The sequence below is a fragment of the Patella vulgata genome, chromosome 4 (genome assembly GCF_932274485.2).
Source record: "Patella vulgata chromosome 4, xgPatVulg1.2, whole genome shotgun sequence".
NCBI lineage: Eukaryota > Metazoa > Mollusca > Gastropoda > Patellidae > Patella > Patella vulgata.
The window spans coordinates 10,741,009-10,866,885 of NC_065882.2; the positions used below are offsets into that span (position 1 = coordinate 10,741,009).

The 125,877-nt window shown below is 36.3% G+C and overlaps 4 protein-coding genes and 2 long non-coding RNA genes across 11 annotated transcripts; 3 read left to right on the forward strand and 3 right to left on the reverse strand.

The window, feature by feature from the left end:
- Positions 1–310: 310 nt before the first annotated feature.
- LOC126819574 (uncharacterized) lies at positions 311–12,204 on the reverse strand. Of its 4 annotated transcripts, XR_008787836.1 has the most exons (7): positions 11,569–12,204; positions 9,481–9,605; positions 4,528–5,085; positions 3,478–3,654; positions 2,921–3,106; positions 2,076–2,196; positions 311–1,595 (listed from the first exon to the last, which is right to left on the reverse strand). It is a non-coding gene; the product is annotated as an uncharacterized LOC126819574 (long non-coding RNA). The 4 variants fall into 4 exon arrangements; XR_007679673.2 differs by having other exon boundaries at positions 2,076–3,106; positions 4,528–4,789; XR_007679674.2 differs by having other exon boundaries at positions 2,076–3,092.
- Positions 12,205–17,399: 5,195 nt separating this feature from the next.
- On the forward strand, positions 17,400–34,210 carry LOC126819482 (ribonucleases P/MRP protein subunit POP1). Of its 2 annotated transcripts, XM_050547579.2 has the most exons (8): positions 17,400–17,568; positions 21,766–21,919; positions 24,467–24,651; positions 25,145–25,384; positions 26,203–26,290; positions 27,428–28,027; positions 30,580–30,729; positions 31,609–34,210. In XM_050547579.2, the coding sequence occupies exons 2-8, from the start codon at positions 21,787–21,789 to the stop codon at positions 32,634–32,636; spliced, it is 2,424 nt and encodes an 807-aa protein (XP_050403536.1). In that variant the 5' UTR covers positions 17,400–17,568; positions 21,766–21,786; the 3' UTR covers positions 32,637–34,210. The 2 variants fall into 2 exon arrangements, with proteins under 2 accessions (XP_050403536.1, XP_050403538.1); XM_050547581.2 differs by lacking the exons at positions 17,400–17,568; positions 21,766–21,919; positions 24,467–24,651; positions 25,145–25,384 and having other exon boundaries at positions 26,110–26,290.
- Positions 34,211–39,135: 4,925 nt separating this feature from the next.
- Positions 39,136–86,987, forward strand: LOC126819476 (AP-3 complex subunit delta-1). 2 transcript variants are annotated; one of them, XM_050547570.1, is made up of 34 exons: positions 39,136–39,363; positions 47,298–47,393; positions 48,586–48,666; positions 49,754–49,834; positions 50,634–50,741; positions 52,170–52,299; positions 52,888–53,027; positions 53,800–53,873; positions 54,908–54,957; positions 57,911–57,960; positions 63,048–63,096; positions 63,497–63,642; positions 64,299–64,447; positions 64,780–64,906; positions 65,692–65,795; positions 66,159–66,390; positions 67,052–67,197; positions 68,102–68,200; positions 68,895–68,964; positions 69,866–69,934; positions 70,446–70,524; positions 71,531–71,691; positions 72,024–72,100; positions 72,922–73,060; positions 73,471–73,635; positions 74,607–74,768; positions 75,068–75,232; positions 75,517–75,564; positions 76,358–76,495; positions 77,363–77,503; positions 79,027–79,112; positions 79,796–79,920; positions 80,818–80,897; positions 81,975–86,987. In XM_050547570.1, the coding sequence occupies exons 1-34, from the start codon at positions 39,268–39,270 to the stop codon at positions 82,077–82,079; spliced, it is 3,768 nt and encodes a 1,255-aa protein (XP_050403527.1). In that variant the 5' UTR covers positions 39,136–39,267; the 3' UTR covers positions 82,080–86,987. The 2 variants fall into 2 exon arrangements, with proteins under 2 accessions (XP_050403527.1, XP_050403528.1); XM_050547571.1 differs by having other exon boundaries at positions 57,932–57,960.
- Positions 86,988–88,663: 1,676 nt separating this feature from the next.
- LOC126819559 (telomerase RNA component interacting RNase) lies at positions 88,664–99,033 on the reverse strand. The gene is made up of 3 exons (XM_050547706.2): positions 98,691–99,033; positions 97,956–98,030; positions 88,664–94,498 (listed from the first exon to the last, which is right to left on the reverse strand). Exons 1-3 carry the CDS (start codon positions 98,931–98,933, stop codon positions 94,394–94,396), a joined length of 423 nt encoding a protein of 140 aa, XP_050403663.1. The 5' UTR covers positions 98,934–99,033; the 3' UTR covers positions 88,664–94,393.
- A 96-nt stretch (positions 99,034–99,129) lies between these two features.
- On the forward strand, positions 99,130–105,296 carry LOC126819561 (uncharacterized). The gene is made up of 6 exons (XR_007679656.2): positions 99,130–99,330; positions 100,943–101,026; positions 101,296–101,336; positions 102,540–102,611; positions 103,202–103,277; positions 104,919–105,296. It is a non-coding gene; the product is annotated as an uncharacterized LOC126819561 (long non-coding RNA).
- Positions 105,297–107,581: 2,285 nt separating this feature from the next.
- Positions 107,582–115,286, reverse strand: LOC126819547 (clumping factor A). The gene is made up of 4 exons (XM_050547679.2): positions 115,130–115,286; positions 114,366–114,544; positions 113,324–113,429; positions 107,582–112,490 (listed from the first exon to the last, which is right to left on the reverse strand). Exons 1-4 carry the CDS (start codon positions 115,220–115,222, stop codon positions 111,882–111,884), a joined length of 987 nt encoding a protein of 328 aa, XP_050403636.1. The 5' UTR covers positions 115,223–115,286; the 3' UTR covers positions 107,582–111,881.
- Positions 115,287–125,877: the final 10,591 nt, after the last annotated feature.

Genomic DNA, 125,877 nt, shown 5'->3' on the forward strand with positions numbered 1-125,877 from the left:
GACAGCTGGAAAAATACAGTAACCTTAGGCCATGGGTATGAAATGTCAGATAAAAAATATTGGAATGTAATGGTTTCTGGTAAGGGATGGGCCACATTTTCCGAAATAAAAGCTGCAGCCCATGTTCTAAATATCAAAATCGATGTATGGCTGCAAGGGGAAGTGATGAAATCTGGGACAAGGCAGTCAGTTTTCAATCTGACTTCTTTTTCATCAAATGAAAACCCAAACAGTAAGGAACATGTTGGCATTGTAGAACACCTGGAAAAAAACAATGTAGTTCAACTTTTATTACACAACAACCATTTTCAATTGCTTATTGACAATACTGGTAATAAAAATACTACACAAGGTCAGGATAACGAGGTACATCAAAATCATTTAAATAAAACAAATCCTTCATCCTTGGATCACACATATTTTAGGAAAGATGACAGTGTTATTGTTGATACATTAGATAATTCTACTATACAAGATGTTATTACTGTTGATCACACATATTTTAGGAAAGATGATGGTGTTATTGTTGATACATTAGATAATTCTACTATACAAGATGTTATTACTGTTGATCACACATATTTTAGGAAAGAACAAGTTACTACTGTTGATGCATTTCCATTACATACTTTACATGATCATACATACACATTTTCTGACCAAAAACATATTTTAAAAAGAAAGAGACATTATGAAACAGGTAGATCTACCGGAAAGTCAGGTAAGTGATATAACATCAAATCTACATAATGAAACAGTGCATGAACAGAAAAGTCATTTAAATCGTAATAATTATAATAAACATAAGCAAAATAAAAAAATCAAATCATGTAATACGTCAATTCCTAGTGCTCAACCCCTAAGTGGAAATGCCAAATTTGACACAGCCATGGATGCAATCAGAAGTTTTGAGATAAATCAAATGACATATCAAATAAAGCATTGTAATACCTGTCATGAGAGACGGATTGATATGAAAATGTCTAAGGAAAAGGAAGTATGTAAGAAGTGTTTTAATGATAAATCTGCAATCAAAATGTTTTCATCAGAAAACAACATGGATCCAGGTAAGCAACCAAAGGAGCTTTTGAATTTAACAATTATTGAACAACAGCTAATTTGTAGAACATCTCCATGTATCAATGTTCATATGCTTAAACATGGGGGGATTGCCTCTTCTGGACACTGTGTGACTTTTCCACAAGAGGTAAATGAGCCAGCAAAAATATTCCCCCGACTCCCTCATGAAATAAAAATAATAAAGGTAAAAAAGCAAGGTCAAAATGATTCTTCCAAAGATTTCATTGTACGAAGATACACAGTACAGCATGCTTTAGAATGGCTCAAGTTAAATATAACAATTTCAATAACTAGATTAGAGTCTTTGCCAGTTAATGGTGAATTAAAGGAAATTCATACAATTGGAACTAATGCAAACTTAGTTTCTACTGAAGACAAGGGTCCCGCAGAGCAGCAGACGAATCCTGGAGATGAAGTCGAAGGACAAACTTTTTCTAGTGTTCTGCTTCCAGATGAATCTGTAGACATCACCCAGCAGGTAAAAAGTCTTCTAGATAATATAATAAATGAAACATCTGAAAAAAGTAAAAGAACAGTTATTCCATGGCCAACTAGAGGAAATATTCCCTTGTCCGAATTTACAACTCAATACTTTTTTACTCTAGCTTTTCCATCACTTTTTCCTTATGGTAAAGGTGATTTTTTCATAAACCGTCCACGTACTTGCAACTCATTGGCTGACTGGGCAGAGCATTTGCTGTGGCATGAGGATGGTTGCTTTGCACGTCATCAGTATTTTAAATTTGTAGTGCACAATATGATCCAAAGAAAGCGTGCAATTGAACGTGGTAATTACATTTATAAACAGCAGCTTGGCGATGGCGAATTTACATTAGACGCCTTAAAAGAATTAATAAAAAATGGAGACACTTCTACTGCAAAAAAGGTTATGTATTTTGGGGCATCACTGCGGGGTACAACCCAGTATTGGGCTGAGAGGGGCAGGGAGTTGAGATCTCTAATTAAATTTAAAATAAATGAAGGAAGTGACTTACCATCATTTTTCACCACTGGAAGTTGTGCAGAATACCATTGTCCCTCAATTAAAAGGCTTCTTTATTTGTATGGCAAAGACACTACAGGAAATACTATTGATCTTAGTAATCGTAACATTCTCTTCAAAACATTGCAAGAAAATACACACATTGTTAGTCAGTACTTTGATCTAAGAACAAAATCATATTTTAAAGATGTCATGAAACCTGTGTTTGGTGTTGAAACTTTTTGGTATCGACAGGAATTCGCTAAATCAAGGGGAATGGTGCATTGGCACGGTTTGTGTTGGAGATCTGACAAACATCCTCATAAGTTGCTTCATGAAGCCATTGAAGCTGGTCTAGGTGATGATGCATGTGCTAAGAACTTAGCTGATTGGGCATCATACGAATTTGGCATGACTGCGTTGCATCCAGCTAGAAATGCAGATGGAAGTTCCAACAAGGATCTTTGGCCGCCTCCTGAGGGCTCAGCACCACAACCACCAGATGAAAACAACCCATTACAAAAATTACTCATGGATGTCAGTGTCTCTCAGGAGTCTTTATTAGAGGACTATATACTTCTTACTAATCGTTTTAATTTGCACAGGTGTTCTGATGGATTCTGCTTGAAATCGTCAAAAAATTCTATGAATAAAACATGTCGAATGGAATTCTGGATCTACAGCTAAGTCTGTCTGTACACAGCTTTTAATGAAAACTGTAAAGCGAGACATATCAGCTGTAGAAGCTTCATATGAAATTGCGGGTCTTCCCCTCTATCGCTGCAGCCATAATTTTCAGTATGTAAGTCTGTCAGGGAACATAGTTCTTGATTTGGAACATAGTAAATCAGCACTTACCAGAAAATCAATTGTTGATAAATATATATATCACGACATTTGCAGGATACCAATTCCTTATACAATTTTATTTGTGCAACCGGTAAGGTACCAGTTATTTCTGGTAATTGCAGTCAGGCAGTTTGGCCATTAGATGATAAATATTGTAGAACGATGCTTCTTCTTCACTTCCCTAATTGGAGAAAACTGAATGACATAAAAAATTATGAAACATCCTGGATTGAAACATTTGAACTATTTTTGAAGACAGATGTTTGCCCTAATTTTGTTAAGGCAGATGTTGAGTGTGTAAGAAAGAACAAATCAAAAAACAATGATGATGAAGATGAAGATGGGGAGGAAAGTGAAATGGACATCGAAGCTGTAGAGCAACTAGAGTGGATGGAAGCCATAAGACCAAATGCCAGATTTGAAGAACTCAATTCTGACTTTCAATTTGATGATGGTGGCCCAAATTTCAATTGTAGACCTTAAAAAAATGAATTCCGATCAAATTTTTCTTTTTAACATTGTGATTGAAACAGTAATGAATTTCATGGATAAAAAATTATACAAACCACTTAGAATGATCGTTTCTGGTACAGCTGGTTCAGGTAAGTCTTATCTCATAAAATGTTTAGTTTATGGTATACGATCTCTGTTTAAAACCAACAAATCTGTTCAAGTTCTCTGTCCAACTGGAAATAGTGCCAACATAATATCGGGTGTAACATTACATAGTTTTCTGAAGATACCTACAAATAAAGGTAAGGAAATGAAACATCCTGATGGAGATAAGGGTAAAGCATTGCAGGTCAACTGTCTTGGAGTAAATGTCTTACTAATAGATGAAAGATCTCTAATTGGAGCAACAACTTTAGGTTGGATGGAGTTCATGTGCAAGCATGGAATGTATCAAGGTACAAAGTCAGATGAATCATGGGGAGGATTACCAGTAGTAGTATTTTTTGGAGACGATGTACAGTTACCACCTGTTTTAGATTCTCCTGTGTATAATTGTAAGAGTAAGACAACTGCTGCAATGTATGGTGTTTTAGTTTGGAATGAATTTGACACAGCAGTTAATTTAAAAACCATTGTGCGCCTAAATAATAGAGAGCAGATCTTTCGAGAAGTACTATTGTCTTTAAGAGACTATTCAACAACTCAAGCACAGGCAAATTGGTTACAAAATTTTCAATGGAATAATTTGAAAGAAATATACAATGAACAGCTATTGACAAGTATAAATAGGTATGGACTTTATGTATTCCCAACATATGAACAAGAGTGGCAGCACAACAAATCACAACTGATTAGTCTAAATCACCAGTGTCCAGTAGCGAGATGTAACTCCATTAATAGAGGCCCTCACTCTAACACTATGGATGCAGCGAGTGGCTTGCTGCATACGTTATTTATTGCAAATGATTCCAAAGTTATGCTTTCTGTCAATCTTTGTGTGAGATATGGATTATTTAATGGTGCAATTGGCAAAATAAAACACATCATCTATGCAGAAGGGTGCCATCCTGCCACCTCACTGCCAGAGGTAGTCATGGTTGAATTTAAATCATATACTGGCCCAGCATTTAAGAAAGAAAATAATAAAATAGTTCCTATTGTACGTGTTTTGCGTAATTTTGATTGTGGATGTTACAACTGCAAGCGAAAGCAAATTCCTCTTCGTCTTAGTTGGGCAACTACCATTCACAAGTGCCAAGGGATGACTATAGGTGAAGGCGAGGAGAATAGATTTATTGTGATTCATCCAGGATCAAAACAGTTTGAATCTGGAAATCCAGGAGCACTCTTTGTTGCCCTATCTCGAGCTAAATCTTCAGGCAGAGCCAATCAATATCCTGATTTTGCATGGCATCCATCAGTTCTCTCAAATGAAGACAGGGTTTGTCATAAAGTTATTACTCCAACTACAGTTGCACGAACAAGGGAAATCAACCGTATATATGCAATAGTTCAAAAGACTGGTCTAAGGTTCAAGCACTTGCAAGAGGAAATGTCTTTCATAAACTGTGTTAGTGATATCCCTGTTTCTCCTGAAGAATAGCTGTTCCTCATGCCTCTTATTGATTTCTTAGTCGCCCCTTACATTGCTTTTTACTTTCATCTCTATTTGCCAATGATACATGTAAATCTTCTTTTATCCGTCATTTCCAGTTCTCTCCCTTGAATCAATATATTTAATATTATTATTATTATTATTATTACAGCATATTTATAGTGCACCCTTTCATATAACATGTTCAGGGGCACTTTACAAAGTGACAATGTAAATCACACATAAACAACAAGATTATTGGCATGTTAACGATTGTATACAGAGTCAGTTTAAAGCCTGATTAAATAAATGTGTTTTAAGTTGTTTTTTAAAAGAATACAGAGATGTACAACATCTTAAACTAAATGGTAGATTATTCCATAAAACAGGTGCTTGATAACTAAAAGAGCGCTGAACATAGGAGACTAGTTGAACAGTTTTGGGCTTTAAAAGTAGTTTATCTGATGTACGTAATAAACGGCCAGGTGTATAAAGTTCTAAAAGATCTGAGAGGTAAACAGGAGCTAAATTATTTAAACATTTAAAAGTAAGTAATAAAATCTTAAAATCAATTCGATATTTAACAGGTAACCAGTGTAAATTATATAAAACAGGAGTTATGTGGTCACATTTCTTTGTTAAAGTAACAAGTCTAGCCGCAGTATTCTGTACTTTTTGTAATTTATCTATAAGCTTTAAAGGTAAACCAACTAAAAGTGAATTAAAGTTATCTAATCGAGAAGTGACCAGAGAATTAACAAGTGACTTAGTTACACATTTACGTATTTTACCTGTATTTCTAATATTAAAATAGCACAATTTACAAATATTATTTACTTGAGCTCCCATAAACATAAAACTACCAAAGATAGCGCCAATATTACGAGCAGAATAAGATGAAAATATATCACAATTACCAATTACAACAGGGGGGTTATCTTGTGCAGATTTACTTAATTGATGCCTTGAGCCTAATAACAAATATTCGGTTTTATCATCATTCAATTTTAGAAAGTTCTTTGACATCCATTTTCTAATTTCACTAATACAGTTCTCAAGTTGCAATTTTGATAAATTGAAAGAAGATGGACAATTAGGTGTAAATGAAATATATAATTGAGTATCATCGGCATACAAATGAAAGCTGAGACCATATTTTCTGACAATATCTCCTAATGGTGACGTATAGAGGGTAAATAAAATCGGACCAAGAACAGAACCTTGGGGAACCCCAGATGACAAAACAGATTCAGACGACGATTTGCAATTAACTAAAATACACTGTTTTCTACCCACAAGATAGCTCTCTAAAAGATTTAATGTAGAGCCACAAATACCGAATTTAAATTGAAGGCTACGTAGAAGAATGGAAGGGTCCACCGTGTCGAAAGCAGCAGATAAATCTAATAAAATTAAAAATGTACATTTTCTATTATCAATTTCCATTAAAATATCATTTGAAACCCGGGTTAAAGCTGTTTCGGTACTGTGAAATTGTTTATAAGCACTTGAAATGGTTCATACAAACAGTTATCATCTAGATGGGCCTTTATCTGAGAAGCAATACATTTCTCCAATATTTTAGAAATAAAACTTAAGTTAGAGACTGGCCTGTAATTTTTAAAAACATTAGGATCTAGTGTAGACTTTTTAATTAAAGGGGTAACATAAGCTCGTTTGAAAACGTTGGGAATAGTAGCGGATGATATACAAGAATTAATAATATTGGTAAAAACTGGAATAACTTCGTCTAGACAGTCCTTAAGAACAGAAGTCGGAACAGGATCTAATGAACAAGATTTAGGAGCAGACGATTTAATTAGCTTTAAAACAAAAGATTCACTAACCAAGTTAAAATTTTCTAAATAAACAGAATTTTCTAACTTATCAAAATCATGAGCGTTAAAGTCAATAGTTTTATTTAAATCATCAAGTTCAGTTCGTATTTTCTGTATTTTTATTTGAAAGAAATCAGAGAATAAATTTGCAAGTTCAGTGTCATTATCATTGTCCGGGAGGATAGTACGCTCAGCATTATGGTCCAAAAGGGAATTCACAACTTTATACAGGTCTTTTTGTCTGTTTTCGCCATTTTCTATTTTATCAGAGTAAAATTTAATTTTAGTATCTTCAATTAATTTATTCACATTGTTTTTTAAAGATTTATAAATCTGTTTATGGACGTGTAGATTTGTTTTCCGCCACAGATGTTCAGCCTTATTACGGTCCCTTTTGGCTTCTAAAATAGAATCATTAAACCACTGCGTATTGGGACGAATAGTAAATGTTTTCGTTTGAAGAGGAACAAGCGAGTCCAAAATTTCAGCAAGCTTTGAGTGATATTGGATTGCCTTCTCTTGTATATCTTGAATACGTTGAATGCCATTGAAATTCGAGTTCACTATTTCCGCTTTAAATTTATTTATGTCAAATGATTTAAACCTTCGATATGTTAAAGTCTTTCTTGTTAGTTGTGGTTTCTGGATCATAAGATTAAAAGTTGCCGGGAAATGATCAGATATTTATTTGTCCGAGACAGAGAGATTATCCAGTTTAATATCACGTGGATTAGTTATCACCAGATCGAGAATATGTCCACCGTTATGAGTAGAAGAAGAAACATGTTGTGTGAGAGATCTATAATTCAGCATATCACAAAAATCAACCGCGGTAGAGTCGTTGGAATCATCAACATGAAAATTAAAATCTCCCCAAATAATAGTGCAACACTTAGTCATCATCAACTGGTCCAGAAATAATCCAAATTCTTCCATAAATTTTTGACACAATTTGCTATTGGGCGGGCGGTAAATTGTAATAATCCTAGTTTCCTTGAAAGAAAACTGTAGAGAACAATCCAAAATTTCAAAAGAATCAAAACGGTCATGACGGATTTTCTTACACTTAATAGATGACTTAAATATAAGTGCTACGCCTCCTCCACGTGAACCGCGAGGGCAATGTTGTATAGAATATCCATCAGGTACTAAAGCTGCGATTGTCGATGAGTCCGAACAGTCATTATTCAGCCACGTTTCAGTTATTCCACAAATATCAATAGAATTTTCAAAAATATAATCAGATAAAATTGTTGTTTTATTTCTTACTGATCTGGCTTTAATTAATCCAAACGAAGTTGTTAATACTGACGCTTCATTTTCGACCGCCTTTCTAATTTGTATAAGATTGTTGTTTATCTTCTGTTTTGTTCTAAAGTTTTTGATCTGTTTGTGATTTTTGATAGAGTTTGAGGTAAGCTGGATGAGATTGCTATGATTAATGTTAATATTCAGTGGATTAGTATTTAGAAGTTGATATGGTCTGTTGGTGGTGATAACTTTTTTAAATGTCTTTGATTTCTCCCAATTACTTCATTGTTGTCGTATATATAATCATTCAAAGCGACTGTTTTATTTTCGACGGGCCATGCATTAAGACACAATTGTGTATTGTCTGGGCGTTGATCGATTTGTTCAGAAATTATTGGAATAGTAACAAGATTGCCCCTGTTTACTGTTCTGTGTCTTTTTACTGTATCATTTCTAATAGTAGTAGTTGGATTTAAAACATCAATCTTTTTAACCCACTGCTTTCCACTCCTCACGCCTCTATTATTATTAATATTATTATTATTATTACTAAAACAATGAGATTTGGCTTGAATGTTATTGTTGTAAGAGTTCAGTTGTGATTGATAGTAGGTGAGTTGATTCAGATAGCTCACTAGCCACAACAGATACAAATTATTATGAAACATTTTGATAAAATACTGCATTCAGAGTTACTATTTTAAACAAAAACACACGCAGGACAAATACACAGCTGCCTCCTAGGCGCCTACATAATGTTTTAAATCTAGGCTTCCTAAAATTAGGCCTAAATTTTAATGAAAAGGCGATAAATAAATGTTTCTTCGCAATAGTTACATTTAAACAGCAAACACTACTTCGCATAAAAATTTTCCACATGCACGACAATAGAACTGAAATCTGTCGCAAATTTATCAACAAATTATAACTTATCAAAAACTGTTATACAATTATTTGAAAGTAACGGCTTTACCACGCCTGCGCATTAATAATATATATTTGTATGTCGAAATCCACATTAATCCACAATAAATCACAGGCACGAAAAACACAGAGCACAACAAGGCACAGTCAACCACTATGGCGTTTACAATAAAAGTTGCAGAGATCAAACTATTTGTCAATAAAGGTTGCTAACGGCAGGCCCATCGGGGCGGCCATTTTGAATTTTTGACAGTTGACAGCTGATCGACACAATGTAAACATTTTCCATGACAGATAGGTCAAAATACAAAAGCAATACATATATTTCACATCAAAATGGTCCTGGTGATCACGCACAAACATTAAATCAAAAAATCTATCACATCCATTATTGATAAATATATAATTATCGAAAAACACTCACTATACCGTTTGAAGGTGTATATTTTACCTCTCTTTAACTATTGAGAATCTCTAATTTAATAATACAAACTTCCATTTCAACTTACCAATGCCACTTATTACCGGACACCTTATTGAGTCACATATTGATGCTTGATGTCGAGCAGACATTGCTGATTTCTTCTTAAAACCGTATGCTTTCTTCCACTCTTAATTTTTAAAAAACAAACTACTACAATAAAAGAAAAACAACATTGTGGATTCAATAAATGATCCTACTACTATGAAATTTTGATGTTGAAAAATGATTAGATCAAATGTTGGTTTAGAAACATACATTATGCAAGAGCTAAATCTGCCTATTGGAGGTCTTTCTTTAGGCCTGAGATGTTATATAAAATATTAATAAGACATTTGTTAACAAAACAAGACCATAATCAACTCTCGATGGCATCGGATACTCAAAATCTTCACTTTGTCCACTGCCACTGACATCTTAGCAGGGGTGCCCCTTCATGATCCAGTAAATAAAAAGTCTACCTGAGCCACGGATCTGGCCAATTACATATCGTTTTCTCCCCCCGTTCACATCGCAGTATACACGTCCCCGTTTTCGAGTAAATGTGCTCAGAAAGTTCTACAATATCAACGCATCAATATTTGGCCAAATACCTGAAGCCAAACTGGCAGTGCCCTAAAAAGATTATAATTCGAAGCATGAAGATTTTAATGAGACTAGAACGGTTCGCCATTTAAAAATTTAATCTAAAATAGGGAAATGAAGCTAAGTCTCGATTACACCAGTGTCCTGGTTACCACAATGCGCACATCTTGTCAAAACTACAAACAGTGATAACTAAGCTCAGAAAGAATTAATTTGAATGAAATTTTCATTATTTATTTTTGGGCTATTATAGCAAGAATGGTCAGTTCTTTATCTAAATCTTACATAATGTATCTTTTATAAGTAATGCACCTCAGACTGAGCATATTTCGTCAAATAAATATTGAGGCTTTGTTTTTCTCTATTGTTCGATCTCTGCGGCTTAAAGGCATGCACGTCTTTCGTGATATAAATGTTGATTTTTTTTGTCTGTTTGACCTCTGTGGCTTAAAGGCATGCACGTCTTTCGTGAAATAAATGTTGATTTTTTTTTTGTCTGTTGTTTGACCTCTGCGGCTTAAAGGCATGCACGTCTTTCGTGATATAAATATTGATTTTTTTTGGTCTGTTGTTTGACCTCTGCGGCTTAAAGGCATGCACGTCTTTCGTCATATAAATGTTGATTTTTTTTTGTCTGTTGTTTGACCTCTGCGGCTTAAAGGCATGCACGTCTTTCGTGAAATAAATGTGGATTTTTGTCTGTTGTTTTACCTCTGCGGCTTAAAGGCATGCACGTCTTTCGTGATATAAATATTAATTTTTTTTTGTCTGTTATTTGACCTCTGCGGCTTTAAGACATGCACGTCTTTCGTGATATAAATGTGGATTTTTTTTGTCTTCTGTTTGTCCTCTGCGGCTTAAAGGCATGCACGTCTTTCGTGATATAAATATTATTTTTTGTCTGTTATTTGACCTATGCGGCTTAAAGGCATGCACGTCTTTCGTGATATAAATGTGGATTTTTTTTGTCTTCTGTTTGTCCTCTGCGGCTTAAAGGCATGCACGTCTTTCATGAAATAAATGTATTGTACAGCTTATGGTTTAAGATTCTCACTTTCATTTAATCACTGTCAAAAATATTGTTCTTGAATGTATATCTGCTGAATTCTTTTCATGAAATGATGCTGGTTCGCCACACGGTGCTAGTTGTGATTGACATTTAAATTTCAAGGTAATGGTTAATCAAGGATGTATCACGATTAGAATTTTTATAGACATTATTCTAGTTGACGCCGGTGACAAGTAGATTTTATTTCTACTTGATATTTGAAAATGTTACCGTACTTGGATTCGATAAGTAGACAAGCGTTATTTTGACCCCCGATATTGGCTATTTAGAGAAGTGAATGCACTGTGCATAATATGTACTTAAATATTCCTTTTTAAATAATTTCCTTTTATGGCATCTGCCCTTATATTGATAATAATAATTAATAGGATGGTTTCTTTCTACTACATAGAAAAATCATGCATACATCTCAGTACATTTACATGCATGTGCCAACACATTAATCAATTATAATATACATACATGTACCGTAATCAAACCATGCCAACATGTTCTTTTTTCTGTTATTCTCATCTGTATATTGACAATAAATCAAAACGATGTATCATTATTTCAGGTGACTGCAGCTAATTACAATAACAACGTGTAGTATTATCAACACAGATCAATAAGACAATTGGAGAATGCATCTTAAAGGAGCTAAATCGCTAATATTTGGGACCTAGAAATTGACACAAGTGGGTCGCAACTCATATAATACCGTAATATGAATGTATATAAACTGATTTACATTCAATCGTTTCCGTTTTTACTCTAATTTCAAATCAGTTATGTTCCGTGAAATAAGCCAGCAGTCTCAATCGAGTGCAAATTCCTAGCGTCTGGTTATTCCAGTCTACATAAGCCGTTTGGTTTGGTGCAATGTCTAGCCTCGTTCCTCTAGTCTCTTGCTAGAACTGGGGCTGAAACGCATTATGGTACACGATTCGTGTACCAATGGTAAAATATTTATTTTGTCTTAAATATTGGATATCAGAAGCCCACCCTTTTCCGGTAAGATCACAGCATCAATGTTGTTTTAAATTGACAAATAATTCGTGTTTTAAATGTTGAAGATTTTGGATGATATTGAGTTAGAGACTTAGTTCCTTTAAAAGACAGTTAGATGACATGAAATAATGTTACCGTATATAATTAAAAGTACTGAATTACATGTAACGTACAGTTAATACATATCTTGGAATGGCATTAATTAAGTTGATGCAAAAATATAGGTTTTATTTTGTGGATTAAGGAACGTTTCATGTTGCTTTTCTCAAGTGAAATTTCAATTCATAAAGACCAGAAATGTTTAAAGTAACTCACCTGCACAATATTATTATAAATACTTCAGTTGTTCAGTGATTGTCCGATGCTGTCAGATATCAAATCAATTAGTGAAAACGAAATTATTATTGAACTACAAACCTTGGGCAAATAAATTTAATAGTCACATTGCCTGATTTATTCACGTGTATGAAAATAATAGCCCATTATTTTACATAAATGGATTGATTTCTGATAGTAATATCTACTACCAGCACTACCGGTTAATCATATATTTCTTAGTAGGCCTACTGGAGGATCATGGGAGATAATTGGAATAACGAGACCTTGACCATCACTTTTGCCATACATATTTTGCAAGTTTTCCACAAATTAACTCAGTATTTAAAGCGAGAATTTATTATTTTCTAAGAAAGACAAAACATAATTATTTCTATGTCTTTTACTCAATAGGTTGTCAACTCACTATAATATACAATCATAGGTATCATTCTCACACTTAAAAATTATTCACACCGGAAATACATGTTTGAATTTGAAGTTAAAAATGATATTTTTGCCAATTTCTCAACTGGCAATAGTGAATTATAGGATTAATAGGATTATTCTTTAACAAAGTAAGACTGTTTATAGATACATGTACCATCTATATTAAAGGCTAAAGATAATGGGCGCAGTACGTTGATCCGGCTACTCTGGAATTCGCCGTGGTTAGGGTTAGTGTTAACTAGAATCTTGTTAGGGTAAGGGTTAGTTTTAACTAGAATCTTGTTAGGGTTAGGGTAAGGGTTAGTGTTAACTAGAATCTTGTTAGGGTTAGGGTAAGGGTTAGTGTTAACTAGAATCTTGTTAGGGTTAGGGTTAGGGTTAGAATCTTGTGAAATCGTTTGGAAGTCAAAAGTAGCCGGGGCAATGTACAACAAGGCCAGATAATGCCTATATTATTGACAAATTCCAAATCAGAAGTCAAGGATCTGAATGCTTCCATTCTAAATTACTTGGTTCCTTTTTGACATGGTGTTCAAAATTTTGAATTTCACATGTTCTGATCTGAAATCACTTGACAAAGTTCATAAACTTGACAAATGTTCTATAACTGACAACAATCGCTCTGTTTGGGAGATTGACTTTTTTGTACCTTTTGAAGTGTCCAGCAAGAGAACTGCGCTCCTTATCACCATAATTGATTAATATAATAATGCAATATCCTAATATGTATGCTTTGTATATTAATATAAATCAAACCAAATTATGGAATATATGCCATTTAATATGTATACTGATCGTTTTACGTAGTATGTTGTTATGTTAATTTAATGCCATTGTATATATTTTCGCACTGTCATTTAGTTCCTCCCGGTTTGTTTTGTTATTGCGATTTTGACTAGTTGTTTCATGTACATTATGTTAGTGCCTTGAGTGCCACCGTTATCACTGCGGTCTGGGTCGGACTAAACGTCTGCTACTTATTGCTTGATAGGTATCTAAAACACTGCAACATTGTTTGTAACTAATACTCCTGAGGTTAGAAGTTCTTTACGAATAATTGGTAATTTAATTTACAAGTTGTTGTTCGTTTTTGAGCAAGGGAAGATTACCTTTTGGCTAATCTCTTAACCGCTCGTCCGAAGAGCTTGGTCCGTGACTCACCGGAAGAAGTCACTGGTGGCAGAATTACCTTCACTGATAGCAGACCTCTTGTTAGAGGACGCTACAGAGTTTGGTGGCAGAGGTGGGATCCTCTTAGCTTGGTGTTAGAAGGCTGATTACGCTTTAGATCTGTAATGGCTGCATTTCAAGAGACTCCTCCTTCGTCGACTGAAAGAGACATTAGCTTTGCTGATAAGTCTTTTCAAAAGACAAAGGTTGATGAGTTAGGGAAGCAGTTACAAGATTTAAGCGCAAGCTTAAAAATACCAATGCAACCGCAATTACCTAACAAGCAAGTAGATCTCAGTACCGGAACCAGACCCAGAGAATCTTTGAGACCCCTCGTGGCAAGACAACTGATTGATCCATGGACGAACAGGGTAAATCAGAGACCTCCTATGGAGAATGTCACTGCTCCCGCTGATATCATGGCAAATCAGAATGCGCCTATAGAGCATGTTACGCTACCTACTGATACCCGTTTGAACCAGAGTGCTTCTACAGAATATAATCCCTTTTCTTACAATACCCATGATACAGTTAGACCAGTACAGCCAGATACAAGAGGAGTAAATAGAGATCTTCGGATACAAGGTTGTAGGTTCCAAAAACCAATACTACAGCCAATGGCGTTTGATGGTACAAGCTCTCTTATTGATTATAAAGTACACTTTGAGACTTGCATCGTAATAAATGGGTGATCTACACAGGAGAAAGGTTATTATTTGGCAGGGTCACTCAAGGGTAGTGCACAGCAGGTCCTTAGCTCTCTTCCAGTTGGTGGAGGGTAGATTTCAACCCAGAAATCAAACCCAGATGTACAGGAGTGAGTTAAAGTCGCGGCGAAGGAAACCCGGGGAAAAGCTGACTGAACTTGGTCAAAGTATTAAACGACTAGTAACGTTTTCTTACCCGACGGCAGATGTAGCACTATGGCCCTTGAGACAATTTTGGCTCTTTATAAAATTGTCTCTTCAATTTGGTCTATAAAGTCAAATCATAAGTACTAAATGAACGTGGTTATAGTTGTTCGTAAAAAATAGTGATGTTTTAGTTAAATTATAATCATTGTCAAAATAGTCATCAAAATTCTAGCTGTTTATTGACCTATGGTCGGTTGACCAAAAATAGGTAATGTTGCCTGTCTTGTTTGTGGGAAATATAGAGTTTTATTCCTTATATGGCGTGGAAATTCACGTCAAGGTTATTGAAGACCTGGGAAAGTAGGGGATATAAATTAGGGTGTAGAGGAGAGCTAGATTAGAGCTCACCCAGAAATTCTTACCAGTCATTATATATTTGAGAACGAGGAACCTGCAAAGTTATTTCCAGTTTACTAATAAAGCTGTGAAATCATTGTTGCTGTAGTATTATTTACGATCACAAGGAACACAACAAATAAAGAAGTCCGGTAGTACTACACAGAGCAAGACTTACAGGAGTTACAGGATGTCCTTGCAAGAGACGCTTTCTTAGATTCCTTGCAAGATGACTCCGACATGGTTTGGAAAGTTCAACAAAATCATCGCGCTAACATTGAAGATGCAATTTATTTAGCATTGGAACTTGAGTCGTTTCGCTACGCTGAAAACCAGAAGTCCAATAAAGAGAAATACACACGAGTGGTAAGAGAGGACCAAGAAGGGAGATACATGTTATAAGATCTCCTAGACCTATTCACCACATTAGTGAAAATCCTATTCCAGATCTTGGCATTGAGCCAGATGTCGAACTTATAGAATTGCCCCGAGATAATTTTATGCTTGATGACCAGAGTGGCCGTTTTATTATAGAGAGTGAGCTTCTAACTCTCACGAAGAGTCTTTCCGCTGTGAAGGCCCTGAAAGAAGAACTAAAAACCGCAGACAAAGCAGTACAGGTGTCCCCTGACTTCATGAACCGAGGATGCCAGGTTATTCAAGTGACCGAACTTCATTAAATGTCGAGTCGACCTGTTCGAAGACGTGGGTGATGAAGTGTCCAGCAAGAGAACTGCGCTCCTTATCACCATAATTGATTAATATAATAATTCAATATCCTAATATGTATGCTTTGTATATTAATATAAATCAAACCAAATTATGGAATATATGCCATTTAATATGTATACTGATCGTTTTACGTAGTATGTTGTTATGTTAATTTAATGGCATTGTATATATTTTCGCACTGTCATTTAGTTCCCCCCGGTTTGTTTTGTTATTATGATTTTGACTAGTTGTTTCATGTACATTATGTTAGTGCCTAGAGTGCCATCGTTATCACTGCGGTCTGGGTCGGACTAAACGTCCGCTACTTATTGCTTGATAGGTATCTAAAACACTGCAACATTGTTTGTAACTAATACTCCTGAGTTTAGAAGTTCTTTACGAATAAATGGTAATTTAATTTACAAGTTGTTGTTCGTTTTTGAGCAAGGGAAGATTACCTTTTGGCTAATCTCTTAACCGCTCGTCCGAAGAGCTTGGCCCGTGACTCACCGGAAGAAGTCACTGGTGGCAGAATTACCTTCACTGATAGCAGACCTCTTGTTAGATAGTCTCGGTCACCCAGAACCTCCTAGTCTTCAACATACGAAGGGTCTGGGACCGTTGTCAATATTTGACGTAAAGTCCATTGCCCATGCGTAACCGGGAGTTTGGTTATTAATGTGGTTGATTATCCAGTATCTTTGGCCAAGTCAAGGAAGAGTTGCGCCCCTTCCCATAATTCTTGTATTAATATAAACAAACATGAATCGCGACGACGAATTAGGATTAATTTAAAAAGCATAGATATGGCCCAAGAAGAGAGAAAATTTACAATAAAAAAATTAACTGGCATGCAATCAAATGGATTTTTTTAAATGACATTCTTAAATTAATTTCATGGGCGTAAACATCTTGTTTTAAGAGGAGTTACCCCCTTAGACGTTGTTTATGATAATGTAAAAGACCGGATAATCTAGCCAATGACCTATTATTCTCAAATGTTGACAACGCATCCAGACTAATATTCGTAGAATATTTTTCTGGATGGTAGAGACTACTTGTTAGAGGACGCTACACTTTTTTAAAAACAAAATTAATGTATAAAATTTAGATCTAAATAAAAATCAATTTTGGAAAACTAAATTATTTAACATTTTTTGTATCACTTGAGAAAATTAATTATGAAGGTTTTATATTTGACAATAATCAGCTTCGCTCTACTCAGGCCATGCCTGTTACATATTATAAAGTATTTGAAAACTGAGAACCAAAAAACTACAGAACCAATTCAAGTATTGCGTGCACATTTTTGGCGTGCCAATTTTAGAATTATTATGCTAATCTAGTCCAACTTGTTAAGTTGGTGACGAAACTGGTATGATAGAGACTACAGAAAACAAGCGGCGGTCGAAGCACGTGTTCACCAAATTGGTGACGAAATGTTTATTGAGATCGAAGCAAGGAACACGATTAAACTGTACATCTTTTAGCTGTTTCTAATATCTTGACACATTGCCCGGTAATTTTTGTTGGCCGTAATGAAATCTTTATAGAAATAAACACCAAAATAGTTAAAGTAAGTAACACCTAAATAACAGGTTAAATTTAGATCCGATCCGATGAACCGCGGTACAACACTCGTTGCAATGAATACAAAACTGTTCACCATTTGTTTGTGGACACTCGACCGGTCACAATTTTTACCCGATTTTGACGAAACTTGAAATATACGTCCATCTCCCAAAGATCTCGTTTCCTTTCGATCTGACCATAGCTTCATGGATTATAGTTGATTAGTTCAGCTCTGAACGTAGGTCTCATTACACTCGACCTCTACGTTCAGGGACCCTTCTATTGACATTGTATCCTTGTCGACCAGATTTGTTTCCCAGTCAATTTTACTGGGCAACTTTTTACTGCTAAACGGTCGCGTGTCAGTCCCTGTGAACGCCTGAACAATATAAATGAACATCTTAGTGAGAAAATAAGACCTTGCTTACCTGGCTAGAGTCAGTATGAGCGACACAACACGCTGTTAAAAAATACGTCTCTGTCTTCTAACCGACTTGGAGGACATCATTGAAAGGGTAACGCACAAATTTAAGAAATCGGCCATATAAGATGAAACGAAATTTAGGTAAGCCTGGGGCGAAAAAATTGGGATTTTTGAAGAATTTGATTGTTAATTATTGTTATTTAGCTAGGCAAAGCAATAAATCACTGAAGATTCTCAACTTTTCAAAGATTTTTCTCCCAGGCTAACCTAAATTTCGTTTCATGAACTACATGGATTATGGCCCTTTATAGATAACAAATCTTAATCTCTCAACCCTCCGTTTTTCGAGATAAGACATGAGGCCATTACCTTCAACGTAGCACATGCGGGAGCGATTCGCACCCAGCATTTGTAAACAAAATTGACAATATTTTTATACGCCCACATTTTCATGTGGACGTATTATGCCGTCGCCCCTGTCCGTCCGTCCACAATTGTTTGTGGACTCTCTACAGGTCACAATTCTTATCCGATTTCGACGAAACTTGAAATATAGGTTTATCCCCTAAAGATCTCGGCTGCTTTCGATATTGGCATGTATCGAATCGAAACTTCATGGATTATGGCCCCTGTTTGTACGAAAAATCACGTTTTTAGCTTGTGGACCCTATAGAGGTCACAATTTTTATCCGATTTGGTTGAAACTTGAAATGTAAGTTTATAACTCAAAGATCTCAGTTCCTTTGGATATTTGCGCATATCGGACAGTAACTTCCTGAATTATGGCCCCTGATTGTACGAAAAATCACGTTTTTAGCTTGTGGACCCTATAGAAGTCATAATTTTTATCCGATTTAAAAAACCGTTCTATTATATCACCGTTACACCCTAAGGATGACTGAGTTAGAATTTCGTGAAAATCGACCCAAAATTGACAGACAAAATGGCCGCCGTTCGTTCCCAAATAGCGTAAGAATATGGTATATCAAGGTTGTGGACCCTATAGGGGTCATAATTTTTATCCGATTTTGTTGAAACTTGAAATGTAAGTTTATAACCCAAAGATCTCAGTTCCTTTCGATATTCGTGCATATCGGACCGTAACTTCCTGAATTATGGCCCCTGATTGTACGAAAAATCACGTTTTTAGCTTGTGGACCCTATAGAAGTCATAATTTTTATCCGATTTAAAAAACCGTTCTATTATATCACCGTTACACCCTAAGGATGACTGGGTTTGAAATTCGTGAAAATCGGCCCAAAATTGACAGACAAAATGGCCGCCATTCGTTCCCAAATAGCGTAAGAATATGGTATATCAAGGTTGTGGACCCTATAGGGGTCACAATTTTTATCCGATTTTGTTGAAACTTGAAATGTAAGTTTATAACCCAAAGATCTCGGTTCCTTTCGATATTCGTGTATATCGGACCATAACTTCCTGAATTATGACCCCTGATTGTATGAAAAATCATGTTTTTAGCTTGTGGACCCTATAGAAGTCATAATTTTTACCCGATTTAAAAAACCGTATTATTATATCACTGTTACACCCTAGGGACGACTGAATTCGAATTACGTGAAAATCGGCCCAAAATTGACAGACAAAATGGCCGCCGTTCGTTCTCAAATAGCGTAAGAAAATGGTATATCAAGGTTGTGGACCCTATAGAGGTCACAATTTTTATCAGATTTTGTTGAAACTTGAAATGTAAGTCTATAACCCAAAGATCTCGGTTCCTTTAGATATTCGCGCATATCGGACCGTAATTTCCTGAATTATGGCCCCTGATTGTACAAAAAATCGCGTTTTTAGCTTGTGGACCCTATAGAGGTCATAATTTTTATGCGATTTAAAAAAACGTATTATTATATCACCGTTACACCCTAAGGACGACTGAGTTTGAATTTCATCAAAATTGGCCCAAAATTGACAGACAAAATGGCCGATGTTCATTCTCAAATAGCGTAAAAATATGGTATATCAAGGTTGTGGACCCTATAGAGGTCACAATTTTTATCCGATTTTGTTGAAACTTGAAATATAAGTTTATAACCCAAAGATCTCGGTTCCTTTCAATATTTGCCCATATCGGACCATAACTTCCTGAATTATGGCCCCTGATTGTACGAAAAATCATGTTTTTAGCTTGTGGACCCATTAGAGGTCATAATTTTTATCCGATTTAAAAAAACGTATTATTATATTACCGTTCCACCCTAAGGACAGTTGAGTTTGAATTTTGTGAAAATCGCCCCAAAATTGACAGACAAAATGGCGTAAAAATATGGTATATCAAGGTTGTGGCCCCTATAGAGGTCACAATTTTTATCCGATTTTGTTGAAACTTGAAATGTAAGTTTATAACACAAAGATCTCAGTTCCTTTCGATATATGCGCATATCGAATTGTAATTTCCTGAATTATGGCCCTTGATTGTAGGAAAAATCACTTTCTTCTTAGCTTGTTCTCTATCCATCTCTCGAAAATGTGGGCGTATCCTGCCTGGCAGCCGCTGGTTAATAAAAACGATTGATTATTGTTATTTATAATATTTCTGCCAGGCCCAACTACAATTAAGCATATAATCCTACCTGAAACCGGTACAAATCGTCGTTTTTAAAATCGAGGCGTTAAGCCATTACTAAGACCGCCATCTTTTTAAACGATACGCTGTCATCATGAAGGCGGGGCTAAATATAAGGCTTTTTTAACAGCCAATCAATAGGGCAATCTAAAGCTTTGTAACTATGAATGGATTTCGATGGCGGTAAATGTCAGACAAAAACAACGCTTCATTAATTTAAACGCGAATATTTGGGGTTAGGCGACAGTTGTGCCACTACATTGGCCTCTGTAAGTTTAATTAATCATAATAGCATAAACTTATCTTATTTTAAAGATGTTACATGCATTAATAAAGAAATTGAGTTTGCCACTTGGAACTAAAGGCATCCAATCGTAGCTAAAAACAAACACATCAGTATATCTCAACGCTTTTAGCTACGTTCTCGTAGCTAGGCCCTTGGTTGTTCGAAAAATCACTTTTTTTTAGCGTGTGGACCATCTACAGGTAACAATTTTTATCTGATTTTGATGAAACTTGAAATGTATTTTTATAACCCAAAGATCTTGGTTCCTTTCGATATTTGCGCATATCGGATTGCAACTTCCTGAATTGTGGCCCCTGATTTTAGTTTGTGGATCCACTAGAGACTAGAGGTAACAATTTTTATCCAATTTTATAACCGTTTAACACATCAATGAAGGTTCTAATTTGATTCCCCGCTTGTACTTGACAAGGAGTAGGGTTGCCTGTCCAACCTCATGGATTTCTCTGGGTCCTGCCGTTTCCTCCTACTGCTAAAGACCCCAACGAGCAAGCGAATTATTGAAATAACATAGAACCATATGTTAGTTCCAAAATGACCTAGTTTGTATCGAGTGGATGTTAAACCCCATTTCTCTCCCCCACCTGACTGAGAAAGTTCATCATGTTTTCCAGTTTGGTTCCCCAATGTCAGTTGTGCAGGACAGAGGGCCTGGCAAGGGACAACATATAAGTGTTTGCATGGGGCAAAAAAAACGAGGTGCTGGAATTTGAATTCAGTCATAGTGTCGCTGTTTGGGCAAAATTTCCCCCCATAGCCCATCTTGATAACCAAAGTCGGGCAGAACAGTAGGATGTTAAACCCCATTTCATTTGCAATATTTTCTGCCATGCAGTACATGTTTCAGTCTGTAAATCTGACAGTCATGTTTTTTATATTTTATAGTTAGGAGAACAAGCGATTAAAATGGCAGCCAATTGGTCAACATCCACAAACAGAAAGAGATCATCAGAGGGGCATCAACATGGTTTCAAGAAGAAAACTAAACCTAATAATAATACACCATGGAACAAAAATCTAGCTACAAGTCTACCTAGAGGTGCGTATCTACATCTAGCACATTATATGGCTAATTAATAGATCCTAAGAAAAACCTTTGAAATCATGATACAAGTGAGAAAGAAGTGTGGCAAATGTGTCCTTTTCTTCATTATTGACCCGAGCCATTGAGCAGTCTTTGTCATCCTTGCAGATGCCACCCCTGACATAGATAGCTAAACATCTTGTAAAGTTCCCTGACCAGTTATGGCGGAATGTCTTGTAAAGTGCACTGACCACTGGACTACCATGACCCGTACTTGAGTTTTAGGACTCCTTGATAAACAGGTGATGAAATCTACTTCTGACACCTCTTATGATAAATAATGAAATGTCATAGTAGTTTACTGATGTTGTTATGAGTTAATTATGGGTATATCGGATGACTCATCTGCTGGTGGGTGTATGTTTTTGGTCCTGGCAACCTATTTTTATCAATGAATTTATGAGTATCTAATATACAATTATATTGTAATTTAAAATCTCTGATATGCTTTTACTATTAGAATTAAAAAAAAAAAAAGTTATTAACTGTTAAAGTTACTGATATCATATTCCGCTAGCTGACCTTCACTGGTATCGTATTCCACAATAGCCTTAAATAATATCATATTCCACTTGTTAACCTTTACCAATATCAAATTACACTAGCTGACCTTTACTGATATCATATTCTACTTGTTCACCTTTACTGATATCATATTCCACTAACTGACCTTTACTGATATCATATTCTACTAACTGACCTTTACTGATTTCTTGTCCCACTTGTTAACCTTTACTGATATATTCCATATCAGTGTTGTAGTGCCCATGATATTGAGTGTCCAGGCTTGTGTGGAAATAATGTGACATTAAAACTAGTGCTCCTACGGTTAGGACTTTTTGTTATTCGAATAGCCGTAGCTATTAACCGGTTGGTAACCGTTAACCGTATGGTATCAATTTTAAACATAAAACAGAGCTTGTCAGGAGGTGCGAGTCATTACTCGTGCGCACGCTATACTCGCCTAGCTAAAAGGCATTGCACGCGCAAAAATTTCAGGAATTTTTTCAGACATGTACAATTCTTTAATGAGAATTTAAACTACCTTAGGCCGTAGTTATTTATTTACCTGGTTAACTTGGTTCATTTGAAACATTTTTTAATTCAATATAACGATAATAAACAAAACAATACTCTGTTTCCCTTCGTACGTGACAGATGCCGATAATATTACGATTACACAATGTTACTAAGAATAGAATAAAGTAAATTGGAAAGCGTCTATTGATTGGACAATAAAGAAATAATTCCTCGTTTGCAAGTAGAATTTTTATGATTGGTTAATTTAACTAAAAACCAAAGTAGAATTCTTGCGAGAAATTACGAGATATGAAATGTGTTGAATGTCGTAACGAATCTAGTATAATGTCATTTTCTAGCCTTTATGATTATATTTTGAATGGTGGTTACGTTTTGAAGTAAATAATAAACAAGGTAGAATATAGTTAGAAATGCCGAGAATTATTTAGATTGGATTAACAATAGCTAAAGTCAGAACAAGGTCCGTTGACTTGGCCGTATGACTACGACGAGTGCTATTAAAAGTATTATTTTTTAGCAGTCGACATCGTAGGACGACTGTTACATTCTAAGATTTTCAAACATCAAATACAAAATGACAACGGGCAAGTTTTGTTATAAAGAGGAATATAATCAGACACAACTCTGTGTAATGGGGGACATCCCCGAATAACCATACCGTTGAATTCGAACCGTTTAACCTTCCAGTTCTAACCGTTTACGACTATCCGACTAGTCGTAGGAGCACTAATTAAAACAGATAATGAAATCTACTTCTGACACCTCTTATGATTTATAATGAAATGTCATAGTAGTTTACGGATGCTAGCAAACATTGAACGATTATTGAATAAGCCAACAGAATTTCCTGATTTAGTCGTTTTAACTGCATGTATTATAGTGAGAATTGCCAGCTCTTTATCTAATCTTCCATAATACCCGTTTAAAGCATTTGTTACAATAATAAACAAAGTCTCAATTATCCATTTCATCCACCACAAAATATATTGAAATCCACGAGATTAGACGGACAGCCACACTCCTTGTGACTTTTTTTTCTCCGGGTCCTCCGGTTTCCTCCCACTGCGAAAGACCCCTACGCGCAAACGAATTATTGAAATAAAATTAAACCGTATGTTAGTCCTGAAATGACCTAGTTTGTGTCGAGTGGACGTTAAACCCCATTTCTCTCTCTCTCTCCCTTGTGACGTTTAAGCTGGGAATCGAAACCACGCCACACAACAGATCTTAAATGTGCTCTGTAAGTTGGCATATCTGTATTTACCGATTATGTGAGGAATATTGGGCCTTTAAACAGATGATGAAATCTACTTCTGACACCTCTTATGATACACAATGAAATGTCATAGTAGTTTACTGATGTTGTTAGGACAACCAAAGAACGATAAGACAAAATATTTGATTGACTTTTCTAAAATCAATATGTATCATTTACAAAACTTGTTTTAATTTATTATCCAGAATTGAAAGCTTGCAAGTTTGCAGAAAGTCGTGCTGCGGAGATTACTGCGCTAACCAAGAATGTGGAACATATTGGTAGTTGTCGAGTTGTTTTCCAAAAATTACCCAGACATTTACGTAGACGTGCTATGAGTCACAATATTAAACGTCTACCTAGAAGAGTCCAGGAGCCTGCTAAAATAGAGGTAAATATCAGTCTTTGATTTCTTTAATTTTAATTGTAAAGAGCACGACTGAGAGTTTCACAACATCTGGACGTTGCTAGATTACGTTACAATTCCCGAACTTATAGCTACGTTATCTGCAGACACGTGAACAGTAGCGTCCAGTCTTTCTTGAAAGCGAGAGACTTGGTATTCGCGATGATCGAGGAATCTGATAGGCTCCGAAGCTGGGTGATCTGATACCCAATTGAAATTAGTGCCTAAATATGCGGGGTATTAGATGAAGGCCTTGTTAAGATGTACGTAGATAAAGCAAGATCAAGACTTCTATTGAAGATGAGTGTATCCTGGATTAGCTGGAATACTCAGCGCTATGATGAAATTTCATGCATAACATTGGCAGCCCATCAAAGATCCTCCGACAGTTTCAAATCAAAAAGAGAGTAGGCTAATGTTATGCTTGGTTCATGATCCATAGTAAGCTTATACTTGTTTAATACAATTGTGTTTTCAGTACGAAGTACGGCCCCAAAATGGTGGCAAGAAACCGAGTAGAAAACATCGGAGAAGACCGAAGAACCTGTTAATTGATTACTACAGACGACAGCGTAAAATAAAATGGCTGGAGACCCACATATGGCATGCTAAACGATTCCATATGGGAGAGAAATGGGGCTATAGATTAGCTGTAAGACCTACTGATAGAAGCTACAGAGCATGTTATAGAGCCTCTGCTAATCATTGTCTACTACAGGTAACTATAGTCTTGATATTCTAGTCCTTTCACTCGGGAGCCTGTGGTGGCTGATGAAGGTGCTGATGCGCTGGCTCACATTATTGGCCGAGGATTCTTCAGGATTTTCCATCATGGTTTTCCCTTGTCAGTGATGCAGGACAGAGTTCCTGGTAAGGCACAGCATTTGGTTTGGATGGGACAAAAAAACAACAAACCATGTCCTGTTTGACATTTGAAATAAGAGTAGGTGGAAGCGCTGTCCATGCAATATGTCCCTCGTAGCACACTGCCTCAGTGAGTATGACATTTGCTCATTCACCGGCAGGATATTCCAGTCTGGTGTTCTCCGTACATCTTATCAAGCTCTTCATGTAATACCCTGCACATTTCAGCACTAATTTGATTAGCTACTGACAGAGCTGGGGACCCCCCTCAGATTCCTCGATAGAAAATATCACGAATATCAAGCCGCGCACTTTCCGGCGAAAATATCTAGCTGTGATACTCGAGTTGCAAAGTTCAAGGTTTGTTCAATGTCAAGGTTTCCAGGGTGGTGGCCATGTTTGATTTTAGTGTGTTTGTGTCCAAGCCTCTGATTGGACGACACTGTTGTTCATTGTCTGTGGAAAAGGGAAATAATGTACATATAAGTTTTGGAATTTCTAACTAGATGTTGTAAAACTCGCAGGTCCTGACCCTCGTCTTGTCCATATCAGTTGTGCAGTATAGACGCCTGGCAGATTTGAAAGGCAAATTTTAAATATTATAATTTTTCGTCAGCAAGGCCCCCAGTACGCTAGGCTCACTCTGTTAATTTAAACTGTTAACTTTTACAGGATGTATCTTATGAATGTTGTATAGAAGTTATTGGTGGTGTTGATTTAATTAAAACAACTTTCACTCATCTTATGACGGTAGATACAGGTAGGGTATGATTTCAATCTGTTATCATTGATGGGGGGTTGTACGTGACAAGGAGTAGGGTCGCCTGTCCAACCTCGTGGGTTTTCTCTGGGTCCTCCGGTTTACTCCCACAGCTAAAGACCCCTACGCGCAAGCGAATTATGTAAATAAAATTAAACCATGTGTTAGTCCCGAAATGACCTAGTTTGTGTCGAGTGGACGTTAAACCCCATTTCTCTCTCTCTCTCTCTGTTATTATTGACATGTTCTGGATGATGTGAGGGATTAGCCAATGCCACGGTCTATTACGGCGAGCTTTTGGCGTGAGCTGCACGGAACTGTGGGTAATCCACAAGAAACATCAATGCTGATTGGTTAATCAAATATCTGACATCATAGGGTCAAAAGCTGCTCGTATGACCTCTGACGCGACCCCGCAAAACAACTGGTCAGATTTTCATGTAGTGTAGGCCATCGAAAGTATAGAAAATGAAACGAAATATAAATCTGTATTTTAATCAGATTGGGTATGATTTCATCATTCCCATTTAAAAAAAACCTTGTAAATCTTAGTTGGAAACCAAAATAATGTTTCCTTACACAACACAGAGATAAACAATGAGGAGTGCTGGAAATTTTAACTAGAAAATTTTCTAGTTAAAAAGTATATTCCACATCTATGGTGATAAAAAGCTGGTGACCATTTGTTATGTCGACACGAGGCCCCACGAACAAACAGGTCAAAGATTAAAACAGATGATGAAATCTACTTCTGACACCTCTTATGATAAATAATGAAATGTCATAGTAGTTCACTGATGTTATGAGTTAATTATGGATATTTTGACGACTTATCTTATGTGAGCGGATGGTTTGGGCCTGACAACCTATCTGTATCAATAAATTTATGAGTATCTAATGTACTGTTCGTGATGTGTATTCAAATTCCATACTAACTATAATATTGTGGAAGATGAATCTACAATTAATCAGCAGCCTTTGATAGAGTGTTTAAAAAAAAAAACAATGACTGTTAATTTAGGGTAAGAAGTTTTATCAAATAACTAATAGATTACATATTTCTGATATTTAAATTGGGTTAATTCCCAGAACTGTTCAATTTCATATTTCTGATATTTTAAATTGGATTAATTCCAGGAACAACTATTGGTGGTGCTGCTGTTATTAATGGTAATCGAATGGGTTATAATGTATTATATCATTACGACCAATACCCTTATAAGGCAATCGGTAAAGTTTGTTTTCTATGGAAACCCAATGATAACAATAACGGTGTTGATAGACAGTTGTGGATTTGGTGTCACCCTTCATACTACCAAGAAACGTGGAGAGAAATTACCCAAGCATTCAAAACGGATGATTTGGAATTAGAAAACAAAATGGTGGACGATTGTCCGTTCGATCAGCAGGTTCAAGTTGGCAATGTTCAGATCACCTCGTTAAAGGATAATTTGATAAAATTTCGATTAACGGGTGCATTGTCTCAGACTATCCTCATAGATGCCTTAAAGCCTGCAGACGTACAATCAAAAGAAGCGGTAAAATATTGGTGGCAGACGTATTATGATAACGATATAAACATCTCGCAGCATAAACATCAGATTGCAGGGTGGACAGATTTAATGAGCTGTCAATCACCAGCAGAAGTATCGCCTAATATGGTATTGTCACTAACAGTTAGAGATCCAAGACTTTCTATTCCAGATATAAAAACAAAAGTGAAACCAAACCTTGATGGTAAGTTTATCAAAAGTAGGATGGTCCCCCTCTTTTAAGTAATTTTAGGGAGCTATGGCGGCTGAGTAAGGCGCTGGTTGGCTAAATAGGTCTTGGTTTCTCTATGGTAGTTTCCCGATGATGCAGGATGGAGGGTGTGGTGAGGACAGTGTCTTGTCGTTTGGATAGGACAAAAAACGAATATCTTGTGTACACATTGATGTGCACATAAGAGCCCTGAACAGTTGGTATTTGAAGTAAGAGTAGGCTGTAGCGCCGCTGTTTGAACAAAATTTTCTTCATACTCTTTCAAATGGTTTTAGGTTATCTACAGTAGGATAATATTGGTTCCCACTTTCAGATGGTTTTAGGTTATCTACGGTAGGATAATATTGGTTCCCACTTTCAAATTGTTTTAGGTTATTTACAGTAGGATGATATTAGTTCCCTCTTTCAAATGGTTTTAGGTTATCTGCTGTAGGATAATATTGGTTACCTCTTTCAGATGGTTTTAGGTTCTCTACAGTAGGATAATATTGGTTCCCTCTTTCAAATGGTTTTAGGTTATCGACAGTAGGATAATATTGGTGCCCTTTATCAAATGGTTTTAGGTTTTCTACAGTAATATAATATTGGTTCCCGCTTTCAAAATGGTTTTAGGGTCTTTTCAATAGGATAATATTGATTCCCTCTTTCAAGTGATTTTAGATTACATGTATCTACAGTAGGATAATATTGGTTCTCTCTTTCAAATGGTTTTAGGTTCTTTACAATAGGATAATATCGGTTCCCCCCTTTCAAATGGTTTTAAGTTGTCTGCAGTAGGGTAATATTGGTTCCCTCTTTCAAATGGGTTTAGGTTCTTTACAATAGGATAATATTGATTCCCTCTTTCAAATGGTTTTAGGTTATCGACAGTGGGATATTGGTACCCGCTTTCAAATGGTTTTAGGTTATCTACATGAAAACTGGATAGCTCAGTAGGTAGAGCACTGACTAACATGTCAGAGGCGCAGGTTCAATTCCTGCTCCAGTTGTTTTAATAAGAAACCGGTTCAATTCCTGCTCCAGTTGGTTAATAAGAAACTGGTTAAATTCCTGCTCCGGTTGGTTAATAAGAAACCGGTTCAATTTCTGCTCCAGTTGGTTAATAAGATACACATAATGTATCAATCTAAATGTTTTTCCGTTGATTTTCTTTAGTTTTATATATTACTAGACTTATTTTTAAAAAATCAATTTTCTGCATTAAAAACTCGCCTTCATATGCCTTAATGATTGAAATCTGAATATTCACAACCCAATGGTAGGGTGACCCACCATAAATAAATATCTCCAAATATCTCGACAATTACGCCACAATATTTATATATATGCCAAGCCTCAAATCAGTTTCACACAATTATAGTCACTAAATAAACGATCATGTTGTACTTAATAAGCTATGACCATTAATCATCTATAAATAATAGACTGAAAACTGGTTCCAAGTTGCGTCCATAACATCCAGACACTTTTGAGTAAAAGATAGGTTACGTGCCCTTGTTTTGAAATTAGTCTCGCTTAACCAGTCTATCGACCATTCTACGTCTGATTGACAGGTCGGGATAATCAAGACTACTTTTTTACGAAACATAACAGAAAGCTAGAACAAGAAATTGAATTTAGAAATAAGCACTTTAGACAACTCAACAATTGTTTTAAGAAACTTGTAAAAGTAAAATGAAACTACTGCTAGTATCATGTTCCTGCTAAAGAAAGTGATTCAGAGATAGTATTTGTACTAAACCAAAAGATGCCGCTCTTAACGGTACAGTTAATGATAAAGCAATTTAAAAAATAAAACAAACGTAATTACTAAAGCTGCTGTAATAACCAAAAAGCTAAATTTTACTGCTATTCAAAATCGTCAACAATAGATTTTTTACGGCTGTAATAGTTGATATATTTGTAGAGAATTGCACGTGCCATGGCTATTTATCGACTCAAAGCGAGTGCGGGGTAGTCAGAAATCAGTTCGAGACACGCAACTGAAGCGTGCACATTTAGCCGTGTCGAGACCAACTTTCTGTAAAGTGCACGGGTCATCCTACCAATGGTTATAATATAGATCAATATGTTTTCAATCTGATTAAAATACAGACCTTTATTTCGTTTCTTTTTTTTTATACTTTCGATGGCCTACACTACATGAAGATCTGACAAGTTATAGCCATAGGTCACGTCAGGGGTCAAAAGACCAACTTATGACCCTATGACGTCAGACATTTGATTAACCAATCAGCATTGATGTTACTAGTGGATTTACCCACAGTTCCCGCTAAAAAGGTCAAACGCTCGATTCGACAGACCATTTGATTGACTGACCCCTCATTTCAAGCAGAACACGAGTTAAATAACAACGCTTCCAGATCCAAGTGTAGTAAAGACAAGTAAAACGAAATTTTGAATTATAAAAACGAAACGAAATAGGATCTGTGTTTTAACCAGATTGATATGTTTTATACTGTATCTAGATAAATGTTTTCTACATTATCTAATATTTTAAAAGAAAGTCTTAAAATTATTATTAGGTCTAACCACAACCGATACAAAAAATGTTGTATCCTCTCCAGTGGTAGCACAATCTCCATTGTGGGATGTTTCTATACGGAAAGATGTTAAATCTACCAAACTGTCTGAAGCAGAATTAAACAAACTCAGATCAAACCAAGCTGTGCCAGGTATCATTTAGAAGTTTCTTATCTTTCAGTTTCGACTTGGTTTTCCCTTGTCGGTGGTGCTTGGAGGTCCTGACAAGGACAGCTGTCTAGTCATTCGGATGGGATGAAAACCCAAGGTCCTGTGTATACATTGACATGTACTTGAAAGATCCCTTGGCAGTTGGAATTCGATATAAGAATAGGACATAGTGCTGCTGCCTGGGAAAAATTCCCCTCTTAGCACATTGTATGACGTACGCACATCTTCATTAGCCTAGTCAGAGCAGAACAGTAGGATGTTAAACCCCATTTCATTTCATATACTTTCAGTTTCTCGGTTTTGAAAAGAAAGATTGTTTGAAATGGCATTCCTGGTTTTTTAGTATGAAGATCTGTCTTCCTGTTAAATGTATACTAATATTTGTGAATGTCATTTGTTCAGGGTTGGCGGCTTCACTAGGACTGTCCCAAGGCTGAAATTTGTATAGGGGTACTTGTAGCTTGGACCGAAGTCAGCACGTTATTTTGACAGTAATTATGGCATTCAAAATACTTTAGATTGATAAGGAATTCAAAATTCTTCCAATAGGAGAGAGGTCAGAAAGGTTATGCCTGTTCCTCAGTCCCTTTCAATTTTGATAGCTCACATTTTCATTTGGACATATATTGTTGTTGCTCCTGGCAACCATTTGTTGATTAAAATATTGTTTTAAATGAAAGAAAAGAGTTGGACATTACTTTTCCTCGCAGCACACCGCATGGCATATGTCCAGCTTCATTATCCCTGTTTGTGCTGTCAAAAGTAAGATGTTAACTTCACTGACACAATTGACATTTTAAAGTAAAATTATTTGCAGTAAGCCTAATGTATATTTTATGCAAGAAATTTATTTTTTATAGGTACGCCGTTAATACTGGGTGATGCCGAGTCCAGAATACCCATTATACTGATACAGAGACCCGGACAACGAGATTCCTCTAGCCATAGCATCTCTAGACATGGTTTCGGCAGTGGGTGGGATATTATTGTTCCGTCTGGATGGGGGATGGCCTTTCATATAGCATTTATGTATCGTGGATGTCGGGCGGGTGGCTTGCAGGAAGCAGAAAGTTTAGCCGCAGAAATGGGACACTTCTACATGCCATTAGACTTTCCAGAAACAGTGGCTGGTCAGGCAGAGCAGGCAAAAATTTCAGTTGCATTGGAAGAAAAATATAAACGTTATCCTCCCGACAAGAAACCTAACTTTGTCAAACTCGGTACTGCTTCTCCATTTTCTCAGCCATTCGAAAGTTTAAACGAAGCTTGGAGAATTAAACATGAGAAGATCGGGGGAGTCGACGAAGCAAAGAATCGAGAACTCAATGTGTTGAGAAATAAACGGGTTTTAAGATTGATTGCAAAGACGATCGAACAAAAGTCCAAAATGTTGACCTCAAAATCTATTGCTCAGAATTTAAATGCGTGCATGAAGCAGTTGGAAAACTTAATCAAGGACAGTGTTAACACTTTAGTGCCTGTACAAATTAAGATGGACTCTCGAGGCCTACCATTGCGGTGTGCTGGATTGTATATTCCAAATTTAGATGACTTGAGTAAAATTAAACAGGATCGAAAATATGGTGGTCCGAAGGAAAAACCTCACCCAGATCCGAACAAAAACAAATCAAAAGACAAAAAGCAAAGAAATTCTGAATTTAAGGCATCGAAAGTTGGCCTGGATGAAAACGATCGCTCAGTGATTGGTTTCATGAATTCTGGAAGATTTATCTTTGGGCAGGGTCAAGGTTCAGGAATTGCTTTCTGCTCTCTGATTGGTCTTTATCATTTAATAAAATCCATTCCACAGGGGGATAAATTAAGGGTGCTAGTTCGTAATCCTTCTTCACTTCAATACAGGTTTGCATCAGTGGTTATTCTTGTCTGAGCTGAATTGATTGTAGGTGGGGAGTCAAGAAGTTGTATCTGAACTCTACAGCGATGATGTGTGCATAATGAATGACTTTGAATAATAATATTCTCATCAGTGGAATATGTAGTAAGCTTTTTCAAGTCGCCAAAGATTAACGCGCCTTTTTGTCAGACTGTATCTAATCTTTCACTACTTATCAAATGGATTATTTAAATGGGCATCATGGGACATTATATAAAGAGTTGACAATTCTCACTATAATAGTTCAAAAAATAGGTAATGTGCTAGTGATGGCATTGAAAGTTGATTATGGCCTGGATAAATTAATGTCTAATAAATAAATAAAGAAAGGCCTGCAATAGGCAGATTTAGCTCTTGCATAATGTATGTTTAACATTTAATTAAAAAAACAAAATCAAGAAAATGAGACCTGACAATTGTACAGTATGTCTTTAAATATGTAGGCTATTTCCATAACAAGTGTTTTCTAACAAGCTTCATCAAATTGGGTTTCATTCATGCACAAACTGTTGACAAGAAGAGAGGATCAACTAGACTCTGCTTGATGCTACCACCTCGGGGGTAAAACTTTGTCTTCAGAGGATGCCAACATTTTCAATTGATCATTTCTTTGTATAATACTGAATGGAATTGAACAATTTTTCGACTGATAATCCTGTTAGATTCAACTTTCAGAATATTGTACATGATTATAATCATCTGGGGCTTTAATTAAATGTTTTGTAAATGATGCTATTACTATATTTATTTTACATGATTTTGAATTCAGTTTGTAAGGCTAATGAAATGTTATATCAGAGTTATCCCTCATGTTACTGGTGACCAGATTACCGGACGGCTTAGGGCTAGATCTATTTCTTAAGGCCACTTCCAGATTTCGTCAAGGTTTCTGAGATGTAAATAAGGTTAGGAGCACTTGTATGTAGGGCAGGTGGTTGTTGACAAGATATGGGGTTACGGTAAGGGTTAGGGCTAGGTCCAGGGTTTGGATTAGCGCTAGCCCTGTTTACATCTTGTGACCCATGACCAGATCTAGAGGTGGACCTATTTTACTTTAATTGGGCTGTGTACATCTCTCTCTAGAATGGGAACCTTCACATAGAGCTCAGGGCCCAGTTTCTCGAAATCTTAACTAAAGATAAAATACAATATTAGTAGATACTTCAATTTTTATTATACGCCCGTATATTATCGTCGCCCCCGTCTAGAGGCTAAAGTTAATATCTGATTGACTTTAAATTTATACACAGTGTTTAAGGTCTTGAGACGAAGAAGTCTATTGATTTTCGGCCATTTCCGATAATTACTGCCAGAGTTATGGCCCTTGATCACTTTGAAAAATCTTGTGGACACTCTAGAGGCCAAAGTTAATATCCAATTGACCTTAAATTTATACACATTGTTTGAGGTCATGAGACGAAGAAGCCTATTGATTTTCAACGATTTCCGATAATTACTGCCAGAGTTATGGCCCTTGATCACTTCAAAAAATCTTGTGGACGCTCTAAAGGCCAAAGTTAATATCCGATTGACTTTAAATTTATACACAGTGTTTAAGGTCATGAGATGAAGAAGCCTATTGATTTTCAGCGATTTCCGCTAATTACTGCCAGAGTTATGGCCCTTGATCACTTCAAAAAATCTTGTGGATGCTCTAAAGGCCAAAGTTAATATCCGATTGACTTTAAATTTATACACAATGTTTAATGTCATGAGACGAAGAAACCTATTGATTTTCAACGATTTCCGATAATTACTGCCAGAGTTATGGCCCTTGATCACTTCAAAAAATCTTGTGGATGTTCTAGAGGCTAAAGTTAACATCCGATTGACATTAAATTTATACACAGTGTTTAAGGTCATAAGATGATGAAGCCTATTGGTTTTCAGCGATTTCTGATAATTACTGTCAGAGTTATGGCCCTTGATCTCTTCAAAAAATCTTGTGGATGCTCTAGAAGCGAAAGTTAATATTCGATTGACTTTAAATTTATGCACAGTGTTTAAGGTCATGAGACGAAGAAGCCTATTGATTTTCAGCGATTTCCAATATTTGCTGCCAGAGTTATGGCCCTTGATCACTTTGAAAAATCTTGTGGACGCTCCAGAGGCCAAAGTTAATATCCGATTGACTTTCAATTTATACACAGTGTTTAAGGTCATGAGACGAAGAAGCCTATTGATTTTCAGCGATTTCCGATAATTACTGCCAGAGTTATGGCCCTTGATCACTTTGAAAAATCTTGTGGACGCTCTAGAGGCCAAAGTTAATATCCAATTGACTTTCAATTTATACACAGTGTTTAAGGTCATGAGATGAAGAAGCCTATTGATTTTCAGCGATTTCCGATAATTACTGCCAGAGTTATGGCCCTTGATCACTTCAAAAAATCTTGTGGATGCTCTAAAGGCCAAAGTTAATATCCGATTGACTTTAAATTTATACACAATGTTTAAGGTCATGAGACGAAGAAGCCTATTGATTTTCAGCGATTTCCGATAATTACTGCCAGAGTTATGGCCCTTGATCACTTTTAAAAATCTTGTGGATGCTCTAGAGGCTAAAGTTAATATCCGGTTGAGTTTAAATTTATACACAGTGTTTGAGGTCATGAGACGAAGATTCCTATTGATTTTCAACGATTTCCGATAATTACTGCCAAAGTTATGGCCCTTGATCACTTTGCAAAATCTTGTGATGCTCTAAAGGCTAAAGTTTTAATACGATTGACTTCAGATTGATACACAGAGTTTAAGATCTTGAGACGAACAAGTATATTGATTTTCAATGAATTTTTATGACTTGAACAGTTAAATCCATGATATTAAAAGCTTTGCATACAAAACGTTAGCATGGGGCAGAACTTTATAAAAACCAAACAAATTCTAATAGTTTTCTGATAATTACTTCGTGAGTTGTTGCTCTTAATCAGATTTTAGTGTATTATAAATGTTTCGTTACCAAAGAAAGTAAAAATATGCGACAACCCTTGTTGACTGCCCGGACGATTTAGTTGCTGTGGGCGTATGTTTCGTTGCCTGGCATCATATCTTTGGCTAAGCACTAAAATTAATTATATTATTATCCAATCAAAGTAATACAATTGTTATTTTATCTTTAAAAAAATTTCTTGAAACGGGCCCCAGTATATTTGTGAGGATTGGGGTCCCACCAATGAAATGTTATTTATATCCGTAAGGTAATGTTATGTTTTTGACTAAAATATTTAAATTTCATTCTTGTTTGTACTGGATGTAAATGATATTATTTTGATTAAAAAAATTATTATTAAAAAGAAATAAATTATTTGTTAGTCTTGGGTCTGTAAATTTTACAGTGTCTTGTTTTGCTGACAGAATCCGGATGTCAACTGATAAAATATGGCAGATCACATGGGGCAAGAGCTTCAACTTAAGAGGAAGTGGGTAGCCGAATGGGTTAATGCGTGCACGTTATGTTGTAAGGTCAGTCATTGTAAGGAAATAGGTCGTCTGTCCAACTTCATGGGTTTTATCCTGTCAACCGTTTGTAAACCACTGCTAAAAATCCATACGCACAGGTGATTCATGTGTTAGTCCCAAAATAACCTAGTTTGTGTCGAATGGACAATGAACCCCATTTCTCTCATCTTACTGAAAGGGTCAGTTCCTTTGATCACAGGGTCAATCGAGATTTGTTTTACGTTAACGCAACTTAGTTATGGAATTACATTATACTATTGTATGAGTGACTTGGTAATTGTGAGGATCATTTACAAATATAACGTACATGTAGAGAAGTTTGTAGACATGACTCTCCAGGCACTTGGAAGTAGGGTGGAATTGTAATTTGGTCAGTGCCTACTGCCCTGGTGACGCATAGAATTATTAAAATTAATTAAATATGCCAAATAAAACCAGATTTGACCCGGATTTAGTCTCCTGGATCTAGGGAGCAGTGGCTCTGTGGGGATCTATTTCACCGACCTGTTAGTCCCGGATGCGATCCCAGTTTTGGCTGAGAAGGTTCCACCGTGGTTTTCCCTTGTCAGCGGCGCAGGACGGAGGGCATAAAGAGTGTCAAGTCGTTCAGATCGGATGAAAAACCGAGGACCAGTGTACATGATTTGATGTGCACAAAAGAACCCTTGCCAGTTGGAATTCGAGATATAAGAGCAGGCTGCAGCCTGGGCAAAATTACCCTCATAGCACACTGTATGGCGTATGTCCGTCTTCATTAGCCCAGTTGGTGATAAAATTTCGGACATTAAACCCCATTTCATTTCTGAAGCCACACGTCTTGTGTGCCGTTGGTGATCTACTGGGTGCAATTTTCTGATAAACACAAATCTTAACACCTTCTTCATCCAGAAATTCAAACAAGACAATCAACCACAGCTTAGGATTCTTTAAAAAAATAAACTCTATCGCAATAATTTACAAATTTGCGTCAAAAGCTTAAAACTGGTCTCGGGGACGAGCTCCATTTTGCCACCTAATATTTTCCAAATAATATTTGTTTGGGGGAAAAACCTTTTTGCGATGCAATAAACAGTATCTAACTCTACTCTTAAGTAGTAACTCTGCTTTATTGGCGACATTTGTTTCGGGAACCAGTATTATTTGTTTCTGGAAATGGGCTTTGGGTGGATAAATAGGGTTAAATTTGACCACTAAGCTTATGATTTTAAGAGACGTTCCCAAACAAAGTTTACTACAACTTTTAACAAACGTTTCTCCTTCAAAGCTACATTTTAGCAGATGTTTCCAGACAGAGAGGAAGACTTTAATAATAGTCTCCCAACAAAGTTTATAATTTAGTAGTTGTTTCCTCGACACAGCAACATTTTAACAGACTTTCCTCGACAGAGCAACATTTTAACAGCTGTTCCCGAACAGAGCAATATTTTACCAGCTGTTCCCGGACAGAGCAATATTTTACCAGCTGTTCCCGGACAGAGCGATATTTTAACAGCTGTTCCCGGACAGAGCAATATTTTAACAGTTGTATCATCAACATAGAGAGAGAGAGAGAGAGAGAGAGAGAGAAATGGGGTTTAACGCCCACTCGACACAAACTAGGTTATTTTGGGACTAACATATGGTTTAATTTTGTTTCAATAATTCGCTTGTGCGTAGGGTCTTTAGCAGTGGGAGGACCCGGAGAAAACCCACAAGGTTGAACAGGCGGTCGACCCTACTCCTTGTCACGTACAACCGGGGATTCGAAACCACGCCAGTTGACTCAATGACAGGCCTTATGATACAGCGCGCACGTGCTAACCATTCGGCCATCCAACCCCCTCAACATAGCAACATTTTACCAGACGTAAATGTATTTTAAATGAACCTGGTCGATTTTTGGTTTGGTGAATTCATAGCCCAGTTTTGTATATAAGCTAATATGAATTTATAAAATGAGGTTTAACGTCATAATGGGGCCTCTGGTTTTCGGCCCATCCGAACGAATAGGTGCTGTCCTTGTCCGACCCTTCTGTGTTCAAACTGTATCACTGACATGGGGTCTGGGGGAGGGGTGTTGCAGAAATTTTGTATAGCATATATAATTTCTAAATCTTTATGTCAATCGTAGCCAACATACCAAATTTTCAACTTCTATTATTTCCAATAAATTATATTCATGGGTAAACAAAAGAACTTAATAAGACGACGGTAGCACGTGGGTTTTTTTTTATCAAAAGAACTAAAGACCAATGTTACGTTAATCCATATCATTCGGTGACAACCGTTAATTACAGATAGATAGATAGATAGATAGATAGATTTATTACATAAAACGCCCGTTTCGGGCAGTATGTAAGTTATACATTACAGTCAATATCATAAATACATTATGAAAGTGGATGAATAATATATAAAAAGTGGATAAGAATTACATAAAAATGAATGAAATGTACATTTATGTACATTGAGGGAGTATGTACAAAATATAAACCAAAGTTTGAATATATGTCATAGTCGCTTGAACTAAACGTGAAGAAGTCTTTGAATTGTAGGTTATTTTTTTTGGGGGGGGGGGGCGTATATATATGTACGTCACCCAACACCCTTTCATGCCATTTTGCATGCCTATCTGTGTTGACGTTTTGCGGCAGAATTGATGTAGAGGCATTGAATTTCTATTTTCTGTCTGGTTTGGTGACATTGATACTTTTATGATGGGATAATAAAATGAGAAAGGATGCTTCGTTTTGTTTCAGCATTATCATAGTTTTCACGGAAATGATACTTTTACCTCCGCGTGATGTGATTATCCGACGATCTTATAATTGCTATGTGTAAAGCGGGATTCTCAACGGAATTTAGGACATGGGTTACAGCATGTAGCACTGCAATGATTTTAACATTATACTTTATACTTTATAGTCAATGGAGAAATTAATAGTGGTCTATTTCCATTCCTTTAAAAATTACAGAGGTGGCCTCCCTTTATTATTTATGAACACAGGTGTCACTTTTTATCTGCGTACGCGTCAAATGTGTCACATGATCACTTATTAGTGGAGGCCATGTTGGATCTGCCTCTTAATGGACAGCTGGTTGTCGGCGAAAATATAGCAAAATATTTATTGACAATTAACAATATAATGTCCCATTGAATAGCGTAGCGCTTAAAGCAAATGCCATGGCGTTGAGAAAAGTGAAAGGTACCATTGATAGGGTACTGGATAAGAATTTACAGGACCTTGTCCGAGGGATACGGAATCACAAAGATACGGAGGTATTAAAACAAGCATTTATTCTTATTCTTATATCAACAAGCATCATCTGTCATCATTTTAGAGGGCGGGGCAGTGTTTCAAGGCATTGACAGTGGCAATATTAAATACGTTTACACTGTCTGTCTGGGTTTTTGTTGTCAAATGTTCATATAATCAAGCAGCTTTAGTGTATAATGATAAAGTCTGTTGGACTCTTGGAGTTAATTAATCAATATTTACTGATTCTCCCAATGCCATGAAAGATGGAATGTTATAATAACCCCTGGCCAATGACAGTATTAATTAATTAGTTGTAACTTGATAGGACATTACATTAATAGCACATAGACACAGTTATGATCAATGCTGATGGTAGACCTACTCTTCATTAGCACTATCAGTCCAGACTTTAGATGGGTAGGAATTAGAAGTGTGAGATGTGAATGATGTCATACATAAGCGTGGGTCCAGAGGCCAGGGTGGTGGGGTCCGTAACCTACACTGCTTGAGCAGAGCATATTTATTATCTCCAACATTCATCGAAATAACATTGAAAATCAATTTATGACATTTATGTGCAAAGTATTGCTGTCATTTTGGCCTCACTCCACTCCTAACCCTATAATTACATACATGATTACATGTATATGTATGTAGTAATGTATGCAACTAATTTAGCTGCAATGTTGTCTCAGAGCTTCTGTTTTTATGAAATACTTGAGTAATAATAATAATAAGCACTGTAAATAATAATAATCTCCCAGTCTTCCCCTTGAAGCCATTGCTGCTCCAATTCCTGAAAACGCCTGTGTCGATTTAATTTAGTATAAAACTTTTTGTGTATTAACTGAAAGTAAATGTACGGTATCATGATTATCCAGTGAAGTTTTACACTGTTTAGGGAGCTGTGTTGGCACAATGTGTAAAGTGCTGGCTGGCTAACTTGGAGATTCTGGGTTTAATCCCATGATGGCTGAGATACTTCTTCATGTCAATTGTGCAGGATGAGGGGCCTTTCAAAAAACAAGGCTTTGTGTAGATATAAGGCGTGCATTTGAAAGAACCCTTGACAGTAGGAATGTGAAATAAAGAGTAGGCTGTAGCACTGCTGCCTGGGCAAAATTTCCATCATGGGGCATTGTATGGCATACGGTCTGTCATTGAGTCAACTGGCGGGGTTTCGATTCCCCGGTTGTACGTGACAAGGAGTAGGGTCGCCTGTCCAACCTCGTGGGTTTTGTCCGGGTCCTCTGGTTTCCTCCCACTGCTAAAGACCCCTACACGCAAGCGAATTATTGAAATAAAAATTAAACCATATGTTAGTCCCGAAATGATCTAGTTTGTGTCAAGTGGACGTTAAACCCCATTTCTCCCTCTCTCCCAATCTTCATTATCCCAGTTGGTGCAGAAAAGTAGAATGTTTGTTTTTATTCCCCTACAGTGTTTAGAACTGCCAAATATAAAAATGTACATTCTGCATTGTTTTTGTTTTAACCAACTTGAGTTGGTGTTGTTTCAATTTCCCATTTGTATGTAACAAGGATTAGGGTCACCTGTCCAATCTCATGGGTTTTGTCTGGTTTCCTCCCACAAAGACCCTTAATTACACGCCAGCAAATTATTGAAATATAATTGAACCACATGTTGTTAGTCCCAACATGACCTACATGTAGTTTGTGTGGAGTGGAGGTTAAACTCCATTTCCATTTCTCTCTCTCTCTCTATTTCCGGTTCATGGCTGTATTCCCATGTTAACGCCTGGTCAGCCGCTAGTTTATAGATAAAATGAAATGAAATGGGGCTTTAGAGATCCTTGCTATGATATCCGAGTAGTACAGGTTTCCTGTATCGGAAGTGACAAACGCCAAAGGAAAACACGAGTCAACTCTCTATATAACTGACTGATGTGACGAGTGATAAGGGATAAGGTCTGTCTTTGGTCAACTGGCGTGGTTTCGGTTGTACGTGACAAGGAGTAGGGTCGCCTGTCTAACCTAGTGGGTTATCTCAGGGTTCTCCGGTTTCCTACCACTTCCAAAGACCCTACGCGCAAGCGAATTGAACCATGTGTAAGTCCCAAAATGACTTAGTTTGTGTCAAATGAACGTTAAACCCCATTTCCCTATTTCTCTCTCTCTCTTAAAAGTTGACGCATGCCTGTATTTATTAGCCCTGCATGTGCAGTAAAGTTAAATCCCATTTCATTTCTATTTCTGTGTAACACATGTAAAATATTGTTTACAAATATTTATGTTGGCCTACTTTGAGTTTTATGTGACTGTTGTATACAATATACATGTACACATTTATAAATGTTTATCAGAGAATTGAAGGCAATCAGTATAAGGCCATGAAAAAAAGTACCCATGTTTACGGTTACAATATAGGATTGGTCAGAAAATCATTTTATTTTTATGGGGTTTGTATTATCTGTTTCTTAGTACATGTGGCTGCATCATAAAGTCTGTCATTGAGTCAATTGGTGTGGTCTCAATCTCGGTACTTGGCAAGGAGTAGGGTCGCCTGTCCAACCTTGTGGGTTTTCTCCGCGTCCTCCGGTTTCCTTCCACTGCTAAAAACCCCTATGCGCAGGTGAATTATTGTAATAAAATTGTACCATATGTTTGTCCCGAAATGACCTAGTTTGTGTCGTGGAAGTTAAACTCTCATTTCTCTCTCTCTCTTAGTACATGTATTTCTAGCTTAATTACTGAGTAAGGTTGTTGAAAAAAAGAAATTTGGGGTCGGCGATTTTGGTTTTAAAAAAAAATAGAGTCGACCAGGTAACCATGAACAGTTATTATTTTGGCCTTATCCTCAGTATTATAATAATTTTATCTATCTCCTTGTAGGATAAAAAGTTAAGAGATAAGTTTTAAAAGTTAAAAGATTTAATCTTTGACTAGCCTGTGACAAGCTTATTGATTAATATTGATTGGACTAGGGCTATAGAAGAGACTGTTACTTCGTAAAAAGAATCATATTGATTTTCCTTCCTGCGTTAGTTCAACAAAACAGATGTGATGGCCTATTATTTATTGATTTTTTTTTTATATCAGATTTGGGTTACTATTTAATATGATACTAAAATAAATTTGTAATCAATGAAATGTAATAGGGTTTAACGTCCTACTTTTCTGCTCCGACTGGACTGAAAACATGCATATATGCTATAAAGACACCCTGTCCTGCACCACTGACAAGTGATGCTGGAAAACCCAGAGGAACTTTCTCGCCTAAAACCGGGAGAGAACCCAAAAGGCAGTATCTTACTCACTTAGTCACAGCGACTCCCTTTGCTGAATCTCTTTAAATAAATTCTATCAATTTCAGGGCTCGAAATTCGTTTTTTCGATCGAAGGCCAACTTTGGCCTACGATAGGCCAAAGTGCAACCTTGATCCAAGGCCAAAAATTGAAAATCCAAGGCCAATTTTTATGTCATGAATTATGATATTATCAACTTATTTAGAAGGTTTTAATGTGTCGATCATATGTAAATCTGTTTATTGTAGATCTTGTTTCTCAGTCAAAATGTTGTTACAGGCCTGCCTATCACATCACGTTCAATATTTTTATTACTTTTACAAAAATAATGCATCCTTACAGTTATTGAGTTAAGGGAGAAAATTCTTATCGTACCGTTTTTAGTACAATTGTTTTATTCTAAAAAATATTTAAAAAATCAGCATGTAGCCATATTGAGAGTTGAAAGTATTGCTATATATCATCGGTAGAGCTGGGTAAAATATCAATAGTATCGATAAGATATGCCAAAAAGCACTATCGACAGGGCTGTCGGTAATTTTTCACAGTTGATTAGCAGCACTGCTAATCAAAAAGTCCAATTTTGCCAAATTTGATTAGCAAATTTAAAAATTGATTAGCAGTTTTTCACTTTCAACATAAAACACCTTAATAACAAGATATTACTTTAGTTCATAGCAAATATGATTAGATTCCATTCTTACTATTCTTAGATTTTCTTAGCACTGCCACAAGTACTTGTTACAGTTTGTGAATGTGATGTAGACATTTAGTGAGGTCTTATGTCTGAAGCCAATTCTTAACAGTGACTTCCGAAGCCCCAATCATTTTAATTGTTATTTTTTGTTACGTTAGAAATCTTCGTTAGAAAACAATTTTGTCTGATTTTTATCCTGTATTGTTATTTTTGTTCAATCGGGCGCACCTCGATTAACTATAGACACACGCGATATTTTACGGGAATTTTTACTTTGATTTATCATTTTACAATACGTTAACATATATTTATTTTTTATATTTTATTTACAATACGTGGGGGATACACTGGATTTATTTCTTTCAAAATGAATATGATATAATCACTTGATGTCTCGCAACGTGAGTGGTACTACTTGATTCCCTATTTCCGGTTTAATAGTCCCTATTCATAGAGTTATGACCCTGTATTATATAGTACCGTATAAATATAATGAATTGTGTCTGGGTAGTTCGAGAAGAAAATGTCACACGGAGAATTCAGTTTTGTTTATAAAATTTTATTCAACATTTTATACACGTTGAAAGTGTTAAGAAAGCCTTCTAGTCTTCAAATGTGGATTATCCTTGTGTCAATATCCAAAATGACAGGCATATTAATGATTCGCAGTTACTGCGAATCAAAAACTTTAGATTTTAATTTTTGATTAGCAACGGACAAAATATGTATCGCAAATTGCGCTGCGATACTGGTTGTCGGCAGCCCTGACTATCGAGTACCGGTATCGTTCTCTTCGTCTATTTTTCGTGCGTGCGTAGGAGTCGACTCGATTTTTTCTGTGACTTAATCCTTCGTATATATATAATAATACAATAGCCTACATCGGTCACTTTATATTTACTTCAAAGTCTCAATCTCAATTTAGCTCTTTAAAAAAAATGTTAAAATAAATTCACCCACATTTAAACAATACTTTAGTTTGAAACAATAATCGCCATATCATGGAATTCGCTAAATTGGAGATACCCGGATGTGTAAATAATTCAGAGTTTTTCCCCTTTCAGAATTTGTCTGCTCATTATAAATGACATAGCAATGATGGATGACAAAAACGTTTGTATTTCTTCTTTCGGAATCAAGGCTGTATTTTTTAAATAATAATAAACAATTTACGAATTCGTGATAACAAGCTCTTTAGGCTATTACATTTTCTTTAGTTTTTGCACACGAATCAACAACGATTTGTCCACCATGTTGGTATTTGTCGCGCTCACGTACGCAATGTTTTGAATCGACTCGTGCTCATTTTATTCTGGTTCCTGCACATACATAGGCCTATCAATGGTATTTCGTCATTCGGAACCAAGGCTACATTATTTAAACAATTTATACGTAATATGAGACAGTTTATTATTAATTAGACGAACAAAAACATCGTATGGTTTGACTTTAGAACACGTAATCCATTCTTCATTACGATCGTGAAAATAAGATTGTTTCAATACCGATTATCGATAGTAAAAATAACTCTCGATACCCAGCACTAATCGGCGACCATACATGGCCGTGGATAGTTAAAAATCGGCCACGAATCTGCGGCCAAATTCTAAAACTCTAAGCCCTGATCACTTATGCTACTTTCTTATTTTCCCTGCCGAATGCCCAGCCTCGTAGGTTTTCTCTGGTTCCCTCATGCTACTAAAGAAAGACCTCTATGCCCATAAAAATTGTTGAAATAAAAATTCCAAGTCAAAGAGACGATGAAACCCCCACACTCGAAAAAGTAGGAGGGCGGAAGATTCCCCTGCAACAATGTTGTCCGGTTTGGATCTCAGTGGTGCATCTGAGGGAGAGCAGGAACCAGTCCGTGTAGAATAGATTAGTAAAGATAATCCCCCAGGAACGAACTAGATCAACACTGTGTGAATTTAAATCAGTATAATCTTCACCAAAATTGTTGAAATAGGTGTCCCAGTTAATGTTAAACCCTATTTCTCTCTCTTTCTCGTGGCTCAGTGAGTAAGGTGCCAACGCACTAACCAGGGGTTCCAGAGTTCGATGTATGAAAGTTCCTCAGATTATTTTCCAGCTTGGTTTTCTGCATTTGGTTCAGTATGTATAAAAATGGGGATTTGGACGATAATTTAAAGAAATTTAAGCAAAATGTTGCTCTTAAAGATTACATGTATGTGAGATTTACATGTAGATAACATGTAAAGAGCTTGCTATAATACATGTAGTTCAAAAATAGATAATTCAAAATTAATATATTGGAAATTTCATTCAAATTACTTTATTCTGAGTGACGTTGTCACTGTTTGAAGTTTTGACATCAAATTTTTTATTGTCATGGCAACGTTACTTGTTAAATTAAATCATTAAATGGTAATTGTATTTTAATCTGTTTACATCTGAGCTATCTGATGATCTACAAATTTGATTATAGGCTTGGCATGCGAATAAATGTCTAAATCATAATTTATATAACATTTGAAGTCAAAATAAAAACCTGTTATAGGCAGATTTAGCTCTTTAAATAATATATCTTTGAGGATTAAATGTACAAAATCAAATGTGGCCTTTGGATTAAATTAATAAATAAAAAGTTCCATATGTAGATGATACCAGGATGTATATATATATATATATATGACTAGATACATATGTAGTTAAGTTTCTTTGAATATTGTTGTTGACCCAATTGTATAAGGAAAATCTTTGGTGTTTTATGTGTACATGTATAAGGTTGTTTACATTGTCATACATGTATACATGTAGTAAAAGGTAAAATATATTTGTGATATAATTACCATGTTGTGATTGGGATTGTCCAGTAGAACTGTTGCAACTGGAACACCTAAGATAAAACTGATGAGAGCCTTTGTTATTTTGCGTTATTTCCTGAACCTGCAGGAAATGTTGCAAGTCTTTCTGATGGGGATAGGGCCTAAAGCAGTCATTGTTTTTTAAGGCGAGCGATCGCTCTCGAGCGCCTGCCACACACCTGAATGTCGACCAAGGGCAGGTTTTTTTTCCCTCCCCTAAAAATTGAAGATCGCTCTCTTTTACAAAGTCATCGGGGGTTTATTATCATTTATGAAACCAGGAATGACCCCCTAACATGCAGTTATTGATCTTCAGAACCATTTTCCATACACACAACTATTCACTCTCCTTCAGATCACTCTCGTTAATTTCTAAATCCCTCTTCTTACCGAAACTGGGAGAGCTTTTTTTAGGGGAGCTATTTTTTCAATTTGTTGATTAAGGGAAGCTTTTTTCGGCTCTCCTCTAAAATACAAACAACAACGATTAGGCCTAAAGTAAGGTAACAGTATATTCTTGTAGCGCAGATTCTGTATCCACAGAGCTGTGCCCAAAAAATGTTTGAAAATTCAGAGCTGAAAAACAGCATCTGTGGACTGTTTTGACTCAGTTTACATAGGAGTTTATTTGGCTATGCGCAGCTTTTTTCTCTGCATGAAAACTCTGCACTAGGAAGATAGCACACCACTTTTGTTCAGATAATATTTGAATTATAATTCTAATTCTATCATCACATCAACATCAAAACTCAAATTCTATCAGTAACAAGGGTAGACCATTTTTTTCAGAGCACGGTTTTCTTATTCTTGAAGCACTGATTTTTCATTTTGAAGCATGTTATTTTAGGCCCTGCAGTGGGTAAAGAATAATCTACCAAGAAAAGGTGTCTAGTTATTTGGATGGGATGTAAATACAAGGTCCGATGTACAAGCCACCAGTGGTCAGCACTTGAAGGATACCCAGACAGTTGGAAATCAAATAACGAATTTGTTATTGTGTCATTCTTGTGCAGTTCTAACTTTTGGAGGACTTCCATTTTAAATATGAGTTAAGAATGCCCTGACCTTTTGGAAACAAAAAATGTCCTGACCTGTTGGAAACAAAAAAGAGAGAAGGCCATAGCACTGTTTTAAATCTAAGTTAACATCTTGTATTTTTATTCCAGCCCAAATTTATTGCTGATTGTATAGATGAAATTAAACAGGAATTAAAGCAGGATAATTTAGCAGTAAAAGCAAATGCAGTCAGTAAGCTTAATTATGTAAGTAAACTATTTATTATTTCTTTTACTTACATCTACATGTGCATGCAGATGTATAAGCGGCAAGACTGAAAATAAAGCACCGGTCACAGACATTGTAAGACACAACTTCAATCTGATTAAAATACAGATCCTGTGGGTAAACCCCTAGAAAACTTAAAACACTGATTGATTAATCAATGTCTGACATCATAGGGTCAAAAGCCACTTGAATGAACCCAGTCAGATCTTCGTGTAGTGTAGGCCATCGAAAGTATAAAAAAAAAAAAAAATATAGATCTTGATTTTTATCAGATTGGACACAACTTCAGGCTTTGTCAGACACTATTCCTCTTGTGTCTATCATTTTGTCTGGTGTTTATTTTTAAACATTTAAGCTTTGTCAAAGGCAACTGCTCCTACCACCTGTCATTTTAGCATGCCTTGTGTTGTTTTTTTTGGTTGTGAATGCCTAATCAAACTTCGTGGTGTCACTTTAAAGAATAGACACAAATTTATCTTTTTTTTGTTTTTTTCTTTATATTATAAATACATGCCTGACTCAAAATTCAAAATATCAGGTACATATAGGTCATTAGTGCGGGAGAGGGGGGGGGGTGAATGGTTAGCGCGTGTGCGCTGTATCATAAGGCTTGTCATTGAGTCAACTGGCATGGTTTCAATTCCTCGGTTGTATGTGACGAGTAAGGTTGCCTGTTTCTCTGGGTCCCCCTATGCCCAAGCAAATTATTACAATAAAATTGAACCATATGTTAGTCCCAAAATAACCTTGTTTGTGTCGAGTGGACGTTACACCCCATTTCATTTCTCTCTGTCATTAGTGCAGGACATTTTGTCAGTTACACTTACAAATTAAACTAAATTCATTATTTCTAGCCACTATAAGCTGTTACCATATTTTAATGCTGCATGAATTTCAATGAAATAAGATTGTGAAATAAGATTGGCCCACTACATGTATGAATAGAAGATTGTATATCTAATTTATTTAAAGCTTAGCCAACCATTATAAAACACCCCTTTTTCTTGCAGGTTCGAAAAAATGCATTTTGTTTGAATTTTTTTAAATAATCTTATTTAAATATTTTTTGAGTTATTTTTTATCAGTTACAAATGCTAAGCTATGTGAAAAAGTTACAAGGTTATTTGAATTTTATTTTTATAATCTTATTCAATTTTTTTTTTTTTCCAGTTACAAATGCTCGGCTATGACATTAGCTGGGCAGCATTTAATGTCATTGAGGTGATGAGCTCAACCAAATTTACTTACAAGGTAAAAACATTAAATAAACAGTTTTAAACAAGGGTGATAATCAGCTGAATGGATAGAACATACATGTAAAGCTGCATAATTGAGATACATGTAATAATGATAAAAGCAGTAGCTTACAGTGAGAGAATGGGGCGGAGGGAACAAGCCCTCAGTACCCATATCAGGGGAGGGGCATCCAATCCAAGAGTGCCAGTGGCATACAGAGAGAGAGTTGGTGGGCAGAGGAAGTGGCCACCTCATGCATCCATTTCAGGGAGGCATCCATTCACAGAGTGAAATTAAATTGACCAAGAAAGTTCATCAGAATATACGGGGGGTGGCTGCAGGACGGAAGGCCTGACAAGGACAGCTGTCTAGTTGTTTGGATGGGACGAAAAACCAAAGTCCTGTTTGCACATTGGCATGTATGTAAAAGATCGCTTGGCAGTTGGAATTCGATACAAGAGTTTGCCATAGCTCTGCTGTCTGGGCAAAATTTCCCCCATGGCGTATGCCCGTCTTCTTTAGTCTAGTTGAAGCAGAACAGTGATCGGGTTGAACCCCATTTCATTTCATTTATTTAATTTGATTAAACAAATTTATATCATCGGTCAACTGAGGACATTTGAAATGTTTTCCTTTCTCAAACAACAGTACACATATGTCTGAGTCCTAGGCTCTATTCTTGAGTTGTGGGGTCATATTTAAATGTTTTTCTTTCTTCTGTACTACTAGATCCTATTCTTGAGTTGTGGGGTCATATTTAACTGTTTTCCTTTCTCCTGTATTTCTGACTACTAGACCCAATACTTGCGGGCATATAATCATATCCGGGCATTATCAAACCTCTGTTTGCCATAGATCAAAAGTGCGGCTTAGCATTCATTCTAGATACTTCAGGCTAATTACATTTACAGAGGGGGCCTTGCTTATCACTTATTTATTCTGCCTCTCAATAATTAGTGCAGGATGACTGCACCACATACACATACAACACACAAATTGGAATTTGGAAAAACACGCACAAGCGAAATGTTCAGTCTAACCCGGCTTGCTAAATTATATAGCCAATCCCCCGTAAAAGTAATGGAATTATTTTGTTTTTCAGAGGATCGGTTATTTAGCAGCATCCCAGAGCTTCCATGAAGGAACCGATGTTTTAATGTTGACAACAAATATGATAAGAAAGGTACTGTATTTAAACATATAAAATAACAAATACGTAAAAAAAAAATTAATTCACTGTAACCGGGGTATCCAGCCCTTCACATTTATGAAGTTGTGCAGAAGCCATAAAAAGCTCCTGCCAATTTCAAAAATGAGAAAAAAAGCTTCTGTAAAAAACTCTTCTTAATTATATGGAAGGACTGGGTATCATTTAATTTTGCGTATTTAGCCCTAATTTCTTTCCCATTCATTCAGTATAAAATCTTTGTTTAAAAATTCGTAAAAATCATCAAAAATAACCCAATTCATCTAAGTTGTACTTGTGTCAAGTTTAACTCATTGACCCATGGACCTAGTACAATTGAGTAACAGAGATAAGAGTGATATTGGTCATTTAACTTATAATAAATTATATATAATTATGACAAAAGATACGTTTTTTAAGATTTAGTTTTGTAAAACTAAATCCACATTTTAAAATCGGACTATTTATTTGTCAATGACTGTTTAGACGAGCTGACATTTTTCCTTGTTTTTCGTAAAAGCTGTGTCTGGGTCAACTTCTTTTCCTTTTAAAATCTTTGAAAAGTCAATTTCCAAAACATTATTGAGATTAATGTTAACATCTTAAATATCCTTTGATAAAAATCCTCCAAATTCCGAATCGGAATCACTTTCTATAGCTAAGAAATTATTAGAAGAGTAGGCGTGGCGATATTACAGTCGGTACAGAACAGTAGGACCTTAAACCCAATTTCATTTCATTGCTTCCACCAAGGGTGATATCATAGACTATAAAATAATGTTTTTATTATTTTCAGGATTTAAGTAGTCAGAATATGTACGATGCTGGGGTGGCGTTAAATGGTTTGTCATGTTTTATAACTGTTGATTTAGCTCGAGATTTAGCTAATGATATAATGACATTAGTAAGTATTTCATTCGTTTTAAACAAGTACAATCTGATTAAAACACAGATCCTATTTCGTTTCTTTTTTATAGTTCAAAATTTCGTTTTACTTGTCTTTACTACATTAAGATCTGGAAGAATTGTTATTTTACTGATGTTCTGGTTAAAGTGAAGGATTAGTCAATTAAAAAGTTCTATTGTGGCAAGCTCTTGGCGTGCGATGCACAGAACTGTGGGTAAACCACTAGAACATCAATGCTGATTGATTAATCAATGTCTGACGTCGTAGGGTCAAAAGTCGCACGTATGACCCCCCCTCCCCGACGCAACCTTCCAGTACAACTGGTCAGATCTTCATGTAGTGTAGGTCATCGAGAAGTATAAAAAAACGAAACAAATTATAGATCTGTATTGTAATCAGATTGATACAAGTACAACTTTAACTCAAGCTGTATTCTCACAAAATTATTTATTTCATTCATATTAAATTCCATTTATTTTATTATCAGTAGTGGAATACCGCGTTTTATCAGTGAAATAAAAGTGTTATTCCACTGGCTAGCAGTAGTCCATGTTGTTTTTACCTAAAATGATTGTAAAATCATAAAATAAATAGAACATTTGTCGTTTTGTCGTGAATAACATATTTTATTTCATCGAGAAGCAAGAAAACTTATATTTTCACGAATGCGTAGCATGAGTGAAAATATAAACGTTTTCTTGCTTAGAGATGAAATAAAATATGTTATTCAATCTAAAACGACAAATATCCTCTATTTACTTTCACCCCATTGTGAGAACATGCAACACTTTCAACTACATTTACTTGAAGTCATTACTTGAAATATTTTTAGGGGTGTTGGGTGGCCGAATGGTTTAATGCGTGCACACTTGACCATAAGATCCGCCATTGAGTCAAGTAGCGTGGTTTTGATTCCCCACTTGTCACCTGTCCGGCCTCGTGGGCTTTCTTTGGGTACTCTGGTTTCCTCCCACTGCTGAAAGAACCCTACGCGCTAGCAAATTATTAAAATAAAATTGAGCCGTGTGTTAGTCCCGAAATGACCTAGTTTGTCTCAAACGGACATTGAATCCCATTTCTCTCTGTCTCTTAAATATTTGTACCATCCTCATTAACCCAATGAACAGGGTTGGTGCAGAAAATTAGGATATTAAACCCCTCTTCATTTATTCATTCCCACATATTTTTGATGTGTCACAAAAACATTCATGGTTACTTTTAATGCAATTATGATTTTACATGGAAACAATGTCCACACATTTACAAGCCTGGACAAAAGGGCACCTATCACAGACATTATCAGACACAATGTGTATATATACAAGCCTGGACAAACCTGTCACAGATATTGTCACACACAAATTTTCACATAAGGTACTTGAAAATAAAGTCTTCTGTTCGTTCAAATTTTAATTCTATTTTCAGATGACGTCCTCGAAGCCATATTTACGTAAAAAAGCTGTTCTCATCATGTATAAAGTTTTTCTACGATTTCCTGAAGCATTACGTCCAGCCTTTCCTCGATTAAAAGAAAAATTAGAAGATCCTGATCCAGGTTTGTTTTATGTCTAGTATTAAGAATACAACAAATTGAGGGATGACACAATGTGGCTCAGTGAGTAAGATGGGCTGGGTGGCAGAATGGTCTATCATAGATCATAAGGTCTGTCATTGAGTCGAGTAGGGAGGTTTACTTCCCACACTTGTGGGGGGTTGCATGGTTGAATGGATAGCGCTTGCGCGTTGTATCATAAGGTCTGTGATTGAGTCAACTGGCATGGTTTTGATTCGCTGGTTGTATGTTACGAGTAAGGTCACCTCTCCAACCTTGTGGGTTTTCTCCAGGTCATATGGTTTTTCTCCCACTGCTGAAGACCCCTACGCGCAAGTGAATTATTGAAATTACAATGTGACCTAGTTTGTGTCGAGTGGACATTAAACCCCATTTCTCTCTCTCACATCCCACAATATTTTTAATAGAACTTTGATTTTATTTATATAGATAAAACTACTACCTGTGATGCAGGATTATCCAAAAACTAGAATTGTGTTTTTATATATTGCCTAATAATAACGAAAGAAATGTTAAGAGTGAAGTTGAATAGAATGGTTAAAATATGCTTTGTTTTTCTATTTATTTTAGGGGCCCAGTCCGCAGCTGTTAATGTGATATGTGAACTAGCTAGAAAAAATCCTAAAAATTATCTTTCATTAGCGCCTCTTTTCTTTAAACTCATGACAAGTTCAACTAATAACTGGGTTCTCATCAAAATTATTAAATTGGTACGTTTTTTTCATTTTAATGTTTTAACATGAAAAGGCCTAGGGTTGCTTGTCCTCTGTTTTCCTACGCTCAAGCAATTTGATCTATACGTTAGTCCCAAAATGACCATGTCTGTGTCTAGTGGACGTTAAACCCCATTTCTTCCTATCTCTCTGTTTCATTAACCCTGTTATTGCAGTAAACACTGCTTTCTTGAAATGTGGGGGGTTGGATGGCTGAATGGTTAGCACGTGCGCGCTGTGACATAAAGTCTGTCATTGAGTCAACTGGCGTGGTTTCGACTCCCAGGTTATACGTGACAAGGAGTAGGGTCGCCTGTCCAACCTCGTGGGTTTTCTCTGGGTCCTCCGATTTCCTCCCACTGCTAAAGACCCCTACACGCAAGCGAATTATGAAAATAAAATTGAGCCATATGTTAGTCCCGAAATGACCTTGTTTGTGTCGAGTGGAAGTTAAGCCCCATTTCACTCTCTCTCTCTTTCTTAAAATGTATTGATTTTAATGTTTCAGACTCTTTAAAAAAAACAATCCGTCTACTGGCCATTAAGGGTTTGGCCGGATAGGATGTTTGGGGAATAAAAAGAAATGATCTTGAGTTGATATTTTGGTTAAAAAAAATCAATTTTGAGTGTGGATTAAGATATATCTGACTAATAAAGATGATGAACAGCAGTTTTAATAACATGTTTCATACATTTATCTGGATAACTCATGGAAAGTTCATCAAATGAACATACCATTTGATTGATATTTGTAAATATTTTGTTGCAGTTTGGTGCTTTAACCCCGTTAGAGCCAAGATTAGGGAAGAAATTGATAGAACCATTAACCAATCTAATACACAGGTAAGTAATGTTTATATCCAACATCGAAATAAGGGGCAGTGTGAGTGACAGTCTCGGGAATCCATTTCAGAAGGTCACCCAATCAAAGAGGGATATTAAGGGATAGAGAGTGGGTAACATCACCGGGCATCCATGTCAGGGTTTCATCCAATCAAAGAGTGATATGAAGGGACAGAGGGTGGGTATGGTCACCGGGTATCCATGTCAGGGGGTAACCCCAATCAGAGAGTGATATAAAATTCAATTTTTCTAAATTTGAAATTATCAGTTACCTTTATTGTACAAGTTATCCTACTTTATTTATGTATTTCATCTGTTTTAAAATGTCTTCCATTCTCATATTTCTAAGTATTAGTCCCTGTACTTAGTATTGGGGGTATATAATCAACGAGTTGGCTGTTAGCATCACTGAACCTCTGCATGACACTGGTTATATGAATGTATTAAACACTATCTTCATTAGCCCAGTCAGTGCAGAAAAAAAAATGAAATGGGGTTTAGCGTCCTTCTGTTTGCTCTGACTGGGCTAATGAAGACGGGTATACACCATACAGTCATACAGTGTGCTATAAAGGGAATTGTGCCCAGACAGCGACTCTATTCTTATATCCAATTCCAGCTGACAATATGTATGCAGGACCTTGTTTTTTTGTCCCATCCGAAAGACTATACGTTGTCCATTGCCAGGCCCACGGTCTTGCCCCACTGACAAGGAGGAAACACGCTGATAAACTTTCTCGGGCCAACGCAGGGATTGAACACGGTTAGCGAGCCAACCTTACTCACTGAGCCAGTGCAGAAAATTGTGATATTACACCCCATTTTATTCCCTTACTTGAACCCCTGTGATTCCCTTACTTGAACCCCTGTGATTCCCTTAGATGAACCCCTGTGATTCGCTTACTTGAACCCCTGGGATTCCTTTACTTGAACCTCTGTGATTCCCTTACATGAACCCCTGTGATTTCCTTACTTGAACCCCTGTGATTCCCTTACTTGAACCCCTGTTATTATTATATTATTTTATATTTCAGTACATCTGCCATGTCACTGTTGTATGAATGTATTAATACTGTGATAGCAGGTAAGTACTATGTTCTTTATTGTATATGTATATATATACACATGTAAATATATATATATTATGTTTTCCTTCCATTTATTTATCCAATTACCTTTTTGGACCTTGTATACTGACTGCGAACAGACTAGTGAAACTTTCCGTGTGAATGATTGTTTGTACTGAAAACAGCGATACGTTCGAAAAATCGCAGTTGAAACCAGCGCATTGTAAATTTGACCATATATACCTTTGACCTTGCATTCTGATTGGCTAATGTTAATCATTCGCCAAAATTTAACTCTGAATGCAATATTCCCTTTTTTTTTTGCCCACACCAAAATTTGTCATTCAAAGAGTAGTTGATCAGATTTGATCGTTGAGTTTGTGGTTGTGTTCACTGTCAGTATAAACAATACTTTAGTGTCTTCTTTTATAAAGCCAATCTGGTTAAAACACAGATCCTATTTCGTTTTGTTTTTATAGTTCAAAATTTTGTTTTACTTGTCTTTACTACACTAGGATCTGGAAGAGTTGTTATCATTGACGTGTTCTGAATGGTGTGAAGAATTAGCGAATAAAACGTTCTGTTACGGAAAGCATTAGGCGTGTTTTGTAGGGAACTGTGGATAATCCACTAGTAACATCAATGCTGATTGGTTAATCAAATGTCTGTCGTCATAGGGTCAAAAGCCACTTGTATGACCTCTAATGCAACCTATCGCTACAACCAGTCAGATCTTCATGGGGGGGGGGGGGGATGGCCGAATGATTAGCAAAAAACCCATTTCTATCTCTCTCTCAGATCTTCATGTAGTTTAGGCCATCAAAAGTATAAAAAACGAAACGAAATATAGATCTGTATATTATACACCATGGTCGAAGGTCCCCTAGATCTGTATATTATACACCATGGTCGAAGGTCCCCTAGATCTGTATATTATACACCATGGTCGAAGGTCCCCTAGATCTGTATATTATACACCATGGTCGAAGGTCCCCTAGATCTGTATATTATACACCATGGTCGAAGGTCCCCTAGATCTGTATATTATACACCATGGTCGAAGGTCCCCTAGATCTGTATATTATACACCATGGTCGAAGGTCCCCTAGATCTGTATATTATACACCATGGTCGAAGGTCCCCTAGATCTGTATATTATACACCATGGTCGAAGGTCCCCTAGATCTGTATATTATACACCATGGTCGAAGGTCCCCTAGATCTGTATATTATACACCATGGTCGAAGGTCCCCTAGATCTGTATATTATACACCATGGTCGAAGGTCCCCTAGATCTGTATATTATACACCATGGTTGGAGGTCCCCTAGATCTGTATATTATACACCATGGTTGAATGTCCCCTAGATCTGTATATTATACACCATGGTCGAAGGTCCCCTAGATCTGTATATTATACACCATGGTCGAAGGTCCCCTAGATCTGTATATAATACACCATGGTCAAAGGTCCCCTAGATCTGTATATTATACACCATGGTCGAAGGTCCCCTAGATCTGTAAGGTCCCCTAGATCTGTATATTATACACCATGGTCGAAGGTCCCCTAGATCTGTATATTATACACCATGGTCGAATGTCCCCTAGATCTGTATTTTAATCAGATTGTTTTCTAAGAGGTATTGGTTATATGTCATGCTTATATAAAACTATATTTGTTAATTTTGCAACTTTTATGATTTTCATTTTATGAGTGTTTATATATTTTATAATCATATTTTACAAAATAAACTGAGCTAGTTAAATTTTTATGAATTAGTATGAAATTTTTAGTTATTATTCTCCGTTTCATAACAGAGATGTTCTTTTATATAATGATAATCTTTAAATTTTTACAAATAAGTATTAAATTTTCAGTTATTATTCTCAATAAATTATGACAAGTTTTCATGTTCCACAGCAGAGATACTCTTTTGTATAATGACAATCTGTAGATTTATGATACGCTTTATCCACACCACTCTAAGCGCGATATAATTCCTTCCCTCGATCTCAAGATACGGGTAAAGCTTGATTACCTCCCTTTCGCCCAACTGCTTTAAATCTGAGAAAGACACCCAACTTATACTACCCATATTTGTGTAGCTGAATAAACCACCCTACCTGTACCCATTTACAGATGGGTACACTGGAATACACCACCCTACCTGTACCCATTTACAGCTGGGTTCACTGGAGTACACCACCCTACCAGTACCCATTTGGGTAGTCTGGAGTACACTAGTCTACCTGTGGAATACACCACCCTACTAGTACCCATTTACAGTTGGGTAGTCTGGAGTACACTAGTCTACCAGTACCCGTACCCGTTAACCGCTGGGTAGTTTACAGACACACAACAACTTCACGCACAATTCGAGTCTCGAACCTGCAACCATTGGGTCACAAATCCTACTATTTTAATCATGGTGCCAAATCCTTCCCATGGCAAAGTTTATAATATAATATAAATTATTGCTTACACATATAAATTATATCAACCTCTATATTTAAAAACGGCATATCACACATGAATTTAAAACTTCTAAATTATTAATAATAGTAAATGCAAAAATTATTATTGTTAGTACATGTAGATAACAAATAATAATATTAATAGTTATTTCGTCAGCTTTTTTAAATGAGCTTTAATAAGCTGTTGTCAGTTGTGCATAGACTAGAAGGATAATTTATTTTAGCGTATTCCATATCTTGCATAAAGTAATTATCCACACTGTCAACAAATTGTAATAATTTATAATCTAAAATTACTAAAAGGAGATAAGGTGATTGTCCTCGATCCAATTTTTAATGTACAATGATTGTGAATTAATAATTGTCCTGCAGGCTCTTCTCCTCGCCGACAACGATCCACCCAGCAGTTGTCCTAGATGACATTTTTAATGTAAAATAAAGTTATGATTTTATGAACTAATAAATGTTGACATATGTTTCTCCTCTTACTTACAGTCCTCATTTCTATATCTTCAGGCATCCCAAACCACACTGCCTCCATTCAGGTACATATTTACATATCTATATGCTCTTTTATTATAGATACCTTGCTCATTACTACAAATTATTATGTCCGTTTAGTAGTTAAAAAATTAACCATTGATTTAAAAATACGTTTTAAAAGAATAAATAAATCGTCAAAGAAATTAATAGTAATTGATTTGCATTAATTATTTGGATTTTTAAAAAAAAAAAAAAAAATGCCGAATATGTTTGGATTTTTAGCATCTATTGAATGTTTTGTTTTCGAACTTTAATTAAAAATTAAATTTATTTTTAAAAAAAGGAAGTTATTTGAAACATTTGATATCTTTTGATTTATTGTTGATTGGATTAGATGTAAAGTTTAAGGATAGAGAAAGGGATATTTTAATTTTTAATGCTGAGTAAAGTATCTTATTAAAAGAGTCTGTAGATAAAAGATATGCAGTTGATATATTTATATATATATATATTTGGTGATGGCCCTTTCATTCCCAATAGATTTATTTATCAAACATTTCCAATTTGATCCCCTTTTCTTGTTTCTTTAAAGAGGCCTTATGTAAGATTTAGATAAAGAGCTGGTCATTCTTGCTGTAATAGTTAAAAAAGAAATCAGCATTAAAAGATGCATGATGTAAGAGCTAAATCTGTCTATTGCTGCTCTAGTTTCTAGCTTCAAATCTTATATGAATTATTAATTTGCCTATTATTCCAATGACAAGCACATTACCAAATATCTATACTATCTAATGGCTGTGATATTGAATGGATTAAACCACCTGCTCCATTTAAAAATTTGATGTTAAAATGGATAATTGAGAATTTATTAATTATCGTAGTAATGCACTAATGGTACTTGGTAAAACTTCAAACACTCAGGATAAAGTAATTTGACCAAATGTTTTAATATATTCATTTTTCACTATCTATTTTTTAACTAGTAATAGCAAGAACTTCCAGCTCTATATCTAAACCTTACATAATGTATCTTTAATGCGGATTATTTTGTGAATGATATTTGGAATGAAAGGGTTATTAAGATCTGATATTGGTTAGTTAGATACCTCTCTCTGTAAAGGTTGCTTTCTGTTAACAGTAAAACACATCCTGCTCCTGTTCTCAGCTTTTAGAGATAATGGAATGTCCCATTATACAGTATGTGTAATATGTTGCTAAATGTGTGTAACTGGTTATAAAATATGTGTTGTTTAGACCGAAAACACCCCTCTTTTAATAGTGGGAATGTCCTTGCTGCTCTTTTGTGTATTGAGAGGTTTTCAATCACTGTTTTAAAAGTGCAATTAGATTAACTTTGTTTTAAAATCATTTTTAAATCAAATTTATTGTTTTTGTTGTTGTATATTGCAGTCACCCTATCCGTCTGTCTGTTTAGTGCAATAAAGAAGTTTATTTCAAAATAAATTCCCACAAAAGTATGGGGTAGTTTTTTTTTCCAATAAAAGAATTGCATATTTGACATACCTGTGTATGGGAATTTGAGACACCCAATCTTACGGGAAGGGACAACTTAGCTGCTTTGGGCGTATGCTTTTATTGCCTGGCAACCTATTTCATCCAATAGACAATGTTTATGCAGTTATTAACCCACTAAAGGTGAATGAATGCCTGGCACTGTCATGTACTAACATCCTTGACTGACAAGCATGAATTTTCTATTCTTATATGAAATGGCTATACTGTTTGAGATTTGGTATCATAGACAAAATAGAAATATTATTTTTTATTTTTTAATTTTGGTGATGGATTTTATTTATGAACACGAAAGACTACAAGCTTGATTAATTATTGGAATTAAGATTCTGGAAGCAGCTCTCTATTCAAAATTCATTTATAGCCATTAAATCAACAGCAAGTATAGACTAAGCTGTGTAGAAGTAAAATAAGAAATCGGAGGACATCCAATAATGTATAAGGGTGAACAGGGTAAGACCCAACAATATGGAAAGGTGTGTGGGAGAGACCCAACAATATGAAGGGGTGTGTGGGAGAGACCCAACAATATTGCAGGGGGAGTTGAAGAGACCCAACAATATGGAAAGGTGTGTGGGAGAGACCCAACAATATGGAGGGTTGTGTGGGAGAGATCCAACAATATGGCAGGGGTGTGTGGGAGAGACCCAACAATATGGAGGGGTGTGTGGGAGAGACCCAACAATATGGAGGGGTGTGTTGGAGAGACCCAACAATATGGAGGGGTGTGTGGGAGAGACGCAACAGTATGGAATGGTGTGTGGGAGAGACCCAACAATATGGAGGGGTGTGTGGGAGAGACCCAATGATATGGAAGGGTGTGTGGGAGAGACCTAACAATATGGAGGGGTGTGTTGGAGAGACCCAACAATGTGGATGGGTGTGTGGGAGAGAACCAACAATTTGGAGGTGTGTGTGTGTGGGAGAGACCCAACAATATGGAGGGTGTGTTAGAGAGGCCCAACAATATGGAGGGTGTGTGTTAGAGAGGCCCAACAATATTGAGGGGTGTGTGTGGGAGAGACCCAACAATATGGATGGGTGTGTGGGAGAGAACCAACAATATGGAGGGGTGTGTGGGAGAGACCCAACAATTTGGAGGTGTGTGTGTGGGAGAGACCCAACAATATGGAGGGTGTGTTAGAGAGGCCCAACAATATTGAGGGGTGTGTGTGCCGTGGGTAAGACATAACAATATGTAAGGGAGACCAGACTAAGACTTAATATATCAGGGAGATCTGTTCAAGACCCAGCAATATGTAATAAGCAATAATTATATTCGATAGAATTTTGACCTGTATATTCCAGTTCAATTACTAAATGCCATTGAAATAATTTAATATGTAAGGGAAAGTGGAGCAAAACACAACAAAATATAGGGGAGTGCAGGGGTTGGACTCAATAATATACAGGGAAAGCAGGGTAAGACCCAACAATAAATAGGGAGAGCGGAGTTAAATCCAACCATATGGAGGGGAGAGCAGGGTAAAACCAACGAAATTTAAGAGAGCGAGGTATGACCCAATAATAAACAAAGCGGGACACTGTTTGGAGCAATATCGTACGTGAAGGAGCAGGGTAAAACCAACGATATGGAGGGGAGATCAGGGTAAAACCAACGAAATTTAAGAGAGCGAGGTATGACCCAACAGTATACTGAGTGAGACAATGTTTGGAGCAATACCCCAGCCACTGAATGTATCTTTAGTGTATCGTTTTGTATTTGTTGCTTTGACTATCTGTTGTAGTGTAAATATTCTCCTTCAGTCTGTTTGCTTGTTAAATAAATTAGTATGATGAAAAAGCTACTGAAAAATCCACTTCCTAATGTCTGTTTATTATGCATTTGTTGACAACATCTGGTCTGAATGAATGATCCAATAACATCTGTTACCATACATTGATTTGGTCTACATAAAATCAGTTCTTTATATACCAGGTATCTTAGACCAAAAATAATCAACTATCTTGTCTTTACTTATTCTGATTTTAAATTCTAAATTAATATTGATTACATCTTATTGTAAATTGACATTGATAGATCTGTACTTATATAAGGATAATTGACATTGTTGGGCCTGAAACTGTAAGGAAAATTGACATTGATGGACCTAACACTGTAAGGAAAATTGACATTGATGGGCCTGACACTGTAAGGAAAATTGACATTCAAGGGCCTGAAACTAAGGAAAATTGACATTGATGGGCCTGACACTGTAAGGAAAATTGACATTGAGGGGCCTGAAACTAAGGAAAATTGACATTGATTAGCCAGAAACACTATGGAAAATTGACATTGATGAGCCTGAAACACTAAGGAAAATTGACATTAAAGGGCCCAAAACACTTAAAAATTGACATTGAAGGGCCTGAAACTGTTAGGAAAATTGACATTGATGGGCCTGACACTGTTAGGAAAATTGACATCGATGGGCCTGAAACTGTAAGGAAAATTGACATTGATGGGCCGAAACTGTAAGGTAAATTGACATTTAAGGGCCTGAAAATAAGGAAAATTGACATTGAGGGGCCTGAAACTAAGGAGAATAGACATTGATGAGCCTGAAACACTAAGGAAAATTGACATTAAAGGTCCTGAAACTGTTACTGTTAGGAAAATTTATATTTATGGGCTTGTAACTGTAGGGAAAATGAATAGTGATACTTAATATTTAAGAAAATGTCGGAATTAGAATATAATTTTAGAAGATAATAAATGCAACAGATTATTGTGATGGATGATTGATAGGTTCAGGGTGACGAGCCAAAAAACAGAACCCATAGAATTTTTATTAAACTTCAGTCTGTGTGATCATTCACCAAAGTTTCAGTTATCTTGGTATTCTTGGTATATTTGCATAAAAATCATGTTTTTTTCCAAAATATGCTCCAAATCACCCTTATCAGTGATGTAGGATGAAGGACCTGGCAATGAACAATGTATAGTCCTTTGGATGGGATGACAAACTTGAGGTCCTGTGTATTCATTGGCATGCACGTAAAAGAGCCCTTGACAGTTGGAATTCTAAGTAAGAGTAGGCCATAGCACAGCTGTCCAGGCCAAATTTCCCCCATAGAACACTGCATAGGACAGGCCCATTTTCATTAGCCCAGTAAGAACAGAACAGTAAGACGTTAAGCCCCATTTCATTTCAAACCCATAATCAACTCACTAGGACATCAGATGGCTCCCATTTTAAGTATATTAGACGGCTTCAGCCTCAGCCATTTAATGATTTAATTTAAAAAGTACCATTACGATAATAAACAATCAATGCCACATAATGATAATGTTGCTCAGAATAAAGTAATTTGAATGAAATTTTCAATATATTCATTTTGCATTATCTATTTTTGAACTTTTTGAACTATTATAGCAAGAACTAAATCTTACATAATGCCTCTTTAATATAGTTACAACTAAGATGTATTTGATGCATGATAAGTTGTACATCTGTTGTACACCGTGGATGTTGTCATTGATGTTGAATTGTTGAATGAATTAGATTGTGAATTGAAATTTAAGAATCAAAAGCCCTCAAACTAAGAAATTTGTTTTAATGAAAAGAAATCTTTAATTACGGAGGGTTTAGAAATGTCCATTTCATTCTTTCAGTTATGTGTTCAAAAGTTGCGCATATTAATCGAAGATTCAGACCAAAATTGTGAGTAAATTTGACATCTGTTGATTATTTTTTCTATTTCTTTGATAAATTTGCATGTTGTTTTTTTTTTGTTCAATTTTACTAAAAGCTTCACGTGTCATTTAGCGAGAGGTCTGTCATTGAGTCAATTGGCGTGGTTTCGATTCCCTGGTTTATGTGACAAGGAGTAGGGTAGCCCCTGTCCAACCTTGTGGGTTTTCTCCGGGTCCAAGAGAAATGTATAGGGACGTCATCCCATATATAGAAATAATCTTGTTTTCAGCTACTGCAGCAGCACTTGTTTTTCTAAGGTCTAGGAACACTCAAATAGCCTCGTTATTCATTTCCTGAATAAGGATGAGTTTGTATGAATGAATGAATGAATGAATATTGTATTGTTTATTGTCTTTATATATTTCAGTAAAGTATTTAGGTTTGTTGGCTATGTCTCGTATTTTATCAACTCATCCTAAGAGTGTACAGTCACATAAAGACCTCATATTACAGTGTCTGGATGATAAAGATGAATCTATTAGAATCCGAGCTCTAGATCTATTGTATGGCATGGTGAGTGGTGTTTTTCACCTTGTGGGTTTTCTCTGGGTCCTCCGGTTCCCTCCCACTGGTAAAGACCGCTACGTGCAAGCCTAGTTTGTGTCGAGTGGACGTTAAACCCCCTCTCTCTCTCCCTATAACTGCTTTGATGTAAATATAAGTTACTAGCTTGGTAGCACTGAAATCTATAGCACTTCCCCTGTCCGTGCAAAGCATATTTTTTTTATTCTCTTACATTCAGCAAAATAACGTCGAACAAACAGAACAGACGTACAAAGCATTACCGCTGTTTTGGCCTTGTTCATGATAACCATACATGTATATGAGTAGAAATATTGTCTCAGATCTTCTCGCCCTGAGTTCACAAAGTTAAAAAAAAGGCTAACAATTTTGAGTAAATTAAATGTATTAACTTAAGCCTGAGAATGCTTTGTGAACTCAGCCTCTGATTTTATAGAATTCTTGGATAATTACCCAAACCTCACACCAAACTTGACATTGTCTCCACCTTAGAACCGTAACCCACCCCTCCACCTAAACTTCCTGAATGAGCCTGTACTATAGGAATGTATTATTTTGAGTATTAGGCCCCTTACAACAATTTGTGGCCTCCCTCTCTCTCTCTCTCTTCTTTTATCATATGTTTATGCTTTGATGTTATCCTTCAGGTATCTAAGAAGAATTTAATGGAAATAGTCAAGAAATTGATGGTACATATGGATAAAGCAGAAGGCTCCCATTATAGAGATGAGCTGCTATCAAAGATCATAGAAATATGTAGCCAGTCAAACTATCAATATATTACTAATTTTGAATGGTATGTTGCTTTAACTGGTTGAATTTTTTTACACCCATATTGAAATGCTGTTTTATATTGTTGTTCCTCCCGTTTGCCTGACCGTTGTCTTCAACGTCTTGTGAGCACTCTACAGAATACATCTATCATTCAATCTATTAAAAAATTATATGTATGTTGTTTACATAAATGAGATGAAGAAGCCTATTGAATTTCAACAATCTGTAGTTCCATTGTCCGGGCAAAATTTTCCTTATAGCACATTGTTAGGGTCATGCCCGTCTTTATTAGCCCAGTCAATGTTTAATAGTAGGATGTTAAACCCCATTTCATTTTGGTTTGTTTATTTGTAGGTATGTGAGTATATTAGTAGAATTAACACGGATGGAAGGAACTCGACATGGTAAATTAATTGCCTCACAGATGTTAGATGTTGCTATACGGGTACAAGCCATTAGACATTTTGCCGTTACCCAGATGGTAAGTTTTGTTTTATGTTACGGTGTCATTGAGTCAACTGGCATGGTTTCGATTCCCCGGTTGTACGTGACAAGGAGTAGGGTCGCCTGTCCAACCTCGTAGGTTTTCTCCGGGTCCTCCGGTTTCCTCCCCGAAATGACCTAGTTTGTGTTGAGTGGACGTTAAACCCCATTTCTCCCTCTCTCTTTATATTACGGCTGGATTGGGGATTGGATTGCTAGTGGTGTGTGCTTTAGACCATAAGGTATGTAACCAAGTGGCGTGGTTTCGATACCAAGCTTGTACGTGACATCCAGCAAGGTTGTCTGTTCAACCTCGATTAACTTGTCTACTTTAGATCGTAAGATCTATTATTAAATGGCGTTGTTTCGATACCAAGCTTATATCGAGCAGCGGTGCCTGTCAAAACCTCGTTGATTTTCTCTGAGTAACAACTGAATCCTAATCATGAAGATAATTTTGCTAGTTTTTCTGGGTAATGGACACTCTTACAAATGGTGCAGGATGGAGGACCTGGCAAGAGACGACGTATAGTCGTTTGGATGATACAAAAAAACAAGGTCTCATGTACACAACACTCCAGACAGTTGGAATTTGATATAAGAGTAGGCCGCAGGGCCACTGTCCGACTTTTCTCTCCCTTTTTCATCCAAAATCTAAAGACCCCTACATACTATCGAATTATTGAAAATAAATTAAGAAAAATTATATTTGAATTATCGTTACACATGTTTGGTAATAATCTTCTTAATGTATTAAAATGAATAATTGACATGTCGTTGTAGGCTCTTTTATTAGAAAACTCCCAAGCTTTATTGAGTAATTCACAGAGAAATGGTATTTGTGAAGTGTTGTATGCAGCAGCATGGGTCTGTGGAGAATTTGCTGAGTAAGATTTTATTAACGCTATTTTAACCGTCAAATTATTTGTGAGGTCGCGAAATCAAATAGTAAGTGCAAGAGAAAAAACAAAAACAATTCAACATTGAATACAAGACATGCAATCAATGTTTATTGATGGAAATGGTCTACCAATCAAAAAATGATTAGGGCAATAATCCTGATAGAATCTCAGAAAATGCTAAAACAGTAAAAATGAACAATTTAAGAATTAAGTGTGAGTAAATGGGCACGGTGACCAGTAACGAAAAAAATTGAATGCAATATTGTTTTAGAAAATTGATCTGGAAGTAATACAACAGACATTTTTCTGATTTTCACATCAATAAATTAATCTGTTTTTTCATTTCAGACATCTCTCCGATCCCCAGAGTACGTTAGAATGTATGTTACGCCCTAAAATAACGATATTACCGGGTCATATACAGAGTGTATATGTACAGAATATGTTAAAATTATATGGTAAAGTTATAAAACGGGCAGAGGATGAAGATAATGAACAAATGTTGAAAGATGTCAATGAATTATTAGCTGATAAACTTCCGATATTCATTCAGAGTGCGGATTTAGAAGTTCAAGAACGAGTAAGTCTAGTTATTAATCGTGGTTTGTGTTCTCTTCTCTCTTCTTCTATAGTGGACCTTGTTTTATATGGAGGGGGGTTGGATGGCCGAATGGTTAGCATGTGCACACTGTATCATAAGGTCTGTCATCGAGTCAACTGGCCTGGTTTCGATACCCCGGTTGTATGCGACAAGGAGTAGGGTCCCCTTTCCAACCTCATAGGTTTTCTCCAGGTTCTTTGGTTTCCTGCCACTGCTAAAGACTCCTACGCACAAGCGATTTATTGAAATAAAATTGAACCATATCTTAGTCCCGAAATGACCTGTCGAGTGGAAGTTAAACCTGGTGTTATGCGAGAAAGTTCATCATGATTTTTCGGCATAGTTCCCCCATGTCGGTGATGCAAAACATCCTGGCAAGGGACAACGTATAGTTGTTCGAATAGTGTGAAAAACAGAGGTCCTGTGTACACATTGGCGTACACATAAAAGAAACCATGACAGGTGGAATTTGCTGTCCTTGTAAAATTTCCCTCATAGCACACTGTATGACGTATGTCCGTCATCATTTGCCCAGTTGGGAGCCGAACACGAGGACCTGATCTTTTTTTCATTTCGCTTCTGAGTTATCCAGAATAAAATGATGAAAACAGTATGATGTGTATGTTGTTTGTTTTTCTAGGCATGTTGTATTTTACAAGTCGCTAAATATGTTGGTAAAATACATGAAAAAGGTGTTAAAATGGGAGAAGAACTAGAACAATTATACGCTGGTGATTTAAATCCTGTTGCTATCAAAGCCCAGAAAAAAGTCCCAGTACCAGATGGGTAAGTTATATTTAGTGACCAGATTATTTAGGAAAACTAGGGGTTGTCTAGTCGTCTCTTAAAATCTTTCATTGACTACCTCTAGGATGAGTGATAGTGATTGACTATTTGTGACCCTTAAAACAGACTAAATATATATTTTTAATGATATAACACGAATGTTTACAAACCAGTTTTAGCCTCATTACTTACATTCACTACAATATGATGGCTTGTTTGTTGCAACAAGATGAAAGTTACTTCCTTTGTATTTAACAATTTTTTTGAATAGCACTGGACGGCGGCGCTACGGTGTACTCTTATATCGAATTCCGACTGTCAAGGGATCTTTTCCGTGCATACCAATGTGTAAATGGGAATGTTGTTCGGATGGAACAAAAAAAAACAGGTCCCATTTACACATTGGTATGTACAGAAAAGATCCCTTGACAGTCGGAATTCGATATAAGAGTAGACCGTAGCACCGCTGTGCAGGCAAAATTTCCCCCATAGCTTATGATTGTATTCATTACCCCAGTGGGAACAGAAAAGTAGGACGTTAAACCCCATTTCATTTTCATTTCATGTTGAAATGCTGTTGCCCTTCGGCTTGACTAATGCAACTGCCTGGTGAATAAGAACTAAGTAATTTAAAAATATAAATTCTGTTTACACCTGTGTGTACAGAGCATAATTGTTTCCTGCCTTACTCCAGATAAATATTTTGTTAATTGATTACAATTTAGATAATGTGTTACTAATTGATTACAAGTTAGATCAATGTGTTATTAATTGATTACAATTTAGATAGATGTGTTATTAATTGATTACGATTTAGATTAATGTGTTATTAATTGTTTACAATTTAGATTAATGTGTTATTAATTGAATACAATTTAGATAAGGTGTTATTAATTGATTGCAGGTTAGATTTAGACAAATGGATAAACCCCCCACCATCCGACAGTTCCGATGATGAAATACAAGGTCCATCTTTCTTTGCTATGGGAAAATCAGAACATATGTAAGTTGAATATTTCAGTTGTAATATGTCACATTCCTTGAATATGTTTCATTGGCAGTTCCATGGAAACCTACAGAACATATGTAAGTTGGAACTTTTTAGTTGTAATATGTCACATTCCTTGAATATGTTTCATTGTCAGTTCCATGGAAACCTACAAGCCACGGTTCTGTGGAATAAAATTATGTTTATTACTGAGTGAAGCTGTGATTTAAGATTCTCTATTCGAGACTAGGCTTTCAAACTCGACTGGTGGTCTAGTGATTTGATCATGTAGTCTGTTATTGAGTCAAGTGGCGTGGTTTCGATTGCCCACTTAATTAAACATGACAAGGAGTAGGGTCACCTGTCCAATCTCGTGGGTATTCTCCTGGTCCTCGAGTTTCCTTCCACTGCTAAAGACCCCTATGCACATGTGAATTATTGAAATATATTGAACCATATGTTAACCTAGTTTGTGTTGAGTGGACGTTAAACCCCATTTCCCTCCCTTAAACATGACTGGCCCTTCTGGCAAATTCCATTGAAAACTTTTGTGGTTTACTTATCAAGCAAATGATACAATCATCAGAAAATAATGGATCATTTTTTTTTTCGTGGGTTTTCTCTCCTATGGATAAAATTAAATTACTGTAGAAAAATTTTGTGTACAGAATTATTTATTATTATTTATCATTATTATTATGTGTTTTAGGTCAATGTATCAGTATGATAATGATGAAAGAAAACCAGTCTATGAACCTACTGAAGAAGAACTGACAGTTGTAAGTGTTATTCTTTGCCATGGCAACCAGTTTAATTACACAGTAAATGTAGATTGCCTTCTAATTGTAACTATGTATATAAAAGCTATGGATAATTATTCAATAATAACAGTAAGAGCTTAATAGTTTTTACCATGGCAACCAGTTTAATTACACAAAAAAATGGATTTACTACTTTTAATTGTAACCGATATATAAATGTCTGCATGTCTCTTGGTTGATAAATGTTCTATATAACAGTAACAGCTTACTTAAACATACATTATGCAAGAGCTAAATCTGCCAATTGCAGGTCTTTCTTTAGGCCTGAAATGTTATCTAAATTATTAATTAGACATTAATTAACTTATCCAGACCATAATCAACTCTCAATGTCATTGCTAGCCTGCGATGTTTATTGGCTTAGGTTCCGATCTGCTGCTCAATACTCATTAATGAGCTAAATTCTCAGTTCAGAGTAGATCAGTTTGACTGAAACTTTCAGCAAATTCCCTTTACATTGTCTAGTTTTTAACTATTATAGTGAGAACTGCCAGCTCTTTATCTAATCTCCCATTATGTATCTTTAAGATGGCTGCAATGTACTTCCACAATTTTAATTTTCTAGTTTTTCTACCCTTGATTCTTTTTTGGAGATTAAAGTTACTGATAGACATTTTTAGGTGATATCTTTTGTAAAGTTGCAATATTTTCATGTCCTCATATCTTTTTAAATACTGAACAGAATTGAATCATTTTGGACTGATTGCTCGATCTCTCAAATAACATTTAGAAAACTTAACAAATGAAAATCGGCGGTCATAACAAAAGAGATATTTGATGTCTTAGACTTGTTTCAGTGTTCTTGTAAATATGTTTCTTGTTTAATTGACGTATGATCTATGTTTGAATTCTGTTACAGAGTAGAACGGCTCGTAAAATGGAACAAATGCACAATCCACATTATCTGAAAGATGATGGAAAGAGCAAGGTAACATAAAGTTTTATTTTCATTTTTCTATTAATTTCTTTTATTATATTTTTGGGGTTTTTTGATTCCCCAGTTGTACCTGACAAGGAGTAGGGTCGCCCGTCCAACCTTGTGGGTTTTCTCCGGGTCCTCCGGTTTCCTCCCTACGCACACGTGAAATATTGAAATAAAATTGAACCATGTGTTAGTCCCGAAATGACCTAGTTTGTGTGTAGTCTCTCTCTCTCTCTCTCTCTTAAAAAAAATCATATTTGAGTATTTACATTATAGAGAATTTTAGGGCACATGGCATGTGCCATCTAATTGTGTTATTATCTCGGCCATTCACTGCAGCTAAATTATTTCATTACTTAACAACTTGACTCACCATCTTTTTTCAAGTATACCAAACTGTGTCAGGTCTAAATTCCCTGTCACTCGCGTTTCAATTCTGTCAAATATTTGAAACATTCCAGGCTATGTTTTAAACCAAAAATTATAATGGTTGTGTAATTTATTTATTATTTTACAGAGGAAAAAGAATGATTTATTGAAATTAGACGACATTCCAGTGGCAGAAATTGATCTCTCTGTTCCGTTACACATACCAGGTAAATAAATAATTATAATTCTATCTATAAGAAGCCACGGTGGCTCAGTGAGTAAGATGTTGGCTTGCTAACCTGGAATTTTCTTGTTCAACCCAAGTTTTAGCCGAGAAAGTTCGTGATTTTCTGGCGTGGTTCCTCCTTGTCAGTGGTGCAGGACCGAGGGCCTAGCAAGGGAAAACGTATTGTCATTTGGTGGAACCAAAAACTGATATCACGTGTACACATTGGTGTGCACGTAAATGATCCCCTGACAGTTGGAATTCGATATAAGAGTAGGCGGCAATGACACACTCTAAGGCTAATTAGCTCGGCTGGTGCGTAAAAGTAAAATATTATACCTAATATACATTCATTTATGAAACGAAATGGTTGGGATGACTTGTGGTCGTTGTTTCGATTTGGCTGGGAGATAGGGGTGCCTTCTAAGACATGTGCGCTAAGCATAATAAACTAAGACAACTTGTCTGCGATATCACTATTGGTGGCTGCTAACGTTAAACACTAATAAAAAAAACTGACAAAACAGTAGATCTGTGTAGCTGCTGGAGCATTTGATAAAGTTTCCTTTAACCTGACACGTTATGAAGATGATCAATCTGATTAAAACACAGATCTTATTTCGTTTCGTTTATTAATTTCGTTTACTTGTCCTTACTACACTAGGATCTAGAAGAGTTGTTATAAAACCAACGTTCTGGCTGATGTGAGGGATTAGCCAATGAAACTGTCTGTTACGGCGAGATTTAACCGTGTTTTGCGTGGAACTGTGGGTAATTCACTAGTAACATCAATGCTGATTAGTTAATCAAATGTCTAACGTCATAGGGTCAAAAGCCGCTCGTATTACATCTGACGCAACCTATGGCTACAACCAATCAGATCTTCATGTAGTGTAGGCCATCGAAAGTATAAAAGACACAATGAAATGTAGATCTGTATTTTAATCAGATTGAAAGATGAATAAATCACCTCTGATTTTTAGATATCCATTCATTTATGATTTCAGGCTCTGATAAATACTCAAAACTATCCGCGTACCAAGAAGCAGATGGTAAAAATAAAAGTCGTAAGAAAGGTAAAAAGAAGAAGCGACGACATGATGGTTCGGATTCTGATCCCGATGTTGAAGTCATGCATGCTGTTAGTACAGTCGTTGATATGCCAGAGGTAAAAATTAGATTAATTGGCTTGACAGATTTCATATTCATTGGTTTGACAGTGAAATATTAATTAGTTTCTACAGTATGACAGTAAATTTGTAATATTAGTTGTACAGAAAGTTTTGATGTGAGCTTGACAGTATAGTTTGACATTGTGATCGACCATGATGTGAGAAGGTTTGGTGATACATGGGCCAACTCCTTAATTGTATTTCCCCAAGACTCAAATATGTGTTATTTGGTTACTCCGTCTTCATTATCCCAGTTTGGAGCAGAACAGTAGGACTTTAAACCCCATTTCATTTCATATTTGGTTACATGGTATAATTATTATTACAGGGTGCCCATCTGTCAGATAAAGATGATGATGATAATGATAACGACTTGAACAAAAAATTAGATATGAATTTAGATGAGTAAGTAATTTCATATCTTTTAAATTGTTAATTTAAAAATGTAGTTACCCTTCCTTCTTTCCATTCAGGTATCCAGCATGCTCCACTGACTTTATGCCGTCTCCAGGTAACAAACTAGGCTTATGTGGTATGCATGGTTACAATCTTACACTTGTACATGCCAAGGAGAAGGGTCACCTGCCTAACCTTGTTGGTTTTCTCTGGGTCGAGGTGGGTAGGGTGGCCGAATGGTTAACGCGTGCACGTTTGATCATCAGTTCTGTTGTTGAGTCAAGGGCGTTGTTTAAATTACCCGCTTGTATGTGACGAGGAGTAGGGCCGTCTATTCAACCTCATGGTTTTCTCCCTATCCTCCGGTTTCCTCCCACTGCTAAAGAGCCTACGTTCTAGCAAATTATTGAAATAAAATTGAACCATATGTTAGTCCTGAAATGGCCTACTTTGTGTTGAGTTGAGTTAAACCCCATCTCTCTCTCTCTCGCTTGCTCTCTCTCTCTCTCTCTCTCTCTCTCTCTCTCTGGGTCCTCCAGTTTCCTCTCACTGTTAAAACTTGTATTCCCAAGCGAACTATAGAAATAAAATTTCACCATGTTTTAGGCCCGAAATACCTTGATTATGTCGAGTGTGGCTACCTCTTTCTCTTTGCTCTGACTGTTTTAAAGACTGTGCCATGGGTTCCGATGACAATTGATGCCAACAAATGAACAGAACTTGACACTCATGTTGTGAGCACTACTATGTCAGGTCAGAAATCCAAGTACTCCAGTTAAAGGTTAAATTAAATCGAAAAATATTCACTGAAATGCTATTTTTATTTTTAGACCATTGCGTGATGATGAACGTCTGCCAGTGCGTACCCACCATATTGTTTTAAATAGTGAATCCCCGGAACAGGAGACGACAGAAACTAACGATAAACCCAAGAAAAAACACCGAGTGAAAGACAAGAAGAAGGAAAAGGTGTGTTTATTGAATTGATTTGATGTTTTTCACTAATTCTGTATTTCTGTGAAATATAGATTTATATCCTAAAGATCTTGGTTCCTTTCGATATTGGAATGTATCGGAGCATAACTGCATGGATTATGACCTCTGATTTTACGAAAATCACGTTCTTAGCTTGTTGACACTCTTAGAGGTCACAATTGTTTATCCGATTTTGATGAAACTTAAAATGTATGTTTATAACCCAAAGATCTCGGTTCCTTTTAATATGGGCACATATTGGACTGTAACTTACTGGATTATGGCCACAGATTGTACGAAAAATCATGTTTTTAGGTTGTTCTCTGTCCATCTCTTGCAAATTAATAACTATTGCTATTTTAATTTTACAGTTAATTTCAATTGGTTTTTTTTTACATTTACAGAAAGAAAAAGACAAGAAAAAAGATAAAAAGAAATCAAAATCAAGTAATCGTGAGGCACCAAGTTTATTATTAGCTACAGAAGGGGATGATAAAATAGGGGATAATGGTGTCGTGAACGATGTGGCTGATTTATCAGTTATTGAAAATACTACAGCTGTTAGCAAGGTGAGGGATTTAAACACCAATCAAATTCCAGCAGCTGTGGTAGTCGTGCGTTTATTGAACTGGCCTCTCAACTGAGTCATTGAAACACCAGTCAAATACCAGGCGCTATCGTAGTCGTGCGATTAGGGAACTGGCCTCTCGACTGAGGGATTTAAACCCCAATCAAATAACCAGCCGCTGTGGTAGTCGTTCGTTTAGGAAACTGGCCTCTCAACTGAGTCATTGAAACACCAATCAAATACCAGCAACTGTGGTAGTCAGTCGTTTAGGGAACTGTCCTCTCGACTGAGTCGTTTAAACACCGGTTAAATACCTGATGTTGTGGTAGTCAGAGCAGACTGGCCTCTCGACTGAGTCATTGAAACACCAGTTAATTACCAGCCGCTGTGGTAGTCGAGTGTTTAGGGAACTAGCCTCTCAACTGTGTCATTTAAACACCAGTTAAATACCTAATGTTGTGGTAGTCAGAGCAGACTGGCCTCTCGACTGAGTCATTGAAACACCAGTTAAATACCTGTTGTTGTGGTAGTCAAAGCAGATTGGCCTCTCAACTTGTATAAGCTTAGTTTGAATCCAGATGTGTCCGAGAAACTTTGGGTTTTATTCATCTAACTCGGTCTTCACTTGTTAAGTGTTCAATTGCACATATCTTTGTAAATACTGAAAGTAAAATTGAACCATTTTTAGATTGATATTCCTAATAGAGATTCAACTTTGAAGTTTACAAGGAATTCCTATTTCCCTGAAATGACACTACAGGCCCGGGACTATACAGCGCAGTGGACGCTTACGGCTAGCCCCCGGATCCATTCACTTTTTTTGAATTGTTTGTTTATTTGTGGTTTCTGAGTATGATGTCTTGTCCGTGTGTTTGTTTTTGTGTAAATTATGTGTGGTGCAGTCCCCCTGCACTTACTGGGGACTGCACTTACTATTACATGACTTTAACATGATATATTTCTACATTGTAGGCTGATGATATAGAGTATTGGTTATCAGAAAGTGCAGAGAATACCCCTTCACCAACTAAAGCCAATACAACTTTAACTACAACTATCACTAACAATGGGATGGATAGCGCGTATAATATAGTTCTATCTACAGAAGATGATGAAACCAATCAAGTAGGAGAGGTAAGCCTGTGATATAACTAACAATGGTAATGACAGCGTGTATAATATGGTTTTATCTACAGTAGATGATGAAACCAAACAAGTAGGGGAAGAAGTCGGTAGTTTCTCCTACTGCTAAAAGACCTCCATCCATTGAAATGAAATTGAACCATATGTTAGTCCCAAAAAGAATTAGTTTGTGTCGAGACGATGTTTAACCCCATCTCTCTCTTAATTTAGAATTTTGATTTCAAATCCAAAATAAAAATAAAAAAATACATCTAGTGCTCATTTGACAATGTTTATTTTTTATTAAACAGAAACCAAGAAAGAAGAAGGAGAAGAAGAAAAAAGATAAAAAAGATAAGAAGAAAAAAGACAAGTTAAAGCGAAGTGAATATATAGAAGCTGATGGTATTACGACGCCATCTAAGGAGAATATTACTCTGTCTCAACAACCTACTCCATTAGATGTACAATTACCTGTAAGTATTATACAATTATCTGTAACTATACTTGTTACACACCATACAATTACCTATAAGTATTATACTGGTTATACAATTACCTGTATGTATTATACTTGTTACACACCATACAATTACTGTATTCATCATCACACATTAAAGTCTCCAAGGTGATTTGTGTGTAATAGGAATTCCTTAAACAATGAAAATTGTAAATATGCTACAACCTTTATTGACAGTGAGGACGATTACCTGGCAACCTATCTTTGTACAATTTATTGTATTTTTTGTATATTTTACAGCCGATGTCAAGTTATCTTTTATTAGCAGAAAATAAAACATTAAAGATGGTAAGATATTTTGTCAAATATTTTGTACTGCATTACAAGCCCGGGGGTCTGTTTCACGAAATTTTAACTAAGATAAAATCCAAATTTTACTAATTTGATTGGTTAATATTAGATTGATTTTAGTGCTTAGCCAATCAAAACTGAATTATCTACTAAAATTGGATTTTATCTTTAGTTAAGATTTCGAGAAACGGGGCCCAGAACTTAACGCGTACTCCCCGGATCTATTCACTTGATTTGATATTTGTTGTTTATTTCTTGCAGTGTCTGTGTCTTGTCCACAGGATTGTCTTATGTGTCGTGTCAGTGTGTCGTGTGGCCCTCCTGCACTTACTCTTCAGTACTGCCGGAGAGAACGGTGTTTACACTTAACCTGGAAAACGATAACATAAATTGATAACCATTTCTCCTTGTGATGTTCATATTATTAGCCCCCTTATCAGTGGTGCAGGACAGAGGGCCTGACAAGGACAGCTGTCTAGTCGTCAGGAAGGGACAAAAAAAAAAACCGAGGTCCCGTGTATATATTGGCGTGCACGTAAAAGATCCCTTGGCAGTTGGAATTTGATATTAGAGTAGGCAAAATTTCCCTCATATCACACTGTATGGCATGTGCCCGTCTTCATTAGCCCAGTCGGAGCAGAACAGTAGGATGTTAAACCCATTTCATTTCTTATTATTAGACATTTTGATATTGAAATTATTAATGTTTTATTTAAAAAATTATTAATATTTTGGTATTTGAAATAATTAAAGTAGACATTTTGATATTGAAATTTATGACTGTTTTCAGACATGTGAAGTACGTGCTAGCAATCTAAGAGGTGATCAAATAATTGTGTCTATAGTTTTTACCAACCAGTCCACCAACCATATAAAAGATTTGGAGTTTAACGTATTAGATACTTTAAACACGAAGTTGATTCGAGGGGTAAGTCAGAGAAAATAAAGAGCATGGGCGATATGGAGGTGTGAGATCGGCCAACCCTAGAAAATAGGAGGTAGGGGCATAGTGGGGATGGGTTGGAGGCAGAGATCCGCATTTTAACTTACAAGTCACCATGACAAATCAGTAATGCTCTTATGTCAATTCCGTCTTCATTAGCCCAGTCGGAGTAGAACAGTAGGATTTTAAACCCTATTTTATTTCATTTCACTTATGTCAATCGTTACACAAAGATTAAACAGTGGCATGTAGAGGTTACGTGATGTCAGCAGAAAATTGTATACCCCTCATGACTAGAGTATAGGGCCTGAGGTTTGGTGATGGCTGGGGACAACTAGTTAATTATATGCCACCAAGATTCAAGTATAGGGTCAGGTGGCACACAGAGGTTTGATCGTGCATAGGACCAATCCCTGGATTGCATGCCCCCCAAGTCTCAAGTAATAGAGCCTAATACTGAGAAATATGAGACTGGAAAGAAAACATGTTAAACATGTCAAAAGAGATAAAATACATAAATAAAGTAGGGCAACATGTATGACAAAGATAACAGTGATAATTTCAAATTTAGAAAAATTGAATTTAATATCACTCTTTGATTGTATGCCACTCTGAAATGGATGCCCTTTTGCCCCCTCTGCTCTACAATGATTGATATACATTAAAATATTTATGTGTATAACAGATATTTTGTTTTCAAATAACACACTATATATGGATAACAATTATTATGGTTTATTTCACTGCGATGTTTCATACACTACAGTAATTGTTACCCATATATAGTGTGTTATTTGATTATGTTCCAATTACTAAATGCCATTCAAAGAACAGATATTTTGTTTATTTTAGATGGGTCACAGTAATCAAGATGCCGTGAAAGTACCATTTAATTTATTACCAGATAGCCAGAATGAAGGCCAGTTTGCATTTTCAGTTGAAAGCATAAACATGCCCCAGAAATTAAGAGGAACATTGACGTATATTCTTAAAGTAAGTTTCATTATGTACAGGAACATGGTGGTTTAAAACATGTGCTTTAGATCACAAGGCCTGACATTGAGTCGAGTGGTGTGGTTTTGGTCGCTCGCTAGCCTGGAGGTCGGGTGCTCGATCCCTGCATTGGCCGAGAAAGTTCATCCGGATTTTCCGACGTGGTTTTCCCTTGTCAGTGGTGCAGAACGGAGGGCCTGACAAGGACAGGTGTCTAGTCCTTCGGATGAAACGGAAAACCGAGGTCCCGTGTATACATTGGAATGCACGTAAAAGATCCCTTGGCAGTTGGAATTTGATATAAGAGTAGGCGATAGTGCCGCTGCCTGGGCAAAATTTCCCTCATAGCACACTGTGTGGCGTATGCCCGTCTTCATTAGCCCAGTACAGGAGCAGAACAGTAGGACGTTAAACCCCATTTCATTTCATTTTCTCCGCTTGTACATGTCAAGAAATAGCGTTGTCTGCCCATCACCTGTACATTTTCTCCAAATCCTTGGGTTTCTATCCGCAGCTAAAGATCACTATGCACAAGTTTGTGTCAGTGATCGTTAAACTCCATTTCTCTCTTTATAGAGGCATTGATTTATATTCTTAAATGTATTTATAGGTCTTGGCAGTTCATTTGATTAGAGCTAACCCCACTTAACACTGCTGTAATGGAAGCAAATTTCTGTTTCAAATTATGACTGGTCAATAGTCCGATTAACAACTAATAGCTAACTGCGTTACAATATCATTACGGTTTAAACGGAGCTCCAAATTGGACCAAATATGTTTAGATAACGTGATGTCATGCCCAATTAACCAGTGTATAGCAGAATATTGCGGAAAAACTAATTGCATGACAAACAAGGCTATCAAAATGGATACATTGTAAACAATACTGTTTTGAGTCGAACAACACTTTCACCGTTTTTAATACCTTAAATCACTGTCCAAAGTTTTAGGGAAAACCCCAGATTAAACGAAGGGCTGTCATGTTGCTGTACTTGGGATAGATTTGATTGAACAGGAAGAGTAGACACACTCCCTCAAAAGCTCAAGTATCAGAAGCCCATCCAGCAATAGCCAGAGAGAGATTTCTCGGATCATTGCTTCAGGAATATGTAGGTCTTAATGCAGTAAATTTTCTATATATGCTCTCATGTGAAGTGTGGCATTAAGTGTGATGTTTATTATCCCCTGCGGAAGGTAGTTAAAGGGAGGGGGGGTATGTCATTTCGTCTCGATTTTGTGTCCGCAGGGATATCTTACAAACCAAGATATTTTTGTGAAAATTTGTACATAGTTGTGGATGTTGCTGATTAGGAAATTCTTGGATTTAATGATTTTGGTATTTCTATACAAACAAATTTGACTTTGTTTTTGTTATAAAATGACGTTACCTCCAACTACAACAGGCTAAATCTTAATGTAGTGCAGACCATCTATAACATATATAAAAAAGGAAAGTAGATCTGTATTGGAATGAGATTGGGCGATGATAATGATGATATTTATCTTTGGTTATTTTTCTCTAGTCTGATGATGGTTCCAGTCATGAAAAACTAGATTTTAGATTAAACTTACCCTGTTCCTCGTATCTTGTGAGCACTCCATGTAAAAGGTAAATAAACCTATTTATTTCTTGTATTCACAGATAAAAGTCTGTATCATTTGAAGCTTCAAATTAGAATTATTGTTTGGGAACCGTGGTGGCTCTGTGAGTAAGATGCTGGCTTGTTTGTCAAGGGGCTCTTGGGTTCACTTTCGGTGTTGACCGATCCTCAGGAAATTTCTCTGCGGTACTGGAAAAGGACTAAGGGTCTGGCCAGGAAAACATCTGGTAGCTTGGACTTAAAAAATAACCTTTATCTGTTAGATTTTTTAAATAATTTCCATCATAGCACACTGTGTGGCGTATGTCTGTCTTCATTAGCCTTGTCAGAGCTGAACAGTAGGACGTTAAACCCCATCATTAAACTCCTTATCATTTCATATCTATTGATCTTGAATTTGGGAAATTGTTGACATTAGCCGTATTAAATCGGATTCCTATAAAGGCTCTGAAATAATTTAGTCAGGGCCTGTTTTGTTTTCAAAAAGTAAAAATCGTCCTCATTGACTATCATGCGTTCATACCAGTAGATGTTTTTGCTTGTCAGGCCTTGCTTCCAGCACCACTACTGACAAGGGGAAAGCAGGCTTGAAAATTCTGAAGAACTTCCTCAACCAACAGATGCAGAGAACTCATGTTGGTAGTTACACTATTATATATCAAATTGAAATGTTTGTATTTGTTTATTTCAGCTCAGAGTATACAAATTTTTTGTCCGGTGGTGAATTGTCGGCCAAATCTTCCCTGCAAGTAAATCCCACAGACTCCCAGTTATCCATTAGTTTAGCTAAAGTCTGTTTCTTCTTACATTTTAGAGGTAAATTCATTTTGTTATTCTTACTCTTCAGTTATAGTCGTTCGGATGGGATGATAAACCGAGGTCCCATGTACACATTGGCGTGCACATAAAAGATCCATTGGCAGTTGGTATTTGATATAAGAGTAGGCCATAGCGCTACTGTCTGGCCAAAATTTCCTCATAGCACACTGTATGACGTATGCCCGTCCTCAGTAGCCCAGTCGGAGCAGGACAGTAGGACGTTAAACCCCTTTCATTTCTTCTTTCACTTTGATTCAACCAAAGTTTGGAGCAAGACTCTCGCTTCAATCTTAGTAGCCCAGATGAAACAGAAAAGTAGGACGTTAAACCCCATTTAAAATATCAGCTGATTAAAACTGACAATTGATAGATAAACAAAACATAAAGGAAAATGATGACAGGTTAACAACTTACTAGCCAACAAGCGTCCAATTTTAATAACAAGTGTCCAATTTACAACAGTTTAAAGATACATTATGGGAGATAAGATAAAGAGATGGCAGTTCTCACTATAATAGTTAAAAACTAGATAGTGTAAAGGTAATTTGCTGAAAATTTCAGTCAAATTGATCCACTATGAGCCGAGAACAAAGCGGGTGAATTTTCGCATAGTCTCGGTCATCATTACTAAAATCATAATATAAACAGCATAGTCTCGATTATCCACTGTTTTGATTTAATTATCAATGGCCGTTAAGTGGCATGTAGGAATCTAATCCAGCCAACATCGAAGGCTAGCCTTGACATCGAGAGTTTATTATGGTCTGGATAAGTTAATTAATGTCTAATTGATAATTTAGATAACATTTCAGGCCTAAAGAAAGACTTGTAATAAGCAGATTTTGCTCTTGCATAATGTATGTTTAATAAGCTGGTTCTTATTTATTATTTCAGTTATTGAACAAGTTGATAATAGTGCTTCGTTATACAGTCGTTCCATTCAAGGTCATCCCGTTTGCTTACTAGTCAAAAAAGTAAGTAATAACATTAGATCAACTCGAACCAGAATGCCCCGGTGTTGGGGATGGGCGGCAGGATGGAATAATGCATACGCATGGTTATAGTTTTAATCCTAAGCTTGTACATGGCAAGGAGTAGGGTCGTCTGTTCAACCCCCGTGGGTTTTCTCCATTTATTCTGGTTCCTCCCACTGAGATAGACCCTTATATGCAAGTGAATTATTCAAATATAATTGAATCATGTGTAAGTCCCGAAATGACTTGGATTATGTCGCGAAATGACTTATGTTGTGTTGAGTGGACGTTAAACCCTGTTCTCTCTGAATCCAGGTGTGGTCCTAACATGGACACATTGTCGTGGCTACAAAGGAACCTGTGAGAGTTGGGATTGGATGAAGTTACAAGTTTGTTTTGAGCCACGGTGACTCAGTGAGTAATCTCACTAACCTGGAGGTCCTGGGATTGATCCTGATATTGGCTGACAAATAGAAATAGAACGCTTGACAATTCAAAAGAGTAGGCCGTAGCGCCTCTCTCCGGGCAAAATTCCCCTCATAGCACATTGTATGGCGTGTGCTCGACTTCATCAACCCATTTCATTTACACGTTTGTTTATATTTTCATGGGGCCACGGTGGCTAAGTGGGTAGCCTGGAGGTCGGGTGTTCGATCCCTACATTGGCCGAGAAAGTTCATCCAGATTTTCCGCCATGGTTTCCCCTCTCCAGTGAAGCAGGACGGAGGGCCTGACAAGGACAGCTATCTAGTCGTTCGGATGAAACGAATAAACCGAGGTCCCGTGTACACATTAGAGTGCATGTAAAAGGTCCTTGACAGTTGGAATTCCATATAAGAGTAGGCCGTAGTGCCGCTGTCCGGTCAAAATTTCCCTCATAGCTAACTGTATGGCGTATGCCCGTTGTCATTATCCCAGTCAGAGCAGACCATATAAGAGTAGGCCGTAGTGCCACTGCCCAGGCAAAATTTCCCTCAAAGCACATTGTATGGCGTATGCTCGTCTTCATTAGCCCAGTCAGAGCAGAATAGTAGGACGTTAAACTCCATTGCATTATGTTTGATTTTATATTTTCAGACCAATGAACAACTAAATATAGATGGTAAAAGTACGGACGGTAATTTATTATCTAATATTCTCGATGATGTTAGAAATCTGTTGACAACAACGGTGCCATCTTAACCCTGGCTATTTCCATACATCATACTAAAACACTGTATATAGAAATTATGTGATATCACTTTCAAATTAATAATTATACCAATCCATTAATATATAAATATATTATATTCGAAATCATCATCCAAGGGAAGTAAGCAAAATGTGGTAAATGTATATTTATGTTCATAGTTTGTTTCATATTTAGGCCAAATAAAATGAAATATTCCGGTTCTCCGATACTGTCATGTTGCTTAAAAAGGGCTGTATGATCATTTTTTATATCTCATCATCTTTTACCAGTAGCTCACTCCCTTGTGGGATTGTTTTAAAAGGGGGGTTGAATGGTTAGCAGGTGCGCGCTGTATCATAAAGTCTGTCATTGAGTCAACTGGCGTGGTTTCGATTCCCCAGTTGTACGTGACAAGGAGTAGGATCACCTGTCCAACCTCGCGAGTTTTCTCCAGGTCCTCCGGTTTCCTCCAACTGCTAAAGACCCCTACGCGCAAGCAAATTATGGAAATAAAATTGAACCGTGTTAGTTCCAAAATGACCTAGTTTGTTTCGAGTGGACGTTACTCCCCATTTCACTCCCTTGTGAGATTGTTTTAAAAGATTGTCTTGAGAAGGTTAAATAAAGGGCTGTATGTCCTGTTTTTACATTTTCCTAAAAATAAAACCATCCTCATCGATTCCCTCCCTCCCTTGTGAAGAATTAAATTGCTTCAGTGGAATTTAGTAATTGAATTTGAAATATGTCACTTTTCTATGGTTCTATGGAATATAATAAACAGTAATAAGCAGTAATTGTATTCCATAGAATTGTTAAAAGGGGGAGCGGGGGTTGCCGAATTGTTAATGCCAGGATTTTTGTTCACAAGCTCTGTCATTCATTGAGCCAAGTGACCAGGAGTAGGGCTGTGGGTTTTTCCCGGGTCCTTCGGTTTCCTCCCACTGATAAAGACCCTACCTGCAAGTGAATTATTGAAATAAAATTACCGGTAAACCATATGTTAGTCCTGAAATGACCTCGTTTGTGTTGTGTGGTTGTTAACCCTTTCTCTCTCTGATAGAATTGCGAGATGTGTATTTTGAAGGATATCTGAGAACCAGAAATGTTTTGTGTTGTTTGGCCTTCTGTATCATCACCATGTACAGTAGGGGAAATACTTATAACTAATGTGTAATTGAATATTGTCTAATTACAAATTTTAAATTTCAACCATATAATTATTTTATTTATTGATTGATAATTGATTAAAGCAATGTAGAAAATTATGTAGAATCATCCAATAATATACCTTTGTAAAAAAAAAAAAACATGCAAAGATTGTTAGCTGTGTACAATTCTCTAACTTGAGAAGTGGTATTAGGGTGTTACATCCCATAACAGTTGTGTGCAGAGAGGGAGGGGGCGGAAGGAGTGACAAGAGGGCATTCAATAAAATTAGAATAAAAAAAGTTTATTTTATCTGTTTTTACACCTGAAATGTCTTCCTGTCTAACGATTCGATCCCCATACGTGAGTCTCTGCCCCACCCCCTCTCCACTGCCCAATAGTTGGCTGTGGGACTATTGCACGCGTTAGAAAGCATGTTATACAGAAACTGGTTGGAGTGACCAAATTATGAAACCAAAAGGGTTAATATTTAAGATAATATAACATAATATGTAAAAGTCATCACATCGGATATATTTGCTTATTACCAGTCACAAATATTTACACCATTATTTTCTTTGCTCAGAGATCAAAAGTTGTTTGGTTGTCTATTAATGGTACATGAATTCATATATTTCATAAAAAGCTAAGTTTTCTTTACTTCGTACATGTTATTGAAAGTATTTTTCTATATAAATGTTTGTGAATAATTTGTTAATATAATAATTATTGAATGAAATATTAAGTATGCAAGTTTAAGTATATATATAGTATTTGAGTAATAAATGAAATGAATTGTCAAATTATAATAATACATGTACCTTGTGACATTTCTAGCTTTAAATCATCCAGCTTATTGTCTTTTTGTGCAATTTCAGGTAATTTCATCTGAATTTCTTAAATATCGGTATTAATGCCAAGACAATAATATATATAGTTTTTCAGCATTTAGTGAGCAATGATTAAGGTACTACGAAAAAAATGTTATGTGCTTCAGGGTCTTTGTGAGCGATGTTTTGTTTAACATTTGAAAATTTGAAAGTACTCATTCAAATTTTTTAGTAGAACAGTCATTTGTTTTTGATTTTTTAATTTTTATTTCTCTTCAGGAAGTAGGAAGTAAAATTTTAACACGTTTTCAAAAGAACTAAAATTGGTGAGGTCTAACTATTTGCTGTATCCCAAAACAGTTAAAAGATTCTGACCAACCCCGTGGGTTTTCTCCGGGTCCTCCGGTTTCCTCCCACTGCTAAAGACCCCTACGCGCAAGCGAATTATGGAAATAAAATTAAACCATATGTTAGTCCCGAAATGACCTAGTTTGTGTCGAGTGGACGTTAAACCCCATTTCTCTCTCTCTCTCTAAAAGATTCTGAGATTATGTACAAAAATATAAACAGAATTAAATCCTATTATTTACTATAAATGGGATTTATATTCTGGATTTATACACAAAATGATAAAATTGAATTATATTTGAAAACCATTAAAATTCGAAGACCCTTAAAGATTTTAATTTAATTCAGATTCTGTCGTGTATAAACACGGTTAAAATTCCAGATTTACTATAAATAAGGTTTATATATATTCAGGGTTTCTATGCAAAATAATAAATTATATTCCAAAGAATAGAGAGATGTTATTTCATTGAAATCCACAAAGCATGTATTACATGCAACTACCGGTACTAACTATATTCTACTGATATTACTTTGAGTGGCGTTCATTAATTACAAGGTTAAAAATACATTATTCAAGAGCTAAACCTGCCTATTGAAGGTCTTTCTTTAGGCCTTAAATGTTATATAAACTATTAGTTAGACAATTATTAACATGACAAGACCTTAATCAACTCTCGATGGTATCGGGATGCTTGAGATTTTAACTAGATTAGAATGGTTCGGCCATTTAAAATTTTCTAAGTAAATGTCTGTTACTGTGACTCTGTAACTAAACCCCAGGGGCCTGTTTCACGACATTTTAACTAAGATAAAATCCAAATTTTAGTAATTTGATTGGCTAATATTAGATTGATTTTAGTGCTTAGCCAATCAAAATTGAAGTATCTAATAAAATCTTTAGTTAAGATTTTGGGAAACAGGGCCCAGAACTGGTACAATGCATTTGGGTGACATTCAAAACAAAAGACAAATATTAGGCAATACCAGTTAGAGTACAATCAATCAACATGAGACTTGATAATAATTGTTCTTTGGACAATTGTGCATTGATTGACAAACCTTGAATCTTGATTTTTCTGGGACACCCAGAATCTCCTAAAATATTTGTCTGAATGAGAAAGAGACTAAATTTTGATATGTCACAATTCCGAAATGACTGCAATGATGTCAAGTTCGGTTCCTAGGTCATGATTGTTTGTTTTGTTTTTTTTTTAAATCGTCACCTGTTGTTCGAGTCTACAATTTTGTTAGATAAATATAGCATGTAATTGGTGTAAAGGGGTTAATTTAGCATGTAATTGGTGTAAAGGGGTTATCTAAACTTTCTCTACCCCTTAATTTTACAGTACTTGATAAATGTAGATATTGGTGATGCAGTGTGGTTTAATGGTCTTGCGTAGGACATTGCATAATATATTGATAATGCAGGAGGGTGATAGCCCGAGTCTTGTTTTAATATATTACGCAATGTCTTAAGCTTAGGACCATTAAATAACTTAAAATACAGAGACTATCCAGCATGTGCATTGCATTTCTAGTATAAATAATGTACGATTGATTGGCACGTTGCACGTACACTATTTGACATAATGGTGCGCCAACATCAAAGGAAGGATGAAGTCACATCTGTATTTTAATTATTGTTAAAAGAGATTATTATAACTTAACGCAAAACTTATTTATTTTGTTTCACCGACCATTATATCGGATGTTTTGGGGTGTTTTATGAGACCTGACTAATATTATTATATCAAATCTTGTTATCTATTCCACTTATCTTGTCAAAAGTGTTGGGTAGTTTATAATTATAAAATGCTTGTCCTAACATTCCCAAAAACATGACTCTCTTTGACTTGAACTTAAAGCAAATGGTTAGGGTGAGTCAAACATTTAATTGGTTGGGTTGAGTCGAATAATTAAAGTTAATTGGTTGGGGTGAGTCCAACAATTAAAGTTAATTGGTTGGGGCGAGTCAAACAATTAAAGTTAATTGGTTGGGGCGAGTCGAACAATTAAAGTTAATTGGTTGGGGAGTCAAACAATTAAAGTTAATTAAATCCTTCAATTTACTTCAATTCTATTGAAATGTATGATTGGTGGCATTATGCTTTAACTTTATTAATCACAACCCAAAATGTATAGTGATGCTATACTGACTTTATTAATTCACAACCCAAAATGTATAGTGATGCCATTATGCTGACTTTATTAACTCACAACCAGAAATGATGCTATATTTTACGTACACAAACTGGAGTCACCCTAAAGGGATAATAAATTTTCGAGAATAATCCTTACATGAATACGATTTAGATTCTTACATATATTACAAGAAACTTAAAGAATTAGATAAATTTTGTTGAGTTTTTTTTTCTCGCTGATAGTATTTATTTGATTGTATTTTGTTTTCCTTGTATGTAAATATAAATAGATTTATCAATCACACTTAATCATCAACGGATTTCAATGAGTTTCAACTTAATTATTTAAATCATGGTATTGATAATTGTTAATGATAAATTGATATATGTGAAGATTTATTTATTGTATATATAAAATATGATCATCATCTAATAAAATATATATAATATTCATGGTTGTTCATTGGATAGAGAGAGATGGGGTTAACTCGACACAAACTAGGTTCCTTTGGGACTAACATATAGCTCAATTTTATTTCAATAATTCACTTGCGCATTGGGGTCTTTAGCAGTTGGAGGAAACCAGAGGATCCGGGGAAAACCCACAAGGTTGAACAGGCAACTCTACTCCTTGTCACATACAACCAGGGAATCGAAACCACGCCAGTTGACTCAATGACAGACCTTATGATACAGCCTGCACATGCTAACCATTCGACCATCCCCCCACCCCTCTTTCATTGGTTAGTAGAAATGAAATAAAAGAACCCTTGTTAGTTGGAATTCAGTAGCTGTCCAGGCAAAATTCTCCACATAGTGCACTGTATGCATGGTTATTGGGTTAATCAAGACCTGCAAACACCATGCAGTGAGCTATGAGAGGGAGAGATGGGGTTTAACATCGATTCAACACAAACTAGGTCATTTCATTTCAGTACTAACATGGTTCAATTTTATTTCAATAATTCGCAAGCAAGTAGGGGTCTTTTAGGAGTGGGAGGACCCAGAGAAAACCCACTAGGTTGGACAGGCTACCCTATTATTTGTTATTTACAAGCGAGGAATGGAAATCATGCCACTTGACTCAATGGCTTACTCGCTGAGCCTCAGCAGCTCCTATGTATTTGGTAGTAGTGCTGATAAGAACAGGACTATTAAATAGACTGTGGGGATTAGTGGTCGGATAAAGGGATGTTGACAAGATTGAATATGCACCATTATACGGTGCATAATATCTTGAGCACTCAAGATACCAAGTTGAGATCTCAAGACAATTAAGAGAAGCGCTCAAGATAATACAATTGAACACGTCCCAACCAATGTTTTAAGCGTTATAATTTTATGCATTATTTAATGATAAACTTGCAGAATAAAGATATTCATTTGTTCGTTTTTACAGCCCATCCAAAGCTACAGTGACTGAGCGGATACATCACCACCACTAAATATTTCCCATTATATCTAACCCCTTCCAAGTTATTAAGATGCCTTCTCAAGCGCTTGACTAAATTATCACTAGTGCTCAGGATATTTTTTCTTTTTTGCTTATGCTAAATCAGCCGCAGTGCTGTACCATTACCATATCCATGCCGTTAAACACCCCCCCCCCCCAACAAATTTATTTTCCACAACAAAATATCAATTTGATATATCATATATTCCATTGTTAAACAATTTACAATGAAAGTTTCTCAGCTTAGAAGACATTTTCACATTTCAACAGGGATACTTTATTGAATGTTCTGGACATGATTTATCTCAATCTCAAGAATGGTGACCATCGAGTGAAAAAGGGAATTTCAGGCTACAACGCATGCGAAATACCCCAACCACAGCAGCTGAAGAGAGCGAGAGAAAAATAGGGGTTAATGTCCACGGCATAAACTAGGTCATTTCGGGACTAACACATGGTTCAATTTTATTTCCATAATTCGCTTACGCGAGGTGGGTTTTCTCAGGGTCCTCCGGTTTTCTCCCACTGCCAAAGACCCCTACGCGCAAGCGTATTATTGAAATAAAATTTAATCATATTATGTTAGTCCCGAAATGATCTAGTTGTGTCGAGGGGATGTTAAACCCCATTTCTCTCCCTCTCTCAGAACTTGATTACAACATTGACAATTCAAAGCAATATCGACAAACAATTTAATATCCCGATTGGTTCCTATACTAGCATAGCATTTTTGACGTCCAACACATAAAAATAAGTTTTACAACTTTATTGATCATCCTACAATACACAGCATTCAACCATTAACAAAATAAAGAAAATAAAGGGAAAACTGACCAATCAGTAATCAACTGAAGCTAAATCTCCTAAGAGATGTATAACACAATGTAGATCAGTGTTTCCCAAACTGGGGTCCCCTTGTCTTTAATTTGCTTACAGTTACAATTTCATATTTTCTAAGAAAGTCAAAACATAATTATTTCTATGTCTTTTGCTCAATAGGTTGTCAACTCACTATTATACGATCATAGATTATCTTTCTCACACTTAAAAATCTTCACACCAGAAATAACACAATTACCTCCCTTGTTTTTCTATTCCCCACCATGGAATAGCTATCTTCAAACGTTTGAATTTGAAGTTGAAAATGATATTTTTGCCAATTTCTCAACTGGCAATAGTGAATTATAGGATTAATAGGATTATGCTTTAACAAGGTAGGACTGTTTATAGATACCATCTATTTTAGGGCTTTATTTTAATACATTTTAAAAAATATAACTTAAAAATATGAAATTGTAACTTTAAAGACTAGATGTTGTGTCATTTTAGCACCATGGGAATCACTGTAAAAGTTGAATCTGTAATAGGAATACCCGTCCAAATATGGTTCAATTCTGTCCAGTATTTACAAAGATATGCCACATTACAAATTCCATCGATCTATGCTGCTACCTATGTAATAATGTCTGCAGCCATCTTTATTTGCCATGAATAAAATTGATGGGCCTGTTTTAAATCTGATTGAATCCATTGTTAAGTTTTCCATTTGAGTACATAAATGAATATCAAAATGAAGAAAATAAATTTAAAAAATGCAAATCAAAATGAAGAAAATAAATCAAAAAAGTGCCAATCAGTATTAAAGCTGAAGCCATATCTCTTAGGAGAATTTTAACACCATCTTGGGCTGTGTTTCCCAAAATGGAGTCTCACTAAGCTAAGGAGTTACTTGATAACTTTGTTGGGGTCCCTAAGGAAAATGGAGTCCAAAAGTTATTGGTATTAGGTCAATGAATTTCAGTAGCTTATATCTGAGTTATTTACGTACATACCAAATTTTTAATAGGAATGTTAGGGTTTATCAATACCTGAGGAACTTTCTCGTCTAATGTCAGGGGCCCCCCCTTTTAAATGAGTCATCACATTTATAATTGAAGATGCTAGTGTTTTTTTTTAAAAAAGATCATTTGATTTTTTCAAATAAATCCTTTTTTAGCAGATTTTCTTAACCACTTGTTTCTTTTTATCATTCTGTTTCCTGTTATCACAGTATATGTCAATTTTAGTGTTCTGATCTAAAATAAGTAAAAATACTATTTTTGGCACATTTTGTTAATGGCACTTGTCCACCTTATTGCACTAGCATCTTCAATTACTCACTTAAGTTGATTCTCAGGAATATCAGTCCATAAAATGGTCAAATTCCCTCGACATACGATGAAGTGGAAATTTTGCAACATTCAACACCCTCTACAGACAATGTAAACAAGTTTTGATGGACTTTCTTATTCATCTGATTGAATCCAACCTGGGAGATTGATATTTTTAATCCTTTAGAGGTATTTAGTAAATGGATACAGTGGACAGAGCAATAAACATTAACACATACTTTTGTTTAGTTTTGTTTTCTTAATCAATATAACAATTTGAGTACATTCAATATTGGATTAAGTTGTGATATTGTCCACAGAACAGAACTTTTACATATAAAAAAAACCACATATAATGAGGAAAGCCATGTTTACATTGCAGATGTGGATTCAGATAATGGGGGAGCGAGCGGTCCAAGGTTTATCGACCCCCCCGCTTAGGATAAATTTAGTCATAAATGGCATTCCATTAAACACATATATAATGAGGAATGCCTTGTTTACATTGCAGATGCAGATGAGGGGGGAGCGGTCCAAGTGTACTGGACCCCCCATCACTCATGCCCCCCCCCCCCCACAACACCTGCTCAGGATAAATTTAGTCGGAAATGGCATTCCATTAAACACATATATAATGAGGAATGCCTTATTTACATTGCAGATGCAGATTCAGATGAGGGGGGGAGCAGTTCTGGGGTTCTGCCTCCCCCCCCCCCCCCGCTCAGGATAAATTTAGTCGGAAATTGCATTCCATTTTGCCCTTCACAAATTATCATTACAATACTTCAATATGGAGATGGGAAGTTTCTGCCCAACCCTGCTATCCCCGCATTGATAATGAACACATAGCTATCATATACAGATATGAGGTAATTACTAACACAGCTGAAATAAATCAAAGATGCATTATGTAAGATTTAGATATAGAGTTGGTCCTTCTTGCTATAAAAGTTTAAAAGTACATCATTTCAGTCAAATTATTTTATTATGAATGTTTGAAGTTTTGACAACAGTGTAAATATCCTTGATATCAGACATTACATAATCTGTTTAATATCTTGACAATTCGAGTCCCGTGTATACACTGGCGTGCACGTAAAAGATCTCTTGGCAGTTGGAATTCGATATAAGAGAAGGCCATAGTGCCGCTTCCCGGGCAAAATTTCCCTCATAGCACACTGTATGGCATATGCCCGTCTTCCTTAGCCCAGTATAGGAGCAGAACAGTAGGATGTTAAACCCCATTTCATTTCCATAGGGGTAGCATTCGGTGGACTAGAGAGTTGATTATAGGCTTGTCAAATGAATAAATGTCTAAATAATAGTTTATATAACATTTGAAGCCAGTTAAAACTCCTACAATAGAAAATGAAATGGGGTTTAACATCCTACTACTCTGACTGGGCTAATAAAGATGAGACCTGTAATAGGTAGATTTAAATCCTACATAATACATCTTTAACTGTTCTGTTTCAACAAACTATCTAAAGCATTTATACACACAGCTACTGTAAACTACATGTATAAAACTTTTCTTTTTCAACAAACTATCTAAAGCATTTTATATACAAATGTCATCACCATACACTGTAATCCAGGTATCATTTAATCTTGTGGATTTAGCACTAATTTCTTTCACATTCGTTTATCATCAAATCCTTGTTTAAAAATGTTGTAAAAATCATTTAAAATCACCAAAAATCATCTAATTTGTACTTGTGTCCGGTTTAATGCTGACCATTCAATTTTGATAATGAGTGTTCAATTTACAAGTGTTTAATTTATCGATCACTGTTAAAAAATAACATAAACATCCCAATTGATTATTAATGTATATAATGATTAATTTTTGAACAGTGGTCAAGAAATTAAATACTTGTAAATTAGACACTCACTAGCAAAATTAATCAGTCAGCTTTAAACTAGACACATTAGATGATTTGGGGTGATTTTAAATGATTTTTACAAATTTTAAACAAAGATTTGATATTGAACAAATGTAAAAGAAATTAGTGCTAAATACACAAGATTAAATGATACCTGGGTTACAGTGATAGCTACTGTATACTACATGTATAAAACTGTTCTTTTTCAACCCTAACCCTAGTATTTTATATACAAATGTCATCACCATAGCTACTAGTGTATACTTCATGTATACAAATGTGATGTCATCATTTGATACTGGCCTACGATTATATCAAATCGTACATCTACATGTATATATAGTTTGTTTGCTAGAAGAAATCAAATGGATGAACTTGTCAATTTCAAAATAAATTCATAATAACTCTATAATAACTAGTTGTTACAGGAAACCTAACGATGTTATTTATTTTATATTTGATGCAGTTTATGATTACAGTGTTATTATGGATGATACGCAATCTGATTAAAATACAGATCTATATTTCATTTCATTTTTTTATACTTTCGATAGCTTACACTAGATGAAGATCTGACCAGTTTTACTAAAAGGTCGCATCAGGGGTCGTACAAGTGGCTTTTGACCCTATGACATCAGACATTGATTAATCAATCAATCAGAGTTGAAGTTTCTAGTGGTTTACTAAAAGTTCCGTGCATGGCATGCTAAGAAGTCGCCGAAACAGATGGCTTCATTGGCTAATACCTCAGAACGCATGTTATATAACAACTCTTCCAGATCCTAGTGTAATACAGTCAAATAAAATGAAATTTTAAACTATAAAAAACGAAACAAAATAGGATCTGTGTTTTCTCAGAATGGTTGATACAAAAATGCAGATATTTTCCCCAGTGACACGCCGGGAAGCTAATAAGGTAGTTATTTATTGAAGATCTCTCTTGAAACTTATAACAAAACTTGACCACTGACAGACCTTGGAAATATTTGTTCTCAGAAACAGTGTAAACTGGTAAAAACTTTAAGGATGTTCTGAATACACGTTTATCTACATGTACATATCAAGAATATTCAATGTTTAATCAAATACAAAATATAAGACAAATTTACTAATACATTGTGAAGACACACACATGTTAATTGTTAATTGATAATTTGGAAGCAGTTTTTATTGGTTAACAGACCAATCTGGTTACAACACAGATCCTATTTCGTTTCGTTTTTATAGGTCAAAATTTCGATTTTACTTGTCTTTACTACACTTGGATCTGGAAGCGTTGTTATTTAACTCGTGTTCTGCTTGAAATGAGGGGTCAGCCAATCAAATGGTCTGTCGAATCGAGCGTTTGACCTTTTTTGCACGGAACTGTGGGTAGGCATTAGCGGCAATAGAAATCAAAACAAAGCAAAAGTAGATAAAAAATACATGGCAGTCGCTAATTGGTTAATCGAATGACCGACGTAATCGGGTCAAATGTTGCTTGTTTGGTACCTGACGTCATAGAACGTGAACTCCCACTATAACTTGTTAGATCTACATGTAGTGCAGGACATCGAAAGTATAAAAAGCGAAACGAAATATCGATCTATATTTTAATTAGATTGTTAACAGAGCGATCATACCAAGTACCTAATAGAACTTTTGAATTATTCTCTACACAATAATCTTCAAAATTAATTTCTTAGTTATAATAATGTCTCTGTACTGCCCACCACATCATTTCCAACAGCAACACATAGAAACATTCAAAAGCTTTATAAATTTTACGACATACTGACCAAAAGTAAGCATGTGTAACTATTTTAATACAAATCAAACACAAAATTCTTAAAATATCTTAACTTTATGATATGTCATTTGACAGACAGGTCATGTTCCATTGCCTAGCAACAAGAACAAACAAATATAACCAAATAAGGGCCCTGCAAAAGATGCATTATGTAAGATTTAGATAAAGAGCTGGCCATTCTTGCTATAATACATGCAGTTCAAAAATAGATGATGAATTGAAAATTTAATTCAAATTACATGTACTTTATTCCAAGTGAAGTTATGACTGCGTAGAATGTTCATTATCATAGCAACATTACTTGACAACCGAGACTTAGCCTTGATTGTCCATTTTATCGTTAAATTTTCAAATATCACGTTGTTTAAATCCATTTAAATCTCAGCCATTCGATGTTCTAGAGAGTGATTTTAGGCTTATCATGTGAATAAATGTCTAAATAATGATTTATATAACATTTGAAGTCAAAATAAAGACCTGCAATATGCAGACTTAGCTCTTACATAATACATCTACAAGACATCAACATCAATGCGTAACCAGACAAACAATTGTTAATACTAGTACACAAAATAAACATCATTTCACTAATGGTGTTCCTCCTTCATCTTCAATACACTTTTGGGACTTGTATTTTCTAACTTCATCTAAATATTTCGACCAAGCATCTTTTTTGCTATCATCCTAAAATAAATGAATAAAATAATAAATGTCTTAACTTTGTATCATATATTGATGTACATGTATAATATCTATTTGAGGAGGAGGCTCTGGTCACTGAGTGGTCAGTTCAGGACACTAGATATTTTTTTTCTCAATATTCCGAATAAGCTGCAAGCCTGGAAATAAGGCACCTGTCACAGCCAATGTCAGGCACAGATTCAGGGTTTGTCAGGTACTAAACCTCGGGTGCCTGTCATTTTGTCCGGCACTGATTTGTCTTTTTTATTGATATTATTTAATACATGTCCGGCACTAAGCTGAAAATTTCAGGTACTATTTCATTTAATTGCCTATCATTTTGTCATCTAAAACCGTTATTTCTAGGCCTACAGATACGACCTAAAAGAAACTGGAGGTTAGTCAGGCTTCAATTCCTTGTCACATATAATCTTCAAGCTTGAGAGATTGGAATCATTACACCCTATACTATAACAGATCTTCTGATCTGTAGCACATGCATTAAAAGAGCACTCTGCCACCCAACATCCTCACTCGGCAAACCTCGGCAGATTCCGGTACCCTACATCTAACCTCGGCTGCATGATAGTAATTGATATGTACATGTACATGTACCTACGCCCGTACATTTGCGATGCGGCTACCGGTTTACTTTAACAGGAAAACATGTCGCTTTTACAAAAAAGTCCCAAAATGCGTCTTTTGTCGAGTGTATATAACTAAACGAGCAGAGATATTGTCCCTGGTAATTCCCCAAATCCAATACCAAACTTGACGTTTGTTGATATAATACACTCTCCACAGAAATCTACATGGGCGCAGCCATTTTTCATCCGGGACCTTTAAAATAGTTCCAATATGGCGGAATTCGTCATACAGCTGAGATTAGATGCGTAGAATCTGTCGAGGTTTGCCGAATGCCAACATCCTTAAAACAACATGTACTGTAGGCTACCCTTGTAACCTATAATATACATACTGTACATTTTCATCCATTTTATTATATATGTTTGCCATTTTAACTGTGTATACATACCCATTTGTTCCTTTGTATTAATATTATGTATATATACCTAGGGAGAGGGGTTTTACATAGGTTAAGCCTAGGCCCCAATCTCATTCAGACATCTTGAATAAAAATGTTTAAAAAAATACAACATGTACCCTTTTCAATAGCAGATTTATTTTTAATGGTTGCCATGGTGTTGAGGCTAGGGAAGTACAAGTACCTTCACTTCAAGACACAACCTTACGTAACGTATATGTCTAGATATACATTGTATCTTATACACTATATGGGAGTACAAGTTAGTACAGAAGGATCACACTACACATAAACAGAAATGAAATGGGGTTTAACGTAATACTGTTCTGCTTCGAACTGGGCTAATGAAGACGGGGATACGCCATACAGTATGCCATAAGGGAAATTTTGCCAAAAAAGTCTTATGATGAATTCCAACTGTCAAGGGATCTTTTACATGCACGGAAATGTGTACACGTGTCCCCGTTTTTTTGGTCCCATCCGAATGACTAGACAGCTGACCTTGTTAGGCTACACACAAACAATAACCCACAAGACAAATTTATAGATGTACATTACAGTCGCATTTGAACTTTTTTGAAATCCTTGCCTACTACAATATTGTGGAAATTGAATCTCGACGAGGAAAATAGCAGTCCCAAAAAATACAGTATTGTGAAAGTTAAACATGCATTATGCAAGAGCTAAATCTGCCTATTGGTAGGTCTTTCTTTAGACATTAGACATTAATTAACTTATCCAGACCATAATCAACTCTAGATGGCATCACTAGCCTGCGATCTTTAGTGGATTATGAGCCGATTTACTGCATAACTTTCCTTCACGATTTAACGGATAATCGAGACTATGCTGTTTATCGTACTGACTTTAGTAATGATGATCGAGGCTAGGCAGAAATTTCAATCGCTTAGTTCCCGGTTCATAGTGGATCAATTTGAATGAAATTTTCAGCAAATTGCCTTTACATTATCTAATTTTTAACTATTATAGTGAGAACTGCCAACTCGTCATCGAATCTCCCATAATGTATCTTTAAATCTCTAAAAGGAATATCAGTCCAAAAATATTTCAATTCTGTTGAGTATTCGTAAAGATGTATGATGAAAAATTGAAATTTGCAACCTTCCTATCCTCTGCTAAGAATATATACAGGTACAAGCCAGTACCTACAGACATGATCTCATTTAATGAATCCGAGCTCGGAGATAATCTACCGTTGATATTTGATTTTAAATAATCAATTGAGTACATTTTAAAGTGGATTCAGTCGTGAGAAATTACATGTAGACAGTCATCTGCGTTTATTAAGGATACATTATGTAAGATTTAGATAAAAGAGCTGGCCGTTCTTGCTATAATAGTTCCAAAATAGATAATTCAAAATTAATATATTGAAAATTTCATTAAAATTATTTGATTCTGAATGATATTATCACTATTTGAAGTTCTGACATAGATTATTTATTATTGTAGCAAGGCTACATGTATTAGTTAATCGCGACTCAGCCTAGCTTCTCCATTTTTTAAGAAAAACATTAAATGGTGATCGTATTATAATCTGTTTACATCTGCGCCAGCTGAAGGCATAGATGTAGCTTAATATCGGTAATTATCATAACAGCAAATGTTTAGAGTTTGGCCCAGTTACTGGAGATTGTGGGTGGAATTGAGACACATATGGTACATGTACATGTATGGCACATGTTTCACAAGGCACTGTAGAAGGGAGTGCCTAAACCATGCATCTTTTATCTTTTCCTTCAACACCTATGCCAAACTCACCCTGTGCCTTATCTACATGTACGCATGTGTCTAGACTCTAATCCACTGAAGAATACGGTATCAATATCATCACTAGCACCTATCGTAAGCACTGGAATTGCACTCCCCTATCCAAACATCTAACAAACATTTTTCAAAGATAACTTTACCATAAAATCTGGTCAAAAATACAATTATGGAACTACAATTACAATTGCTCCTTCGGATCACTTGCTTTAAATCAATGATTCCCAACCTGTGGTATGCGTACCACTAGTGGTACGCGAGGTCCTTCCAGGTGGTACGCGAGCACTTTGTATACTTATTTATATTTTATTTCTATACTTCTTTATTTATTTCTTGATTGATCGAATTGAGTTTCTCTGGAACCAGGTGGTAAACGGCGACTGTACAGGGCCTCCAAGTGGTACTCTATCACAAAAAGGTTGGGATCCACTGCTTTAAATGATGCAATGGTCTTACTTCTCAATGGTGCCCCCTTCAAGTTGCACCAAAGGCAAGTGCCCTACATATGTACCTGCCATACTGTAGATTATGTACATCACTGATCGTCATCATCAGTCCATGAACATCACCCTCTGGGACCCTCCCTTCCCATAAAAACAATGATTCCAAAATAATCAGTACACATACTTCTGGTTCTTCTTCTTTAACTTTCTTGGCAACCATACCAGTTTTCAGGATTTTGGGACCTCGTCTTTTGCCGACCTACGGAGAGAAGCACTAACAACATAAGTTGGAGTCTTGGGTACTACTGGTGCAAAATTTAATTTCCTTCCAAACAAGCAGTTTATCCTATAAATCAGATATTAAAATCGTTTACTCAAATATCAGGCCTTGAGATCTGAAAATCGCAAATGTCAAATTTCTCAAGGTCTGTATTTTTTGATTTTATCAAATCTCTCCATACCAACTACATGTATCATGTCGTCCACAGATTTACCCAAAATAACCCAAACCTACCCCAAACAACCTATATTTCAAATAAAACAACACATTCTTATTGTTTTTTCTTTCTTTATTTTGGGTTGTTTTGCATAAATCTATGGACCCTGTAGCGTGTAAGCTTACACCACCCTTGTATATAATACCGGTACACGAACTGACAAAGAGAAATGAAATCAAATGAGGACCTTAACATCCATCCTACTTTTCTGCTGACTGGGTTAATGACGACAGGCATACGCCATACAGTGTGCTATGGGGGTTGTCTGGAAATGCCACTACAGCCTACTCTGTGGAGGAATAGTAAAATTAATTCTTTTGAAGCTGGCTTAGGCCTATAATTATTGACTTTATTGCCACTGCCAAGGCCAAAGCATGGCAGTTTAAGCATATTTCTTTTTGACGTGTCTTCACGATTCTTACTATTGGAAAGTATGAAGTAGAACCAGTCGTTCCTGTTGACGTATCCGGCTCATTTTCAGCAGTTCTTTTACCGCCTCTCACACTAGTCTCACTGCTGTCTTCGCCCGCTGTTTTTGCCGTGGTCTCAGTTTTCGTTTTGGAATCACTGCTAGCGTTATTTGTTTTATCCTCTTTCTCGGCCATTTTTCGCCTAAACATTTCCATAAAACTGCCATCATTGGCAAATTTGTTCGGGGTTGTCATTTTTGAGGTAGACGTTTGGTTAATGTTAATTTTTAGGTCGTTTTTTTTTAAATCTATTTCATGAACATTAATCAAAAAAGTATTCCTCCATCGCCATTTTGTATATTTATTACTACTTTGTTATAAACATTTTGATTGGCTCAGCGGAGTTTTGCTCCAATCAATGATTATTTTACAAGAACAGTATGCGCATGCGTATTAGATAGCATAAAGTAGAAGTAGGTCAGAAAAGGTCACCATCATCGTTATCGTTTTGCAATCAGAATGTCTAAGGGAGGAGGAATCTTGAAGAAACTGTTTATGAACTATAAAGCTGTATTAAAAGGAGCCAGAACAAACGGAATACTGAAAGGAAATGATCATTTTGGAAATAAATATTTTGAGAAAGAGTATAATGGTGGGTGAGGTCAATTTATGATTCCATAATCGGTACCACCAAAATTATTCACGGAGGGAGAGCGAGAAATGGAGTTTAACGTCAACTCGACACAAACTACATCAATTCTGTATTAGCATAATAAATATTATTATTCAATTTTTTTTTCTCAATAATTCGCTTTTTGCAATAGTAGTCGTTAGCAGTGGGAGGAAACAGGAGGACCCAGAGAAAACCCACAAGCACAATGTTGGACAGGCGACCAAATTTTAACTCCTTATATTTTCAGGTACAAGTGTGGAATCAAACCATGCCACTTTACAGACCTTAGGATCTAAAGCACACATGTTAGACCATTCGGTCCTCTATCCCCCCTTATTCAGAGATGGGGGATCACGTGGCTAAGTGGTTAAGACGCTAGCTCGCTAGCCTGGGGGTCGGGTGTTCGATCCCTGCATTGGCCGAAAAAGTTCATCCAGAATTTCCGGCGTGGTTTCCCCTTGTCAGTGATGCAGGACGGAAGGCCTGACAAGGACAGTTGTCTAGTCGTTCGGATGGGACGAAAAACCGAGGTCCCGTGTACATATTGGCGTGCACGTAAAAGATCCCTTGGCAGTTGGAATTCGATATAAGAGTAGGCTGTAGCGCCGCTGCCCGGGCAAAATTTCCCTCATAGCACACTGTATGGCGTATGCCCGTCTTCATTAGCCCAGTTTAGGAGCAGAACAGTAGGACATTAAACCCCACTTCATTTCATTTATTCAGAGATACTATATCTATATCAAAATAAATTTAAACACAAAAAGGAAGCTGTGGCCTACACAATTAGATTATTAGGCTACATTTCCACACGGCTGAGCCAGGCCAGATACATTCAATAAGAAGCTGGCACGTTGACTGGCAGGAAGTGCCCGATTTTTAGCTGAGAGAAGGTTTATTAATGATTGTCAGCGGTGGGCCTGACAAGGAACTAGTCATTCGGATGGTTTAACTAGAATATCAGGTCCCATATGTAGGCTGTACACGTATAGAAAGAAGTTTGGGACAATCTATATTGTGACTGTTGTTTGTTTGTTTTTCGGTTCAGGGTTGACAGCTACACTAAGGGCTGTCCCGAGACTGAAATTTGGGGAGTAACATAGGCTAGGTGGCATTGGCAGACTACGTACAGTTTCTGGTTTTGGAGTTATACTAATATAAACCCATGAAGCGCTGGGTCATCCGCGAGTATTAAATATTTCTCAGTTTAATATTTTGAATAACATCTTTGTGATGTACACGTCACTTCTTTTGCATTGAATTTCTTGCAAACTGTCTCATTATGGAGCGAACGAGCGGCCTTAGTGTTGTAAACGTAAAAAAAATAGTGCTAAGACTGGTTTGTAAACAGTTTTTTGATTGGTTCAAAGAACCAAGCTACGATCAAGGGCAGATAATTCGAATACGGGAATACACCATGGATGAACCCACGGTATATAGTGGAGTAGAACGGAATGAGACCACTGGGAATAGCGAGGATAGTAAGGTACTAGTCACAGGCTTGTCCAATGCAAATTATCGCCCAACCTGGATCTGTCACTGAGTTAATTTATCATGGAAAGAGTTGAATTAATCCATTTTTGTTTTATGACAGATAAAAAACGTCGACCATCTCGATGGATAGAAGCAGAAGACGAGGATCAATCCAGGGTACCAGATGTACCAACAGAATGGGACGGTAAATATTAATTACATCATTTACATCTTATGGATGTTTAAATCCATTTAAATCTCAGTCTTCCGATGCTCAAGAGAGTTGATTATGGACTTGTCATGTGCATAAATGTCTAAATAATAATTGATATATAACTTTTGAAGCCAAAAAAAACCACTTACCATAGGCTGATTTACCTCTTGCATAATACATGTTTAAATGAATCCGTGTTTATGGGACTCCCTGAATCAATAGAAATGTTAATAACATATTATATTTGATATTATTATTAGCTTGGTTAAGATTAAAAAGACAGGACCCCCCCACACAAGAGGTAAGACTATTTATAGTAAACTGCATGTAGTCATGGTAGTAACACAACACATTAATATGCCAACGATAACAATTAATGTTTTGAATATTAGCAAAGTTTTGACAATGGTGGTTTTTGTTAATTGTTTTCCATATACATATATATCGGCGATACCCCATATGTAAATGGTATACTTTACTTGTTTGGTTTCCTCTCTTCTAAATTAATATACATATTCAATATTTTTGGCCCGGGAACTAGTCGCTAATGGCTATTCATCTTCTTCGTCTTCTTCTTGTTGGGGTGACACCAGGGGCGGATTGGACCATTGGGTGATCGCCCGAAGGGCCGGTCGGACAAAAAATGAAAAAAAATAATTTTGTCCAATTCGTCTAAAAGTCTGGAATGGGCTGGTATAATAGACTTTCTGGGTCGTGTGTGCTGGGTGTGGGCCGGAATTCGGAATCCTGCAATGGGGATTCCGAATTTCATCCGAAAATTTCATCTGATTCACCCGACACTGTCGCCTGCAAATTTACTAATTATTAAGTCACCTGCACCCTGTTTGTGGGGATACGCCAGAAACGTCTGCCGATGGTTCGTAACTCCAAAACAAATTCAATTTTAAGGCCTCAGCAAAATTTGATGATAGCTGGTCTGCTGGCTGAATATGAGACGATTTCCTGAGGCTGGTGTTAAACATTCCTTGACATTTTTATTAACTCATTATTTTCAGAGATGAAATTACAGAATTGGGATGTCAGGAATGATCTCAAATTGCGGGAAATGGCCTCCCATTTCCAAAAATGAATGGTGTTCCGTACGCCTATGCATGTCCGTTCCCACTCCGTCAAGGCCACCTGTTATACGGCCTTGACCCAGCGAATGGTTGTAAATTACTTGCAGGTCGGGATTTTGGCCTAAATTAATCGATTTATGAGATATATTATTTGACAGAGATTATAATCAGATTCAGATATGCCACCAAATCACGGGAGCCCGGTTCCCGGCCACAATTTGCCCCCGGGTGACACTCTACGAAAAAGTCTAAGCTCCGTCAATTTAAGTCCAAGTACAATCGACATGACAATTGGCATGCCTCTACTTTGAACAATTGGTTAATTAGATTTTTAAATTTCATCCAACAACATGGTCAGTTCCTGGTTCATAGTACAATTGTACTTGTTTATTAACAATTTTGTAAAAATATATTGTATATTCAAGGAGGTGGATAGAAATTATATGTTAATGCTGAAAACACAAAAGAGAGCAGAAGATTTAAAAACTAAGGACTTGGTAAGAAAATAATTAAAATATCTCTGAGATCTGTCAGAAAACTGTATCCATTCTGAATTCAATATTTGCCCCCCCCCCCCCCCACACACACATCCAAACACCTATTGACATGGGATTGTCCACCTGTAATAACGCTTTTGGAACATTAAAAGAAACAACTAAGGACTTGGTAAGGAAATTATTAAAATATTTTGTGAGATCTGTCAGAAAACTGTATCCATTACAGAAGACTGTATCCATTTTGAATTCAATATTTGCCCCGTGCCCACCCATATGGGATTGTCCACCTGTAACAGTTTTTGGAAAACGATACATGTATGCTTCTATCTTAGGTTGGGGCAGATAAAATCCTGTTCATATTTGGTATAGATTTTCATTAGATAAAATGTCTTGACAGAGTTCCATGATGGATATTTTCTGCTAAGCAGAGATAAACAATTTCATTTGTTAATGGTTTGGAAAGGGAAACCTAGGATCCAATGAAAATGCGTTTAACATCTTACATTAGACTGGTCCCCCGTCCCCATTAAAAATAATAAAGAATCAATAAATCATGTGTATAACGACATCTGTATGTTTTTATGATTCAGGAAAGTCGTTTACCTGCGGCTAATGATAGTGAACAAAAACATATTACAACTAATGTTGAACCTGAACAAGATCGCAGTAAGTATTATCATTATATGTACAAAATTTTTTCTTCTATTAGGGGGGGGGGGGGGGGGGATGGCTGAATGGTCAGCGCGTGTGCGCTGTATCATTAGATTTGTCATTGAATCAACTGGCGTAGTTTCGATTCCTTGGTTGTACGTGATAAGGAGTAGCGCCGTCTGTCAAATAAAATTGAACCACATGGTAAAATGTTTATTTTGTCTTAAATATCAGAAGCCCATCTTTTCCCTGTAAAATCACAACATCAATGTTGATTTAAAGATGGGTTCCCACAAAAGTATTTATCGGGTGGTTATTTCCAATAAAAGTATGGTAATTTTGGTACATATGGAAAGTAGAGATATCCAATCTTACTAGAAAAATACTGGATTCCCCGAAAAACACTCATGGAGCGTATACAGGACAAAAATTTAAGGGTTCCCCTAATCAACAGCCCAACGATTAAGAATTTCTGCACACTTGATGTCAAAGGCCACACGTGAACATTGAGCGCTTGATGTACAAGTTGATAAACTTTATGAAGAGTTAGACGTACAACATTTTCTCAGATAAAAATGACGGAAAAAGACGCGGGTAGTGGATAATCCGAGAATTTAATTAGGATTTGATATTTGTAATAAATAGTAAGCGATTAAAGACAACATCGTCTTATGTATACAATGAATTCTCCTCTGATTTCCAAGACGTGATGTAAACATGACCTGGTTTGATCGAATAAAAAAATGGAAGGGCATTCCTTCGCAATTACAATGTTTGAGAAGGATTTGAAGCATAATTATGACAAATTAATTAGTTTGAATATGTTTTTAGTCCATATATACCATTAAATCACCCAGTTTGTACGCGGGAACTCATCTTTAAATTGATAGATAATTCATGTTTTCAAATTCGGAGACTTTGGATGATATTGAGTTAGAAACTTAGCTACTTTAACTTTTATCATAAAACTCATTTTTATACGTCCTGCCCATCTGTCATCCGCTACCAAGGCAAACGTTAATATCCAATGTTTTTATTAATGTGAGATAGATGCATACTGGTTTTCAACGATTTCTGATAATTACTGAGAGATTTATGGCTACAATTATCATCATTTGATTGTCTTTAAATTGGTACACAGAGTTCATGGGACAACAGAAATAAATATACTACTAAAGACTGTCAGGAGAACTTAGCTGCTATGGCGGGATGTTTGGTTGCCTGGCAACCTATCCTAAATGTTTGGTTGATTGGCAACCTATCCTAAAAGGGACAATAACACTCTTGCTGGCTTGACAGCTCCAGTAAATAAATATTAGCCTTATTCTAAGTATTAGATGTTTAAGTGTCCTACCTGTTGTGTAAATTATCCATTACATCCTGTTTTACTTGTCCAGAGGGTTCGAAAATATTTTTAAATCTAAGTCACATTTGAAAAGGTTTACGTAAGGCTTTTCAAATCATTTAGTTGAATTTTTCCAATTTTTTAAATTAGATGTGTTACGATGAAATTTGTATCATCAATTAATTGGAATACTGTAAAATAGTACAATTTGTTGACCAGAATAAAGATTGGGACATATTATTCTGTTACAACAAGAGTGGTATTGAGCCTTCAATGTTTTCTGAGGTAGTTTTTTGTATTTCTCTTTACAGCGCAGTTTCCTACATACGATGATTTAGAAGTAAAACCAGGCACCTTTATTAAAGATAGCAAAAACTAAGACTGTGATAGAACTGTCTAATGTTGACAATGTGATGAATCATACCCCTGTGTAACGTTAACAATGTGATGAATCATACCCCTGTGTAACGTTAACGTTGATGGTTGAAGTTACACATGTACATGTAACTTTAGTAATGAAGGTATACCAGAGGTTAGATATAAAAACAAAACATCAATCCATCAGGGGTGCGTCGTAACGACTTGGACAGGAACACTACCACCCACTTGAATTACTGAACAATGGATGGTTAGAATTAAAGATTACCTTCTGTAGCCTTGCTGAACGGCTGTTTTGGTATTCAATTTACTGAGTTTGGTTGTTTTGTATCGTGTCGATTCATGTGGTGGTTTATATTGATTAACAGTGCAAGATTTACATGTAGATAACGAGAGGACTGAGGTGTTCTTTAAATTATGAGGCGTTTCTAAATCCCCTACCCTCATGACTAGAGGAAGACGATGAAAGTGTGTTTTAAACACAATTGAGTAATGCTGAGAATGATGATGGACGTTTAAGACTACAGTTTGTGTAATAAAGGCTTATGGTAGTAACAAATATATTATACACCTGGGTTGGAGATCCCCTAGATTCTCAACCAGTGTGCCGAGATCTTCCTATGGTACACTAAGAAAATGTGAAAAACCATGTGATACCAATTGAGTATTTACTTGTGTCTACTGATAAGTTCATAGCTGTGTTTTTCTTTATTGTCCCCCGCCTTTCGAAGATAGCAGGGGACTATTAAAATGGGTTCGTCCGTCTGTCTGTCCGTCCGTCTGTCTGTCCGTCACACTTTTTGGGACACAATAACTCTCTTCCTAATTGAGCTAGAATGTTCAAACTTGGTGTATGTGTTTATTAGGTCAATGCCTTGATGGAGTTCGAAGATGAGCATTTTCCGCTTAGGGTAAGCAGAGATAAGCAATTTGATTGGTTGATACTTTGGGGCACGATAACTCTCTTCCTAATTGAGCTAGAATGTTCAAACTTGGTGTATGTGTTGATTAGGTCAATGCCTTGATGGAGTTCGAAGATGAGCATTTTCCGCTTAGGGTAAGCAGAGATAAGCAATTTGATTGGTTGATGCTTTGGGACACGATAACTTTTAATTGAGCTAGAATGTTCAAACTTGGTGTATGTGTTTATTAGGTCAATGCCTTGATGGAGTTCGAAGATGAGCATTTTCCGCTTAGGGTAAGCAGAGATAAGCAATTTGATTGGTTGATACTTTGGGGCACGATAACTCTCTTCCTAATTGAGCTAGAATGTTCAAACTTGGTGTATGTGTTGATTAGGTCAATGCCTTGATGGAGTTCGAAGATGAGCATTTTCCGCTTAGGGTAAGCAGAGATAAGCAATTTGATTGGTTGATGCTTTGGGACACGATAACTTTAGTTCTAATTAAGTGAGATTGATGAAACTTGGTGTATAGTTTCATTACAGTAATACCTTGACTAAGTTTGATAATGAGCATTTTCTGCTCAGGGTAAGCAGAGCGATACGCAATTTGATTGGTCGAGACTTTGGAAAACAATAACTCTCCTACTTTGATTGTCCCCCGCCTTTCGAAGAAAGCAGGGAACTATTAAAATGGGTTCGTCCGTCTGTCTGTTTGTCTGTCTGTCCGTTCCGCTTATGGTAAGCAGAGATAAACAATTTGATTGGTTGATCTTCGAATTGAGTAAATGTTCATGCTTATTGTCCCCCGCCTTTCGAAGAAAGCAGGGAACTATTAAAATGGGTTCGTCCGTCTGTCTGTTTGTCTGTCCGTTCCGCTTAGGGTAAGCAGAGATAAACAATTTGATTGGTTGATGCTTTGGGACACTATAACTTTATTATATCATTACCTTGACTAACACTGGTAAGCTGATACCGTTGACTAATGAACCTGGGCTTTTAGTAATGACATTTGTAGTTTGATTGCTGGAAACTTTTGAAAAAAATAAATGTGCAATTAATTAATATGTGTCATCTATTTATTTTGGGATTTCGGCGGGGGACATCAGCCTCACTGTTGGCTTGTTTAGTTTTAGTTATTCTGTGTGTCTATGACTAGTCTCTGTCTATATTCTATTCCGTCTGACTTACATGTACCATGTTTTTATTTTGCAAAATTCAAATATTTAGCCAGGAGTGCCACTATTTTTTCATGTGTTCCAAGGTGTACCGTTGGCAAAAAAAGGTTGAGAACCACTCCCCTAGATCTTAAAGCCCAGTCTATAGGTCAATCTTGAGGGGTCTTTGGCTTCAGCCGGCCAAGCATATAGGTAAATCGGGCACTTTTGATTGAGGATGTAATATTGGGTAAATGGAGATAAGGGAGATAGATAGGCTAAAAAAAAACTTCTCGGGACTGAACACTTATCTTGGTGTCAGCCTTGATTAATATGGTGGAATAGAGTTGTTAACAGCTTTTGGTTTTTCCTTCTTTCATTATAAAACAGATCAAGATCTGAAGCAGGGTTATTATTCACGAAAACTTAAAGTAAAATATTTTTAAAATTCTGATTGTTCACTGGTTTTTTTTAAAATACAGATCAACATCAGTGTTTATTTTACAAAACTTTTGTTATGTTTTTCAAGGATTGTTATTTCTAATGGTGCCAGTAAATGAAATATATAAACATAATATGTATACTCAGTGGTGGAGAGTGTTTTGGGGAAAGGGTGGGGGAGAGGAAGGATGAGTACTTACACCCCATATTCAAGGTATATCCACAAAAAAAAAGCTATCCATCAAAAACAAGCTATCCATCAAAAACAAGCTATCCATCAATGCCAACATATACTTATTTCTGTTGTGTTCCAGAACCTGCTCCAAATAACATATTTCACCAGGGACCTGCTCCCAATAACATATTTCACCAGGGACCTGCTCCAAATACCGTATTTCACCAGCTAAATTCACTATACACTGAGATTCGTTCGTTGGTAGGGTTTTACGCAGACAAGTACACACAGTGATACATGTACTGAGGTTCACTCTTATTTATAAAACAATAGGCCCGTCATGTGTCAATATATACAAATTCATTGGACATTAATTACAAAGATAAATACATACAGGTAACTATAACAAATATATAAAACTACATTAATTACATGAAACAGATCGATATAATATATAAAACTAGATTAATTACTGTCATGTTAAACAGATCGATATAATATATAAAACTACATTAATTACCACCATGTTAAACAGATCGATATAAAACTAGATTAATTACCGTCATGTTAAACAGATCGATATAATATATAAAACTACATTAATTACCATCATGTCAAACAGATCGATATAAAACTAGATTAATTACCATCATGTTAAACAGATCGATATAATTTATTAAACTAGATTAATTACCATCATGTTAAACAGATCGATATAATATATAAAACTAGATTAATTACCATCATGTTAAACAGATCGATATAATTTATTAAACTAGATTAATTACCATCATGTTAAACAGATCGATATAATATATAAAACTAGATTAATTACCATCATGTTAAACAGATCGATATAATTTATTAAACTAGATTAATTACCATCATGTTAAACAGATCGATAATATATATAATGTATTATTACCTGTTATTTTTTACAATATTTAACAATAGCCATTTGTATACAATACAGTTCAGTAGGAATACTGCACCACTAACAAGGGGAAACCACGCCGGAAAACATAATAAAGACTACAACCGAATTTATATACAAAACAATCACTAGTTTATATACATATTATAAATTGTGTTTTTTTTATAGACAAGCATTATTTTGTTTTATAACATTCTACTTCACAAGAGATAATAACAGAATAAACAAATGTGTATGAAATAGTTTTATTTAATGTCCGCTTCCACCGAGAGAGAGAGAGAAATGGGGTTTAACGTCCACTCGACACATGTGTGAGAGAGAAATGGGGTTTAACGTCCACTCGACACAAACTAGGTCATTTCGGGACTAACATATGGTTTAATTTTATTTCAATAATTCACTTGCGAGTAGGGGTCTTTAGCAGTGGAAAGAAACCGGAGAAAACCCACGAGGTTGGACAGACGACCCTACTCCTTGTCATGTACAACCAGGGATTCGAAACCACGCCAGTTGACTCAATGACAGGCTTTATGATACAGCACGCATGTGCTAACCATTCGGCCATCCAACCCCCGACCCGGCTTCCACCGAAGTGATATAGCATAAATGTTATAAAGCAGTAGAAGATGACGACAACTCTCGTAAGGTGAGGTCTAGGATAGCTGGAGACTAGTGATCAGAGGAAATCTATACTGGGATCTCAGCGATACTTAAGGGGTTCAGTAAGAAGACGATATATAACGAGATGCAACCCCTGTAATCAGTGTAGATTAGACCAACTCCATGGTTAGAATAAACAGGGGTTGCATCTAGTTAATTACATCTTATATGTACAAAATGAGTTATTTATTTACAAGGTAATTAACCAAAAGAATTGAAATATAAAAATATATGTACAGAACGAATAAAACAATTAATGACGGCATGATAACAATTACATAACGAGTGCTATAAAAAAAAAGTGCAAATAGAGACAAACATAAGCCCCGTTTACACTTGGCCACGATCAGCGTGCCGTGATAAATTTCAAGAAATTGACTCGTTTACATCACCAGTCTCAGAACCGTGCCATGCACGCCAAATGTGAAACTCTTTACAGAAAAGTTAATTTCAGTCAGCAAGTTACACGGATGAAAACAATTATGGCAGTTGATTTAGACAGAACCGTGACAAAGCTACGTCAAAGTTTGCCGGAAAAAGGTCAAGGTTCATTTGGCGCATGCACAGTTATCCGTACTGAAACCGTTCTCAGACCAGTTAGCGTTTGTACTATGAAAATTTAAGCGTGGAGTGCCTGGTACTGTGCCGAGAGCACCTCACTTTGGTGGGCCTGATTGGCACGGTACCAGGCATGGCACGCGTCCACTTAAAAAAAACGAACTGCGCTGTACCTGGCATCGTGCCTGACACGCTTAAAATTTGTAATGTAAACAGGGTTATAGACATTTAACAGAGACACATCGTACTGGACAACAAATACCATTCAATTTGTTACATACAATCACCTAATCCTCAGGTAGCACACTATACAAAACTGTGTGAAATAATTACTTTTTTAATCCAGGACACCTTTCCAGTTGAGAAAAGGCTGCATGGATTTAAAACATGTAATTTTCCACATGGTCTTGTATAGTGTATTGCTTGGGGATTATTTGAGTGTTCTATGCTTGGAGAACTCTTCCTTCTCGCCCAGGAATCACAGTGGCTAAGTCGGTAAGATGCTGGTTAGCTAGCCTTGAGGTCGTGTGTTCAATCCCTGCATTGGCCGAGAAAGTTCATCGGTATTTTCCTACATGGTTTCTCCTTGTCAGTGTTGCAGGATGGAGGGCCTGACAAAGACAGCTGTCAAGCGTTAGGATGGCATGAAAAACCAAGGTCCTGTGTACACACTGAAATGCAAGTAAAAGATCCCTTGGCTGTTGGAATTCGATATAAGAGTAGGTCATAGTGCCACTGCCTGGGCAAAATTTCCTGCATAACACACTTTATGGCGTAAGCCCATCTTCATTAGGCCACTCGAAGCAGAACAGTAGGACGTTAAACCCCATTTTCCTTCTTGCCCCAATGGCATCATCGAGATCAATGTTGACCCTCACCCCTTTACCAGGTATATATTCACTTTAGACTAAAGAGTTCATTCTCACAGTCTTTGGTAATTTGGTTTATAAATAATAAACAAGTACCATAAAGAGAAAATCTTAAAATTAACAGTACATTATGTAAGATGTTGATAAAGAGCTGGTCGTCTTGTGATAATAATTCAAAAAAAGATAATGAGAAATAAATATATTGAAAATTGCAGTCAAATTACTTTTTGTGCTAAGTTATAAGTGTTTGAACTTTTGACAAAATGCAGTGTAGATTGTTCATTAACATAAGTCTTGATAATCCATTTTATCGTCAAAACTCATAAATGGCAGCAGTGTTCTTTCTACTTAAAGCAATGCCATCCGATAACCTAGAGAGTTGATTATGGGTTTATCATGTCAATAAATATCTAAAAAATTTATATAACATTTGAGGCCAAAATAAAGATCTGCAGTAGGCATATTTAGTTCTTACATAATGCATCTTTAGGCTCTTTAGAAAAATTTGGTCCAGAAACAGATGCAATCGGCAAACCTTGGCAGATTCCGTTACTCTACATCTAGCCTCGGCTGTATGATGATAAGTGATATGTACCTACGCCTATACAATTGCGATGCGGCACCGGTTTACTATTAGGAAAACTTGCCGCTTTTAAAAAGAAGTTATCAAAATTGTGTCGTTCGAAGTGTGTGTAGAATTTTTAGTGCAAAGTTGTCCTTGTTTGAAGAAAATCGGATTAACTTGAAAGAAACAGCTTCAGACTTTGAAATATTTGTATGATAAAACATTCTTCAGGGGCGTCGTCAAGGGCAACGCCGATGGTAATCCGGGAACTTGAAAGTAGTTCCAATGGCAGACTTGTCATACAGCCGAGGCTAGATGTAGGGTACCGGAATCTGCTGAAGTTTGCCAGGTGGAAACGGATGAACACATTTCAGGGGAGACAACTACTTTAAAACCCCATGTAGGGAAAGCCCATCATTGTTTTTTCCATTAACACCATTGATGTCTGAGCTAACTTTCCCCTCATAATCCAACTTTATTTTCCTGATTAGTGCCGAAAAATAGGCATTTAACCCCATTTAATTTCAGAACTACGTTTGTTTTAGTTCGGGGCCTATTTCTTTTTTACACTACATATTTTTACTTTCTGAATGTGCTTTTTAAATTTCAGAACAGAAAGTTTTTTAAAGTGCGAGTCTATTTCTTTTTAGGTGACGCATTTTTTTTCTTTGATTTTGCTTGAGCTTCCTTGAAACTTCTGAACAAGTTTTCTTTTTTCGATAATTGTCTTTCGTATCGAGAGAGGTGATTTGAGTCCTCTTCTGAATCACTATCGCTGCTTTCATCACTGCTGTCATTTTTATTGTCACATGCAGCTTTCTTGTTTGCGTCGCTGTCATTTTTCTTATTACGACTTTTGTTTTCATTGCTCTCATCATTAACGTCACTTTCCTCGTCACTTTTTAAAACATTTTTATTTTTGGATGAATTTAAACGTTTGTAAATCTGTGAATCCTCTTCATCACTATTTGAATCTTGATCACATGGTATTACATCATCTATCTCGCATTCATCAATAGCCAATGGCTTACCTGTATTTGATATCGTCTCATTATCTCCCTTTGAATTTTCGGTATGTTTCGTTCGGGAAGATGATAAAGAGCTATCTTCGTTACCATCTGTTGGTTCACTGGCTTCCCGATTTATTTTTGATTCATCTTCCGAAGATGATGATTCGTATTTCAATCGCCTTCGTCTATTCTGAATTTTACTTCCTTTGTTTTTCCGTTTCTTTTTGGCAGATCTCTGAAAAAAATTGAAATGATAATTAAAATTTTTTAAATTTAAAGCTACTGATCATTATTTGAAGTTTTATGAATCTCTTATAAACTATGTGATATGTGTAGTTGGATCTCTAAAAGCTACATGAATCCCTTATAAACTATGTGATATGTGTAGTTGGTTTTCTAAAAGCTACATGATTCCCTTGTAAACTATGTGATATGTGTAGTTGGTTCTCTAAAAGCTACATGAATCCCTTGTAAACTATGTGATACGTGTAGTTGGTTCTCTAAAAGCTACATGAATCTCTTGTAAACTATGTGATATGTGTAGTTGGATCTCTAAAAGTTACATGAATCCCTTATAAACTATGTGATACGTGTAGTTGGTTCTCTAAAAGCTACATGAATCCCTTGTAAACTATGTGATACATGTAGTTGGTTCTCTAAAAGCTACATGAATCCCTTATAAACTATGTGATACTTGTAGTTGGTTCTGTAAAAGCTACAGAAATCAAAGCATAATTTGTTTAAATTTGAAATCTATATACACTGTAGTGGCGAAACGTCCACTAGCCAAAACATGCGTCCGCCATATTGGTAATACTCTTCCCAGATTTCTCTCATAAAGCTATGATTGGTTTCATTTTTTTCTAAACTCTTCTAGATTAACTGACAATACGCATCTCGAGAACTAACATTATCAAATTGCTTATTTGCACGGTCTCTGAACTTCCACCATAATGACTATGTCCTTTAAAACAGATAATCATGTGGGTAGAACTATTTGGAAAACTGGACTAGGTTATGGAGCTGTATGCACCAAGCCTGAAAAGAAGGCATCCTAGCAAAACTCACCTGCTCTTCCTCAAGGCCAGAATCCGATGATGTTGTGGTATCCAATTCATCATCAATAAAATCATCGTTAAATATATCAATTGATTCAGCATTGTATCGATTGTGTCTGTAAAATAAGAAATCATACCAGGTAGAAATTATCACATCTTCATATTCCATGTAAGTCGACCAGGGAGTGGCAGTGGTTAGACTCGCAAATTGTAGAAACCAGGCATTGGTAGAGAATAATCTTTGGTTTTCTTCAAGACTTGTTCCTATTTTTCAGAGATGGAGCATGTAGGGCTGACAAGGAAAATGTGTCTAATAAGTCAGATGGTGCAAGAAAGCGGTCATGTGTACAAATTGTAGTGCATTTAAACACTAAAAGATCCATTTGCAGTTAGAGTTTGAAGAGTAGACATAGATGCAGTTGCTTGAACAAAATTCTTCCCCTTACATTGCACAAATATCATATTATGTTAGTCTCCAGATCCCTGAAGTATTGTGTTGACAGACTTTAAACACTAATTCTTTCCCTTATTTTGTCATCCAGTATCACACATGACAAGTGAAAGATACAATATAATATTAACAATAAATTGTAGTGTTATACACAAGAGGGACCACAGTGGATTGGTGGATTTAGTGGTGGATTACTAACCAGGAGTCCCCAGTGTTGGTCAAAACATTTTCTTCGGATCTCCCAGTCTGGTTTCCCGATAAAAGTGGTGCAGGATGAAGGGCCTATAGCTAGCAAGTGGTGCAGAATGGAAGGTCTAGCTACCAAATGGTGCAGGGTGGAGGGCCTAGTTAGAAAGGACAAGTGGCTAGTCGTTTGGATGCGAAAATGACTGAGGTCCACCTGTGTACCCATTGATGTATACATATAACTAAAATAACACTTGACATAGGGATTCTCTATTGAATAATAGACAGAACTACTGCTGTCTGGGCAAAATTTCCCTTATTATAGCACACTGCATGGCATAGACCATATACCTAACTTCATTAACAGGAATATTGATGTTAAAACCCTATTTTATTATAACCACAAAACACTTACACACGCAGCATGTCATTGACCCTTTTGTTAGGTGAGATATTTGCTAAACGTTTTTCTGAAGATGAAGGAATTTTATTCCATATACTGTCTCTTGTTGGTTTTACATATGTTTTACTTTTACGTTCCTGAATTCGACTTGAACTTCTGCCACTCATCACCTCAGATTTAATGTGTGTAACCTTCAAATAAAACAAACATAATAATAATCTATGATATGCAGATGAGAAAGAGAGAGATGCTTCAACTCCACTCAGGACAAACTAAGCCATTTCAGGACTAAAATATGATCCAGTTTTCATTCAGTTATTTGCGTAGTGGTCTTTAGCGATGGGAGGAAACCAGAGAACCTGACAGATGACCCTACGTTCTCCTTGTAATGTAAGCAGGGGAGGAATCTAAACCATGGCACTCAATGACATTACCCTATTATCTAAGCGCACAAGTTGAAGAATTTGATCACCACTGACACTGAAGAAATTACTGTCAGTGTCATGTCAAGGAAGAATGAATATCAATTCAGTGTCATTAAGAAGGAAGAATGAATGTCTGATATTGACATTGAGTTGACAATGACAGATGATAACTTCTGATTGTTTCCATAATAAAATATATTTTAACAATGCATGCACTGCACAGTGCAAACTCAACTGACACATTATTATTATCATGATTATTCAATATATAATATTTATATTAGGCCTATTGTCATTTATTTATTCAATCAAAAAATGCTTCCGTCTAGCGATTAAAATACAATAGGTCACCTCATCACCGGAAGCTTTTGGGGCTGATACACCATTGCCATCACTCGACTCATCTGACGACTCTATTCTTCTTTTCTTTGCAGATGACTTCATTTTAATCTTTATTATAAGAAGAAATAAATGTAGACTTCTTGTTTATTAATTCTTGTTTGTTGATGCCGCCATTACATTAAAGGGGTATAACTCTATTCTATCTGTAGATGTAGACCACAGATATATTTGCGGGTCGAGAAAGGTAGTCTGCTCGATAAATCAAAATTGATTATTATTCCAAGGAATTCTTTATAAAATACTACATTCCCTATATTATAATTTAACCACGCATGACAAAAGAATAAAATCACGTCGAAGGTTTTGAAACTATAAGCCTACTAGTTTTTCTATTTTTTGGGACCAGCTATATGGCGGTATATATATTAGATTAAAAATTCTAAATTATTATTGTTCGATTTATATAGCGCTTCATTACACGTGAAGTGTTTCTAAGCGCATATCACAAACATATACTTCAAACACACAGAAACAATCAAAATCAGGAGAACATAATTAAACATTTCCAAAAATTATATCTTGGAACATCAGAAATATAAATTTCATCGCGATCCACATGAACAGATTACCCCGGTCTCCTATAAAGACCATTTCATCCCCACATTTTGTGGTTTCTAAACATTATATATCTTTGAACCATTTCAAGAAGATGTTTAACATTATAAAGTGACATTTTGTTATAGCAGTAATAGAATATAGATCAACAATATATAAATATTAATTGACTCAACTGTATGTTTTGCAGACGCATCTGTCACCAACAGACAGCGTAAAAAATATCATCTAGATTCAAATCCAGTTGTCGACCTGTCAAATATATTAGACGCAGTTGTCAACTCTTGTTGACATAATCGTCATAATCCATATTTAATCAATACCTTGTTGGCCACAATGTTCCCGAAGCAACGACCGTGGGTTTTACAGCATGTAGATAAGACGTACCAGGGGCGTACATAACGATTTTGTTTGGGGGGGGGGGGTGTTTAGCCAAAATGCGACCGACTGATGCCCATACCCCTACGAGTGACGCAGTCAGGAGCCGAGCACCACAGGTGCGAGTTTTGAGGGGTCATGTGCAGTAGCGGATCTAGATAGGGGTGAGGGGGTCCAAATCTAGGGCGCCACCCCAGCCACAATTCCACCCCACAATGAATGTCAACAAAATACTGGCTATAACATTAAGCGTCCCGGTAGAACATAGGTGGAATTGTATAATTATATAGTTGTTTGCCGATCATTGTCTCGCTGGAAAGCAGTTTTATTTAAGTTGACATAAAGTTTATGTCATATATGATTGTGCCTATAACACTGAGCAACCTGAGAAAATTTTGAAAAATTGAGTCAATATCTTGGCGTTTGAGGTCATTGCTTGGAGAAATTCTTGTGGACGAGAGGACCAGAAATGTGAGTCAATTAGACAAAATCTCGAGATCTGCCCCTGTCAATTCCGCCTGTTTTGCAAGAGTTGACAGAACTTTTGTATAGTCTGACGCCCCACGACCCACACACCAGTGCCAGTGGTACTACTAACATAACTAGTCAGTTCAGTATAACGTGAATATGATAGTGCTGAGACAGTATAAGACAACAGAGGAGTAGAAGAATGACGTTATAATGGAATCGAGCGCCGCAGGCGCGAAAAAATTTCAAATGTGTAACCGAGCTTTTAATTTTTGGGATTGGGCCTGACAATTTTAATGGATCCAAATTCTCGTTAACGAGAGGATAAGAAATGGGACAGAATCTTGAGGCCTATCTGTCAATGTCGCCTGTTTTGTGAGAGTAGAACTAACAATTCTACAGTCTTTTGACCCATGACTCACTCACTAGTGGTACTACTAACTGGGCGATTCACTGTAACTGTGAATATGATAGTGATGAGATAGTATAAGACAGAGAAGGAGTTGAAGAATGATGGCATAATGGAATTGAGCGCCGATATGTAACTGAGCTTTTAATTTTTGAGGACTGGGCCTGAGGGCACTTTACCTTAATGGGGCGCTTACTTGGTCTCTGAAATGCCCTGGACTTTGGGGAAAGATTTTGCAGAATTCTGATGGTCAGAAAACACCCCATTAATTCATTTAGTCTGAGACCGAGTGCGGTGAGCACTTTTTTTTAGACCGACTATTTCTTTGCCATGGGGTGAAAAACATTTTTTTCAAACATGATAAGTTGACAAGGTTATTTTATACTAAAGTTTTGCGTGAGTAGAGTGACGTATGCAGTGAGCACTTATTTTGATTCCGACTGCTCATATATCTTACGACCGACTGCACTGATTTTGCGACCGACTAGTATTTGGGATCTATTCTGGCATTATTTGTTTAATTCATTAAGACGGCGATGCATAATTTTGAGACCGACTGCAGTGACTGCACTTATTTTGAGACCGACTATTTTTCTACCTGGGGGAAATTTTGTTCTTAGACCTACATACTCACAACAGAATAAGAGTTAAACACATCATTTTTTCAAACATGATAAGTTGACAAGGTTATTTTATACTAAAGTTTTGCGTCACTTTGAACAGTGATTTAAGGTATCAAAAACGGTGAAAGTATTGTTGGTCTCCAAACAGTATTGTTTACATTGTATCCGTATTGGTAGCCACCTTTGTCACGCAATTAGTTTTACTGCAATATTCTATGCACTGGTTAATTGGGCATAATAAAATCGCGAGTCATGCCGTAACGTTATGTAAACATATTTGGTCCAATTTGGTCCATTTAGCTATTGATTGTTAATCGGACTAATCATAATTTGGAACAGAAATTTGCTTCCATTACAGCAATGTTAAGTTGGATTAGCTCTAATCAAACGAAACACTGCGAGGAGTATGTGCCCGGGTAGTGCTAAATGATAAGGCCAGCTCAGTTTTTCGTCATAGGCCACGAGATGTAAACAGGGCTAGCGCTAATACTAACCCTAACCCTGGACCTAGCCCCCAATGCTTACCGTAACCCAAACCTACAACCCCACCAACAATCACGTGTCCTCACCTTATTTACATCTCAGCGACCTTGACAAAAATTGAGCTGGCCTTAACAAATAGATTTAGCCCAATGTGCCCCCTAGTTGTGGTATAAAAATACACAACGCGAAATGATATTGAAGTGATATTAAAGTCCTTAGTGAAATCCATACTAAATAAAACCGGTGTCGTATATTTAGTCGCGGTTGTCATTCAGTTTTGTTTTTAATTATGAAAATATTATGCCTCTGGCAAGTTAATCTTGTTTTAATCATCTTTTATTAGGCGGCAACTGATTGTTTTTTACAGCGATTGTTAACCGATTATAAATTGACATAGAATGCCGTTTAGATCAGCAAGTTGTGACAATATAAGGATATAACACAACACAGTTCTATGGATAACAAGCTTGGTAACGACCAGTGAAATCTTGTTGAAACGTCGTGTGTATATAATATGGTGATTGTCATCCATAGAACTGTGTTGTGTTATATTATGTTCAATCGCTAATTTCCATTCAAAGATAATATAAGGATAACTCGTTTTTTCCATTTTTTGCGTTACTTCCCGTTTCTTTAAATCTACCATAGCAATGATCTCTTATTAAAATTGTATTTGGAATCTGTTTAACCAGTTCTGTCACATATGTGAAAATAGCTGACACCAAGATTGTCTTTTAAATGATGTGTTAATTCAACTCTTTACTTTACAAACACATATGATATAATAATTTTTTATATATTTTCTCACCCAAATATTTGAAAGAATATTCCTATTAGATTCATCTTTCGCAACAGTGTAGTTTGCATAGTGATTCCTATAGCATCGGGACTATAAATAGATATAAATACATTTTCTGTAGGCTATTTTAAAAGGTCTTCTCATCCCATAATTAACAAATCAATGAATAAAAAAAAACCACATTTTCTGCGGGTTATTAATTTTCATTCCATAATTTGATCCTTGAGACGTAACCTTGCCATGAAGACTTCTTTGCTTGACGTGTGGTTCTACGGACCTTCACCCGGACCTTTTGTTATGCCGCAATATTCCCAGTGAAAGGGTGGTTCTTAAGACGTCTCAAAATATGACAGCGCTCTTTTAGAGTGGATTTGCAATCGTCATTATACCATGGTTTATGGAAAGGTTTTGGTTCAGTCCTGGGTTTTGGAATCTCCTGCTTAAGACCATGGGCTCATCAGTATCTTCCAACTCTTTTGCATCAAAAGAGAAGAGACACAAAGATTCAAACAGAGTCCAATCAGCCTTATGCAACTTCTACCTCGGAGAGGGACTATTATTATCAATCAAGATAGGAAAGTGGCTACTTCCACATAGATCTTCATTTACTCTCCATGTAAAATCCTCAAACAGGACTGGAGAGCAAATGGTGAGATTCGGTGAAGAGAAAGAAGCTGCTAATGGAGTCCGCTATTTGTTTTCCTCTGTTATTATCATCTGAACTATCCCAGAATGAATGGTGACCATTATTATAAGAGAGAGAGAGAGAGAGAGAGAGAGAGAGAGGGTCATTTCGGGACTAAGATATGGATTAATTTTATTTCAATAATTCGCTTGGAACGAAACCGGAGGACCTGGAGAAAACCCACGAGGTTGGACAGGCGAACCTACTCCTGGTCACATACAACCGGGGAATCGAAACCACGCCAGTTGACTCAATGACAGACCTTTTGATAAAACGAGCACGCGCTAACCATTCTGCCGGACAACTCCCCACCGTAATTATAAACGGAAGCGGAAGTTGTGTAACAAGGACATCAAGATCTCTGGCGGGAGACATACAGAGCTGAGTGTTATAGGAATATGTAGAGTCACTCTAACTGCAACTGCCTGTATAGTTGAGTTGAGTATTGATGGTAACTACCAAAATCTCGAAAAGACAAAATGTCAGAATTCCCAAAGAAAGTTTCCTGTACAGAAATAGCAATAGGATTGTAAGGTTTGTATGTTTGAATTAAAAGTTGAATTTCATTAAAATTTGGTTTCAAACAACAATTCCATTGAATAAATGAATTGACCATTGTCACGGATAGTTAATGTTTATACGCCCACATTTTCATGTGGACGTATATTGTCGTCGCCCCTGTCCGTCCGTCCGTCCGTCCACAATTGTTTGTGAACAGTCTACAGGTCACAATTTTTATCCGATTTCAATGAAACTTGAAATATAGGTTTATCACCCTAAGATCTCGGGTCCTTTCGATATTGGCAAGTATCGGACCGTAACTTCATAGATTATGGCCCCTGATTGTACGAAAAATCACGTTTTTAGCTTGTGAACACTGTAGAGGTCAAAATTTTTATCCGATTTGGTTTAAACTTGACATGTATGCTTATAACCCAAAGATCTCGGTTCCTTTCGATATTCGTGCATATCGGAACGTAACTTCCTGAATTATGGCCCCTGATTGTAAGAAAAATCGCGTTTTTAGCTTGTGGACCCTATAGAGGTCATAATTTTTATACGATTTAAAAAAAACCGTATTATTATATCACCGTTACACCCCAAGGTCGACTGAGTTCGAATTTTGTGAAAATCGGTCCAAAATTGACAGACAAAATGGCCGCCGTTCGTTCTCAAATTGCGTAAAAATATGTAATGGTATATCAAGGTTGTGGACCCTATAGAGGTCACAATTTTTATCCGATTTTGTTTAAACTTGAAATGTAAATTTATAACCCAAAGATCTCGGTTCCTGTCGATATAAGTGCATATCGGAACTTAACTTCCTGAATTATGACCCCTGATTGTACGAAAAATCGCGTTTTTAGCTTGTGGACCCTATAGAGGTCATAATTTTTATCCGATTTAGGAAATTACAATTCGATATGCGCAAATATCGAAAGGAACCAAGATCGTTGAGTGACCTCTATAGGGTCCACAACCTTGATATACCATTACATATTTTTACGCAATTTGAGAACGAGGGGCGGCCATTTTGTCTGTCAGTTTTGGGCCGATTTTCACGAAATTTGAACTCAGTCGTCCTTCGGGTGTAACGGTGATATAATAATACTTTTTTTTTTAAATCGGATAAAAATTATGACCTCTATAGGGTTATAAACTTACATTTCAAGTTTCAACAAAATCGGATAAAAATTGTAACCTCTGATATACCATATTTTTACGCTATTTGAGAACGAAGGGAGGCCATTTTGTCTGTCAGTTTTGGGTCGATTTTCACGAAATTCGAACTCAGTCGCCCTTAGGGTGGAATACGCCGATTTTACGGGTAATGAATTAGCCTGGTAATGAATACGCCTGATACCACTCTGACCATGTAAACTGTAATCAAGAGTGACAGCTTCAGGGGGAGGCGAGGAAGATGACTCCTTGCTGTTCGTCAGTTTGAGGCAAAGAATTAATAATCTGAACCGTGCTCTAACTCGATTGGGATGAGCCTGATACCAGTGATACCCCTTCAACATGATCTGGTGAAAATATTTTAGGCGGGTTAAATCTGAACAGAAATGGTTTTAGTAGATTTCACTTGTGGTGCAATAGGAAAACGTGTAGAAAGTTTTACTTGATTTTTATCATTTTCCGTTCAGACAGAACCTGTTGGGTTCGTTTCTCTTTTCCCCAAATAGGACATTCGCGAGAATACGCAATGTGCTTACCCTTGCAATTAACTAAAGATGAAATTCAAATTTTAGTGATACTTCAATTTTGATTGGCTAAGCACTAAAATCAATGTAATATTATCCAATCAAATTACTAAAATTTGGATTTTATCTTGGTTAAAATGTCGTGAAACAGGCCCCAGTCTGGCGGGTAGGACTATCAAGGCCACAGCGAGCGCAGGTGTCTTTACCTCTCTCTGCAGACGGTTTTGCTGTGTACAAACGTTTGGCATTTATAACAGCGACGAGGGTTTGAAATATGCGAATCAACAGGTATGTTTAGATAACCTGCCTTGAGAGTCTTTGGTATCTCGGGACGACCCAATGTAAGGATATATATAGATGCTTGTACACTAATTCGGGTTTTTTTTTACAATATTTTAAGTAGATATTTTTTTAACGTTTTTGGTGTCGAAATATCGCTAAATAAACTCTACTTTCGATCTAAAGGAGGGATTAGCTATACCTCTTTTTAGGATTAACTTGGAGAATTTCCAAGAAAATCCATGGATACCAGACAAACCACGATCTATAGCCAAAACGTGTCCCGCAGGCTTCTTGGACTTGCATTTAGCATTGTTCATGCCAAATTTAGTGTTAAATCGATATTGGCATAACTTAGAAATTTCGGATTTTGGGAAAGTTTAGATAATAGTTGGTAAATGAAATTGGTATTTTTTTTTTGGGTGATTAATATGTAGTTTATCCCCCCAAATAACCAAAAAAGTGTAATATCTTATGTACAAAACTTACAGCTTTAAATGTGCATTTTAGAGTACTCAACACCCTTAAGATAAATATATTAGCCACAAAATATAAATTAAAAAGAAATACTTAAAAGCAAAACCCACTTCATTTCGATTCAATGGACCAAAAGCGAAGTGATGCCGATACTAAATAAAAATTTGCCTTCCTCATATTTGCCAAGATGCTAAGAATTGACCTTCCTCGTTTTGCCCGTGTAATAAGGGTATTCATCATATTAACCTTCTATAAAGTCGTAAGGGGTTCTACCAGGTAATTGAACTTAATTTGGCAAAGTGGGCAGGACGCTGGTTCGCTACCTCGGAGGTCGGGTGTTCGATCCCTGCATTGGCCGAGAAAGTTCATCGGTATTTTCCGACGTAGTTTCCCCTTGTCAGTGGTGCAAGTTCGTGCATTCTACATAGCTAAAACGACCAAAGCCGATTGATTAAGAGTGTATCCGCGAGAAGACCATGCAAAAAGTGCTAAGATGGGGGGTCGGAAGTTTTTGATCAAACTTATGGTATGACACCCCCTAGGGTCAAGAGGTAACATGCTGAAGTGGTTACAGTCTGATGTCGCTCTAAAGGACTGTACAGGAATTATTAATTTTATGGGTAAAATTGCGGTTTTCACATGTGTATTTATCACCTTTTTTAAGCAGACTGCATTCTATGGTGGAATAGCAACCTTCTAATTTTGACCCTGTCTGATAAAGCGGGTGGTCAACTTCTACCCCAGCACTAATTTGAAAAAAAAAATCAGTACATACTAATTTTGTGTGGACTTGTTTTAGGGTACCATATTCACATTGTCCTTATAGTGCAGAAAAAGATAGACTGTAACTTTTTCTTTCATGGTCGCAAGTAGAATTTCTTTGCTAAGCACATAGTATCCATAGGTGTAAAAAAAAATGACCGGAATGCAACATACTTAAAATATACAGCTTATTGAAAAGTGCTAAAAATAAGCTTTTGTGGTACATTTTTTGGCAAATTTAATTAGAGAAATAAATTTTTTGACTTTTATACGTTTTCATCATATCCATAGCCATTATTTGTACCGTGTTGTACTCTATATAAGTGTGTATTTGTATTTATTGTATATTTGGTATTGTCGTATTGTCCCTTTAACATATTTGTTGTATTGTCTCTTTAAGATTTCATTTTCAAACAAGTTACCGAAAATGGCTACAAAATGTTTAATTTCAGAGTATGTTTCCACTATTCATTTTGGGACACATCCACTGATTTCTACAATACAGAAATGTGGAAGCTTAAATATTAACGGCAACGAAGCCTAATTGCGTCGAAGTGGGTGACATTGAACAGTGTAGTATGGTAGCTACAGCTCTCGGGCACCGTCAGCTGCACCTTCAGGGCCGGATTTAGAATAAGAGAGGCCCTAGGCAAACCCCCTGAACAGGGCCCACGACATGGACCTTGGGGCCCTGGGACAAGCAACTCGGTGAAAGGGTGGGTCGGGTGAAGTCATGCGGTTGGTGGTTCGAATCTCACTTTTAGGTGAATTTTTCATTTTCGTTGGATTATTTTATTTAAAATAATGTCTATTTGAGAGTAATGGATATGTTTGTTAAGATTGAGCACGTCGAAACTCCAATGGAAGGTCGTGGACAACTGCAGAAGTCAATATTGCACATTTATGTGTTTTGGGACTATCCCAACTTATAAACCAAATTTGGTCAAAATCTGTGATTGAAGCCTTAGCACCTTCTGCATGGTTTTCTCGCGGACACGCTCTTAAGAATGGGGCACTCCGACCTCCCGTCTAGGTGAACCATGGGCAAGTAATGTGTTGGAGAGAAGGAACTCGTCGCATGCCTAATCCCCAGTGAATCACCCGGAATCCACTCTCCACAGACACAGCTCGCAAACACGTCGCCTTTTGCTACACACAGGGCATACGAAGGGTATATTCAGGAGGCAGGGAGTGGGGGGGGGGGGGCTTGTCTTGAAATATCGTGCAGAATATACATTTATCTCGAGAGTGTTAATATATTTTCAGTCATTGGTTATGTATGTATGCTCTCAATTGTTAGGGAGTTAAAGTAAAACTTACATGCAATAACAAGTGGAGCACTTTAGCTCGCAAGTCGGCGGGGGGGGGGGGGGGTATAATTATGTTGACACTTGGATTTAGTCGTGTATGAAATCTTATGTCGATTATTTTTTGAAGGATTGGTCTCGAGTTAATGGATATCGGCGATAAAAATAACGTTGATAGATAAAAACATTTATTTAATGACAAGAAAAATCACATTAAGGACTCAAATTTAATATTAGACCCGCAATGAAATGAAGTTTTATGGCACGTCAGCACCCACCGGGATATATTGCGCCAAACATATGGGGATTTATGTGAGACAAGTTAAAGAAATATCACAGAAAAAGTGTTATATGCATAAATAAAAACAGTATCACAGTACATGTAAATAGAATTAAAAATGAAATAAACCTATGCATATTAATATTTAAAATACAAAAATGAAATGATAAATATACAATTAAAATTTATGATAAAAACGTCTCTTTTAAAAAGAGACCCGCAATGAATATTCGGTTATGGACACCATAGCTGTATTGTGGATCATTATGTAAAAGAAGTATATAATGGAATTGAATGTGTCGTCCAGACCTCTAATGACTTCCCTATGTCACTATACCATCTCTCCATGTCTTCCACTAATTGTGCATGGCGATTGTTCATGACTTTACGGTCAAGAGAGTTTCGACAAAGGTTTGGTTAATGGACAATAACCTCACCCAGTTTTAACAAAAGTCTCTAAAACATATTATTGACATGTATCGTATTCACAACATTTTATAAATCATGTGGTAAAATGAGGAATTACTCTACAAAATTTAGAATTTTGCCAACCTTCTTACGTTTGACCACTGACCAAATGAGCCCTTCCTGCGAATTTAAAAACGAATCCAGAAAGTATTATTATAGTCTAGGGTTATCAATAAATGGCTAGCGTACAATACTAGCTCGACATTTCCAACCACTTCCGCCTTTTCTTATCAAAGAAAGAAGAGTTAATTTCAATCTTGGCTAATTTTTCCAAAAAAACTCACCTAGGACTATTCCAATCTAGTGCATACGTATGTATCTGTTTTTTACGCCAGCTTGATGCCACCAACTGTGCGGAAGTCCTCACAGCAACAACTTGAGTATCAATAGGGGACGATTGCGTTCAATCGTTTAATTTAATCCCAAGCAAAATTTAAAACAAGTTATAAACGTCTTTGCGGGAGCAAATATTTGTTTCTCATAAATCTGATATAGATATATCTACTAACATACACTCTTC

Excerpts from the sequence above, each read along its gene's own strand:
- LOC126819559 (XM_050547706.2), bottom strand. The coding sequence starts at position 98,933 with ATGACAACCCCGAACAAATTTGCCAATGATGGCAGTTTTATGGAAATG. Across the intron at positions 98,031-98,690 it reads CTACTTCATACTTTCCAATA|GTCGGCAAAAGACGAGGTCC; the intron begins GTAAGAATCGTG and ends TTCTCTCCGTAG. Across the intron at positions 94,499-97,955 it reads TTAAAGAAGAAGAACCAGAA|GATGATAGCAAAAAAGATGC; the intron begins GTATGTGTACTG and ends CATTTATTTTAG.
- LOC126819476 (XM_050547570.1), top strand. The coding sequence starts at position 39,268 with ATGGCGTTGAGAAAAGTGAAAGGTACCATTGATAGGGTACTGGATAAG. Across the intron at positions 69,935-70,445 it reads AAGATGATGGAAAGAGCAAG|AGGAAAAAGAATGATTTATT; the intron begins GTAACATAAAGT and ends ATTATTTTACAG. Across the intron at positions 77,504-79,026 it reads CATTGACGTATATTCTTAAA|TCTGATGATGGTTCCAGTCA; the intron begins GTAAGTTTCATT and ends ATTTTTCTCTAG.
- LOC126819547 (XM_050547679.2), bottom strand. The coding sequence starts at position 115,222 with ATGAAGTCATCTGCAAAGAAAAGAAGAATAGAGTCGTCAGATGAGTCG. Across the intron at positions 114,545-115,129 it reads CAAAAGCTTCCGGTGATGAG|GTTACACACATTAAATCTGA; the intron begins GTGACCTATTGT and ends TTTTATTTGAAG. Across the intron at positions 113,430-114,365 it reads GTCAATGACATGCTGCGTGT|ACACAATCGATACAATGCTG; the intron begins GTAAGTGTTTTG and ends CTTATTTTACAG.
- LOC126819482 (XM_050547579.2), top strand. The coding sequence starts at position 21,787 with ATGGCAGCCAATTGGTCAACATCCACAAACAGAAAGAGATCATCAGAG. Across the intron at positions 24,652-25,144 it reads AGGAGCCTGCTAAAATAGAG|TACGAAGTACGGCCCCAAAA; the intron begins GTAAATATCAGT and ends TTGTGTTTTCAG. Across the intron at positions 25,385-26,202 it reads CTAATCATTGTCTACTACAG|GATGTATCTTATGAATGTTG; the intron begins GTAACTATAGTC and ends TAACTTTTACAG.